Source organism: Pongo abelii, chromosome 19 (assembly GCF_028885655.2).
Source record: "Pongo abelii isolate AG06213 chromosome 19, NHGRI_mPonAbe1-v2.0_pri, whole genome shotgun sequence".
Taxonomy (NCBI): Eukaryota; Metazoa; Chordata; class Mammalia; order Primates; family Hominidae; genus Pongo; species Pongo abelii.
Genome location: NC_072004.2, coordinates 57914840 through 58057515, shown reverse-complemented (window position 1 = coordinate 58057515; position 142676 = coordinate 57914840). Strand labels below are relative to the sequence as shown.

The 142676-nt window shown below is 49.6% G+C and overlaps 2 protein-coding genes across 6 annotated transcripts; both read right to left on the bottom strand.

The window, feature by feature from the left end:
• Positions 1-22689: 22689 nt before the first annotated feature.
• On the bottom strand, positions 22690-33578 carry MRPS23 (mitochondrial ribosomal protein S23). Its single transcript, XM_002827334.6, has 5 exons — positions 33391-33578; positions 32665-32835; positions 24399-24476; positions 24142-24268; positions 22690-23144 (listed from the first exon to the last, which is right to left on the bottom strand). Exons 1-5 carry the CDS (start codon positions 33432-33434, stop codon positions 22992-22994), a joined length of 573 nt encoding a protein of 190 aa, XP_002827380.3. The 5' UTR covers positions 33435-33578; the 3' UTR covers positions 22690-22991.
• An 11315-nt stretch (positions 33579-44893) lies between these two features.
• CUEDC1 (CUE domain containing 1) lies at positions 44894-139957 on the bottom strand. 5 transcript variants are annotated; one of them, XR_002912065.3, is made up of 11 exons: positions 139371-139957; positions 68559-69212; positions 62998-63125; positions 56835-56961; positions 55908-56100; positions 54532-54615; positions 52368-52439; positions 51450-51543; positions 50637-50714; positions 49773-49843; positions 44894-46584 (listed from the first exon to the last, which is right to left on the bottom strand). XR_002912065.3 is itself a non-coding variant. In XM_009251575.4 (11 exons), the coding sequence occupies exons 2-10, from the start codon at positions 68895-68897 to the stop codon at positions 49776-49778; spliced, it is 1164 nt and encodes a 387-aa protein (XP_009249850.3). In that variant the 5' UTR covers positions 68898-69212; positions 139371-139953; the 3' UTR covers positions 44894-46657; positions 49773-49775. The 5 variants fall into 5 exon arrangements, 4 of the variants coding, with proteins under 4 accessions (XP_009249850.3, XP_002827379.4, XP_054391638.2 ...); XM_009251575.4 differs by having other exon boundaries at positions 44894-46657; positions 50656-50714; positions 139371-139953; XM_002827333.5 differs by having other exon boundaries at positions 50656-50714; positions 139371-139951.
• Between the last annotated feature and the right edge of the window lie 2719 nt (positions 139958-142676).

The following is a 142676-nucleotide window of genomic DNA, read 5'->3' as shown; positions in this document are numbered from 1 at the left end:
ATATGAAGTTTCTCCTAGCCAAACCGAACTTCCTACCATTTCCTGCTATTAGGGTCCTATGGGTGTTTGACAGGACCAGGACTAGGGTGAGGCAAGAGCTGAATCTGCACTCACATGACCCGAGTGTGAGGGACTCGCTACACTTGTTCCTAGGTGTCTCACTTGCCTCACCCTAGTCCTAGCCCTGGAGTTGGGTTGTGTGTCGCAAATGCTGTGGTCCCCTCCCCAGATCCCCTCTTCACCTGTTCCAGCTCTGGGGACTAAGCTCACAGCTACAACCCTCATTGAGAATTACTCTGGCCACAAGGAATTTCCCTGCCCAATATTATGCCTCTTCCAGGGGGGACAGACTATGATCAAGGACTGGCTGAGGCAGGGATGAAAACATCTACTTTTTTTTTTTTTGGATCACTTTAGAAGAACTCTAAAGAGCCATCCCCCTATCCAGAGCTCCAGAGCCTCAGCTCCCACAATGAATTAAGAAGTATGATGCTTGGTGGGTTTCATCGGTTCTGGAGGTTCCATAGTCCACACTACAGAGCAGTACTCTAACCCTGCAGGTAACAAAGAAGGCTGCCAGCTTTGAATGGGACCCAGAGCAGGAAAGGGCTCTGCAGCAGGTTCAGGCTGTGGTCAGAAAGCCCTGCCTCCTGTGCTGTGTGACTCAGCAGGCTCTATGGTACTAAAGGCTCTGTGTTTTTTGTGGAGGAAGAAACACCACATGGAGTTTCTGGTGAGCTCCAATAGGAAATAATATTATAGCTGCCTAGAGTTCTGAAGCAGGGCATGCCATCTGCAAGAAAAGCTACACACCCATTGAAAAGTAGCTCCCAGGCCAGGGGCGGTGGCTCACGCCTGTAATCTCAGCACTTTGGGAGGCCGAGGCGAGCGGATCACCTGAGGTCAGGAGTTCAAGACCAGCCTGGCCAACATGGTGAAACCCCGTCTGTACTAAAAATACAAAAATTAGCTGGGCGTGGTGGCGGGTGCCTGTAATCTCAGCTACTTGGGAGGCGGAGGCAGGAGAATGGTCTAAGCCCAGGAGGCAGAGCTTGCAGTGAGATCTCACCACTGCACTCAAGCCTGGGCAACAGAGTGAGGCTCCATCTCAAAAAAAAAAAAAAAAAGAAAAGAAAAAGAAAAGCAGCTCCCAGAATGCTACTGGATCCTGGTAGAGATGAGGCTTCTGACCAAGTGACACCAAGTAACCAGACAACTGTAGCTCCCCATCATGAACTGCATCTGTCAGATCCACAGAGTCACGAGGGCAGGCAAGCCCAGCAGCAATCAGTCATTCGATGGAAGTGTTATATTTAGGATCGGCACCCTGAAGCTGCATGGGCAGGTAGCCCAGGCTCCCATGTCACATGTCAATATTTCCCTGGGCCCTGGCCCTCAGCACTCACCTATAGCTACATGAGGAGTTCCTTATGGGCAGCTGACAGCAGAAGCAAAAGGCCAAGTTCAGTTCATAGAAGGATCAGCTCAGTGTGGCAGTGTGAGCTGGGGCTGCTGCCAGTCAGTGGAGGCAGGGAGGAATATGTTTGGCATTCGGATAATCCACTGGGGCATTTCTTGGTGTTCCATACCCATTTTAATGATAATGGGCAAGTACAACAACCAGGTCTTGAAAAGAAAATGGTAGCCATGTGGTCAGAACCCTCAGGAATGAGGGTCCAGGTCATCCCACCCAACAAGTATCTTAGACCAGCAGAGATGCCAGCCAAGGGCAGGAAGACTCTGGTACAGGCGGTGGAGAAGGGGCATAAGGAGTACCAGGTAGAACCTTGAGATCAAATGCAGCATCGGGGGCTGTGTCTGTCCCATTAAGCCTTCTCTTGTCAGTTTCCCCAGGAAGCAAAACTCACTACAATCATGAAGAAGCTATCAGAGATGGGGCAAACTTACTACCAGAAACAAGTGACTCTGAGCCACTTGAAGGGTCATCTGTCACAGACACTGCCCACCCAGATCCCTTTTCAGGGCCCACACACCCATCCCCTAGCTACTAAGAATAGGGGCTGCTAATGGCTCAGAGGTTCATCCCTCATTGGGAAATGCATGACCCAAGGCACATCCCCTCCTTGGGGAGAGCCTTAGTCAATGACTGGCTGACGGGGGATGCAAAGGCCCAGCTCTCTCACAGTAGGACAGCTCTGGAGGGCCATCCCAGCTCCAGAGCTCCCTGTAGAATTAACTGAGGTCTCCATGGCCAGCACATTGTGGGGCAGCTACTCCCTCTGCCCCATCCTGCCTCCCTTGCCCCCTTACAAGTACATCTGCCAAGAACACTCCTAATTAATGTTCTGCATGCAGCTCTCTATCTCAGAGTCTGTTTCCAGGGAGCCCAACCTCAGACATCTCCCAAGCTCAGGCTGAGATACTGGGAAACACAAATGATACTGACTCAGTCCCCTGACTCAAGGGACCCAAACAGTTACACAGTGATCTGCCAATCAACAGTTGAGCCTTTGACTGGTCTTCAGGTTGGTTGTTTCCAACCTGCCCCCTCTCACTGGGATTAAAGGAAATTACCCAAAAGAAAAAGAATGCAGCCTATACCACACTTCAATGGTCACGTCCATTCATGTGCCCTCCTTCCCCGCTTGAAACCAAATAACTGAAAAAACTTTCCACAGTAATAGTGAAGGCTTCAGCCAGACAGGACAAACCCAGGGACCTCTGCTAGGAAACATGACTAAGCTTGTCCTTGTGAATGAAAGAGGAAGGGCTATTAGCATTGATGAGGTCCACAGGGAATTCAGTGTTATACAGGAATATTTTTTGTATACGACAGAGAAGAATGTAGAAAACAGACTGATTGATTGACAGACAACCCAATTTTTAATCTGGACATCTTTAATAAATTCTGTAATGCAGGATTATCAATCTTATCTCACCTGGATTTCTACCCTTCGCAAGGAGAGGGCCCTGATTTTAGAGGCCAGAATAAGTGCCTTCTTTATCAAAAGGCTCACTGTCAATGTCCAAGTTGAGCGGCCCTGAGTCAGTCCTCAGGAACCAAATTTCATCAACTTTTTATGGTAAGAGAGTTTTTCTGACTAGTTACACATAGGTAATCACTCTCTTTATGTAAAACCTTCCTGGATTTGAAGTGCAAGCAAAATGCAAATGCCACTTTCATCTGGATGCAGTAATGCTGCTCCAAGAAGCTAAAGTCACTGTGGCAAGCTTCATGTTGGCAGAATGCCGAATTCTTAACATCCAGAATCTCTTTTGACTCCTTACAACCCTGAGAAGCAGGAGCAATGCTCTTATTATCCCCATATTGCAGATAACCAAACTGAAGCTCTCAGAAGTTAAATAACTTGCCCAAGATTCCAAAATGTGTCAGAGCTGGACCCCAACCTGGTGTGTCTGATGTAGAGCCTGTGTTTTTAAACTATGATGTTATACTCCAACATCCTAAGTATTTTTGGCCATGTCATCTATACATCATAACATCACAGCCACTTACGTTTCATACTTTAACACTTACATATCAAATTGAATATTTTCTACAATGGTTTAAAAATTTCAGGTTGTACTTCCTCCCCGCTTTTGGGGGAATGGGAGTATGGTATATTGTCTATTGAATTTTCTCAAGATTTTTTAGTCAATTTATTTAAAGGCATTTCTTACTTCCTCATTAATAATAAAATTCAAATTCAAATTCTTTTTTTATTTTTTTGAGATGGAGTCTAACTTTGTCACCCAGGCTGGAGTGCAGTGGCGTGATCTTGGCTCATTGCAACCTCCACCTCCCAGGTTCAAGCGATTCTCCTGCCTCAAGTTCCCAAGTAGCTGGGATTACAGGCGCCCGCCACCATGCCCAGTTAATTTTTTATATTTTTAGTAGAGACGGGTTTTCGCCATGTTGCCCAGGCTGGTCTCAAACTCCTGACCTCAAGTGCTCCACCCGCCTTGGCCTCCCAAAGTGCTGGGATTACAGGCATGAGACACTGCACCCAGCCTCAAATTATAATTTTTTAAAGAGTCACAAGTAAAAGCCAAAAGGAAGTTCCATGTTTGACCTTCTTTGTTAAAAAATAAATGTACTGAGGACAGGACAATGTCTTCTGTAGTTTGCCTGATACTGAGCCAAGTGAGATTTTCATATTAAATTTTGCTGTCCAGTCTGGGCACAGGGACTCGCACATGTAATCACAGCACTTTGGGAAGCCAAGGTGGGTGGGTCACTTGAGGTCAGGAGTTTGAGACCAGCCTGGCCAACATGGTAAATCCCCGTCTCTGTTAAAAATACAAAAATTAGCTGGGCGTGGTAGTGGGCACCTGTAATCCCAGCTACTCGGGAGGCTGAGGTAGGAGAATCGCTTGAACCATGAGGCGGAGGTTGCTGTGAGCCGAGATCATGCCACAGCCCTCCAGCCTGGACGACAGAGTGAGATTCCGTCTCAAAAATAAAAATAAAAATAAATAAATAAATAAATTTTGCCATCCAGAATTTTATTCTGCTTTGGGGAGACAGAGTGGGAGGTAAGAACAAGATTGTTAGCGACATATTTGTCCTATAATAAATTTTAAAATTGTTTTTTGTTCTCTGAAGATATCTTCAAATTTATCTTTTATTTATTTAAACTTAATAAGCAAGGAAAGTCACATATTGTCTGTAGTTCGATAATCTCAACAGCTTACATCTTTATAGATCTGCTTCTATTCTATCTGGTTTCCTTGTGTACCTGGTTATCTTTGACCATATTCCAGTATTTTTAAAATTATGTATAGGAATAATATGAGGCCTCTGGTTCTAGATATACCCGGAGATGATCTGCTTCTGTAATGTGTTGGGGTCATACCAGTCTGGGACCACCTTAAGCCAAATCCAAGGCCTGAGATTTCCTGGACCTGGACAATATGAATAATTGGAACCTGAGTTATGATTCTGCAGGAGGGCTGCTCCACTTCTAGCCACCCTCCCCCTCAGGATATACCCTGGGAAGTCCCAGTGTACTGTAGGAGGGCCGCCTCTCCTTGGCTGGCTCCTGGCTTCCATTTCTGCACTCTCTTCCAGCTAGGCTGCAGCCCATCCGGGGAAGTTCCCCACAGAGGATCAGCAAATACCCGCACGGCGAAAACAGCTTTGGTGCTCCTTCACCTCTCTGGTTCCTATTCTCTCTTCCCTGTTGACCTAGTCGTTTCTTACTATCTTGTCGGCAATTTCATACTACTGAAGATTTCCAAAAAATAGTTTACATAGCTTTGTTATTTGTCTCCAGTGGGAGAGTTGGTCCACATAGTTTAGCCTACCATTGCTAGGAAGTCTCATCCTGTAAGCTTCTCAAGAAATAACCAACTCAGGCCAAATGGTGCACCCTACTAATAGGTGTTAAGAAAGACCTAAAGTTGATTTATGTGTCTTAAAACAAAATAATCGATTTTTCAACAAACACATCTTTCTGCTTACTGAGGCCTGTAGTTCCAGAAGCACGGGTTTAGGGTCTTCAAAGGAAGGGGGGCATTGGGGGTGGGAAGGGAAGTGCCTAGGAATCACCCACAGCCTCAGGTGCACCGGCTCTGCTACCGAGCAGTTCTACAACCTTGGCCAATAAGGCCAGCTCCTGGCTGGTTTTCTCATCTGGAAAATGGGAATAATAAAAATCATAGGCCGGGCACGGTGGTTCACACCTGTAATCCCAGCACTTTGGGAGGCCAAGGTGGGTAGATCACCTGAGGTCAGGACTTCGAGACCAGCCTGGCCAACATGGTGAAACCCTGTCTCTACTAAAAATAATAAATACAAAAATTAGCCGGGCGTGGTGGCAGGCACCTGTAATCCTAGCTACTCAGGAGACTGAGGCAGGAGAATCACTTGAACCTGGGAGGCAAAGGTTGCAGTGAGCTGAAATCGTGCCACTGCCATGGTGGCAGGCACCTATAATCCCAGCTACTCAGGAGGCTGAGGCAGGAGAATCACTTGAACCTGGGAGGCAGAGGTTGCAGTGAGCCGAAATCGCACCACTGCACTCCAGCCTGGGCGACAGAGAGAGACCCTGTCTCAAAAAAAAAAAAATCATAATGCCTGTCTCACAATGTTGTCATGTGGATTGAATGAAATTAAATGATACATGCAAAGCCTTTAGCTCAATGTTTAGCACAACAACATCTGTTAAGTGTTGGGCAAACATTATTAATAACATAATAATAATAATTATTATTATCCCTAAGGCGCCGATGGCCTGAGACACATACTCACCAGACCATCCCCTCTCCCCTGCACATGCTCACAGTCTTAGTTCAGCAGTTGGAAACCACTGCCTTAGTTAATGATGATTTGAATAAATCACTGGATTCCAACGGTCCAGTTGCTAAAGACATTATTCTGAAGGCCCGAAAGGCAGGCCTCCTGAGTTTTATCTCCCTTAACTCATTATGTGACCTACAAATTGAAAGGAGGACAATAATTCAGATGGGGAAAGGGCCTGGAGATACCCCCCAATAAAAGGTTCCCCTGCAACCACGTGGCAAGTTGTATTGTTATGATAAAGCGGAAGGCTGTTTGAAAATAATCAAAAATTCTCTCAGGAAGCCCAATTATATTTTTATATCAAGAATCAAAATGCTGGTGCTGCAGACTTCAGCCTATCATTCACAAACCTTTTATCCTGTAATTAAGCCAGATCTGCTGCTGGGCTAATTCTTCCCTGAATGACACCACCCTTCGAGCCAGCCCGTATGTCGGTAGAAGACTTCACTCTGATGATCTATTACACCAATACATCACCGCGGTGAGCTGCCTCCTTAATGATTTATCCATAACACATCATCAGAGTGAGGCACACTCATAATATATTGCTCAATAAGTCTGCAGTGGCCAAGGGAGAAAGCCACAAACAGCAGCCGAGTCTGTGCCCTTACACGGCTGGTGTCAGAGCGCAGGACCCACGCTGGGCTCTCCCCTCCTAAACAAATGTTTATATAGGTGGGAGGGCTCTCATGCCAATAGGCTTTTAAAACATGAAGAACCATGACCTTAAGAAAGCACCATAAATCCAGAGCAGAAAGGCCCCTCCGTGTGTAGTGGGGCTTACTTTTCTGAGCCTGTCATTTCTAAGCATTTTAAGCTCTTACTTAGTAGAAGGCCGGGACCACTGCGACGCACACCCCATGGGATGCCATTCACATTGTAGTCTGCGCAAATGGTGCCCCCTGGAATTGTGCAACGTGCGGCCTGAGTCACACCACATGGTAGCCCTGTAGGAAGACCTATGGTTAAAAGCATAGACTCTGGCATCATTCTGCCTTGTTTGAATAAAAATTCCTGGGATAACAGTCCTATTTCATGGAGTTGCTGTGAGATTGAATAAGGTAATGCTGTAGAGCACTTATCATGTAGTAAACACTCAGCAAATGTTAGCCTCTTCTAATAGCTACCTTCATAATGCTGAGTGCCAGGAAGCCTTTAGGTCCAGGCCTAGGGTAGCAGGTTGCCCCTATAGATTGTGTTCTTCATTCTGGGGGACGCTAATTTTTATGAATTTAAATTCTGCTTCATTCAAAAGAAAAAAGGGGAGAGTGGATAAAAAGGTGCTTATGGGTCTGGGTGCAACGACTCATGCCTGTAATCCCAGCACTTTGGGAGGCTGAGGCGGGCAAATCACGAGGTCAGGAGATCGAGACATCCTGGCCAACAAGGTAAAACCCTGTCTCTTCTAAAAATACAAAAATTAGCTGGGCATGGTGGCGCATGCCTGTAACCCCAGCTACTCGGGAGGCTGAGGCAGGAGAATCGCTTGAACCTGGGAGTCAGAGGTTGCAGTGAGCTGATATTACGCCACTGTACTCCAGCCTGGCGACAGAGGGAGACTCCGTCTCAAAAAAAAAAAGGTGCTTATGGCAATACATAATAGGATGAATATAAAGAAATGGGGAAAAGAGGGAGAAAGATTAAATAAAGTTTAAGCAAAAGTAATGTACAAAAACAATGCCAAGAATCAGTAAGAGTGGGGTCACGGGCATACCCATTCCCTCCAGTGGGAGCAAGTCAGTGCAACTACTCTGGAGCGCAACTTGGCATCACCCAGAAAGCAAAAGATGAGCCCTACTGCCCAGCAATTTCACTCCTAATTGTATGCCCTGGCTCAGAGGGACTCTTCCTTGCACACATGTACAAAGAACAGGGATAATAATGTTCCCTGCAACATCCTAGGGACAGCAAAAAAAAAAAAAAAAAAAAAAAAAAACTGGAAACAACTGAAACCTCCAAGAGGAAAATAAATATATAACAATAATAGCCAACTCTCTTTTTAAAAAATCACTTTTTGTTTTTGAGACAGGGTCTCAGCTCTGTCACCCAGTCTTTAGTGCAGTGACACAATCATAGCTCACTGCAGTTTGAGGGATCTTCCCAAGTAGCTGAGACTACAGGTGTCCATCACCACACCAGGCTAATCATTTTGTTGTTGTTGTTGTTTTTATTTATTTATTTATTTTTTTTTTTATTTTGAGACGGAGTTTTGTTCTTGTTGCCCAGGCTGGAGTGCAATGGCGTGATCTCGGCTCACCACAACCTCCATCTCCTGGGTTCAAGCGATTCTCCTGCCTCAGCCTCCCACGTAGTTGGGATTACAGGCATCCGCCACCATGCCCGGCTAATTTTTGTATTTTTAGTAGAGACAGAGTTTCAACATGTTGGCCAGGCTGGTCTCAAACTCCTGACCTCAGGTGATCCACCCGCCTTGGCCTCCCAAAGTGCTGGGATTCCAGGCGTAAGACACCATGCCCAGCCAAAAATCACTTCTAATGTTTATTTTTTAATTATGAAAATAACTCTTTTTAATTTATTTGCATAGTGTTTTTATTCTACTACATACATAAAAATAGAAGCTACAGGTGAATTAAGTTTATTAATGTGGTCTTGAAACATCTTCCTGTTCAGTCTGACATGTCTGAATCCCTTTCAGACTCAGTGTCATTGATGTCTGTGCTTTTCTACATACCTTCCTGTTCTGTTCCATGAAGGACATTAGTGATATGGCATTTTTTAAAAGAATGTTCCATTAATGCTTATGAGACCAAGTCTTACACTACATACCAGGAATATTTTCAATGCTTTTCACCTATTAAATCATTTATTTTCACCTCTATTAGATAGGTGGTATCATTAGCCCCATTTTACAGATGAAGTCTTACACTACACACCAGGAATATTTTCAATGCTTTTCACCTATTAAATCATTTATTTTCACCTCTATTAGATAGGTGGTATCATTAGCCCCATTTTACAAATGAAGAAACAGAGACAAGAAGAGGAGGTTAAGTCACTTGCCCAAGGTCACAGAACTAGTAAGTGGCAGGGCTGGGGTTTGAACCAAGGCAGCCTGGCCCCAGAGCCATACTCTTAAAGCCTGCGTATTCATACATCTAGTCTTAGAATAGAATATTATACAGCAGTGAAAATGAATTAACTAGAGTTACATGTGGCAAAACAGGTGAGTTTCAAAAGAAAACTCTTGAGTAAACAGATCAAATTACAGAGGGATATACGCAGTATAAAGCCACTTTTATAATATTTTAAAATGTGTAAAACAATACTGTATGTTTATTATAGATGCATATGTTTGCAGAAAAAATTATTATTTTTTAAATGGGGAAGATAAACACCAAGTCCAGGAAAATATCCACCACGAGAGTAGGGACAAAGAAGAAAGGGATCAGGAATGGATACAAGAGGCTCATGTCTTAACCTGGGTGATGGGTATGTAGATATTTGTTATATAGTCTCTGTAATTTTTGAATGCCTGAAATATTTCATAATAATCAAAAACAATGCCATCTCCTACTCCAGAGCTGCATGCAACTGTAAATTAAGCTCTGAATTTCCCCACAGCCAAAGCTAAGAGGGAAACTAAGACACCAAATCTGCCAAGACCACAGAAGCAAATCACCCCAGTTGTTCAAAAGCAGCACAGTTTTTTTTTTCCTTAAGCTAAAACGTGAAAGATATTTATCCCACGGGTCTTCGTAGAGGAAAAAATGGTCAATAACATTCCTACAGAAAAAAACAAAAGTATGCCTCATACAAACATTTCCTAGCATCCCTCGATGCATTGTAATGGCTTAATGTCAAAGCAGGCTTCAGAAGAAGCGGCTCAGCTGGGCGAGGTGGCTCACACCTGTAATCTCAGCACTTTGGGAGGTCAGGCAGGAGGATTGCTTGAGCCCAGGAGTTCAAGACCAGGCTGGGCAACAAAGAAAGACCCCATTTGTACAAAAAAAATTGAAAAATGAGACAGGGTCTCGTACACCTGTAGTAGTCCCAGCTATTCAGGAGGCTGAGGCAGGAGGATTGCTTGAGCCTGGGAAGTTGAGGCTACAGTGAGCTTTGATCATGCCACTGCACTCCAGCCTGGGTGACAGAGCAAGACCCTGTCTCCAAAAGAAAAAATAAAAGTAATTAAATTTTAAAAAAGAAGAAGCTGCTCTATAAGGGGAACTGTCTTTATTGCCAGCTTCTGGGACATTTCCAGAGAGGACAGACCTTCATGAGCAAGAGGGAAGCAGGCTGACTTGGCCACGGTAGCCTGGGGACTGATACAGCCTTAACTCTGGGAAGGACCCTCCTTCAGACTCCTGCTCAGGGGCCTGGGACCCGTAGCTGCAGACAAGCCATCAAGATATCCTACAGTCCTGGGATCTGAAAGCATTCACCCTTTGTTTAGTTCTTCTCATGATCACTCAGACTTCTTGGACCCTGAGACCATCCAGCTGTCTGTTCAAACCATTGGCTCTTACCTTCATCTTACAATGGAGGGAGCCAGCTAGGCGCGGTGGCTCACACCTGTAATCCCAGCACTTTGGGAGGCCGAGGCGGCGGATCACCTGAGGTCGGGAGTTTGAGACCAGCCTAACCAACATGGAGAAACCCCATCTCTACTAAATATACAAATGAGCCGGGCCTGGTGGCATATGCCTGTAATCCCAGCTGCTCGGGAGGCTGAGGCAGGAGAATTGCTTGAACCCAGGAGGCAGAGGTTTCAGTGAGCCGGGATCGAGCCATTGCACTCCAGCCTGGGCAACGAGAGTGAAACTCCATCTCAAAAACAAAAAAAGCTGATTATTTAGAGATGTAAAGGTACCCACCAGACGCACTAAAAACAGAAATGGTTAAAACTAGTTGGCCCCAAGAACAGGCCTGAGGTTGGAGGGGTAGAGAGCCTGTTCAGAAAATTGTGGGGAAATTTGAAAATGGACTGAGTATGAGGAAATCTTCAAAAACTGGCTGTTAAATACCATGTTGCTGGGTTTGATAATGGTATTGTATTGATATAAGAAAGGGTCTTATTTTCCAGAGAAGCAGGCTGAAGCCTTGGGTGAGAGAGGTTTTGTGGGAACTTGCTTTAAAATACCTCAGAAAAGCTGGAAGCTGTTGCTCATGCCTGTAATCCCAGCACTTTGGGAGGCCAAAGTGGAGGGATTGCTTGAGCCCGGGAGTTCGAGACCGGCCTGAACAACATGGTGAGATCCTGTCTCTACAAAAACTCAAAAAATGAGGCGGGCGGATCCCTTGAGCCCAGGAGGTTGAGGCTGCAATGAGCCATGATTGCACCACTTGCCCTCCCACCTGAGTGACAAAGCAAAACCCTGCCTCAAAAAAACAACAACAAAAACTCTTCAGAAAAAATATAGATAAGCAAAAATAGCAAAATATTAATAATGGTTTAATCTACATGATAAACATATGGAGGATCTTTATATGATTCTCTCTTTTTTTTTTTTTTTTTTTTTTTTTGAGATGGAGTCTCGCTCTGTCGCCCAGGCTAGAGTACAGAGGCGCAATCTCGGCTCACTGCAACCTCCACCTCCCAGGTTCAAGCAATTCTCCTGTCTCAGCCTCCCGAGTAGCTGGGATTACAGGTGCACGCTGCCATGTCTGGCTAACTTTTTGTATTTTAGTAGAAACAGGGTTTCACCATATTGCCCTGGCTGGTTTTGAACTCCTGAGCTCAGGCAGTCCACCCGCCTCGGCCTCCCAAAGTGCTGGGATTACAGGCATGAGCCACCACACCCAGCCAATTCTCTCTACTTTTATGAATGCTTCCATAATCAAATTTAAAAAGTGGGTTTGTTTTGTTTTGTTTGAGACAGGGTCTTGCTCTGTCAGTCAGCTTGGGGTGCAGTGGCATGATCATAGATCGAGGTTTCAGTGAAACCTCGAACTCCTGGCCTCAGGGGATCCTCCCACTTTAGCCTCTGGAGTAGCTGGGACTACAGGCACACACTACCACGCATAGCTGGCTAATTTTTTAAAAATTTTTTGTAGAGATGGGGGTCTCACTATGATGCCCAGGCTAGTCCTGAACGCCTGGCCTTAAGTGATCTGCCTACCTTGGTATCCCTAAGTGTTGGGATTACAGGCATGAGCCAACATGCCCAGCCTGAAAAGATTTTAAAGAAGTATTTAATAAATCTTGGAAGGTGCTGATTCTGCTCATCTTGGAGCTCCGCTTGGACCCATGGACCTAAAGAACAGGATTTCAGGGATCTTGTAGCTCAACCCCCTCATCTTACAAATGGCTAATAAGGTTTGAAGACTTACCAAAGTCATACAGCCAACGAATGGATGAGCTGGGGCCAGGCTGGGGTCTCCAGGAGCCTTACCCAGTGTCCATCTACTGTCTCATGTCTGCCTTATTTTTGGACAAAAGGAGCTATTTTTAAATGTCAATAAGCAACTGGGGTACACTCAGTTCTTTTTTTCTTAAGGCAGACATTGCCTGTGGGTCATTGGGTTCTCATACGTAAAAAACCCCTGACTATACCCGGAAAGTTTTATTCTCTTCAACATAAGAGTAAAGTATATTCAAGTCCTTTAGATCTTAGAGCCACTCCTTTGGGGGTTGGCAAAGCATGTGTCAGTCGAGCAATAAACATCTGTCATCTAGAGCTCATTAATATTAATTACAAGTGGCCAGTGGCTCAGGGGACCTCAGTACTACAGATGAGATTTTCCTAAATTTGACCTTCTTAGACTTTACAGGTGTTTAAACTGGTTCTTTTAAGAAGCCAGTCTATGGCCAGGCACAGTGGCGTATGCCTGTAATCCCAGCACTTTTGGAGGCCGAGGAGGGTGGATCACTTGAGGTCAGGAGTTCGAGACCAGCCTGGCCAACATGGTGAAACCCCGTCTCTACTAAAAATACAAAAATTAGCTGGGTGTGGTGGCACATGCCTGTAGTCCCAGCTACTCAGGAGGCTGAGGCAGGAGAATCACTTGAACCCAGGAGGTGGAGGTTGCAGTGAGCCAAGATCATGTCACTGCACTCCAGCCTGGGCTACAGAGCAAGACTCCATCTCAAAAAAAAAAAAAAAAAAAAAAGAAGGCCGAGGGCAGTGGCTCATGCCTGTAATCCCAGAACTTTGGGAGACCGAGGCTGGCGGATCACCTGAGTTCGGGAGTTCAAGACCAGCCTGACCAACATGGTGAAACCCCGTCTCTACTAAAAATACAAAAATTAGCCAGGCGTGGTGGCAGCCACCTGTAATCCCAACTACTGGGGAGGCTGAGACTGGAGAATCACTTGAACCCGGGAGGCAGAGTTTGCAGTGACTGGAGATCACACCAGTGTACTCCAGGCTGGGTGACAACATTGAAACTCGGTCTCAAAAATAAATAAATAAAAATTTAAATTAAAAAAAAAGCCAGTCTAGGCCCATTTCAGTAATCAAAAGGGAAGAAATAAACAGTCCCAAGTATCAGAGGTTAGGTTGCCCAATAAGCCAGGAGGGGCCTGGCCAGAATGCTACAGGACTGTGGGACATTCTGGTGCCTTCTGTCTGCCTGGAGCTTGGGTTGCCAGATCCTCCTCCTTAGCTGGCCCATCTCCCACAGCCCTTTTCTCTTCTCTCACATACAAAAGTAGGAAAGTTGGGGATGGGGCAAAGTTGCCAAAGACAAGCTTTACCTTCTCGTATTTAAATTGGAATTTTTCTGGGATTAAGCCCACTACCTCTTGTTCTAACCTTGGGGGCCCTCGGAGGGTGGGTAGGCAGAGAAACCAGATGTGGCTCAGGCACACTCACTGAGGTGACCTGGATCCCGGGCACTGAGCCTTCCCTTTTCCCATCTGAAAATGGAGCCCCTGCCCATGCTATGGGAGTCAGCCTGTGGCTGCTGGCAGTAGTGGCAAAGCCATCCCCTTGTCCCTGACGTCACACTCCAGGGGGCTGGAAGCCTTGAGGAGCCAGCCAAGTGACATCTATACCAGCCTGGCTCTCAGCGGGAAGCCAGACCCGAGAAGGCAATGGGCTCCGGGAGGGCAGAGGAGGTCACCTGAGCTGCAGAGAAGGGGCAGGGCCATTTCGCCCCACTGGGCGGGAGCCAGCAGGGGCTGATGATAAAGCTCAGGACCTCCTCATATGCACTGAATATTCCAGAGATAACCCTGAGCACGCCTAGGGTTTCCACTGAGCACCCGGGAAAGGAGAAGCTTTGAAGAACAATCCTGCATTTCCTGCAGAATTTTCTAGAAGGCAGAGACTAGAAAGCTGAACTTTTCTACTAGTTGTCCCTCATCCTGCCACACTCCCTCTCTGGAGGCCCTCATCTTGGAATCTACACTGCTTCTGGGTTGAAGGCCAGTAGCATCACCACCAGCCCCACAGCCATGTTCTTCTTTCCTGCATCTTTATTTTGTGTTAACAGTAGAAGGCTTGAGAGTTTACAGAGTTCTGCACACCAGCATCTTGTTTGGGTTTTGCACCCCAAAACATACTTGGTGCTAATATTATTTTCCCCGTGTCAAAAATAGGGAAATCATTCATTTGTTCACTTGACAAATATACTTCCAAAAATCTATTAGGTTCCAGATTCTCTCCTGGGGCTGGATGCGGCTCAAAATGGTCAAGTGATTTCTCCAAAGCCATGGCCACAAAGGAGTGCCAGCAACAGGATTTGAATCCAGTCCTTTTGACTGAGACTTACAGAGGAAAGAGGTCAGAGCCCTTCCCCTGTAACCCACCTGGGTGGCACCCTTAGCTCTGTGCTCCTCTGGCCTCACATCCCAGGTAATTCAAGGCAGAGGGGCCCACTATACACTGGCAGACCACCAGGGTGAAATAGAATGGGAGGGTAGGAAAGTCAAGGATAGATATTTCTGGTCCTCTAGGCCTCACCCTCACCCTGCTCACCATTTCTGCCCTGGCACCCACTGCCTCCCCATGCCCTTCATAGGGAGAAGCTCCAGAAGGGGTTTCAGAAACTCCTCCCTAATTGCTGACTAGCCCCAGGTCCCCAAAACAACGGCTCTGATGTTGGACCTATTTTCCCTGGCTGGACCTCTAGGTAGTGACCCTCTGGCTTTCCTCCATAATCTGGGGTAAAGAGGGTGGAGAAAGAAAGCAGAAAAGTGTGCTGAAAGGAAGGCGGTGGGGGGGAGTGCAGGCGGGCAGCAAGGAGGCAGAAAAGGGCGGGGCATGGTGGCTCATGCCTATAATCCCAGCACTTTGGGAGGCCAAGGCGGGAGAGTCGCTTGAGGCCAGGAATTTGAGACCAGCCTGAGCAACATAGGATAGAGACCCTATCTCTACAAAAAAATTAAAAATAAAAAATTAGCTTGGCATAGTGGCATGCACCTGTAGCCCTAGCTACCTGGGAGGCTGAGGCAGGAGAACCGCTTGAGCCCAGGAGGTTGAGGCTGAAGTGAGCTATGATTGCACCACTGCACCCCAGCCTGAGTGACAGAGCAAGACTTTGTCCCTATTTTTAAAAAAAGGAAGCAGGAAAAAAGAAACAGAACGAGTGTCATTGAGTGTCATTTAAAATGTTGGTTTCTACACACACGCTTGCCCACATGCATACACAATCCAAGAAGTTACTAAATAAATGCACATTTTCCAGTGAAACCTACCAGCATGGGATAAGTTCCAAAAGTGGATAGTTCCCAAGATGTTCTCTAGTTTCCTCCTTTGTTGTTATTGTAGTTGTTTTTTAATTTGATTCATTTACTTGGTGCTAGAAGTTTGGAAGGAGATAAAGGACAGAGTAACTACTGGGGGTAGGGGATAGAGAAAGCTGTGTTTAGACGAATGGCTGAGTGAAAGAGGACACAATACCGCTTCTCGTTTCTTCTCGGTGTTAATCTAGCGCATGTTAATTCCTCCCCACCCAGTGGGAATCGACAGTGGCTGAAAGCCTTCTAGGCTTTGACAGCAAAGACGTAGTACTCGCCAAGAACTTTGTTCACGTTGTCATTCAGTCCTCACAGCAACTCAGTGAGATAGACGTTATTACCCTTGTTTTACAGATAAGGAAACTGAGGCTCAGACGGTTCACTAACTCCCCTAATGTCACCAGACAAAGCAACAGATCAGGGTTTCAAACCCAGGTCTGTTCTCCAAGGCCTGGGTTTTTCCGCTGCTCCGCCTCCCTGCCTGCACTGTTCTCTCTCCCGCTGTCCTCCACAGCAAATTCGCAGATGTGTCATTGACTGCAGAAGGTTAGGAAACACTGCTCTGGACAGAGTCTCCAGGGGCTCAGCTCAGTAAGCTCCTTCCTCTCCAGCTCCTATTATGGTGCAAACAGTGCCGCTTCCCCGGCAGGCCTTTGTCATTTGTCCCGCGGCCTGTCCCCTCCCATCTCTACCCCATCCCAGTAGCACCCCAGGACCTCAGCTTCCTAAATTTCAGCCAGAACATTATTTTACAAGGACACTCTTCAACCTTGAAAGGCAAGGTACCCCGAGGCAAGGAAATGAAATGACTGTAGTTGAGCAGCATGAGAGTGCAGCGCCATCTAGTGGTGCTGAAACTGACAAGTCCCTGGCGGTGACATTTTCAAATAATCAATATCTCATTATTAACCATAATCACAACCTGATGTTTACTTTTGAAGAAATGTTCAGCAGCAAGGGATGCACATGCACTTTTCTGCATGTTTCAGAGGCCTGCGATCCTAAATGCCACAATGACTATTAAACAGTGTCCTGCCCATGAGCAAACAGGAGAGATTGATTGTGTATCTTTTTCATCTAAGCTGCTCACCAAAAACAAAGCTCAGTTGAAGCCAGTGACCTTTCACTAACTGCTGGAAGGAAAATGCTTGATAAATAATAAATAGACCACTACTGGATCTTGCTTAGAACTATCTTTTAATTAAAAGAACTGAGCAGCTAGAAGGTCCGGTGACTGACATTTATTTCAGTTGCAGTCCAGGAAAAGCATTCATTGAGGGTAAAATGATACTTGAAATGTATTTTCGTTGTCAGCTAGTATTCCCCAAAAACCCTGTCTGTAGACTGTATGGATGGAGGGTGGTGGTGGTGGCTGGCAGTAGCAACATTTTGTAGGGAACATAACACTTAACTTCCTGCCTTCTCTGCCTTCCCCTAGCAACCTTTTCTTTTTCGTGCTGCAGCGATAACCACTTGTCTGGTTCAGCATCACCACAGAAACTGCTTCAGTGCTGGGCTCATCCAATCAGAGACCCGCCTGCCACATTGAGCGCTACCCTAGGAGTGACAGGAAAGCCATTTCCCGTCTTTTCCACAGGAGGGCAGGTGCCCTTCCTCTGCCAGCCAAGGTGACCTCGACCAAGTTGCTCACTGAACCTGCTCAGCCATCCCTCATCTCGCCCAGCATGGTCAAAGGCTCAGAACGCATGACTAACTTAGCCCGAGTCAGGCTCCCACCTTTCGGCTATTCTGGAATTGAGCTCAGGAACATAGAGACCAGGAAGAAAACAGCCTCAGCCTTCCCCATCCCCTCCTCCACTCGCCTTTGCTTGCTCCTAGCTCCAGTCTTCTGGCTGAGGCCGTGCCAGCTTGCGTTGACTACCAGCACCACATCGTGTTCTCTGCCCTAACTCCCATGTACTCAGGAAAACTGCCAGCCCATTCTGAGTCAGGCTTGGTCGCAGATGAAAGCTGAGGATGGATGAGGCCCAACTCCAGGTGCCACGTCTGGATTCCCCGGAGCAGAGGCAGGCACCAGTGCCAGCCTCAGAGAAAATCTTACTGTCCCACTTGAGTGACTTTGTTTAAAAAAAGAAATCTGCTGAAGGTTTTTAAGTGGCACGCCATCATTTATTTACGGAGAAAGGTATCACTTTAACAAAATCAGGAATCCTTCGGGGGCAGATTATTCTGTAATACCACTTTCATTATCAGAGAACTCTCGATACAAAGTGTTCTACAAAACTACAAGAAGAATCAGGCTAGCCTTTTAAGGACATCATCAAAAATCAGGCCTACCCAATAAAGGCAGAGGCACAGCTCTATAAAATTTGGTGAATCCAGGACCACTTAAACAAGTCTGGACATATAGATGATGGAAGACGTGGGACGTGAATTTCTTTTGCTGGCTTTCTCATTCCTCCTATTCTATCACTTAAAGCATTTACCTGCCAGCCCCCAACATCCCAGGTCTCTCTCCACTACCCTTGGAGAGCTCATTTCTTCTCCTGGCTCCAAATCTTGCCCCTGTAGACACCTATCCCTTATCTCTGTCTGCCACTTAGACATAGCACCATCACCTTCAACTTAGTAGGTTGAGAACTGAAGCTCTCTCCCGGGAGAGCACCAGTTCCACGTCACCAACTGGGTGTTAGTGATGCTGCTAAGTTTTCTAGTCACTCAGGTTTGTGACCTTGGGCTTGCTGCCTCCTTTTTGATCCCTCTGACGTGTCTCCTCTTTCCTCCTTCCCTACCCACTCCTCCATCCATTCTTTTTATCACTCCTAGGCAAACCCTTCTTTGACCTCAAACCGCTTTCACTACATTCTTTCTTTCCCTGCTCAAACCTTCCCATACCCAACTGGCTCCTCCATGTAGTTGTCAAGGCCACCATGATCTTATCTCATCCTATCAGTTCAAATGGTCTTTTCCACTACTGCTCAAAATAGTAATAAAACCACCTGCCACACATTACAAATGAGCTTTGCACTCATTATCTCAATTAATCCTCACAAAGCTAACTGGAAGCCAAAAAGGCAAACATTGTCCATATTTTACAGGCTGAAATACTGTGACAGGCACAGGGTCACACAGTAAAAACTGCCTGGAGTATCCAGATCTAGAACCCAAATCTTCATTACTTGTCTGGTGCAAACTTCACTGTAACCTGGATATATGCCTTCCTCGCCTTGGATGCAGCAAACCCATAGGAAGGTCTGCTCCTGACAGGCTGTTTAATGTTTCAATGGGTTAAAAGAATAAGAATTTCTACCCTCCTTTATACTACCTATTTTTTTTTTTTTTTTTTTTTTTTTTTTTTCTGAGACGGCATCTCCTCTGTCGCCCAGGTTGGGGTGCTGTAGCATGATCTCAGCTCACTGTAACCTCCACCTCCTGGGTTCAAGCGATTCTCCTGCCTCAGCCTGCCGAGTAGTTGGGATTACAGGAGGCTGCCACCACACCCGGCTAACTTTTGTATTTTTAGTAGAGACGGGGTTTCATCGTGTTGCCCAGGCTGGTCTCAAACTCCTGACTTCAGGTGATCTCCCCATCTTGGCTTCCCAAAGTGCTGGGATTACATGCGCCACCACGCCCACTCTATACTCTTAATAGGTAAAGAATCTTTACTACTTGAAGGCCACAGTAAATGAGGCAGGAGTACAAACAGTAGGCCAGGCAGACCAACAGCAGTGAAGCACCTTATGAACACAATCTGCAGGGGGTTCAGTAAGGGACTTGGTATTATGTAGTTTCTGAGCACAGACAGCGTTTGGAAACGGCACGGAAGGTTCAATTCCTACAGACCATGGTAGAAGGGAGGGTGTTCCTGCCCAAAGAAACTGCATGTACATGTCCATCCCACTGCCTTTCCAGGCTCTCATGCAGTATTCCTAGACAAATCCAGAACTGATTCCTTGCCCTTGAACCTCTACTGTACTTTTATATCAAAGTTTAAAAGGATTCCTGTTCATCTTGCTGTTTCACAAGTCACTCTTGTAGCCCCAACTCGATTTTAAGCTTTTTTTTTTGAGACAGGGTCTTGCTCTGTCGCCCAAGCTGGAGTGCAATGGCACGATCTCAGCTCAACTGCAGCCTCTGCCTCCTGGGTTCCAGCAATTCTCCTGCCTCAGCCTCCTGGGTAGCTGGTGTTATAGGCACAAGCCCCCATGCCCAGCTAATTTTTTTGTATTTTTAGTAAAGACGGGGGTTTCACTATGTTGGCCAGGCTGGTCTCGAACTCCTGACCTCAGGTGATCCGCCCACCTTGGCCTCCCAAAGTGCTGGGATTACAGGCGTGAGCCATGGAGCCCGGCCTGATTTTAAGCTCTTTAAAGCCAAGAATGCGGTCATGCTTCCATTCTCTCCAAAACATGATGGGGATCTGATGACAGCTTTTGCCCAAACTGTGGAAACAGCTCTGAGTTTCCAAAGTAAGCTTCATATCTTTCACTATGTTTTGATCACTAAGACTTAACCTAAAGAAGTCAATGAGTGACAGCAGCTTTTTCCCCATCCAGATATTTGCTATACAAGGGATGGTCTTTCCCTTCTGGTCCAGAGTCCCAGTCTGGTTTAACAAGATCAGAATGTGTAGGGGACTGCATTCTCATACATTGCTATGAGAGTATAGTTAAGCACAATTTCTATGGACAAAAATATCAAAACTCAAAATGATCTGCTCCTTGATCCAGCACCCCATAACTCTAGCAGCCCATTTGCAACACAGTAAAACAACATTTTCTTCAATCGGACACTGATTAAATCACAGTGGATCTCTGAGACATATTAACTAGAAAAGCAAGGTACAGAACAGTATGCATAGTGTCCTGTCCATGCCCAAAATATTTCTGGAAGAGCACACAAGGAAATGGTGATAGTGGTGGCCTCAGGGAAGGGAAAAAGGGTGGCTGGGGAACAGGGATGGGAGACTAGCTTTTTACTGTTAAGTTTTGAACCATGTGCATGTATAATTTTTTTAAAGAATTATGCAACAAATAACTTCTTTAAAAGTCTTCAGCCCCAGTACGGTGGCTCAGGCCTGTAATCCCAGCACTTTGGGTGGCTGAGGCAGGAGGATCGCTTGAGGCCAGGAGTTTGAGACCACGCCAGCCTGGGCAACATAGCAAGACTCCATCTCTACCAAAAAAAAAAAAAATGTTAAAGAGCCAGGCATGGTGGCACATGCCTGTAGCCCTAGCTATTCGGGAGGTGAGCCAGGATGGCTTCAGCCCAGGAGTTAAGACTGCAGCAGGGTATGCACCACTGCACCCAGCCTGGGTGACACAGTGAGACCCCCATCTCCTAAAACAAAATTAAAAAAAAAAATTAAGGCCAGGCATGGTGGCTCACACCCGGAATCCCAGCATTTTGGGAGGTTGAGGCGGGTGGATCACTTGAGGCCAGCAGTTTGAGATCAGCCTGGGCAACATGGTAAAACCCCGTCTCTACTAAAAATACAAAAATTAGCCGGGCGTCATGGTATACACCTGTAATCCCAGCTACTTGGGAGGCTGAGGCAGAAGAACTGCTTGAACCTGGGAGGCGGAGGTTGCAGTGGGCCAAGATGGCTCCACTGTACTCCAGCCTGGGAGACAGAGTGATACTCCATCGCAAAAAAAAAAAAAAATTAAAGATCTACAGAGGAGGAAAACAAACAAAAATGGGACATCAATCCAGACATGAAGGAAAAAAACATTTTTTAAGTCTTCATCATTGTGGCAAAAAAAACCTGCCCTTAAAAACCCAGAAACCTAAGGTTTAAAGAGATGAGTGACCCCTCAATTGTTCCTCTGAGAAAAGACTGTGTCTTTCACCTGCTTTTTAAGTCCTCTTCCCAAGGTCTGGCCCGATGTTTGGTCTCAATGGTTATGTAATGTCTTTGAATGGATGAAATTTACTTCCCTACCGAAAAGTAAAGCATTCTCTAAATGCAAGCAATTGTGAAACAGTGATAAAGGTCGAGGGGGAAGCAGCACGGCTGAGAGCTGCTTTTGCCTCACGTATTCATTCACCTGCATGAACCAAGCACCCACGTGCATGGATGTGTACCATATACAGACTGTGAGATGTGGACCTGCCTCACAGTGTACCAGGAGGGATGAGACCATACACAAAGAACCACTGGGTAGAAAATCTACACGAGTTTTAAAATAGGGAATCTCTGAAGCAGCTTACTACTAACAGCTGAAAACCACTGGCTTGACCACATATACAAAGGCTGCAATCTCAAGAGGGATATTTCATGTATTTAGTAAAACCTGGGGAAACGAGGAAGGCAGGGCAGTTGATAAGGACTTGTAGGCACACTTTGGCCCCAGGGAGGCAGGTGGATGCTGGTGGAGAGCATCACCTAAATTAGCTGCCTCCTTTCTTGGCAATCCTGTTATCTACACCATATGAATCCAGTCTTTAGCTGGATATAACCATTCATTCACTCATTCATTCAACAAGTATTTACTGAACAGCCTAGTGTGTGCAGGCCTATGTTAACTGTCTCCAGCACACTCAATCCATGACATTAAAGTTACAGTTTTGGCCTTTGTGCATCAGCAATGACAGGTCCTCACTCTTACCACAAAGCGCAAGTCAGCTTGGACTCTCAAGTGGAGAGATAATCGTTCTATAGCAAGAAGTACAAAGATTCTCTGCAGACAAAACCAGCTAGCCAAGGTTCCACACCATGTGTACATGTAGAAGTCTGATGGATCAGAAGAAATATGTACCCGGGAATCAGATGTAGCCAGCCCACACACTAACAAACATCAAAGCAAGCCTAGTCAGATTGAGTCCCATTTGAACAATCTTTATAAAGGTTTCTTCATGTTATTTACAATTCAAAGTAAATTTGCTTTATAAGCAGCTAGGGAATTCTTTATTTAGTAATGTCCTAACATAAAAGTTCACATAACTGCTTCTGTCAAACCATGATACTGAGCTTTATGACAACCCAGAAATAACTAAGAGAAGGCAAACATAATACCTTAGAGATCAAGAAACATTTACACAGTTCAACTGTTTAAAAATAGCTCAACATTCAGCCAGTGAGTAGAGTGTGAATGCCAGCATACATAGTATACAGGTCCTTCAGGGAGGCGAGAGACCTTTCGACTGGTCTGCAGGTGCCTCCAAATGCTGGTCCTGTGGAACTTCTTTCTGAGTCTCGTTTTCTTCCAACGCAGTCTGTGGTCTGACATTCAAGTGTTCGGATTTCCAGGAAACGTGACTACCTCCGTGTTGCTTAAAAGACCAGATGTAAGTATCACACAGATGTTATCATTTTCACTCAATTAATTGGCTAAAGATATATAACTAGGCACATTCTGTCACTGAGTGAAAAACTTAGCACTGATATCTCAGATCCAATTCTACTATAACAAATAGTAAACATAATTTTAAAAAGTTTACAGGGCCGGGCGTGGTGGCTCACGCCTGTAATCCCAGCACTTTGGGAGGCTGAGGTGGGCGGATCACGAGGTCAGGAGATCGAGACCATCCTGGCTAACACGGTGAAACCCCGTCTCTTCTAAAAATACAAAAAATTAGCTAAGCGTGGTGGCGGGCGCCTGTGGTCCCAGCTACTCGGGAGGCTGAGGCAGGAGAATGGCATGAACCCAGGAGGCAGAGCTTGCAGTGAGCCAAGATCGCACCACTGCACTCCAGCCTGGGCGACAGAGCGAGACTCCGTCTCAAAAAAAAAAAAAAAAAAAAATGTCTATAGAACCACAATTTCAAAAGCCCTAATGACAACTCACTTGTTTCAAGTAGCAGTCATTACCACAAAATTCTAGTATATTCAGTGTAATAGTATTTGACCTGGAGTTTAAGAACATAAGCCAAGGTTAGGGAAAGAAAACCAAGTCTCTCTTTAACTTCCATCAGATTGGCAACTCTGGTCAACCCTCTGCATCTACAGGTTCCACATATGCAGATTCAACAAACCACGGATCAAAAATATTTTAACAATAAATAAATAAAATAAAAAACATAAGTTTTTAAAAGTAGAGTATAACTACTTATATAGCATTTACATTGTGTTATGTATTATAAATGATTTAGAGATGATTAAAGTATATGGGAGGATATGTGTAGGTTATATGCAAAAACTACAGCACTTTATAAAAGGGATTTCAGCATCTGTGAATATTGGTATCTGCAGGGGCCCTAGCACCAATCCCCTGTGCATACTGAGGGACAACTATAAACCCAATAACAATTTTAACAATGAAATACTCACAGTCCTTGCTTCGCCTACTCGTCTTAAAATGACACCTTCGGCCAATAAAGCCTTCCCTGTTTCCACAAATAACTTCTCTTCATCTGTTTCTCCAAGTTTCTGTAGCACAGCGTACTTCTCCACAAACCTGTAATTCCAAGCAGTCACATTTTAGGTCTGTTTATAAGCATTGTTAAGACGCTGTTACACAGTATCAAATGGATAACGAAATCCTTAAAAAATAATATGAATAGCCTAGGACTTATAACATGGCTTACCGTTGACAGGTAGACTTGAAGTTTGGATTGAATAGATCAAAAGCTCTTTGACCAGACCCATACACTGAATAAAACTTCCTAGAAAATGCAAACAACATAATATAAATCTCCGATTATAGACTGTGGATGAGAATGGAATAAAAGAAATAAAGAATAAGTGCTAGGCGCTGAGGAGTTAAGTACAGTACAACCCACATAGCCTAAGCTGAACAGTTTTGTTTTTTTAGATAAGTAATGCACACATGCACATGGTAAATATACCAAATAGCACAAAAGGGTGGCCAGTGAAAAGTAACACTCCCTCCCACTTCTGCACCCCAGCCCCCTAGTTGCTTCCTTCCCAGGAAACAACACTAACAAATTTCTTGTATATCCATCCAGAAATATTCCACTAATATACTAGCATATATGCACTATCATTCCCTGTCCCCAGCCACATTTTTAACCCAAAGAATAGTAAACCTTGCTCTACATCTTGCCTTTTTAAAAACTGAGGTAAGGCTAGGTGCAGTGGCTCATACCTGTAATCCCAGCACTTTGGGAGGCTGAGGCAGGCAGATTACTTGAGACTGGGAGTTCAACATGGTGAAACCCCATCTCTACTAAAAATACAAAGAAATTAGCAGGCATAGTGGCATATGCCTGTAGTCACAGCTACTTGGGAGGGTTAGGTGGGAGAATCACTTGAACCCAGGAGGCGGAGGTTGCAGTAAGTGGAGAGCACGCCACTGCCCTCCAACCTGGGTGACAGAATGAGACTCCGTCTCAAAAAATAATAACAAAATAAAAATAAATAATAAAAACTGACGTAAAATTCACACATCATAAAATTAACTTTTTTTTTTCCAAAGAGACAGGGTCTCACTGTGTCACCCACGCAGGTAGCAGTGCTGTGATCATAGCTCACTGCAGCCTCAAACTCCTGGGCTCAAGCAATCCTCTTGCCTCAGCCTCCTGAGTAGCTGGAACTATAGGTTCACAGCACCACCATGCCTGGCTAAGTTTTAAATTTTTTGTAGAGATGCAGTCTCACTATGTTGCCCAGGCTGGTCTTGAACTGCTAGCCTCAACAGATCCTCCCACCTTGGCTTCCAAAAATGCTGGGCTTACAGGCATGAGCCATTGTCCCCAGCCCACATTTAACATTTTTCACTGTGCAATTAAGTGACATGTAGAAAACTCACAAAGCTGTGCAACTAGCACCTCTATCTAGTTCCAAAACATTTTCATCATCCCCAAAGGAGGCACTGTATCTGAGCAGTCACTCCCCATTTCTCCTCCCTACATCTTGCCTTATCAGTGCATGGAGATTGTTTCCAGTCCTTTACTACTCTAAACCACGCTGCAATCATTATCTCTATTTATAATTTTAGTGCACCACGTAAATAAGTCTGTGGCATAAATTCACAAATGTGGTACTACTGGATCAAGGTATGTGCATTTGTAATTAAGCCTTTCAAATTGCCAAAATGCTTTCCCAAGTGGCTGTACCAATTTACATTCACATAGGTAATATATGAGTGCCTATCTCCCCACACCCTGACCAAATGACATTCTCCAGCTGAGCATAGAGGCTCACACATATAATCCCACCTGCTTGGGAAGCTGAGGCATGAGGATCTTTTGAGGCCAGGAGCTCACCACCAGCTTGGGCAACACGGTGAGACCTGAGACCCTGTCTCTGAAAAAAAAAAAAAAAAAAAAAAAAACATACACACACACACACACACACGAGCCAGGTGCAGTGGCTCACACCTGTAATCCCAGCGAAAAAATATATATATATATTTAGACCAGGCGTGGTGGCTGATGCCTGTAATCCCAGCACTTTGGGAGGCCAAGGCAGGAGGATCACTTGAGGCCAGGAGTTCAAGACCAGCCTGGGCAATATAGTGGGACACCATCTCTACAAAAAAATTAAAAATTAGCCAAGAATGGTGGCATACACCTGTAGTCCCAGCTACTCAGGAGGCTGAGGTGGGAGGATCACTTGAGCCCAGGAGGTCAAGGCTGCAGTAAGCCATGATAGGCTCCACTGCATCCCAGTCTGGGTGAGATCCTGCCTCAAAAAAAAAAAATACACAAACACACACACACGTTCTCCAACTTTTTGATCTTAACCAACCTGATAGGTAAGAAACCAGAACTCTTTATAGTTTTAATTTGCTTTTCTTTTGAAAGAGACTGAACATCTTTTCAAGTTTAAAAGCAAACTGAATTTCCTTTTCTGTGAACTGTCCAAGTTCTTTGTCCGCTTTTCTATGTGGTGGTTGCTATGGACTAAATGTGTCCCACCAAAATTAGAATGTTGAAATCCTAATCCCCAATGTGATGGTATTTAGAGATGGAGCCTTTGGGAGGTAATCAGGTCATGGTAATCAGCCCTCATGATGGGATTAGTGCCCCTATAAGAGACAGAAGAGAGCTTGCTTCCACTCTCTGCTCCCCTCAATTCGAGGAATCAGGAAGACAGTCCTCCCCAGAACCTGACCCTGCTGGCACCCTGATCTCAGACTTCCCAGCCTCCGGAACTATGAGAAAGAAATTTCATTTGTTTATAAGCCACCTGGTCTATGGTAATTTGTTACACAGTAGTCTCTTTCTTAATGATTTCTAAGCAAACTTTGTAGCCATATACATAGAAAATTAGTCCTTTGTCATAACATTGCAAAGATCTTTCCCAGTTTGTTGGCTGTCTTTTGATTTTGCTTACGGTACTTTTTTATACAGAAAATTTTAATATTTTCTTTTTATGGTTTCTGAGTTTTATATCATGCTTAAAAAGACCTTTATCACTCAGATTATTTTTTTAATTCTCCCATGTTTTCTTCCAGTACTGTTATGATCTCACTTTTTACACTTAGGTTTTAATACATCTTTTTTGTTTGTTTTATTTATTTTGTTGTAAGTTCCTTTTTCTTTTTCTTTTTTTTAAGAGATGGGGTCTTGCCATGTTGCCAGGCTGTTGTGAGCACAGTGGCTATTCACAGGTACAATCACAGTGTACTACAACCTTGAACTCCTAGACTCCAATGGTCCTCCTTCCTCAGCCTCCCAAGTAGCTGGAACTACAGGCATGCACAACCACTCTATAAGCTTTTTTAAATATCAAAAACACCAAAAAAAAAAAGAGGGCCACAAAGATAAAGGTTCAATAAATTATATAAATACAAGATAATATTTTGGCATTAATAGAAATAATTTTTATATGTTCTGACAATAGTAAAAAATTAAAAAATAAAAAAAGAATGTAAAGAAATAATATTTAACAGGATGGGCATGGTGGCTCATGCCTGTAATCCCAGCACTTTGGGAGGCCGAGGTGGGTGAATCACTGGAGGTCAGGAGTTCAAGACCAGCCTGGCCAACATGGTGAAACCCCGTCTTCCTGAAAATACAAAAAAAATTAGCCGGGCGTGGTGACACAAGCCTGTAATCCCAGCTACTCGGGAGGCTGAGGAGGAGAACTGCTTGAACCCGGGAGGTGGAGGCTGCAGTGAGCTGAGATTGAACCACTGCACTCCAGCCTGGGAGACAGAGACAGAGCAAGACTCCATCTCAAAAAAAAAAAAAGTTAATATTTAACAAGAGGGACAAGTAAACTATTCTACATTCTCCAATCATTTATCATCCAGTTCCAATGCTACCTACAGCAGAAGCACAAATGATTTTTCTTAATTTTTATTTATTTATTTATTTCTGAGATGGAGTCTCGCTCTGTCACCCAGGCTGGAGTGAAGTGGTGCAATCTCGGCTCACTGCCACCTCCACCTCCTGGGTTAAAGCGATCCTCCCACCTCAGCCTCCAGACTAGCTGGGACTACAGGTGCATGCTACCACGCCTGGCTCATTTTTGCATTTTTAGTAGAGATGGGGTTTCACCATATTGCCCAGGCTGGTTTCGAACTCCTGACCTCAAGTGATCCACCCGCCTCAGCCTCCTGAAGTGCCACGATTACAAGTGAGAGCAAAGCACAAATGATTTTAATGTATCAATGAACCACAAAGTGCATGCAATGGGTCTGAGAAGAAAGGTGCTGAAAAAGCATTTAATCTCCTCAAAGATCTCATGTCGTATGCCGAAAATTTCCAAGCAGAGCAAGAACATACCTGTTCTGCTACTTTAAAAGAGTGTTGGTGTTGGGGGTCCCGGGGGAAAAGCCTGGGCCCCAATTCAGAACATAATGACCTTATAAATTCCATTTTCTAGCAGCCTGAAATAACAGTAAGAATAAGGGATGTGTATCAAAGTCAATTAGGCACACTCGTTGGTCTAAATATTTAAGAGAAAAAGGAACTAGACAAATTCAAGGTACTAAAAGCTAATTAACATCAGTATTCAAGGGGAGGGGCTTTGTCAGTAAACTCCCAGTGAGAGATTTACCACTTACTTAGATCTTACATAAATGTATAGAGATGCTAAATGTGGCCATAGAAGTGGTTTCTAGCCCACTGTTCCTGAAATTGTTTCAGAAAACTAATAAAACTCTGATGGCCATTCTCCAAACAGTCCCAGTCCTGGCCCTCCACCATTCCTCTCCAAGGAATTTTCTTTCGTTTCTCTCTACCAGCCTCGTAGTTCATCTGTTCATTAATCCATTAGCTTCTTCATTCAAGAGACAATTAATAAGCAACTTATATGCCACACACTGGGCTAGGCACTGAAGTTACAAGAATGAATTTGACAATGCCTGGCCCATGACAGTGCTTAATGAATGTTTGTTATTCAATAAAGACAGGGCATTTGGAATGTAGAGCTATTAAAGACAGGCTAAGGCCACAACAGGGGCAGTATGAACAAAATTCAGGGCACACAAAAGGGGAAACATGAAAACAGAAAAGGAGTCCCAAAAGAGTGTGACATCTTTTTTTTTTTTTTTGTATTAAAAAAATAGAGAACTTTAAAGATATTTTTAAGAATGTTGCTAGGAGGCCGGGCACGGTGGCTCACACCTGTAATCCCAGCACTTTGGGAGGCAAGGTGGGCGGATCATGAGGTCAGGAGTTCGAGATCAGCCTGACCAACATGGTGAAACCCCATAGCTACTAAAAATCCAAAAATTAACCAGGCATGGTGGCGTGGCCTGTAATCCCAGCTACTCAGGAGGCTGAGGCAGGAGAACTGCTTGAACCCGGGAGGTGGAGGTTGCATGGGGCTGAAATTACACCACTGCACTCCAGCCTAGGTGACATAGCAAGACTCCATCTCAAAAAAAAAGAGAATGTTGCTAGGAAACCATTAGGAGCACATTTTCTGTGACCATTTAAGTTTTGGAAAAAAGAGAGTAGAGAAGCCAAGTGCGGTGGCTCATGCCTGTAATCCCAGCACTTTAAGAGGCCAAGGTGGGTGGATCACGAGGTCAGGAGATCAAGACCATCCTGGCTAACACAGTGAAACCCCATCTCTACTAAAAATACAAAAAATTAGCCGGGCGTGGTGGCAGGCGCCTATAGTCCCAGCTACTGGGGAGGCTGAGACAGGAGAATGACGTGAACCCAGGAGTCGGGGCTTGCAGTGAACCAAGATCGCGCCACTGCCCTCCAGCCGGGGCGACAGAGCGAGACTCCATCTCAAAAAAAAGAAACAGAGAGTGAAGGAGGGAAGAAGATTAAAGAATGAATATTTCTACTAGTTTCAACCCCTCATCTGCACTTTGAAAGATAACTCAGAAAAAGAGAGTTGAGTTTACTGAAAAAGACTTTTCTAAACCCTCTAAGCCTAAAGGCAATGAAGCCAGCAAAAAGAAAAAATGGGTAGATTTGAATACGTAAAATACCTCAGTGCCTAGCACAATGTTTAGTGCAATGCTTACCATGTAGAAGGCACCAAAAAAATTAGTGGAATGAAATAACGAACTTCTATAAATTAAACAAGCATTATTAATAACAAGTAACATATAAATAAATGTCTGGAGTGTATGTCAAAGACTTAGTATCTTCAATTCTATAAAGAACTCTTACTGATCAATAATAACAATTATTAAAATAGGTAAAGAATACAGATATTTCAAAAATAAATTCAAATGGCCAATAATCATGAAAGTAGAGAAACTTGTCAAAAGAAACAGAAATTTAAATCTCTAGACACAATTACTGGTTTTTTTTCCCCCAAGATAGAGTCTTGCTCTGTCGCCCAGGCTGGAGCACAGTGGCATCATTTCAGCTCACTGCAACCTCCGCCTCCCGGGTTCAAGCTATTCTCCTGCCTCAGCCTCCCAAGTAACTGGTATTACATGCGCGGGCCACCACACCCAGCTAATTTTTTTATTTTTAGTAGAGACGGGGTTTCATTATGTTGGCCAGGCTGGTTTCAAACTCCTAACCTCGTGATCCACCCGTCTCGGCTTCCCAAAGTGCTGGGATTATTATTTTAAAACTACCTAGATCAGCCGGGCGCAGTGGCTCACGCCTGTAATCCCAGCACTTTGGGAGGCCGAGGCAGGCAGATCACGAGGTCAGGAGATTGAGACGATACTGGCTAACATGGTGAAACCCTGTCTCTACTAAAAATACAAAAAATTAGACGGGCGTGGTGGCAGGCGCCTGTAGTCCCAGCTACTCAAGAGGCTGAGGCAGAAGAATGGCGTGAACCCGGGAGGCAGAGCTTGCAGTGAGCCGAGATCGCGCCACTGCACTCCAGCCTGGGCGACAGAGTGAGATTCCGTCTCAAAAAAAAAAAAAAAAAAAAAAAAAACTTAGATCAGAAAAAAAAAAAAATTTTTTTTTTTTTTTTTTTGGAGACATAGTCTCCCTCTGTTGCCCAGGCTGGAGTGCAGTGGTGCAATCTCAGCTCACTGCAACCTCCACCTTCTAGGTTCAAGCGATTCTCCCACCTCAGCATCCAGAGTAGCTGCGACTACAGGCACCCACCACCACGCCCGGCTAATTTTTGGTATTTTAGTCTAGACAGGGTTTCACCATATTGCCCAAAGTGGTCTCGAACTCCTGAGCTCAGGCAATCTGCCCACCTCAGCCTCCCAAAGTGCTAGGATTACAGGCGTGGGCCACCGTGCCTGGCCCAGAAAAAAAAAATTCTTAAATAATCATTATCAATACTGACAAGGACAAAGTAAGAACTCTCAGAAACTGCTAATCAGAGTGTAAACTAAGACAACTACTTTTTTTTTGGTAGAGACAAGTCCTGCCATGTTGCCCAGGCTGGTCTCAAACTCCTGGGCACAAGCTATCCTCCCTTACGCCTCCCAAAGCACTAGGATTACAGGCACAAGCCACCACATCCATCCTGTGATTTGTTCTTTATGCTTTCTTCGTGTATCTAAATTTTCTACAAGTAGCATGTGTTGCTTTTATAATAAAAGAGGAAGTATTCTTGCCACTGAGCTTAAGAAAAAGAAAAAAAAGAGAAAAGGGATGCTAAAAAAAAATAAAGAACACATGATTTTCCTTCAAATTCCTAGTGACTGTCTCTCTCTATTGCCCAGGCTGGAGTGCAGTGGTGGGATCTCGGCTCACTGCAACCTCCACCTCCTAGGTTCAAGCAATTCTCCTGTCTCAGCCTTCCGAGTAGCTGGGACTACAAGCACCCACCACCACGCCCGGCTAATTTTTGTATTTTTAGTAGAGACGGGGTTTCACCATATTGGTCTGACTGGTCTCGAACTCCTGACTTCAGGTGATCCGCCCGCCTTGGCCTCCCAAAGTGTTGGGATTACAGGCGTGAGCCACCGCGCCCGGCCTCTCTTAGACTTTTAAGCATCCTTTCATCTGAGTGGCTTCAAAGATCCGGACTACTAGATCCATAGACCATGTTCCTCCTATCTCCCTCCACTCCTGGAGAAGGCAGGCATAATGATCACCGTAAGCTTGGAGTCAGAGACGTGATTCCCAGATCTGCCACCCTCCTATGTATTTAGTAATTACAAGAAGTTAGCTAATTTCCTTGAGCTTCGCAGTCTCCTTGAATAAAATGGAAACAAGAATACCTTCCTTACAAGTTAGAGTAAGGCCTTTAGAGAATGAGATAATGCTTGCAAAGAGCTTAGTACAGTGCCTGGCCCAAAGCAGATGCCCAGAAACATGCAGCTATAATTGCAATGATCTTTCGGTTGCTGGGCTCCAGATTCCACTTTTCAGAACTTCAGTTTCACTATGGGGAAAGGGTGCTGACTCCCTAATTTGGCTAGATAAGCCTTCTCCACAGGGCAAACCCCTGACTCAATTTCATATTTGAATTCCCAGACTGCTACCGAAACCTTCCCTTCTGAAGTTCTGTTGCCTCCTGTCCACTACAGGGCTGAGCACTCACGCTCTAATCCGATCCTCGTGGTACCAGATGTCCTGGATGGGAGCTTTGGCTTTGCCATATCGCAGTCGGGGCCTTTGGAAGACGGGCTCCCTCAGCGGGGGAAAGGCGTTATATACGTCAAACCACAGGGGCTTCTCCTTTAGCACCTCAGCCCGAATCAGGTCCCGAGTCCTTAGGGAGGGAACAGAACGAAACTGGGTCACTTGCAGTAGCCTGCCAAAGCCCCTGAATCAGTCTAGCACAGCTTGGGACATTAAAGGTATTATGCGGTCTGCAACACAGAACGGGGGAGGACTCCTCCCCACCTACAGGGAAGGTCTGTCCACATCCCAAACCAAACTAACAACGCTCAGGGGTTAAAATCCCTCTATCTTCTTTTGTGCGTCCCACCCACGTTCGGTCACGGAAAAATGCAAAAGCGGTCTTGCATGACCTGATAAGGAAGGCCCATCAGGCTCTTCCTCCCTTCCTCTTCCTAGAGACCTCCACTCGGGGAGAGGCAGCTGCAATAATCCTTAACATGACACATAAATTCAAGGAAAGGCATCCTCAGGCACAACTATTCGGAGCCAGGAGAAAACATGAGGGAGGGCCTCACCCAGCTCAGCCCCCGCACCCTGCAATACGCCTCGCCCTGCTCAGGTCCGCCCCAAGGAAGAGCGTGACCGGCTGAGAACCCCAGCCTGGGGGAGGCACCCTCAGCCCACCGCGGCTCGGAGCACACACCGCGAGAAGATACTCCCTACGGTTTCCAGCCGGCTGCCTGCCATGATCTGCGCCTGGGACCGAGCGTGACTAGATGCTACCGGAACCGGAAGCGGCTGATCCAGGTAAAGGGCGCATAAGTTGCTGGCCGAGCCAAGGATCGCTGTGCTTTCACCGTGGCCCCTGCGGGAGAGCGGCGCAGGCAGAAGCAAGTGATAGGCCGAACGGGCGCGCTCCGAGGTTGCTAGCCAGGTTCAGGCAGGAGCACTCGATAGCCGAGCCAAAAGGGCGGGAGCGAGCCAAAGCCGGACAGAAGTAATAAATGACCGAGCTGTGGGAGGGATTCATCATGGTGGTTGCTTTACTCTCTCTCGCCTTGTTGAGCCAACTCCTCTGAAAAGGTGGGGACGCGCGGAGGAGAAGTAGTGGGGCAGAGCGGGGGTGAGGCGCAGCCTACGGTCCTGGGGGAGCCAACAAGGGCCGAGATTTGAGGTCACCAGCTCTAGGCCCATGCTGAGCCTAATGTTGTTTAGAGTCACAGACTACGCAGAAGAAAACCAAGGCCGGGGAGGGGCCGTCACTTGCCCAGCGTCGTGCTAGATCTCGGGCCTCCGCCTCTGGCTGTGTAGTGCTCCCCACTAAGCCCCTCGTCTCCGGAGTGCCACCTGCATCCACGCTAACTAGGATGCTGGCTGCAACTCGTGTTTCCCGCGGCCGGCGTCGCGGGCTGCCTCCTCCTTGGAACTCGAAAAGTGAAAGTGTCCGGAACAAACAGACGCCGAGAAGGAAACGAAAAAATCTGGAGAAAGTCATCTCTCAGTGTTAAACTGTAAAATAATATAAACTGTGTGTAGCATATGCTTTGACCCAGTAATCATATTTCGGGGAAAGAACCCGTTAGAAATTAAAGCATCAATTCATGAGGATGTTTGCGCAAGGATCATCGTTGCAGCATTGTTTGTAGTGGGAAAAAAAAAATCCATCAGATGAGAAATAGCTGGAAAATTATTGTTCATACTTTCTTTGGAACCCTATGCAGCTATTAAAATGAATGAGCTAGATCCACATGTATTTACCTAGGTTAACGTACATGACTTATGTTTAAATGAAAAATGAAGTGGCAAAGAAACATGTTTAGTGGAATCTCAACTTGTTAGAAAAAGAAACACCTCTATATATGTTTGTGTTTGAGGATAGAAATTCTGCAGAAGGACACCCAAGGCTGTGAACATTGGATATCTCGGAGTGAAATTGCAGGCAGGGAAGGGAGAATTTTTTCTTCCTTTACACATGCTTCAGAGTTTGACTTGTAAAGAGATTGTATTCATATTTGAACTTTTAATCCAATGAATGTTTTGAATCACACACAATGTCTCCTGGGAGCCTAGTCAAGTCATCCTAGAGTCCTCCCACTCTGAGGCTGGTGAAGGGGAGGAAGGGACTGTTTGATGAGTAGTTACTACTTGTGTGTGTTATCTTACTGAATCCACATACCTTCCCATAAGGTAGCTATTAACATCCTCATTATAGATGAGAAAGCAAGGCCTCAGGAGGTTAAATAATTTGTCTGATAAGCAACTGATAGAGCCAGCCTTGGGGGGGATGGGGCAGCCAGGGCCCTTTCCAGGACCTCAATGCCGCCTAAGCTATGCCTAAAGCTCGAGGCTGGTAGGCTCAAGAGTCCAGCAGAACGCCACTCCCCACCTGCCCCCCCAACACACACACACACACACACACACCAGGGATCCAGTGATTTGAGGCCCAGGGCTAACCTGAGGTGGATTTCACTGCTGCCTCCAGACCCTCTGGAACAGAGAAGAGAGAGCACAGCTCTGGCCCCAGGCCAAGTGTAAAGGCTCTAGTCTCCCAGCTCTCAGGAGGTCTAAAAGACCTTGCTCTGGGGAGAGTAAACATGCTCCCAGCTAAATATAGTCTTCCCAGGCCTCATAACAACTTTCTAATTCCGTCCCAGCCAGCACTATCTGCCAGCCCAGATTACAGGCACACTTCTCTTCTCCCACCAGGAACTGCTACTGTAGGTTAGTGCAGTCACTGCAGCTAAAGAGTTAAAGGGTTTATTCCAAGATCAAGGAGGGGAACCAAAGACGCAAACCCTCAGTAGGGGAAGAACTGCAAGGCAGAAATGTTCTCTCTAATCTTGAGGTGCTCCCTTCCTCTTCCAAGCCTTTGAAGTTTCCTTTTCCAGCCTGCTTCTGTGACTGAGAGCAGAATATTGGTGGGCAGACTGGGGGTACTTTGGGGATAACAGCCTTCTGAGGCTGCACAAGAAGTACACACCCAAGAAACATTCATTCATAATACAGGAGCGAGCTGTTGGGCAGCAGGGGGCAGGCAGAATGGACATTTGAGGCTGTCTTCTTGAGTAGGGACCACAGCCGCCCAAGGCTGTGAGGGGCTGGGGCACTTACACCATGCACCACTGTGCCGCGGGAGGTACCAAGGAACCTCAAGTGTCTCATTCAGCTGTTAAACCACCTGCTGACACAGGTAATGTCCTGATAATCTTACAGATAAGGAAGTGGTGCTTGTAAACTCCCAAAGGCCATGTTCCTTCCACTACAACACCACTCGGCCTCATATTAATCCGTCTCATTGTAGATGTGCCCACTAATTGCGTCACTCTGAGCAAGTTATGTAACTTTTCGAGCCTCTGTTTCTCCAAATGTTAAAATGTGGAGCTGGGCTCAGTGGCTCATGCTTGTAATCGCAACATTTTGGGAGGCCAATGTGGGAGGATTGCTTAAGCCAGGAGTTCAAAACCAGCCTGGGCAAAATTAGCCAGGTGTGGTGGCGCATGCCTGTAGTCCCAGCTACTCAGGGGACTGAGGTGGGAGGATGGCTTGAGCCCAGGAGTTCAAGGCTGCAGTGAGCCATGATCACACCACTGCACTCCAGCCTGGTCAACAGAGCTGAGACCCTGTCTCAATAATAATAATAATATGGATGGCAGTGTCAACTATCTTCGTGGCTTGTTGCAAAAGTAAAAGAGATCATTCATGTAAAGCACTAATCACAGCACCTGGGACATAGTGAGTGCCTGTGAGCAGCAACACGCCTGATGGCTGTAACAGCATCACTATTGCTGTTGTGCTGTGTCATCCACCCATTGCCACCTGGACTGCAACATTTTGATAATATTTCATAGATTGCCTTACTGTTTTACTTTCTTGTTAGATGATCCATTCATTCCAGAAGCATGTAAACACCTACCTGACTATTCTGAGTCTTAGAGAATCCAGCGGTCCAGTAGGGAAGACAGAGAGGTAATACATAAATATTAAGTTATGTGCTGAATAGCTTGTTGATTGTATGAAGTTTGCTAGGCCTGCCCTAACACCACTTGCACACAGAGTGGGTGGCTTAAACACAAATTTATTTTCTTCCTATTCTGGAGGCCAGAAGTCCAAGATCAAGGTGTCTGCAAGTTTAGTGTATTCTGCACATGGCTAGTTTCTCCTTGCCTTGGAGACAGCTTTCTTCTCCCACGTCTTCACATGGTGTTTCCTCTGTGTGGGAAGGTTTTGTCCTAATCTCTTCTTAAGAGGACATCAGTCTTTTTGGATTAGGGCCCACCCTACTGACTTCATTTTAACTCAATTACCTCTTTAAAGACTACCTCCTATTATAGTCACATTCTGAGGTACTGGGAGTTAGAACCTCAACATATGATTTTCGGGGAGACACAGCTCAGCCCCTAACATTGATCAGTAAGTGCTGAATAGTTCCCATTTGCCCAAGCAGTTCCACTCCACCATCTGCCGTCCTTCGCCCTGCTCTGTGCCTTGGGAGGCTGGCTTCTGTGGCCTGCATCCACCAGCTCCTTGCCCTCTGCTTCTGGCTGGATTCCAGTTGGTACTGCCAACGGGCTCCCTCCTGGAACATAAAGTTCTAGAACATAAAATCACAGCTCTCTCACCAGGTTCCAGCCACCGTCCCTCTCCTGCCCCTTCAAGCCTAGACATAGTTGGCAAGCTGTGCCCCTCTGTTATTAGCCATGGGGTCTAGGCCATCCCTTGTGGCTTCCCATCACTCTGCCCACATCTTTGTGACAATGCCCGTATTTAAATAATGCGTGGAGATCAGGCGTGGTGGCTCACGCCTGTAATCCCAACACTTTGGGAGGCCGAGGCGGGTGGATCACTTGAGGTCAGGAGTTCGAGACCAGCCTGGCCAACATGGCAAAACCTCATCTCTACGAAAAATAATATAAAAAATAAAAAATAAAAATAAAAATAATTAGGTAGGTGTCATGGCACACGCCTGTAATCCCAGCTACTTGGGAGGCTGAGGCAGGAGAATCACTTGAACCCAGGAAGCGGAAGTTGCAGTGAGCTGAGATTGCACCACTGCACTCCACCCTGGGTAACAGAGTAAGACTCCGTCTCAAAAATAAATAAATAAATAGTGTGTGGGAATTTGTCAGACAAAATGAGGGAGAGCATCATCCCCAATAGTGGAACAACTTTGGTAAGTGAAACTCCCAGCATATTGATGAAATCATGAATGCTGCTACTCACCTATGACAGACAGCTAAAATCAGGGAGCAATTAGCTTTAAAGGAAGGAAAGCAATACAGTATATTCAATACACAGTTTAAGAATTATATCAGGCCAGCTGTGGAGGATCATGTCTGTAATCCCAGCACTTTGGGAGGCCGAGGCGGGAGGATGACTTGAGGCCAGGAGTTTGAGACTAGCCTGGCCAACATAGCGAGACCTTGTCTCTACAAAAAAAAAAAAAAAAGAAAGAAAAGAAGAGAAAGAAAAAAGTTAGCCAGTGCAGTGGAACAAGCTGGTAGTGCCAGCTACTCATGAGCCTGAGACAGGAGGATTGCTTGCGCCCAGGAGTTCGCGGCTGCAGTGAACTATGATCGTGCCACTGCACCCCAACCTGGGTGACAAAGTGAGACCTTTTCTCTAAAAAACGACAGAGAGGATTATATCAGGATCCGTTAAAAAAAAAAAAAAAAAAAAGAATTGTAGGCTTCCTGAGTCTGAGGACCAGGAGGATGAATGGCAGGGAGGGCTATTAAATGAGGAGGCAGCCAGGCGCGGCTGCTTACGTCTGTAATCCCAGCACTTTGGAAGGCTGGGGTGGGAGGATCACTTGAGGTCAGGAGTTCGAGACCAGCCTGGCCAACATGATGAAACCCCATCTCTACTACAAATACAAAAATTAGCCAGGCATGGTGGTGGGCACCTGCAATCCTAGCTACTCAGGAGGTTGAGCCAAGAGAATTGCTTGAACCCAGGAGATGGAGGTTGCAATGAACTGAGATCATGCCACTGCATTCCAGTCGGGGTGACAGAGCAAGACTCCATCTCAAAAAAAAAAAAAAAAAAAAAAAAAAGGAGGGAGGCAGAGTGCCTTCTCTTTCCTTCCGGCTGTTGGGCTTGTGCCCCTCTCCTGAGAGCTCCCCTTCAGACCCCATTCCTAGGCTTCAAGGAACTGTCAAGAATCAGTTCGGGTGGAAAAGCTTTTCAGCCCCCAGCACACACTCAGTAAGATCGGGTGAGTGCCAGACCTGCTCCCTCCCTTCCTATGCTTATCTCTTTCAGGGCTCTGTGTCATAACTCTGTTTACGTGTCTGAGTCTGGCTACAGGGGCCTTTTTGAGGGCAGGAACTAGGACTTTTAGCTCTGCCTCCCCACACCCGGCCTGGTGCTTGGCCCACAGCTCTCAGAGTTTTCCAGTGAACAGCATGGATAAATAAAGCCAAGTTAGGACAAATGAGGATGCTATCATCTCAGCCTTCCCTTCACTGCCTGTCCATACCCAGCCCTCCCTCTCTCCCAGGCCCAGCTTTCCTTCGAGGCCTTCCCCAGATACACAGATAGGGAGAGAGCTGCGGGTGAATGGAAATAATCCCCTACCTCACCATTCACTGCACATCATGAGCATTTCCGGTCTGGCTGTCCTCTGTGCCTCACTGACAGATCTCTTTTACAGTCCTCTGGGCCTCAGCTTCATTTGTAAAGTGGGGATAATCATAGCACCTAGCAGAGAGTTTGTAGTGAGGCACCAATGGGTTCATACCTGCTAAGTGTTTAAAACAGTGCCCAGTATATGGTAACTACTCAATAAATACAAGTGATGGCAATTTCGGACTATGTTTTAGAGCAACAGTGTCCTTCAATTAAATCTCACCTGAGGCTGGCTTCCATGACTCACGCCTGTAATCCAGCACTTTGGGAGGCTGAGTTGGAAGGATCGATTGAGCCCAGGAGTTTGAGAGCAGCCTGAGCAATACAGAGAGACCTTGTATCTATTAAAAATAAAAAAATTAGCCAGGTGTGGTAGTATGTGCCTGTAGTCCCAACTACTCGGGAGGCTGAGGTGGGAGGATCGCTTGAGCCCTGGAAGTCGAGGCTGCAGTGGGCTATGATTGTGGCACTGCACTCCAGCCTGGGTGACAGAGCTGAGACTCTCTCAAAAAAAAAAAAAAAACAAACAAAAAACAAAAAAACCTCACCTAACAACATACAAGCTACTATTTTCCTTTCCTCTTGCCTTTCCTTTTTTTTAGATGGAATCTTGCTGTGTCACCCAAGCTGGAGTGCAGCGGTTAGATGGAATCTCGCTCTGTCACCCAAGATGGAGTGCAGTGGCGCAATCTCGGCTCACTGCAACCTCCACCTCCTGGGTTCAAGTGATTCTCCTGCCTCAGCCTCTTGAGTAGCTGGGATTACAGGTGCTCGCCCCCACGCCCAGCTAATTTTTGTATTTTTAGTAGAGACCGGGTTTCCCCATGTTGGCCAGGCTGGTCTCGAATTCCTGACCTCAAGTGATCCACCCACCTCGGCCTCCCAAAGTGCTAAGATTTACAGGCATGAGCCACCGCACCCAGCCTACAAACTATTTTCATTTAGCTACCCACTCTTTTCTTCACCAAACCTGGGCTTACCCCCAGGAAGAATCCAGTTCAGGAAGAGAACTAAGTACTTTATGCCCTGGGAGGCCTATGTCACTGTGACCAGGGAAAAAAGGGCCAGCTGGGCCTGGAGCAAGAAGCTGGCCTTTTATTGTTGGAATTCAAGGCCAGTTGCAATCACTCTGTGGGGTTTTGCAGCCCACCAAACCCCTTGAAGGCATACATTTCAGGGCCAGTGTGGGCCCCTCTCTTCCTGGGGAAGCCACAGCAACTCAATCTTTAATATGCACATGAATTTGCTGTGGATCTTGGAAAATGCAGTGTGACTCAGTAGGTCTGGGTCTGCATTTCTAGCAGCCTTCCAGGTTGATGCCAATGCTGCGAATCTGCAGTTGGGATAACCAACCCACCCAAATATGCCCACGACTTTCCCAGTTTTGGCACTGAAAGTTCTGCATCCAGGGAAACCAGGACAGTTGGTCGCTGTATCCAAAGACCATACTTTGAATGGCAAGGTCAAAGCAAGGAAGCATGTGCTGTTTGTACTGAGTTTCACAGTTCCTCCCACTGGAGTCCCTGGAATAATCTTCTTGTCCTGATAAAGAACTGTGACTCTTTACTCTCTAGAAAGGACACCTGACTCCAAGCCTCAGCTCTTCAGGGTAGATGCTGGTTTTGGGGGGCCTGAAGCTTATCTAATCTTAGTGGCTCTCTTAAGAAAAAATTTGGCCAGGCACAGTGGCTCACGGCCTGTAATCCCAGCACTTTGGGAGGCTGAGGTGGGCGGATCACTTGAGGTCAGGAGATCAAGACCAGCCTGGCCAACACGGCGAAACCCCGTCTCTACTAAAAATACAAAAATTTAGCTGGGCGTGGTGGTGGGTGCCTGTAATCCCAGCTACTCAGGACACTGAGGCAGGAGAATCACTTGAACCCGGAAGGCGGGGGTTGCAGTGAGCTGAGATCACACTGTTGTACTCCAGCCTGGGCAACAAGAGTGAAACTCCATCTCAAAAAAACAAAAAGAAAAGAAAAAAATTTAAAATATCTTTGTTTTGCAAATTTTAGAAAACATATAACCATGTGAACAGAGTAAATTTCCCTCTGTCTCTTTGGCCTAAGGGCAAACAGGTGCTCACATCTTGCTTCTGGGAAAATGGTGCTGGGTGTCTCAGTGGCCAGTGACTGCCACTTCTGCAAGATGACCACCAGGTGGCAGTCGATTTACACAGCCCCCTTCACATGCCCGCCCTCTCCCGCCTGGCCACCTCCAGAAATTTCCAACTCTTCCTCCAGCTGGTGCAGCCCATTAATCCAACAAATTAATCTATGCTGTGATAATGGGCATAAGGAGTTCATGTGCTTCTCTCTCAATAGCATATTTGCCATTTAATGGAAATGCTAAGAGATTGTTTTTAAAACCAGAGAAAGAATGCTAATGGAGGCGTTCCAGGCACTCTGTTGGATCACGGATCACTGTGGTGATGTTTTTGAACAAGTGGGCCCTTTCTGTGCTCCACAGATTGCATCTGTGCAGAGGTGCTGCACCTTAACCCCATCCCCCTGCATCCCAACCCGACCCCACCATGCTTAGTGTTTAGGTATCATCTCGGGAGCTCAGCTGCCTGGGTTCATATGCAGGTACTACCACCTCTTACTGAGGGTAGATGTTGAGTAAGGACTTTAACATCTCTTTATGAAATGCAAGTAGTAATACTGATTTCATATACTTGTTATGAAGGGTTCGGTAAAGTACGCTAGGAGTGTCTGGCACACAATAAACACTCGATAAAGAGCTACCATCTTCATACCACACCTTGCCTGCCTCCTTCATTCTTCAGAGCAAATTCTCCTGTTTTCCCCCCAGACCCTATCTCCAACCAGTTGCTTCAAGAAAACAAAGGCAGGATTGAGACCCCAGCATGGTAATAACCAGGCCAATTCTTGTGGACACAGCGTTTTCCAGACCCATGATTGCCTTTCAAGTTGGAGCTGATCCCTGAGGACATCAAAGCATCATCGAGATAGGGAAGGGGCCCTGGCTGGACCAGACTTCAGATAGTCCAGCTCTGCATTTTTGCAGAGGATAAATCTGCAAGTATCACCTTGTGGATACCAGGAGCTCAGCACTTGTAGATGAGCAAGCAGCGTGAGGGTAGGTGGCTAAGGCAGTCATCTGGTCCAGCCTGTCCCTGCCCTAGGACCCATAGCCATCTTTAACCAGGAATCAGGGCTCCAGGAGAGGCTTCATCTCCTGCACTCCTTGTTAGACCTGGTAAGCATTCTCCCTCTCTTTCTCTCTCTGATTATAATCATCTCCAGTATCATCTACATTAACAGGCAAAATGGTGTAAGAGTCTCAAACTTGCTGCATATTAGAAGCACCTGGGATTTTACAATCTGATTCTCAGGCTAAATCCCAAACCAACTAAATCAGAATCTCTGGGAATGAGACTCACACATCAGAAATGATTCTAATGTACAGCAAGTTTGAGAACCAGTGTTCTAGAGCAGTATTTCTCTAGCTTTAATGTGCATAGAAGTCACCTGAAGAGCTTGTTAAAATGCGAATTCTGGTCCAGTGAGGCTGGGGCAGAGCCTGAGATTCTGTTTCTAACAAGCTCCTAGGTAATAATGAATGTTGCTGGTCCACAGACCAAGCTGTGAGTAGTCAGATTGTGGAACTGTGGTTCTCAAATTTGAGCATGTATCAGAATGATCTGAAGGGCTTGCTGAAAGGCACGCCAGTTTCAGATTCAGATCTGGAATGGAGCCTGATAAGATGCATTCCTAACAAGCTCACAGGGAATGGCGATGCTGCTGGTCCACAGAGCACACTTTGAGCAGCAGGGGTGTAGAGGAGGCAACACAAGTTTTGGAGTCAGGCAGCCCTCGGCCTCCTTTTCTGGCCTCATGACATTCTAGCTCTGTGATCTTGGATAAGTTACTTAACCTCTCTGAACTGTAATTATACTAACTGTAAAGTGATCGTTATTGGGCAAGATCAAATGGGCTAAAACACCTAACACATTGCCAAGTGGGCTGGTCCTCAAGCTTGATGGCAAATTTAATTACCTTGGGAGCTTTTTTAAAACAAACAAACAAAAATCCATAGTTGATCTAGGGTACTGAACATCAGGACTTTTTTTCTGTAATAGAGATGAGGTCTTGCTCTGTCACCCAGGCTGGAGTGCGGAGGCTCAATTATAGCTCACTGTAATGTCAAATTCCTGACCTCAAACAATCCTCCCACTTTGGCCTCCCAAAGTGCTGGGATTACAGGCATGAACCACAAGGGCTGGCCAGGATCTATTTTTTTCATTGAGACAGGGTCTTGCTCTGTCACCCAGGCTGGAGTGCAGTGGCATGATCACAGCTCACTGCAGCCTCGACCTCCTGGGCTCAAACGATCCTCCCACCTCAGCTTCCCGTGTAGCTGGGATTACACATGTGTGCCACCAACCCAGCTTTTTTTTTTTTTTTTTTTGGTAGAGATGCAGGAGGTTGGGGGATGGGTCTCACTTCGTTGCCCAGGCTGGTCTTGAACTCCTGGGCTCAAGCGATCCTGCTGCCTCGACCTGTCAAAGTGCTGGCATTGTAAGTGTAAGCCACTGAGCCTGGTCTTGGCCAGGATTTTTTTTAAAGCTACTCAAGTAATTCTGTGCAGCCAGTGCTAGGTACTGGCCTGGTACCATGGTTCCCAAACTGTAGTGTGCATCAGAATCACAGGTTGCTGGGGTGCACCCCCAGAGTTTCTGACTCAGTAGGTCTCGGATGGGACTGAGAATTGGCATTTGGAACAGCTTCCCAGGCAATGAATACCATGCAGAGAACCAGGGCTGGAGGACAATCCTGGTTTGCTCAGGACAGCTCATGTGGAGCGTCACCCTGTCCCAGGTGTGCCACTTTACAAGCCCCCCGGGTCTGACTGGGAGTGGGGCCAGACCCTGATGGGTGAGGTCACTGAGCTGAAACATGGCATCAGCGGCAAGAGAAGCAGCCTTGGCAACAGTGACCCGGAGCCCAGGAGTAAGATGTGTGGTTGGAAGCCCTCGGAGGCCGTTGGCTCAACACAAGGAAAAACTTCGACCTTGAGAACTGCCCTGTCTGGAAACGGTACCAGCTTCCTCTTCTGGCAGCAAGGGCCTGTCCCTGTGGCAGAGGGCGGGGTAGTCCTGCTGAGCTGGAGGAGGAGGAGGAAAGAGAGATATATCAACTGGGGCGATCTCTGAGTTCCCTTTGAAGTCTGAAATTGCACTTCCCTGCAACCTCCAGTCTGCCTTTAATCCAGAAGCTGTTTATTTAGGGAGGTGGCCGTCTGGAGCTTTCTCAACAGACTGGCTTTCCCCATGGTGTTTCCCTTGCCTATCAGCAAGCGGTTTACTGTCCTGGGCCAAACAGGAAGGCGACAGCGCTAGACACAGCCGGCAGGTCCGCAAGGTTGCGGTGCAGCGGTGCTGCAGGTGTCACCTCGAGAGTGCAGTCGGAGAGCGCTGCGGGTGAATGGGCCAGGCAAGGCAGGGGTACCCTAGGCATGCGACGCGGGGCTCCTGGGGACAAACCCTGCCCCAGGCCGGGAGGGAGGAGGGAGCAGGAGGGTCCAGCCCACGCCGCTGGCCACATCAGAGCACCAAGAGAACACCAACTCTTTATTACAGGAATTCCTATGAAACAGCTCCAAGAAAAAACCCACACATAGGAGGAAAAAAAATAACAAAGCAACACTCACAGACGTGGGGCTGGGGCTTCCCCCACAGTGCGCCCGGTCCTGGCGCGGGGAAGGCTCAAGAGACCGTCGGGAACTCGAGCTGGGGGACGGAGGCACTCCTCGGAGACCTCCCCCTCCCTCCACGGCCCCAGGCCTGGCGCGGGGAGCAGCGGAGGGGGCGGCCGCTCCTCCGCAGGGCCCCCTGAGCCAGCGTCCCGGCCCCGCGTGCGTTTCCAAACTTGGTCACGCTTGGCGGCGGCGGCGGCGCGTCCCGGCCCTCCCCAGCGAGGGAAAGCTCGGCGTTGCGAGTCCGGGCAGGGTGGGCGGGACGAGGTGCGATCGCCGGCTCGCCTTCGCTACGCCCTTGTGATCTTGGGGCCACGGAGGCCACCAGGGCCCGGCCAAGGATCGGATGCCACTCCCAACCTCCCAAAGCCGCGCCGAAGCCTCGTGCCTGCCCAGGCTTCCCGGCTCTCCGGAAGATCTGCGCGCTCCCATGTCCAGGGCGGGGCCACGGGCTGGGCAGCCTCCCTCCCCGTGGCAGTGGTCAGTGCCGTGTAAGCGTTCCTAGAATCAGAGTTCTCCTCCTCAGATCACCCGCCCTTCTCAGTGGCACCCAGCAAGCCCTTCTGCCCTAGGCGCTCCCACCCGGGCTGGCGGCCTTTCCGCTTTGCTCTTTAGCCCTGCACCTGCTCAAAGGGGTCACTCCAGGGCCCACCGCTGCCCACCCTCGGACAGCAGGGCTTCCAGTCCAGCTGGGGAGTCAGAGCCCCTGTGAGCCCCTACTGTGGTGTGACTCCAGAACTGGCTTTTGTCTGCTGCCAAATTAAAGATCCTGCCTCCCCAGAATCCTCCAGCTCCGGGGTGGCCACCCTCCCCATCCCTGCTGGGTGATGGGGAGCTGCTGGGAGTGAGCCCATCCCTAACAGCAGCAGCCTGATGAGGCCAGACGGGGCAGTCGGCAGATGCTCTTTGCAGTAGCCCATAGCTCCTCAGAGTTCCTGGGGTACCGGCCAGGGACCTCCCACCCAGGCTGGGTGCAGAGCTTGTGTGCTGGGCCAGCAGCCCCGGGGGAAGGCTGAGATAGGAGGCCATGGAAGGGAGGGGCACAAGTGCCCGGAGGGAGCTGAGGAAGGGGGACCAGAAGGGAGCTGAGGAAGGGGGGTCAGGCAGAGTCTGTGACAGGAGAGATAGGGAACGGAGGGAGGGAGGGACTCCACTTTCAGGCCAAAGAGCCTCTGGTGGGGTCATCTTGCCCTTTTCCATATTCCAACTTTTATCTGCTTTCTGGATTTTTTTTTTTTTTAAGGGAGGTTGGTTCCTGCATTTCCACTCTTTGACCATAGGAACGCCTGGCTACAAAAGGGGCTGTAATTGGCTGCTGCCTATAGGGGCCCCAGGTCCTTCCTCCAATTGCAAGGCAGCAACTCCGAAGTTCTAAGTCCCATGGAAAGTGGCAGTGGTTGGGCTGGACTGTGGCTGGAGGATCACTGGGCCTCGGTTCTCAAGCACCATCTGTCCGGCTGCAGCTGGGCCCTTCAGCTGGGGGCCAGTGTTGCTTTCCAGCTGCCCCCACCGGGTCAGATCATCTCTGGCAAGGAAGAGCTGCTGGCATCTGGTAGGGGAAAAAAGGGGATGGGAGGAGTCTTTTTCAAAGGAGCCCAATGGTCTTTCCTGGTCACTGGTTCCTGGAGAGACAGTTTTGGGAGAAGTTACTAAAGACGTAAGCCCTCTCCTTTCTCCAGGGACTCGAGGTCAACCATAGAACTCTGCCTGGGTCATCCCCCCATTCAAATTCCTAGAACCATTCCAGCTTGCCCAGCTGCAGGGATTCTGGCAGCAGGAGATGGAGTGGAGGAATGGAATCCCCGGGTGAAGCAGCTGTAGGGGAGGGCTTCAAGGTAGGAGGGTACCTGGCCCATTCTAAGATATCATAGCTCAGGGGAGCTAGGCCACAGAGACCTGTAGGTGGAGAAAAGTAAACTGGGGGCAGAACTTGGTAGGACTCAGACACCAGGCTGAAGAGTTCCTAAGACTTTACTCAGAAGACTCATTCAGGACGGGCGCGGTGGCTCACGCCTGTAATCTCAGCACTTTGAGAGGCTGAGGAGCGCCGAGGTCAGGGGTTCAAGACCAGCCTAACCAGCATGGTGAAACCCCGTCTCTACTAAAAATACAAAAACTAGCCGGGCGGGGTGGCACATGCCTGTAATCCCAGCTACTCGGGAGGCTGAGGCAGGAGAATGGCTTGAACTTGGGAGGGGGAAGTTGCAGTGAGCGGAGATAGCACCACTGCACTCCAGCCTGGGCAACAGAGCGAGACTCCGTCTCAAAAAAAAAAAAAAAAAGAAAAGAAAAAGAAAAAAAAAGATTCATTCAAAAAGCACATGAGAAATGGAACTAAAGTGGTGTTTTGGTGGTGGGATCATCAGAGTAGGTAGGGGCAGTGAAGAGAACAGGGCTGTGACCTAGGTGATGAGCATCTATCAGGGTGGTAATGGAAGGAATAGAAAAGAGAATGAAAGGGGGCAGTCAGGAGGAGAGACTGAGTTGCCATCCAAGGCTGAAAAGAAAATCTTGGGTGCAGCTGGGGACACGAAGCAGCTCTGGAAGCCTAACTGCGATGGAGATTCAGATGTAGGAGCCAGATGCGCAGAAGTGTTGCTGGTGCTATAAAAGAGGGCGGAGGCACTGCCAGAGTGGGCAGTGAGAAGACTTCGAAGAGGGTCAAGGGCAGAGCAACAAGGAGAGCCAGTATTTAGGGAGTGGGCGGAGCAACAGGAGCCGGGAGAGAGGAAGGAGAACCAGGCTTCCTGGGGTCACAGGAGCCAAGGGAGGGCAGCTTCAGGGGAGATCAGAGGAGCGCGTGTGGAAGAGCACCAGAAGAATGCAGAAGACGCTAAGGCCCTGAGCTGCTGGGTGACCTCCGAGTCAATCCGGGTGATGGGAGGGGCTGTCAGCCTGCAGTGGATGAAGGAGGATGGCAAGAAAGACTCAAGGACCCTTGGTGTTTAAGGGGAGGAGGAGGAGGATGTCAACTTGCAGAAGGAGCTGGAAAGGGACAAGCTGGAAGTCCTAGGACAGAAATAAATGATGAGGTGCGGGTACAGTGGCTCACACCTGTAATCCTAGCACTTTGGGAGGTCCAGGCGGGCAGGTCACCTGGGGTCAGATGTTCAAAACCAGCCTGGCCAACACGGCAAAAATCCATCTCTACTAAAAATACAAAAACAAATTAGCCAGGCACGATAGTGGGTGCCTATAATCCCAGCTACTCGGGAGGCTGAGACAGGAGAATCACTTGAACCTGAGAGGTGAAGGTTGCAATAAGCCAAGATTGTGCCACTGCACTCCAGCCTGGGCAACAGAGCGAGACTCTGTCTCAAAATAAATAAATGAATGAATGAATGAATGATGAGCAAGGTTCTGATGTAGGGGTGGTTTGGACAGGACCCATTTTCCCTGGGGACCAGTAGGAAGGAGAAGCACGTGGAGACGGTAGCAGCGTGGGGTGACAGTGGAGGCGATTCCCTGGCAAGCTCTATCTGGGCATTCCAGGACAGTGGGAAGTGGGCTGCGGCTCTGTGTTTGAGGAAAGCCTGAGGGGAATGGAAGGGGCTGCAGTGCCTGGTGGGAGATGATGTAGGGAGTCAGGTGGAGCGGGTGTGGGGGCCAACTGCCCAGGCAGAGGGGAAAGGGCACTTGTATTTACTTGTTCCCGGTTTCCCTCCGTTGTGACTATCCTGAGGCAAGCGAGTATTTCTCCATGGTCTGACACAGGGCCATACCTGCCACACCATCAACTTAAGAAAGCCTTGTAGATGCTGCCCACTGGGACCACACCAGTGGCTGGGGAAAGCTGGGCAGCTTCCCCTCTCCCATGGTAAAGGGGGGCTGGAAAAGGGACAGCTGTCTTGGCCAACTCCTGGAGGAGGCCTTGGTATTTTCTCTTTCTCCCCAAGAGGGTGCACAGGAAGTGAGGAGGAGAAATGGCTTGGAGGCCTGGGGCTTCAGCCAGAAACCGCTGCCTCAGGAGGGTTTCTTCATCCTGGTGTGGCAGATCCCAGCCCACCCAACCCAAGCAGAGGGCTGGAGAGAGCTCTGTGTGTGCACAGCCGGGTTGAGACCACCTCAGTTTTTCTTTCGTCTTTTTTTTTTTTTTTTTTTTTTGAGATGAAGTTTCACTCTTGTCGCCCAGGCTGGCGTGCAATGGCGCGATCTCAGCTCACTGCCACCTCCGCCTCCCAGATTCAAGTGATTCTCCTGCCTCAGCCTCCCAAGTAGCTGGGATTACAGGCGCTTGCCACCACACCAGGCTAATTTTTGTATTTTTAGCAGAGACAGGGTTTCACCATGTTGGCCAGGCTGGTCTCGAACTCCTGACCTCAGGTGATCCACCCACCTTGGCCTCCCAAAGTGCTGGGATTACAGGCATGGGACACCGTGCCCAGCCAGTTTTTCTTAAATCGTCCTCTCAGTGTGCTATGTGTGTCCTGGACTGTCTTCTCAACTGGACTGTAAACTCTTCAAGGTCAAAGCTGATTTTGTTTCCTGTTCTCAGCATCTATCATAGGCAGGTGTGCTTATCTTTTGTCAAATGAATAAATAACCAAAAAAGACATGCAATCGACTAGTTCCCACGCCCGTGTCCCTGCCGCAACTATGAGGGAAGACACGTGGGGCCTGTGCTACCCAGTTGCCTGACCCCAGCGCCTCTGGACACCTGGGAGGACACATGGGGTGCAGAGTGTGGGGGGCCCTGGCCTTGGGCAGTCCCTGGGTAGCTATGGTTCCAGGCCTTACCTCTTACTGTCCTTCTCGCAGGCCTTCCTCCACCTTGGGCGCCTCCTGATGCCTGCCCCGGAAGTCTTCATCTGAAAAGGAGAGGGAAGCTGCCTCATCCTCTACCCTGCAGGGCCTCGCTCAGGCACGGCCCCCAGACTGGGCAAGAGAGCTGACCCGACTCTCTCTGCCCCCTTCATTTGGGACCCATGCAGATCCCCCCAAGTGGAAGATGCATGGGTCCAGGGAGAGAGGCAGCAGGACACTCAGGTGCTGGCCAGGGTCCACCACTGAGCTCTGAGACCTTGGACAAGTTCTCCCCTCGTCTTTGGGCCTCAATTTCCTCATCTATAAAATGGGATGGAAAAGCTGGACTATCTAGATGACCTCCGAGGCCCTTCCAGTCCTTGTTTCTGGATGCCTCCTGACCCTCGGATGTGGCATGAGGATCAGGGTTCAGCTGCGGGCCCAGTAGGGTCTGAGGCAGAGTCTTCTGGCCCACGTGGCCTTTGGAAGGGACTGGGTGAAAGCTGAGAAGCCTCTGGGCCCACAGACTGAAGCTGCCCAGTGCTTGGTTCTCAGGCCAAGGGTCCCCCATGGGGGCACGCCTGTCTGCCACCTCACACCCAAAAGAATATTCCCCAGAAACAGTACCTGGCACTTCATGCAACAGGCACACATCTAGGTGGAAGTAGGGCTAGGGCCCCCTTTCAGGGGTTGCAGGAAGTGGGGAGGCAATGTCGACCAAGTCAGGGGGATCCATTTCTTTGGGTCACCTGCCCACCAACCCTCAGTGTGTTCCTCCAGGGGACAGGGCGGGTGCTCCCATGAAACACCCAGGAACTCCGCTGGGAGATCACCGATCATAGAGAAGTTGGAGCTTACAACTCCCCTCCAGCCTCACCACACGCGTGGCCCTCCACATCATCCAGGAGGTTGGCTGTTGACGCGGCAGCCCCCAGCCTGCCAGGCCATTCAGGAAAACCGTCCCAGGGATGAGGGAACACTGCCCTAGTCCTCCCAGTCCCACTGACTCTCTGCCCCACCCCTCAAAGCTCTGGAGGTATCTGACACACCCACCTGACCCCCCACACCCTTAGTACTGTCCCCCAGGCTCCTTTTCCTGAGGTCAGTGGTGTGGCCAGGCCCTGACACTCTCACCCAGCTTACATCTCTGGGGATGGAGAAACAGCTTCCTCCCTGTTTCCCTCTGGCTGCTGAGCCTCTGCTATCTTAGGCCCTGTTTGAGAAGCATGAATAGGAGTTCGGATAAAAATGTGGAAAGCCGTATTTCTACTCGAGGAAGGGAGGGCCAACATGCTTGGAGTGAGGAGGACTCGTGCACCAGTTCAACTAGAGAAATGAGGGGAAGATTTGATTTTGATGGAAGAACCACTTTTTCTCCCAAGAAGTACATGACCTCAGACCATAAAAAAAAGTTAATAGGACAACTTCTGGGCCTACAGAAGGGAGATAGGAGCTGCTGCCCTGCTCCCTAGGCCTGGTCTCTAGTTGGCAACGAGAGACGGGCAGTGGGCTGGTGGCCAAGCTCATGGAGGAGAGGGGAGGAGGAAGGGAAGGCCACAGAGCCTGGTTCCACTCCCAGGGGAGGGCACAGCTGCAGGGAGTCCAGAAGGGGTCTTGCTCCGTGGCCCTTGGCTTCCACCACCCCCACCAGTGCCAGGCTGGAAAGGATACGACTGATGCTTCAACAAGTGTTTCCTCTTTGACTTCCTCATTTTGGTCTTCTCTGAGAAGGCTCGGGCAAGTTCAAACAGTTTCCTCCGGGTGGCTGGGGGCAGAGAGACCTGTGAGTCATTTTCTTAGCAGTCAGCACACCAGATGGCCTCCTCCCAGGTGTGGGAAAGGCCAGGGGAGGACCAAGGCCCCCGGAGTGGGAGCAGGGGGCAGGCAAGGGTGGGAGCTGGGGAGGGAGAGGTGACAGGAATCGCAGACCCCTGAGGACACCACCCCAGGAGCAAGAGGCTGCATCCTGGGTCAGCCTGCAGGGGCAGCACAGGACACCCTGAGCCAGGCCCAGGGACCACAACTGCAACGCATCTTGGCTCACTTTCCCGCCGCCACTGCCTTCCCGCCCCTCCCCTAGCCACCTCCAAAGTTGGTTCTGGGATTTCCATGACTAATCCGAGATTTTCCCTGAAATGGAGCCTGAAAGGATCGCAGCCTCATTCACACATGGCTGTGGGTCTGTGCGGTGGGGAGGTGAGGGGGAGGGAAGGGGGCACTCAAGGCTGGTAGGACTTTGTGGAAAAGAGGTCCCCCACCCCCACAGAGGCTTAGCAAGGGCCTCTCTGTGCAGTCAGCTCCGGCCAAACCTCAAGCCACAGAGAACGTGAACATGAGGATTGCGGTGAGGGCATGTGTGGCACGTTATTTTTCTGCAGACATCTGGCTCAAGAGGATTTAAAACTTAATTTGTATCTAGACTCAGCTGTAGAGGGAAGTGAGGCAGGAAGGCTGAAGGAGCCAGCCTGCGATGAAAATGACCAAGAGTCAGCTGCATTACACATGCTGAGGGGCTCCCTCACTCCTGGGAGGCCACAGGGCCTGTCTCAGAAAAGCTGGGGAGGGAAGCGGGGCCTGAGCGGGACTCACACTTTCCCATGTGTTTCAGCTTGTCCCTGAATAAGGCATCTTCAGACACAGCGGGGTTGGCGTCGCCAGTTCCTGGAAGGAGACACCTGCTGAAGGCCGGCCAGTGTGGCCAGCCATGGCCGCTGTCCCAGCCCTACCCACCCATCTGAGGATAAATGCAAAGAAAGAGCAGGCTTCTTCCCTGGCCAGGAGGGAGTTTAAAGCAAGGAGGATATGGAGTTCCAGGAGCTCCTCTTTCCCTTTGTGGGCTTTGTTTCCCCATCTATAAAAATGGGGAGGGTTCAGCGGTCTACTGTGTGTGCGGACAGCCAGCTTGTGTGTGCTCCCAACTGTCCACGCCTCTGACCAACTCCATGTTTCATGACATCACCTTGGTAGCTTGGGAGTATTTCCACCACGGAGGTCACCAAGCACTACATATCAGGCTCCCGCTGCACCCAGAGTTGGCTGTGAAACATTCACTAGCACACCAGGGGCCTCCTGCACCCCGACATTCATGTGACAGTCAAATGAGGTGCTGGCTCAGAGCTGGCATTCACCTATAGCAAGTCCCTTGTCCTTCCTGCCAGGTAAGCCCATCCATTGCTCCCTCCCAGCCACAGGGTTTCTGGCTATTAGACAATGAGTAGGAATAGAACGGGACTAGTCCTGGAGTCAGAACCCCACTGGCCACCCAGAGTCTCCCGGGCTCGCTCAGCATCCACTTGGGTCTTTTGCTGCCTTTCTGAAGCCCCTGCTCTCTGTCCTGCAATTTGATTAATCCCCAGTCACCTTGCCTGCTAAGTCCCCTTTGAGTCATTCTGATCCATCTCAGCAGCCCCGATATCTCTAGTTAATTCAGGATCAAGGACAAGAGGCTCCTGCTTAAAACTCCCAGCTGCACATCTGCTGAGCCCTAAGCTCCCAGCCTGCTGCTTATGAGTCAGTTCCACAGGATTTTCTCCCTTCAAGCTGGGATCAGCTCAGCTCCCCATCCCTCTGCTCCTCCACCCCCAACTCCACTGCATGATGCAAGGTCTATTCCAGGCAAGAGCCTTTCTCTGAGGTGGGCAGCTTGCGTACGTGTGGGGCGGGGGGCACTGACTGATGAGGGGCCACTGTTCGCACACAGGCACCAGGTCATCGTTCCCAGCTGTGGCTCAACACAGTAGTCTGTGCATCCCAGGAGCACTGCTGCCCCCTCACCCCCATCCAACCCTCCTTCAGCCATTAGAGCTCTGAGCAGAAGGGCCTGGCCCTCTTTACAGGCAATTCTTACTTCCCACCACCTTGTACACAAAGCTAGAAATTCCTCTTCCTCCAACACCTAGGGCAGGGCCCAACAGATGGCAGATATTCTCCAGCTATGTCATGAATGAATGAGTAAACTCCCCAGATTAATCCTGCCCTCCTTTTTTTCCATGCATTTGCTAAAATCAGTAAGTCCTCAGCTTTGCTAGTTTGTTCTACCTGTTTTCTGGGCATTTCTCTTTACAAGACCATAAGCTTCCCCAGGACACAGACCAAGACTTATTAGTCTCTGAGTCCCACCACGGGGCATTTTGGGGTCCTTTTCTTCTTCTTTTTTTTTTGGAGACAGGGTCTCACTCTGTCACCCAAGCTGGAGTGCAGTGGCATAATCACAGCTCACTGCAGCCTCAACCTCCTGGGCTCAAGTGATCCTCCCACCTCAGCCTCCTGAGTAGCTGGGACTACAAGCACATGCCAATATGCCCAGCTAATTTTTAGTACTTTTTTGGTAGAGACAGGGGGTCTCATTTTGTTGCCCAGGCTGGTCTTGAACTCTTGGGCTGAAGCAATCCACTCGCCTCGGCCTCTCAAAGTGTTGGGATTACAGGCGTGAGCCACCACACCTGGCCATGTGTCGTTGACTAGCCTACACTCGAGGCATAGGTTGAGAGTTCAGCCAGCCTATGTTACTTGATCACAACCGTGGGCTCTGAAGCCCAGCAGTGGCTGGATTGGAAAGACCCCAGAGCTGCTAAATGGAGTGGATATGGAGGTGGGGGCAGAGGTGGCCCCGCCAGCCTGCTGAGGAAGCCCAGGCCCCCTCCCACAATCTGTTTTTTCACCCTCCTCTCAAAACTCCAAATATGCAAAGCAAAGTTGGGTGTGAGCCCCCCCCCCATGCCTCTAGGTTTTCTTCCCCAGAAGGCAAAGTTACCTGGGACAGGAGAGGGAAAGCCAAAGTCGTTTCCGACAGCCACACTGCTGGATTTAGACTTCTGGGATTCGTATTTCAATCGATCTGGAAAAGGACCACATTCACAGGTCAGGGAGGTTAGCTCCTGGACTCCCAGGGTCAGGCTGGGCTGGGACACGGTAGTTTGCTAGAGGCTAAGTCCCCAGAATCACACATGAGCATACACGGGCACCCAAAATATGAGTGCACACATCTACCAGCTCTCAAAGAACCAGCAGTAAAAGAAACTACCGCCTGACAGCCATCTCAAATGTCAGAATTAAAAGAACTCAGAGAGACTGTAGAGTCCAAACCCCCTCATTTAAAAAGAAAGGCACGGCCAGGGATGGTGGCTCATGCCTGTAATTCTAGCACACTGGAAGGCTAAGGCAGGCAGATCACCTGAGGTCAGGAGTTCGAGACCAGCCTGGCCAACATGGTGAAACCCCGTCTCTACTAAAAATACAAAAATCAGCCAGGTATGGTGGCGTGTGCCTATAATCCCAACTACTTGAAAGACTGAGGCAGGAGAAACACTTGAACCTGGGAGGCGGAGGTTGCAGTGAGCCGAGATTGAGCCACTGCACTTCAACCTGGGTGACAAGAGCGAGACTATGTCTCAAAAAATAAAAAATAAATGGAAAGGCCCTGAGGCTTCCAGCACCTTTGCTGCAGAGCTGGGGCTAAACTTGGGCCTCAGCCCAGCCTTCTCCCTCCACAACTTGCTCCTCCCCCACCAACACACCATCAGTGACACACACAAGCTCTCACGCTGTGGCCGTCACAGGGACAGAGCTCCACAGCCCTCTCGTCTCCTTTACCCCAAACGCATTCCCACCCTGCAGGGGAAAGGCAGCCAGGCTGGGGAGCAGGGTCTCCAACCCAGACACAACCCAAATACCTGCAAGTTCCAGAGCCCCTGCTCTAAGGTCTTCCATTCAAGAGCCTCCCCCGCCCTGGCGTTCATGAACCCAGTCGTTCTGTTTCCGGAGCTCCAGACACATCACGCCTGCCTTGGGGCTGGGGCTCTGTGAGGAGGGGCAGTGCTCTTCTCCCTGCTGCCTTGTGCCAAGGCCAGTGCCTGGCACAGAGCAGATGTGCAAAGGGAAGAAGGCCTAAGAGTGCACACCCTTCTTCCTCTGAGTCCCGAGGGAGAAAGGGGTGGGCTGGTGACCCAGGTCCCCATAGGCAGAATTCTGAGGCTCCCACGGGATAACTTGGTGGGAGTCATGCCTCAGTAGAACAGAAAGCACCTGGCCCCCTCAGCCCCCAGCTCAGTGTTTTCCTGAGCCCCAAGGCTAAAGCCAGCATCACCTCCCTTCTTCAGCCATGGAGAAGTGGCTGCAGGCACTGCCCACCTCTCTCCAGAGCGAGGAGGAAGTCGCGGTTCCGTTGCAGCTCCTTCATGAACTCCTCGTTCTGCAGGAAAAGCGCGATCCTCTCGTCCTCCAGGTACTGCTTCCAGCGGCTCTCCTGGTCTCGGGGCCCTGGCCCAGCCATGGCAGGCGGACCTCCCTCTCCACTCCCAGGCTTGGGGCCCCCAGCGTTACCCTGAGGAGGAGAGCGAGCATGTTGAATGTGTACACACAAGGGTACATGTTGCACAAACGTCCACATCCCTCTGGTTGCACACACGCCCTGTCCAACATCCTCCAGCCCTCACCTGAGGCTCACACCTCCTAATGGAACCTGGTTGCGAGCCAAAATCCAACAGACAGGTCAGAGCCATTGCTGTAGGGGACACAGCAGTAGCCTAAAAACTATTTTTCCTCCACGCCACGGACCACCTCATACCTTCATCTACTACCTGAACAGTCCTGAAAAGAAATCTGCAAACTGTGGAACAGCCTATATGTCAATTCCCAAACTCAACCCTCTCCCTGAACCAGCAGCCTCAGGGTGGACCTGCCCTGCTGTGGGGCACCTTGGGGCATGCCAACTCTAGCAAGAAGCAGCCTCTGGCCCTTTCCCAAGGGAGGAAAGGGGGTGCTCTGGCCCTTCACCATTGGCCACCCCATGCCCGCCTCTCTCCAGCCTGAGGTGACTGCTGCAGCAGACAGCATCCTTAGGCTGTCACCTTCCCTGGATAGAACAGGAAACCTCCAGGCCCAGGGAGGAAGTGAGGCTTTCAGTTCAGCATTCCTGCCCTATGAACCCAGGGCAACAGAAATAGCTCAGCCTGGGTTTAAACATCAGGAAGTAAAACTGGCTGGCACAAATTGTGTGGGCAAAGAGAGATGCTGGACAAGCAGGTGGGAGTGGAAGGCGGGGGCGGCCCCCATTACCTGTATGCTGTCCAGCTGCTGGGGCAGGATGCGGAGAAAGTCATCCGGGAGGTTGCCCAGCAGTGGTGGGTTCCAGTTCCGATAGCGTCTCTGGCTTGTCGGGGCTCCAGAGCCCAGCACGTCGATACTAGGGGATGGGAGGTGACAGGGAAGAGGGAGTCATTAAGCCCAACCCCAGGTCTCCTGGCCCCATCACACCAGGTCCTCAGGCAGGTGGGATCCTGCTCAGTGATTCCCATGGCCTCCACTGCCTCCAGAACAAAGGCCCGTCACTCTGTCTCATCACTGGAGATGTCTCCACCAGCCTCAGCAAACTCCCCAGCCATTCATGCTCTCCACTCACTCAGTGCCCTTCCAGGTCTCTGGACCTACAGAGCTGTCTGTCCATGGTGCACATATGGAACTCTGTGGATTTAGCCACAGATGTTTACAAATGCCCCCTAAAGACAGCAGGGATCGTATCCTTTCATGCTTCTATCCTAGCACCTACACAGTGCCAGGCTCATGGTGCTGAGTGACAGGTATGGTCCAAAGGAACAGACACATAAGCCACCAACAGCACAGCCTGCTGCATGTTGGTTGGCTGAGGAAGGGGCATATGGGGACGCCAGGATCCCTACAGAGGGTAAAGCAGATCTGAGCTCCAGTTGTGGCTCAACCACCAGCCGGCAGGGTAGTCTTAGGTGGGCCCCTGTTCCCTCTAGGGCTCGGTTTCCTTATCTAGAAACTGCTGCCTCCCTGCCCAGGTGCTGGGGAGCCCCTCAGGAGGCCGTGTCCTGAGCAGTGTTCTGAAAAGGTGCGTGGAGATGTGAGTGTGGAAGGGATCTCGCTCTCAGGGTGCTCTGGGGCCGCTCTTTCCAGGCCCGTGGTGTGTGTGGCAGGAGCTCTGTGCCATGGCAGAGCCAACAGCTGGGTAAGGCAGTAGAGGAAGAGGGGGTGGCACACACCCTCCCTGACCCCCAGGCTCCCGCCCTACCGCCTTGGGCCTGAAGGCAGCTCGGAGCCCGGCCAGGAGCTCCCCACAGCTCCATGGCAGCCTGCAGCGTGGCAACCGCAGGACACGTGTTCCGCTGAATCAGGGAAACGGCACACTGAGAAGGCAGCCGAGGGCCGGGCGGTGGGGGCCGCTCTCGCTCTCGGGCCTGGCTTTGATTTTGGTCTTCAGCTCTAGGAATCCCGCCCGCCCCCTCACTGGAGGGGAGCTTTTCCGGGCTGCCGCTGACTATGGAAATAACTTCCTTTCCTTTTCTATTTTGGGCGGGTGGCCGGCGGCGGGGGCGAGGGGAAGGGGCGGGGGCGGCAGCAGACGGGATAACCAGCTGCTAAGTGCCTGGTGGGAGCTCAGCTCTTGCAGACTGAAGCCAAGGGAACCCCAGCACGCCTCGTCCACCCTCTCGCTGCACAGACACAGGGGGAGAGGGAATGGTCTGGAGAGCAGCTTGCATCACAACCCGGGACTCCCATTCCTAGGCCAAATTTTTTTCTACATCACTGCCACCTTCTGTCACTGTTGGAGGCTTCATTTTTCTCCAAAGGCCAGAGATGGGGAGAGAGGAAGCCTTATCTCTCAGGGACTCGCAGACCACCCCAGGCTACAGCAGGGAGGGACCCTCGCCAGGGTTATTACCCGTTCTTGGGGTCTCAGGGTCTTCATCTGGGACATGGGTGCCCACCCCCAACTTAACCACACCTCGGAGCCACCCAGGAAAGCAGCGGAAGGAGAACCTCAGAGGTGCATCTGGACCCCTCTAGCCATGAAGACTCCAAGTGGAGAAGGGGACAAGTTGGAGGAGGCCCCTGTTCTCAGCTGAGTTTCCTTGCTGCTGGGCCTGTGGTCCTGAAGGAAGGCCAGGCCCAGCCCCCTCCCGGCCCCTTGGCTGGCACTGGTAGAGATGAGGTCAGCCCACAGCTGAGTGAGCCAGGGGGCCCTGAGCACAGGCAGCCCAGGCAACTCCATTGTGGTCGGAAAGGAATGTCAGAAATGAGCTGAGACGCAAATAAAAAAAAAACTTCCAAGGCTGTAATTTTAACGGAAAAACAGCAGGCGGCCTGTGTGGAAGGGTCCCCGGGGTTTCAGAGACTTTCTTTCAGACAGATGGAGGGAAGGACAGACTGGGGGAGGGGAAGGAGAGAGAAGCTGGGGAGGATTTCCCAGCCCAGAGCCTCTGCCTCTGGACCCCAAAACTGCAACTTCAAGCCCCATCGGACCCCCAGGTTTACCCATGGAACATCAGACCTGATGGAAAGAGATTTCAGAGACAGGACTTTCAGGTAAAATTTTTGGTAAGAACTGGACATTGAGGTCCAGAGGGGGTTCAAGCCATGTCCCAGGACACACACATCATCCAGGCAAAACCTGGGCCCAGGGATTGTGACATTTGAAGCATGCTCCCCGGGGTGGCCCTGCCTCTCTGTGCCCTAGCAGGCCAATACTCACGCTCCCAAACTCTGCCCCATCTGCAGGTTCTCGGCACCCCAGTGACTGGAGGTAGCAGAAGGGGGCCAGGCCATTCCCCCACTCAAATCTGATCTCCCTCAGCAGCCAAAGGAAGATTCCTAAAACACGAACCTGATCGTGTCGCTCTCCAGGTTAAGGCCCTTGAATGGCTCCCCGCTGGCTGCAAGAGAAGATGGAAGCTCCCTGGAGGGCCACAGGGCCTTTGATCTGCTTGCCTCTCCAGCCTCACCCGCCGTTAGATACTTCCAGGAGGTCCCCAGATGAGCCCTCTTTCCTGCCTCCAGGCCTCTGCAAGTGCTCCTTCCTTTGCCTGAGCACCTCCCTGTCCTCTGCTTCTCCACATTACTGCTAACGTGGCCTTCAGGTCACAGCCTGGACATCAGTTTCTCCTGGCAGCCTTCCCTGCCCCCGTGTCTTCGGCTTCCCTAGACCCTGATCTCCTTGGCAGTGTGTGGGCAAACAGGCAGCACCGTATTCACCTCCACATCACACACACAGCTCAGCACACGGTTCACACACATGGTTCAGGAGTGCCATATTCACCTCCACATCACACACACAGCTCAGCACATGGTTCACACACATGGTTCAGGAGTGCCGTATTCACCTCCACATCACACACACAGCTCAGCACATGGTTCACACACATGGTTCAGGAGTGCTGTACTCACCACCTCATCATACACACGGCTCAGCACCCGCATACGGCAGGCAACTCAGTAAATGCTGGAGATGAATGTCCTGGATGGAGGGACTGGACAAGGCACTGGAGATGGCCTAGAGGCCCAGGTCTAGCAGAGCCATCCTGGGGCAAAGGGACCTGTGCCTCTACTGAACACTGGCCTCTGGGGGAAGCCTCACCCCTGGTCTCAATGTTCAATGTTAGAGCTAAACTCAGAGGCCAACCATTGTAGCTGGGGGACAGGAAGGAGCAGTAAACCACTGATTATAGGTCTGGTCTATACCTGGGTCTGTGCAAAGTGCTCCACGCACATCTCATTCAATCCTCCTAACAGTGCTAAGGTGGAAATTACTATTCCTGTTTCAGGTGAGGCAAACGAAGCTCAGAGAGGTTAAGCAATGAGCCAAAGGCCACATTGCAAAGGTGCCTGAAGAATTCTAAGCTAGGCAGCTGAAGGAAGGGGTGGGGAGAACAGACCGCTTTTGTCTGACTCCACAAGTCGAGTTCTCCTCAGTGCATCCACTCCCAGCCCAGCAAAGCCTTCATTTCCTGAGTTAGGCTCCAGAACCTTAAGCAAGAGCAGTAACTTGTCTAAAGCCCACAGGGTCTCCTGAGCCTTGGTCTAGTGCTGAGGTTACCTTGCCCCCAAGTGGGGCTCCCATCACCACCCTGGTCCCCACCCACAGCAGGCTGAACACCCAGCCAGAGTATGGAGAGAGGATGTGGCATGGATATCCATACCACATTTATACTGGGATTTTCAGCCAAGCATAATGGTATGCCCTGTAGTCCCAGCTATTTGGGAGGCTGAGGCGAGAGGACTGCTAGAGCCCAGGAGTTCAGATTCACCATGGGCAACATAGTGAGACCCTGTTTCTATTTAAAGAAAAAAAAATTCTTTCTCTTATGGCCTCAGTTTTCCCTTCTGAAAAATAGGTGGAACCACTCTGCCTAGCAGAAACTGAACTTTTTGCAAAAGTGTATTGGAATATTAAATAAAAAAAAAAAGTGGGGGTGGGGATAGGCCCGGTGGCTTACATCTGCAATCCCAGCACTTTGAGAGGCCAAGGTGGGCGAATCACCTGAGATCAGGAGTTCAAGACCAGCCTGGCAACATGGTGAAACCCTGTCTCTACTAAAAATACAAGAGTTAGCCGGGGGTGGTGGCACACATCTGTAATCCCAGCTACTCGGGAGGCTGAGGCAGGAGAATCGCCTGAACCTGGGAGGCGGAGGTTGCAGTGAACAGAGATAATGCCAATGCACTCCAGCCTGGATGACAGAGTGAGACTCCGACTCAAAAAAAAAAAAAAAAAAAAAAGTCAAAGAAAAGAAAATCATTTAGCCCGGGGCTCTGTGATCCATCCCAGGCTGCAAGTCCTGCCTAGGTCTCACCCAGACCCACCCACTCATTCCCCACCTCCCACTCCAGTACAGCCTGCCAGCTCCTGGTACCACTCGTGACAAAGATCCCAGCTCTGTTCCTGTCCCTGACTCAAAACACTTCCCTCCCTCCTCCCCTCAGTAACTTTCTAGGACTCTATGAGCTCCGTAAGCTGCAATCACAGAGATTTTTCTCATTCGGGAGGTGACAGGACACAGCAGTGAAGAGTGATTAGCTTTAAGTCAGAATGACCTGGATTCCAACTCCAGCTTAGTCTTGGGGAAGTTATGAAATCTCTCAAGGCTCAGTTTCCTCGTCCATAAATAGGGGTGATGACAACAGTGCCCGCCTCTGCATTAAATGTGATGGTGTAGGTAAAGAACCTGCTCCGTTTCTGGCATTGGAAGGGTGCTTAGTCAATGCTAGCTATACTTGTATGATAACAGAGTTCACCACTGCTCTGGGGCTGTTCTGGGGAGAAGGGAAGATCTAACCGGGGCAGGTGCCCTGTCTCATCATCTCCCCACCCCCTCACCACTCCAGGCCTGAGCCATTCTAAGAAACAGCAGCTCTAGGGCAAAGAGGCCACACCACAGCTCTAGCAGCCCCAGTACAAATGTGGAGCCCAGAAAAACAAGCACCCCAGAGACCCATGGGATCTTATTGGCAACTAGCTTGATTATTTATTTATTTATTTATTTATTTATTTATTGAGACAGAGTCTCACTCTGTCACCCAGGCTGGAGTGCAGTGGCACCATCTTGGCTCACTGCAACCTCCGCCTCCGGGGTTCAAGCGGTTCTCCTGCCTCAGCCTCCCAAGTAGATGGAATTACAGGCATGCGCCACCACCCCTGGCTAATCTTTGTATTTTTAGTAGAGACGGGGTTTCACCATGTTGGCCAGGCTGGTCTTGAACTCCTGACCTCAAGTGATCCACCCACCTTAGCCTCCCAAAGTGCTGGGATTACAGATGTGAGCCACTGTGCCCAGCCTAGCTTCATTTTAAGCTTCCAAATTACAGAGTCTCTAACCTGGAAGAAGTTTCCAGGGACCTTGCAGTCTACCTCCCTGCCTCCAGTTATCAAACTACCGTAATGAAAGAGACTTGCTCTCATTGCTTAAAAGTCCTCACAATATCCCTAGCCCAAGGACGGCAGCTAGCCATTCCATCAATTACTGATGACTGGCTGGGAATGCTGTGTTCTGTGTTAAGGAGGATCTGAGGCTCTGTCTTGACTCAGCAGGAAAGAGCACAGTGATGAATCAGCCATGTTTGCTGTGGGCTTGGGAGGGGAAGTGTCAATACACATTCCCTGTTTGTCATTCCTACTCTGGCATCTCCCTTGACTATAAGCTCCCAGAAAGCAGAGGCCAAGCTTTACTTAACTCTGTGTCCCATATGGTACGAGACACACCGCCTAGCCTAGAGTAGGAATTTAGGAAATGTTTGCTCTTGCAATCCTTACATTTTGCAAGTTCTCCTTGGTATCTAGCTAAAATGTCTCTTGCTGCAGTAGAAGCCTGTTCTTTGAGAATATACTGAGGGGTCCAGCCAAGTTTCCTGTTGTTTGTACACAGCCCCAGCCACTGATCCTCTTCCCTACCACCCTGTGCTTTGAAACATGACAGATTCTCACCGGGGAGGCGGAGTCGGGGGAGCCAGAGGGTAGGGCCGGTCGAACACGTGCATGTGGTAGGCTGGCGGGGAGTACACAGGCGGGGGCTCTTCATCCGAGCTATCGGGTTCCAAAGTCCTTTCCAAGATCTAAATCAGAGGCAACAGAGAAAGAAATATTAATCATCCCTCCTTGAATTTAAATACCATTCAGACAAAATCAAGTGTGGGAGGGCAGATATAATAAAGGAACTCTGTGTGTTGCTAGTGGGAGTGTAAATCAATACAGTCACCACTTTAGAAAACTGCCTTTTTGAAAAAGCTAAACACATGGCTACCTCTGACCCTCCAGTTCTGGCAACTCCACAGACATCAAAGTATATGTCCCCAAAAGAATGTTCACAGCAGCGTTCTCCCTCCATGTACAGTTCAAATACAGGCAGAAACAAACACACAGTGGTAAGGGTCAGGGCGGTGTGCCCTCTGTGGAGCGGGTAAGGGTGGGAACAGACACCAGGGGCACTCCAGGTTCTGGGGATGATGGTTATTGAGCTGGTGCTGATAATGTGGAATATTCGCACTGTGAAACTCCACTGAGCTGCACACGTGTGACTCATGTGCTCCTGTACCCACGCTATTCTTTGATAACATCATTCATACCTTCTCTCAAAGTACCTCCACGTCTCTGATCTCATCTTAACCTCGAACAACCTGGCGCTGTAGGATATGGCTCATTACCCCATTTGACACAGAAGGAAACTGAGGCCGAGGCTAAGTGACATGGCAAAAGCCACACGCTTTTTAGAACTGAGTCTTCAACTCGGACCACAAGGGTCCCTCCTTCAGGCACACTGGCTGCACACTCAGGTTGGACTCTCAGGGCAGAGAGTAGCAAGAGGAGTGCCCGGGATGCCTGCTCTCCTTCCCAAGCTCTTGTCTTTATCCAGGAGCCAAGAAGAGGGCCAGGGAGAGGCCAAGCAGTGGGCAAAGTCTGGGGTCCTGCTCCACTGACCCACCTAGATTCTTCCCCAGAAGCCCAGAGAGGAGTTTGGGGCAGCTAAACACATGGCTACCTCTGACCCTCCAGTTCTGGCACACTCTGCAGACATCAAAGTATATGTTCTCCTGCCTCAGCCTCCCAAGTAGATGGAATTACAGGCGTGTGCCACCACCCTGGCTAATCTTTGTATTTTTAGTAGAGATGGGGTTTCACCATGTTGGCCAGGCTGGTCTTGAACTCCTGACCTCAAGTGATCCACCATAGGAGGCGGCCCCTGACTGGGTGATCCCTCACCACACAGCCCAACCTGGCCTACACCTTTGCCTCCCACTCACTCCCCACAACTCTGTTCCCACCTCCTCCAAGATCAAAGAACATGAGAGGAGCTCAGAGGCTGTGAATCTCAGGTGCCCCAGAGCCCCCAGACCTCAAGTGAGTTTGCAGAAGTCACCATAATAATGCTGCATGTATAAGCCTGGGCTGGGCCAGGCTGCACTGGTACATCTCTGCTCTGAGACCAGCCATGCCCAGCACACACAGCCTCCCAGGGGCACCTGGTGGGTAGGGAAGTGAGCCTGTGCATGTGAGCACACATACGCACATACACACACGCACACACATGCACACATGCACTCTGCAGTGCTCTGCGTATACATAGCTAGCTCAACCCAAGGAGGCCTCCCGCCCTGGAATGCACTAACGTTCTTTCCTTTGAGGCTGAAAGTATTTAAACAGATGCTTTTGCAGGAAAGGAAGAATGTAGCGCTTGGCAGGCCACTGCTCTGCTTACCCCAAATTTCCACAAGAAAGGAAAAAAGAGAGAGAACACTGCAAGCGCTGCTCCTGTTCCCGGGCGAATCTCTGGTGCCTGGCACAGGACAGTGACCCAGCAGGTACCTGGTGCATTCTGAGAACTTGCTGCTGCTGTCCCCCAGCCCAGGCACCCTGTTTCCCAGACCCCTCTTCTCTGAGGGATAGGGCTCTGGGCTGCGGCCTTGAGGCCAGCAGTGGTGGGTCTCAGTGGCTGGCCTGGGCTGTTCCCACTGATGTGGGTCAGAGTGAGGTGGGTGAGGAGGGGAGGAGAGCTCAGTAGAAACTGTCCCCTAAAGGAAGCTGCTTGGGGTTTCCTCTGACGGTGGCCAGCGGCAGTCAGCCCCCCAGACTCAGGGCAATCAGGCCTCCCCAGCCACACCAGGAGGCCCCCTCCTGCTCCTCTGTGCAGCCTCCCAGAGCAGCAAGACCAGACAGACATTCATCAGAGCCTCCTGGAGAGGACTTGGGAAACACAGAGAAGGCAGGCGGCTGGCCAGGCAAGCTCCAGAATGCAGGGCCCGAGTCCCAAGGAGAGTAACCCCAGCAGCGCTGCTGGCCTCCCTGGCCTCTCCCTCCCACTGCCATCAGCCACAAAGAGGTTGTTCTTCTGGCTCTAAAGGTGGTGAAGTTTTTGGGCTCTGCAGCCTCCTGGCTTAACTCATTGTGGGTGATGGTTGCCTGCCAGGTGCTCCAGGGGGCAGGGTCTAGGCCATTTATCTGACAGGAGATATTTCTCCATGGCAAGGATACCCCTCGGGCCAGCCCACCACCCATCAGCCCCCAGAAAGGGGTTTTTTTTCCAGTCAGCAGTTATTGTCATTCCAGCTGTGGCTCATAAATTTTCCGAAGCACTTTCCGCTGGCTCAGGAGCTGCCTGCCTATGGGCCCAGGCAGAGTTCCAAAGATGGGGGGTTGGGGAGACTGCCAAGGGAGGGGAGTGGTACCGGGAGGGGGCTCAATTTGGAAAGCAAGATTCTTAGAAAAACAGAAGTGCACACACAGCAAGGACCTACCTAGGGGGTGGTGAAGCCTTGCAGAGGTCTATAGGACTGTGGGGGCCATGGACAAAGGAGAAAATACTACCCTACCTGCCAGACTGTCAGGGCAAATCAGACTGCAGAAAGGGTCAGAGCTTGCAGAGAGCTTTCTTTCCAGTTCACACTTAAAGCATATACAGTTGACTCTCGAATAACAAGAGTTTGAACTGCATGGGTCCACTTATAGGCAGATTTTCTTCCACCTCCACCACCCCGAGACAGCAAGACCAACCCCTCCTGTCCCTCCTCCTCAGCTGACTCAATGTGAGAAGATGAGGATGAAGCCCTTTACGATGATCTACTTCCACTTAATGAACAGAAAATATATATTGTCTTGCTTATGATTTTCTTAACATTTTCTTTTCTCTAGCTTACTTTATTGTAGGAATACAGTATATGATACATACAACACACAAAATATATGTTAATCGACTGTTTATGTTAACAGTTAAGGCTTGAGGTCAACACTAGGCTATTAGCAGTCAATTTCTGGGGAAATCAAAAGTTATATTAAAAAGTGGATTTTTGACTGCACGGGGAGGATTCACTGCCCCAACCCCTGCATTGTTCAATGGTCACCTGTATCTGCAGACACACACATACATACGCATACTCTCTCTCTTTCTCCTTCTTTCTACAAAGAGGATCCATATTTTCCAATATTCCTTCCACCACCTACTCCAAGTAGATCAAAGGAGTGGTCTCCCAAGGAGAGAGTCAATAGAAAACTGTACAAAGACAGCAGCAACATGTATTCATTCAACAAACACTCCCCGAATGCTTGCTATGTGCGTGGATTGTCCTGGGTGCTGCAGATGACACAGGGATGAGCCAGATGTCTTTGCCAACAGAGCTTCTCCACCTCCAGGGGGAGTCTCAGCAGCACCCACTAAGGAGGAAAAGCAAGGAGACTTCGCCCTGCAGGATGGCTGATGAACAAGGGTAATAATAATGCCACAGCACAAAGTTTGTGAGGATTAGAAGAGATGACACATCAGGCCAGGTGTAGTGGCTCATGCCTGTAATCCCAATACTTTGGGAGGCCGAGGGAGGCAGATCACCTGAGGTCAGGAGTTCGAGACCAGCCTGGCCAACATGGTGAAACTCCGTCTCTACTAAAACTACAAAATTAGCCGGTCATGGTGGCACATGCATGTAGTCCCAGCTACTCGAGAGGCTGAGGCAGGAGAATCGCTTGAACCTGGGAGGTGGAGGTTGCAGTAAGCCAAGATCGCGCCATTGTACTCCAGTCTGGGCAACAGAGCAAGACTCTGTCTCAAAAAAACAAAAAAACTAAAAAAAAAAAAAAAAAAAAAAAAAGAAGAGATGATGATACACCTAAAGCACTTAAGATGATGCCTGGCACTGGTCGGAACTCAATTAAGAGTGGAGTTAAATCCTGCTGGGTCCTGGTCTTGTCCATGGCTGCATGTCCCAGATGGCCCTGTGGACAACACCCCTCTGATTAACAGGCTCTGTGTGCCTCACCCTTCTGCACCAAGCACCTCAGGCTCTGCTGATACTGGGGGGCCAGATGTCCACTGAACTCGGGTGGGACTGGGAAGCACTCACAACCTCCAGCAGGTGGGTACTGATGCAGTACGTAGGTCCCCTCTCTCCAGCCACTTCCCTGAAGAGACTGCTTGGCTATGGCTCACTACTGTTTCCATCAGGCCACAGTCAGAGGGATTTAACTGGCAAGTCTGATTCCTCACTCCTTTTCCGTGGCTATGCTCCCAGGACACAGCCGCATTCTTTTTCTTTTTTTTTTTTTTTGAGACAGAGCCTTGTTCTGTCACCCAGGCTGGAGTGCAGTGGCATGATCTTGGCTCACTGCAACCTCCGCCTCCCGGGTTCAGGCGATTCTCCTGCCTCAGCCTCCCGAGTAGCTGGGACTACAGGTGCGCACCACCACGCCCGACTAATTTTTGTATTTTTAGTAGAGATGGGGTTTCACCATATTGGCCAGGCCGGTCTCGAACCCCTGACCTCGTGATCCGCCCGCCTCGGCCTCCCAAAGTGCTGGGATTACAGGCACGAGCCACCTCACCCGGCCCCAGCCACACTCTTTTTCTCAGCGTCAGGGCTTTGTCAACCTCATTGACTTCCTCTCACTCTAGGACCCTGACAGATGGTCCTGCTGCCAGTTCCCTAGCCAGTCAGGCACTATTTCACCTCCCAGCCTCTGCACAAGCTGTTCCCTTTGCCTGCACACCCTTCCCCCGGCTTCACTCTTTCTTTGGGTCTCAGCTTAGGGTTTCGGCTTAGCCATCGCTTCCTCTGGGAAGCCACTCCTTTCTGCTGCTTCCACGTCTCCATCGAGCACTTACCACTCTGGCCGTCAGTACCCGACTCGCGCTTCTAGTCCACATTGGACTGTGAGCTCCAGGAGAGCAGAAATTTGGTCTGACTTGGCCACTGGCGGACTCTACGCCTGGAAGTGGAGTTCAGTATGTTGGGGTGGCGCCCAGGCACCTGCATTTTTAACAAGCACCTTGATTCTGATGCCTCCTGACTCAGGGTCTGTTGCCACATCTCGCACACCACTGAGTGGGTGCTCAGTGTTTGTTGAATGACTGCATGATTTCTGCCCATAAAATAAGGTGACTGACGGATGGTACTTTTCCCTAGGGGAAGTAAGGCTGCTTTCTAATTAGAACCCAGACAGCGGAGTAACCCAGGTCCTCTTAGAGGTTCCAATGGTGGTTGGAATTACCCAGACCGCGCCCCTACCTCCGGGGGGATGCTGTCCTCCGAGTCGGAGCTGTCCTCATAGACGCCGCCGCCGCCGCCACCACCGCACTCCAGATTCATCTGCAGCAGCTGGTCGATGGTGGCGTCCACAGCGCCGCTGTTGGCGCGCAGCACGCATTCGATGATGTCGTAATCCATGTTGGGGAACATGGTCTTGAAGTCGTCCATGGCCTGGTTGAACTCCAGGCGGCGCACCTGGCGGGCAGGCCGGCTGTTGTTGAGCTCCTGGGGGGCGGCCGTGCCTCCCCCGCCCCCGCGCGCCCCGGCGGTGCCACCCCCGCCGCTGCCGCTGCTGCTCCGGCGGAACAGGCTGGTCATTTTGCGGAGCCGCTTGGGGAAAATGTTTCTAGCCGGCCGCAAAGCCCCTTCCCCAGGGTCTTTCCGCCGTCAGCCGCTCGCTTGCCCTGCGGTCTCGGGCAGCTCACTCCTGCGCCTCCTCCTCCCGGGGTGGCCAGGCAGCAATGGGCTGCCTAGGGCTCCGGGTTAGGAGAGTACGGGCGCGGGGCCCCAGGCGGCCCTTGGAGAGCGGTCCTCGCAGGGCGGTGGCATGCGGGACCGGGCCGTGCTGGGGCTGGGCGGCCGGTCATCCACACCCCCAGTGCATCCTGGCACCGGCTTCACGGATGGTCCCACCTGAAACCGAAAGAGATGGAGTCAGGGCCGAGGCTAACAAAACATGAGCTCAGGGTGGCGGCCAAGGGCTATTAAGAAATGAGGGCAGGGAGGCGCGACCCCTACCACGGGCAAGGGAGGCTTGCTTCTTCCTCCTGCTTTCTCCCCAGCTTCAATAATGAAACCCCCACAGTTCTTTGCTAGCACAGGACAGCTACCAGTTAGCAAGGGCTTCCTCCGACCCAGGTACCATCCTAAGTGCTCTATGTGGGCCAACTCATGACAATACTGTAAGGTATGTACTAGTATCCCCATGTTGCAGATGGGAAAAGTGAGGTATAGACGCTGAGTTAGTGGAGGAGCCAGGATATGAATCTGGGACATATGGCCCCCCAAGCCACTGGTCTCTACCATTACACTGCCAAAGACCCCTGAAGACCTCAGTGAGGCAAGAGGGGCTCTTTAAAGATGTCCTGCCTCTCTGATCTCTAGTCCCTTTTCTCCTCATCTTCCCACATCACTGCCCCAACATCGTGGTCCCACCACCAGGACAGGCATCTTGTGCAGAGCTCCATCGAACCCGGGGGACAGCAGTGTTGTGAAACAGGACCCTCCAGTGTCACCGGGAGCTTCCAGCCTGAGAGAGGAAACAGGGTTCCATCCTTGCAGACCCTCGGGCTAATAGGGGAGGCCCAGTTCCCACGCTTGGAAAACTCATGTCAGGCCCTAAAACTCAGTCCACTCCCCTGAGAAGCACCAGCCCAAAAGAGAGATGCAGAGAGATGCAAGGCCATTGTCAACTCCTGAACTTCATTTTCCTTACCCCCATGTCAGGCTGACATGTTTTATTTATATCACAGACACGTTTGTTCTTATGGAACACTCAGTGTCCTTACATATTTTAAAAAATTCTACAAGTTTTTCCTCAAAGTTGTCTTGAAAAACCATATACATCATAAATTCTGTTCTTTTTTTTTTTTTTTGAGACGGAGTCTCGCTCTGTCACCTAGGCTGGAGTGCAGTGGCGCGATCTTGGCTCACTGCAAACTCCGCCTCCAGGTTCACGCCATTCTCCTGCCTCAGCCTCCCGAGTAGCTGGGACTACAGGCACCCGCCACCACGCCTGGCTAATTTTTTTTTTTCTGTATTTTTAGCAGAGACAGGGTTTCACCATGTTAGCCAGGATGGTCTCGATCTCCTGATCTCGTGATCCGCCCGCCTCGGCCTCCCAAAGTGCTGGGATTACAGGCATTAGCCACCATGCCTGGCCATAAATTCTGTTCTTATCGCCATCAAGCCCAGTTCCCCTGCCCCAGCCAATGCGTGTCCCTCAGCCCCCAGGGTCAGCACAGTGTCCTGACAACATGTATAGCTGGAACTGAAAATCAAGCACAATGAGGGACCTTAATCTGCCACAGAAGACTGCCCGGCCCACTCAAACCCAGGCGTGTAAATCACTGCCAAGGTTGCATTTCTGTTAGCACAGACCACTGGGAATGGGAATGGAATGCGCCTAAAACACCAACTTCTGACAGTGGCAGCTTTATTTTAAGGGACAATTCCATCAAATAATATCCTTGAGTTTGATGAAACAGGTGCAAACTTGTTTTTACTTTTCTAGGACTTGGAGTCACAATCTTAACAGCTGATATAGAAATGTTCTTTTTTTTTTTTTTTTTTTTTTTTTAGTCTTGCTTTGTCGCCCAGGCTGGAGTGCAGTGCTGTGATCTTGGTTCACTGCAACCTCTGCCTCTCAGGTTCAAGCAATTCTCCTACCTCAGCCTCTCGAGTAGCTGGGACTACAGGTACATGCCACCACACCTGGCTTTTTTTTTTTTTTTTTGTATTTTTAATACAGATGGGGTTTTGCCATGTTGGTCAGGCTGTTCTCAAACTCCTGACGTCAGGTGAGCTGCCCACCTTGGTCTCCCAAAGTGCTGGGATTACAGGCATGAGTTTCAACACCTGGCCAAGATGTTTTTGTGAGCACATCAACCCCTGAGAAAATCTGTTCACACTCTAGTGTGTCTACATCTCGATTTTTTCCTTCTTTTTTTTTTTTTTTTTGAGAGAGTCTGGCTCTAGCCCAGGCTGGAGTACAGTGGCGTGATCTTGGCTCACCGCAACCTCCACCTTCCAGGTTCAAGCAATTCTTCCATCTCAGCCTCCTGAGTAGCTGGGACTACAGGCACGCGCCACCACGCCTGGGGCTAATTTTTGTATTTTTAATGGAAACGGGGTTTTACCATGTTGGCCAAGCTGTTCTCAACCTCTTGGCCTCAAGTGATCCACCTGCCTCGGCCTCCCAAAGCGCTGGGATTACAGGCGTGAGCCACTGCGCCTGGCATTATTTTTTCTTTGCATATACCACCATAAATGAATTTACTTTACTAAAACGTAATCAAACCATAAATTCTATGCAACTAGTTTTTTCCACATAATAAGATATTGTGGCCATCTTCCCATGTCAGAATACGTAGGGCTACGCCATCATTTTTAGTGCCTGAGTAGCATTCTGTTGACTGAGCGAAGCATGATTTATAATCCAACTCCCTCTACCCCATCTTCTCCCAGATGAGCAAGTCAGAGCCCAGAGACGCCCAAGCCATTTCACAAGGAGACACAGAGGGGTAACTTCAAATGATCAGTCCAAGAGTTTTGCTGTGAGAAGGAACATAGGAAGGTAGCCAAGTATGACGTGGCTTCCCATAGCTGGCTTTAGAGACCCCAACACCCCTACACCCACATCTCCCACCAACCCACACACATCAGAAGAGTATGCAGCTTCGCCTCGGCCAAAATGCCCTCCGAGGCAGGGCTCCACCCTGACAGCTGCCTTTGTCCTGGGCTCTGGGGACCTGCCCTCAAGCCTCTAACACAGATCTCAGGGCCAGGAGGCCCCAGAAGCTGATGCCTTGGGCTACTGTTTGCTGCCCTAGTGTCATCACACACAGAGGTCAGTGACTTGTGTTAAGGCCTTCTGGAATAAAGCCATCAGCTCTCTGCCCCTCCGGTAATTTACTAAGAGAGACGGAGGGACCCGGGTCTCACTCTGCCAAAGGCAATCCCTCGGAGAAAGATGACCTGGGCCACCCCCAGGGGAGGAAGAAGGAAGATGGCAAGACCGACATTTTCCCCATTAGCAGCCCTCTGGACAGCTCCCTCGGGTTCTGGGCCCGAGTGTTGAGAAGCTCCAGAAGCCTTCTTGCACTCTTGCCACTTATAGGAAGCACGCACTGGTTCAGTCAGGGCCTCCGCACTCCCCAACTGTGGGGCCTCAGACAAGTCTCCCATCCTCTCTGCGGCCCTATGCCCTCATCTGGAGGTACCCCTTAGGATGTTTCAATGGGAATGAAATAAGGTAATCCTCAGCACACTGCCTAGAACGTGGCTATGCTGCATTCGAGTTATCACTGCCCCAGGAGGCTGGTAAAGAGCCAGGAGCGGTGGGTAAACTGGTCAAGCTGCCCCCGCAGGGGGATGGGGTAGGGAGATTCTACGGGGGTCTTCCCCAGCACCTGGATGTCAATCCCTGGAATTCTTTCAGCCCTCTGTAAGGAAATATTGATCCTCATGGCCCCAGGGGAGGCTGGGCTGGCCTGGGCAACTGGAGACACAGCAGCTCAAGCAGCCGCTTCCATTTGGCCCAAGTGCAAAGCTTTGAATGCATCCTTGTGGGGACCACAAAATGTAAAGGACTGACAACTCCAGCCCAGCCCCACACCCTGCCTCACATTACAGGTGAAGAGCCTGAGACCCAAGTCTAGGAGGGAGTTGCCCGAGGACACACAGCGAGTAAAGGCAAAGTCTAGATTTTTCTATCAAAGGGTGGTTCTGTGGATGAGGAGAGTGGCTCAGAAACAGTAATGGGAAACACAAGGAAGCAGTAATGGGAAGCATTTTGGTTAACAGAAGTACCATTTCCACAGGACTCTATAAGGTCTCAGAGACTCCCAGGCTGCCTATAGTTAGAACCAGGTGGACTATAGAGATCCCCAATTCTCAGAGCACTGTCCCTCTCTCCCCCTGGCTAAGCTCAGGGCAGAGTCTGAGGCCATGGCTGTGGTGTGCCTGGGAGCAGGGTCAGAGTTGTCCATGCCAGGCTGCCTTTTGCAACTAGCACTGCTCAAATGAAAAGCAGTTTAAAATACGCGAAAGGATTAAAGCAAGTAGGCGACAGGTTTACAAGCCTGTGCGAGGTGCTTTCACATTTAATCTTTATTAAAACTCCATGAGACAGGTGTTGCTGTCTCCATTTCATAGCTGTGGGAACCAGTTCAGAGAGGTTAGGTAAATTGCCCAAAGGCACACAGCCAGTATGTGGAGAGGCCAGAATTAGGAACCCACTTCCTAAGAGGCAAAAAATGCCAAGTAAGGCTCACAGGGCTATGAGCCAAGGAGCATAAGAAATTCAGCCATGTGTGCCCCAGGCTCAGGAGACTGGGCACAGCCCAGAGGACATTTCAGCAGAGGAAACATGACCCAGACAGCATGGTAGCAAGGTCTCTTGGCTCTGCTCCAGAGCTGACTCTGTGACCTTGGAGAAACCATACCACCTCTCAGAACCCCAGCTGCTGAGCACTGGCAGGGAAACAGAGGGACATAACCCCTGACTGGCTTCTGAAAAAGGAAGAAAACAACCCACTGGGCTCATCAGACCTCTCGGAGGCTGACTCAAAGGCTCCCCTGAACTCATGGTTGTGGATGACCTGGGGACTGGGAAGCAGAAACCCCACACCTGTCCTCCTCCAGGTCCCAGGGAGCCAGGATCAGAGTGGCCCTCCACCTCCCCTGTGAAGGAATCCAGGCCTGGCAGGGGCGGCAAACAGCCAACCTCCTCTCCTAGCATGAGCACGCAGCCAAGGCCTGAGTCACTTGCCCACCACGGAGGTGGGCAAGCTGCCCCAGTGCAGTTCATCTGGCCTTGCCCAAGGTCGTCCCAGCCAGCCTGCCGCCTGGTACATCAGGGCCAGCGAGGGTCTGCCTGGGGGCTGTGAGAGCTGGGGAGCCAGAGTCCTGGGTGCACTTTCTGACCTTAGTAAGGCTGTGTGACTTGGGGAAATTGTTTCATTTCTTTGAATCTCAGCTCCCTCATTTGTATACATAGGGAAGGAGTATTAATAGAACGTACACAGGTACCTGGCACATAATAAGCACCAGTGACACAGGCTGCTGTGGCTTGGGGCACAGGCCTGGGACTTTTTCCCAGGCTAGACTCACTCCTTGAGCAATCTCATCCAGCCCCATGATTTGGAATACCATCTGCATACTGAACACTGGCTCTCATGTGCTCCGACCTCTCCCATGGGCACTTCCCTCAACTCCACATCATACAGCCTTCTTGCTGCCTCCACTTGGACATCCAACAGCAGCTCCAACAACATGGATCCATCCGACCTGTGATTCCCTCCAACTCCAACCTGCTCCTCCCCTGCCTCCTCCATCTCTGTTAATGGCAACTCTCCCTGGCTCCAGCCAAAACCTTTGCAGTCATCTTGGAGTGCTCTCATTCTCTTATACTCTATGTCCAATCTATGGCGAAGCCTGTCTTCCCCGTCTTCCAAATGATTTCTGAATCTGGCCACTCCTTACCACCTCCACAGCTACCACACCCTCCCTAGCTCCCTGCCTCCCACGTGTCGGCCTAGAGACCCCTCATCACAGGGGTCATGCCCTTCCTCTGCTCCACGCCTCCCAATGGCTCCCACGTCCCCAGAATACCCAGAGCTTTACTGTGGCCAACCCACATGGTCCTGCCCATGACACCATGCCGTCAAATGTGCACGCACACATACAGACAGAGCCTCACTCTCTGCGGCCACCTCGATCCTTGCTAGTCCACCAACGAGCCAAGCACACTCCCACCCAGGGGCCTCTGAACTTACTTTTTCCACCAACTGCTATGTTCTGCTCCCACATATCTGCATGGCTCCCTTCCTTTTGGTCCCTACTCAACCATCACCTTGAGGGGGACCAGAGTGGCAAGTCCACCCCCCAACATCCCAGTGTTCCTAACCCTTTAGGCTTCCCTGTCTTCTTCATGAAACAGACCACCTTGAATATTATACATTTGTCACTGATATCTTCTCCACTAGAACGTAAGCTCCGTGAAGGCAGGGGCTTTGCTATACTCACTGTGGTATCCCCAGTGCCCGAATCAGTGCCTGGCATGGTCAATAGACATTTATTAGGCGAATAAGTAAAGAAGGGAAGGAAAGATGGAGGAATGCAGTAACTGTGGATTTCCCTCCCTTTCCTTCCTCCTCTGGCTCACAGCAATGGTGGGAGGGGGCCTTTTCAGTTTCCAAAGCCCTCTCTCCCCTACACACTCATTTACTCCTCACAACAAACCAAGAAGATATATAAGGGAATGTGTTATTATCTCACTTCACAGACAAGGGGTCTGAGGCCAAGGCAGCCCAGTGATGTGGACACAAGGCTGATGGCAGGCTGCCTCTTTCCAAGCCAGTGCCAGCACCAGGGGGCAGGAGGCTGACCCCCTCCTAGATCTGACTTGACCTTCCATTCTGCCCCCTAGGAGGACCAGGGCCCAACCCTGAAAGGTGGGAGTTAGAACAGGAAGCCACAGGTCCCAATTGCCAGCATCTTCCTGTGTCCCACCCAGAGGTCACTCTTCTGGAAGGACGGTAGGACTCCTCAGACCAGCTCTGTCTCTGCGCACCCCAGGCTCCCTCCTCTGAAAATCACCAAGGAGCAGACCCTACCGCCATCTGTGACTGCCGTGATGCCTACCTGCAGAGGGATTTGCTTCTTGCCTAAGATCTGGGCCCAGCCCAGTGGCACTGCCAAGCCAGGCCACTAGGTGGTGTCCCAGAGCTCAGGCCCGGGCAGCTCCCAGGGAAAGGGCCAGAGTGGCTTTTCTCTCAGAACCCAAGAATGTGCCCCACCCCCACCCTTGGACTGATTAAAAAGGAGAAGAGCCACCCAGTTGCCTCAGGGGTCTTAGTATCCAAGACCTGCAGAGTTGTCAAATCGTTTAGTCCTAGGTGGGAAATCTTTGGCACATGTGCCACCACCTTCTAGCCCTCATCCTTGGCAGACATCACTAATCCATCCAGGTATTACTGTCCTACAGAACACACACAACCTCAGAACCCTCTGCAACACGGCCTCTGTGCAAGCCACGACCAAGTGATTAGAACTGGCATGCAAGACAAGCCACTTGCCAGCACTCTCATTTCCCGTATGGGGAGACGCAGGCCAGGCTCACTCTGTCTCATTAGGAATCCAGGCTGCAAAAGCCAGTGGGGCCAGAATGAGGTCATATGACCCTGGGAGGCTTGTGTAACCATGGTTGAGTCCTGCGGAAACCTCAAGTGGGTAATGGCAGAGGCTGCTGGGCTGGGGCAGCTGCATCCTCGGCCAATTGTCACCTCAGAGCGGGTGGGGTGCAGGGAAATCTGCCTGAGCTTCTTGGCTTCAGAGCTGAAGAGGCCCCAAAAGGGGGCGAAAGGAAGGGGAGAGGAGAGCAAGAGACAGAGGCTCTCAGGGTGGGGGTGTGTGTGTGTGTGTGTGTGTGTGTGTGTTTCAGGCAGCCCTGACAGAGACGCCTTGTCCTCCTGCCCCTGCACAGGCTTGTTTTCTTCCCAAGCTATTAATGTCGCTGCAGCTTCAAAAGCCGGGTGACCTTTAAACGCTGAGCCTCCTGCTCCTGCCCAAGGCTCAGAAAAGGCTTAATGGAAACTCGACCCAAATGGCCACAGCTGCTGGGGCTGCAACAAAGCCAGCCTCATTCCCGAGGCCCCCAGAGCTGCTGGGCAGCCACACCTGTGCCCACCCCCAGGCAGCCAGGAAGGGCAAAGAGGACCCTCGGGCACAGCCATTGGAGAAAAGAGGCCACTGGACCTTAGGGGAGGAGGAGGAGGAGCAGGGGACAGACAATGCTGTCATGCGCTGCTGTGTTACCTTGGGTACTTCTCTGGACCACTCATCTCTTCTACATCTGTAAAACATGAGAATTTGGCAGGGCGCGGTGGCTCACGCCTGTAATCCCAGAACTTTGGGAGGCCAAGGCAGGTGGATCACGAGATCAGGAGTTCAAGACCAGCCTGGCCAAAATGGTGAAACACCGTCTCTACTAAAAATACAAAAATTAGCCAGGCATGGTGGGAGGCGCCTGTAATTCCAGCTACTCAGGAGGCTGAGGCAGAGAATTGCTTGAACCCAGGAGGTGGAGGTTGCAGTGAGCCAAGATCGTGCCACTGCACTCCAGCCTGGGTGACAGAGCAAGACTCTGTCTCAAAAACAAAACAAAACAAAACCATGAGGATTTGATAAAAGGACTCCTAAACCTCTTTGCCAGGAAGAAGCCCCACTGCCACTCAGAGAAGCAGGACACCTGGTTTCCATGCGCACCCAGCAGAGCTGCCGGCAGGGGTGAGGCTGGGGGCAGCCCCTGCCTTCCAAAGGCTACTCCATGAGCTGTGCAGGCTGGGCATGGCATGACGCCTTGGCCACCCCCACCCCTATCACTTAGATCTGTAAGGGTGGGGCATTCCTTTAAAAATTGTTTTTAATCTTTAAAAATCAGAAGAAAGGCCAGGCTTGGTGGCTCATGCCTATAATCCCAGCACTTTGGGAGGCCGAGGCGGGCAGATCATCTGAGGTCAGGAGTTTGAGACCAGCCTGGCCAACATGGTAAAACCCTGTCTCTACTGAAAATACAAAAATTAGCCCAGCGTGGTGGCATATGCCTGTAATCCCAGCTACTTGGGAGGCTGAGGCACGAGAATCACTTGAACCAGGAGGCAGAGGATGCAGTGAGCCAAGATCACACCACTGTACTCCAGCCTGGGCAACAGAGTGAGACTCTGTCTCAAAAAAAATCAGAAGAAAAAAATACGATTCAAAAAAGATCTTTTCTTTTCTAATTTTTCTCTCTCCTGCCTCAACGCTTGTGGCCAAGTCTGTAGCCAATGGGAGATGTGGGGCAGGGATGAGGGCAAGTGGTTTCAGAGGAGCTGAATGAGGTCCCTTATGGACAAATTGGTCCCAGAGCCTCAGTGCTAAGGACATCATCATTCAGCTCTGCTCCTGAGGCCCAAATATCAGGTGTGACTGCCACAAAAGACACCATCAAGAAGACAACTCTGCCTTCCAGTGAAAAAGATCCAAGATGAGGCTTCTCAGCAGAGAAACACGTCATTTGTTTGGTTCATCTTAGCAAGATAATGGTCATAATAGTCATAATGAGAATAGATAACACTTATTGCCTGCTTCCTTATATGCTAGCCACTACTCGAAGTGCCTTATTGCATGTTAACTCTCTTCATCCTCTCTACAGCTCTACGAGGTGCATATTACTACTGCCATTTCCACTTCATAGTAGAAAAATGAGCCATAGGAGGGTTGAGTAACTTGTTCAAGGTCACACAGCTAAGTGGCCAAGCTGAAATTTGAACCCAGAAGGTCCGATTCCAGATTTAACACTGTATCCATTGGGCTTGATCACCATTCCATATTCCCTAGAGCCAAGCACAGAGCTGGGCACACAGCAAGAACTCAATAACTGTGAGTTAAATTGAATTCTAAAGGGCAGGGTTGCTCCTGGAGAGGCTGGGGGTGCCTGGGTGCCACTGGAGGTATAAGGGATGGTGCTTATGTCCAGGAAGCAAGGGAGAAGACAAAACAGTGGCAGTTTCCTCACAAAAACTTTTTCCCACCCTACTGAAGTTGTCAAGTTGCCTGAGCAACCAACTGTTTTCCACCACAACCTGGGCTGGCTAGGGACTATTTCCACAACAGTCCCCCACTCCATAAACAAAAGCCACCAGCTCAGCCAAGATATTCGACTCAGGTGCCTGGAAGGAGATCAAACCTCAGCGGATGAAGGGGGCTACTGTCCCCCTGCCCCTCCCCTCCCAGGTGCCACAGCTCTAGGGGACCCCACTGGGCTGGCAGGAAAATGTGCGTTCATGCTACCAAGTCAAAGGGCCCACGCTGGAGGAAGGAGGCCACTGGTAACTCAGGTGCAGGGCCAAGGAAGCTGGGCTGGCTCCAGGCATGAGCTCATACTGGACCAGGCCCAGCTTCTTGGGAAAAGGGGTCAGCTGCTCCTCCCTGGGCTTCTCCTATAGGCAGTCAGGCTGAAGGACCCCCAACAGGCTGAGTTCTGAGGTCTGGACAGCAGCAGGAGACACCTCTGGGCCCCCGGGACAGGCAGCAATCCATGCCCCACAATTTAGCATCCGAACATGCCCAGGTAATCCAGTCAAGGAACCCATGATTAGAAAGGAGTGCTCGGGATGGGCAGAGGAGGGTCCTGCAAACAGAACTCCCAACCCCTGCCCCTACCCTCCACACTAAGGCACACTTTGCACCTACCTAATGATTCAGGAATTCCACTTCTATGAAATTTACCTACAGATGATATGTTTGCAACTGTGTTGAGTATGGGCATAAGGATATTCCTTGTAATAGTGTAACAGCAGAAGACCGGAAACACTCTACAAGTCTACCTGTAGCAGGCTGATGAAAATATGATACATTGTCAGCATCCTCCTCTCTATATATAATGCTATTCAATAACAAACAAAAATGAGGGATTTCAATATGTCTTTTTAGCCCAAGACCTAAGGGAACAATGCAAGGTACAAAACAGAGTATAGTCACTCTACTATAGTGCATTATGGTGTGTGTGTGCGTGTGTGTGTGTGTATGAAATCCGAAAGGATTCACAAGAAACTGATAATATATGTTTCCCCTGGGGAGAACTGGGTCATAAGAGATAGATCAAGGATATTTTTCCACTATAGATTCTTGTATACCTCCAAAATTTTGATTGATACTCATTTATTAATTTAAAAATAAAATATGCAAATAATCCATTATTATTAGATTACTAAGAACATTAAAGTAATAGCATTGCCAGTGATTTTTATATCTTTTGCTTTTTTTTTTTTGAGATGGAGTCTCTCTCTGTCATCCAGGCTGGAGTGCAGTAGCGTGGTCTCACCTTACGCAACCTCTGCCTCCTGGGTTCAAGTGATTCTCCTGCCTCAGCCTCCAGAGTAGCTGACACTACAGGTGCGTGCCACCATGCCAAACTAATTTTTTGTATTTTCAGTAAAGATGGGGTTTCACCATGTTGGCCAGGCTGGTCTCGAACTCCTGACCTCTGATAATCTGCCTGTCTAGGCCTCCCAAAGTGCTGGGATTATAGGCATGAGCCACCACGCCTGGCCATGTCTTTTGCATATTATATTATCTACAGCAGACATAAGTTACTATTTAATAATAATTATAGCAAACATCTATGAGCACTTGGTAGGTACATGCATTTTCTATATACTTGGCATGCATTATCTCATCAAATCCCCACAGTACAGCAATGAATATATCCATTTCACAGAAAAGAAAACTAAGGCTCAGAGAGATTAAATAACTTACACAGGGTCACATAGTCAGTGGCAGAGCCAGATTTGGAATCCAAACAGTCTGGCCCCGGAGTCCATGATCTTCTTAACTTCCAACCTATAGTGTCTCTAATTAAAAGTTTTTCTAGCCGGGCGCCGTGGCTCATGCCTGTAATCCCAGCACTTTCAGAGGCCGAGGCAGGTGGATCACGAGGTCAGGAGATCGAGACCTTTCTGGCTAACACGGTGAAACCCCATCTCTACTAAAAATACAAAAAATTAGCCGGGTGTGGTGGCAGGCACCTGTAGTCCCAGCTAATCAGGAGGCTGAGGCAGGAGAATGGCGTGAACCCAGGAGGCGGAGCTTGCAGTGAGCCAAGACCACGCCACTGCACTCTAGCCTGGTCTCAATGAAAAAAAAAAAAAAGAAAGTTTTTCTAGAATGTCTTTTCTCTCTAATTAAAATAAAATTTTTAAAAACCTGAATTATGGCCGGGCGCGGTAGCTCACGCCTGTAATCCCAGCACTTTGGGAGGCTGAGGCAGGCGAATCACAAGGTCAGGAGTTCGAGACCAGCCTGGCCAACACGGTGAAACCCCGTCTCTACTAAAAATACAAAACTTAGCTGGGCATGGTGGCAGCTGCCTGTAATCCCAGCTACTTGGGAGGCTGGAGCAGGAGAATCGCTTGAAACCAGGAGGCAGAGGTTGCAATGAGCTGAGACTGCACCACTGCACTCCAGCCTGGGCGACAGTGCGAGACGAGGTCTAAAAAAATAAAAACTGAATTATGGTAGAAAAAATCTTAAGAAAGCAAACCCCAGAGCCTCCAGGGCTTTAAAACCTTTTCAATCCTAAGAATCCCAACCCAATCCTTCGCGCTCTGATCATTTAGGCAGGCTTTCTTCAGTCACTGCACCCCCATGGTGCACCCTCCAACCTTAGTCAGGGACTCACCTGCCTCCTGCTGGGGATGCAGGGGAGGAATGAGGGCCGAGTGGGCAAAGTGCTGGCTCATAGCATAGCTGTTTCAGAGGTAGAACCACGGTGTGGAGGGCCTGTTGGGGCACAGCAGGGCTGGGGGTCTGGCCAGGAAGCTGCCAGTGGAGCGGAGACCACAAGTTGTTTACTGGTGCTATAGGAAGCCATGGAGCAGAGTGGTCAGGAGTGGGGCTTTAGCCTGAGTGGTCAGGAGTTGGGCAGTCCTCTGCTTACCTCCTGATCCTGCAGCTTATGGGGCAAGCAGGATTGCTCTGAGCAATCTGTAATATGGGAATACCTATACCTTCTCAGATGGGGCTCCTACAGGGGATTCACTGTGGTGGGCATGCACAGCACCCCACAAGGGAAGCTGTCAGTCAGGGGCAGCTGTTAGTAAGACTCTATGCGCACGGGCCATTCACACCCCAAGGCCACATAGTTCCAAGGGGCTGATTCTAGAGTCTGGCCCAGGCATCTGGCCTGGGAATATGACCTTGAATCCAGCCCTGAAGGGAGTGAATGTGGAGTGCAAAGGCCTCCCCACTCAGGGACCTCCAGGACCTCAGTCTGAGAGAGCTCAGGGACCCTAAGGGAGGAGCAGGGAGCTGGGCCAGCAGCCCTGTGCCCATTCCTGCCCATACCCTGCCCTCCAGCTAAGCTTCCAAGGGTAGGAGAAGTGATTGGAATAATGCAGGGTGCCCACTCCTACCCAGGGGAAGGAGGTGGCTTGAAGGGGCCTGTCTCCCAAGGGAGTGGCTCCATGGGCCCTGGGCAGCAGGAGCACAGGCAGAGTGGCCCTCTCAGAAATGCCTTCTCTGGCAGCTGAGGAATGTAGGCCCAGGGCAGAGGAACAGAGGCTGGGAGGGAGGGGTGGCTGGCCCAGGGCTGAGCTTCAAAAGAGCAGGCAGCAGCTGCGGCTGGGAGGCCGCCCGCCTCAGGCAGCTGGGACACCATCAGAAATTCCACCCAGAGTGAGAAGAGCCCAGCCCAGACAGCAGATGGGATAGTTTAGAGCCACTTACTGCTGGGCCAGCTGCACCCCCCCAACCACAGACTGCTCCCTCCACCCGGCCTCAGCCCCTGCTCCGCCTGTGTAGCAGCAGAGATCCCCTTGCACAGTCAGGGGCACCCAGAGCCCAGCTGCCTAGGTCCCCTCTCCTGCCCATCCACATACCCACGTGCCCACACGTATACTCTGGAGCTGCCACGGTTAGGGAGGCAGGAGAAACCTCATGTTTTCACTTCCAGATGGTGCATGTTGCCAAAGGTCACAGAGCCGAGTGGCTGCACCACTGGGATTCGAACCCAGATCGTAAGACTCCTGGCCAGTGCTCTCTCCTTGTATAGGCACATACAGCAGCACATGCCAGCACGCAGCTCACATGCCTGCATGTGCTAACAGGCTCCCACTCACTGCCACACACACCAGCTCACTCAACCCCATTCACTTGCACAGTGCCACATGCTCCTCCCAGGCCCTCGCAGCCATAGGACACAGACAACACTTTAGGATTTTTGTTTGAACCGTCCCACACAGCCCAGGCACTCAATGTACTACTCCCCTCTTGGCCCAACTCTGAAGCTATGTTTTTAAAATTACACTCTTCTATACACACTCACTAGTGCACACTGACAGCACCCTCAGCCCTCCCACAGCCCACCCTCCAAGCCACCCCCTTCATTAGGCTGATAGCAGGGCCAGATGAGGCCCTAGGATCCCTCTCTTCCCCCATCTGCACCCAGAATGGGTTTTACAGCATCGGTAAGGTCAGGCTGACCTGACTTGCAGCAAAACTGGCCAGAACCAGGAAGTGGCACACCCTGGCCAAGACACCAGCTTCCTGGTTCCCTGCAGGCCCAGCTCCTAGAAGGCAGTGCAGGGAAGGACCTCAGGCCAGCTGGGGCTGGTAGCCTCAGCCCCAAATCTAACAATCAGGGGAAGGGGACAAGAGCTTTTAGGGGTCCCATAACCAGCTTCCTTTGCCTCCCGAGGGCCTCAATCTCTACTTCTAGAAAATGGAGAGAAACAGCCCCTGTTTGGTCTGATCATTGAAATCTTCCAGGGATATAGGTGGGGGCTGGGGGATGGGTCAGGACCAGAGAAAGGCAACACTGTTCTAGGTACAAACCAGGATGAGTCCTCTGCAGAAACAGCCTGCTGCATCCTAGTCCCCCAGGGATGGAGGGGTCTGTAAACTTTCTTTAGCTACAGAACCAGAACCACTTTCTTCAAATGAAACCCTCAGCAGAAGTCCGTTTATGTAAAGGCATTAAACAGAAACCTGCCCTCATCCACCCCCAGCAATTACGCATAATTAGAGAAGCTGCCATTTACCAAGTGCTAGGCAAAGTGCTTCTCATGCATCACATCATTTAATCCTCGTGACAATGTAGTACTGTAGGTTATTACCTTCCACCATCATCATGACCATTTTATAGATAGATACACTGAGTCGTGTGTGACCTAGAGGTTTTCCAGGACTGCGCCACATTGAAATTGCATGTACGTGTCAAGTCTCCTGACATGCCAGTTACTTGCAATGCATTTTAAAGCCTGGGTTTAATCCCTCATGCTCTCATCTCTCAAGCTGTTTGCATCTCTGCCTGTTCCGCTCACTGCTACTGATGAGGCTTCAGGAAATGCAATGAGCTTTTCCATCAGTCTAAGAAGTCAAATGTTCTTTGCACTATAGCAGTGTATCTCAGAGGGTGGTGGCGACCACCTTCCTCAGACTCCCCTGAGGTGTTTGCTAAGAACCCATATTCTCTAACCCACTATTAAATCAGAATCTCTGAGAACATGCTCTGGGGATGTGCTTTCTAACAAGCTCCCTGGGTCATTCTGATACACAGTAAAGTGTGAGGACCACTCTCTTGCAAGGTGATGCAGTTCAGAGACCTGGATGCTGGTTTTGGTCCCATCACTAACTAGCCAAGTAACCTCAGACACATCATTTTACCTCCTGGGCCTCCAGGTTTCCATCTGGAAAATGGGAGGGTAGGACTAAATAATCTCCAAGACTCTTTTCACCTCCAACATCCTCTGTGTCCACTCTAGGTCCCAGCTGGTCCACAGGTATACAAACTGAGTTTCACGGACTGCTTGGTCCCTGTAGCAGCCAGCACACACTGTAGACACTCATGACAAAAAATTCCTGTCTGGTTGATTTAAGGAAACCTGTAAAAATACCTTACCTCTGGCTCTAGACCCTAAACAGATGGCTTTTGGATCATCCATGCCACCTACCCCTCCCCTGAATATTTATTTTCTTCATTCCAGCCCCAGCCGTGAGCCAACCAGGACTCTGTAAACACTGAGTCTGCACACCTGGGCTTAGTCAACAGTCATCAAACAAAGGCACTGCCAAATCACCTCACAAGCCCAAACTTGCACCTACTCTGTCTGTCACAGGGAAGCAGCTACCTGGGAGGTGTGAATGGTGTGCTCCCCCTCTCCCAACACAGAATGGGCATGAGGGACTGGGCTGTATAGAGGATGTAGCTGGAACGGCCCCAGTCTACAAATGGGTTGCAAGTTTAATCAGACTTAAGGGATATGAGAAAACAGCATGAGAAGCAGCCAGCAGTTGCTAGAATCTTCCAGAAGCAGCTAGACATTTCTCAGTCCCTTGGCTTCTTTGATAATCATCATTAAAACATGATGCATTGGCTGGGCATGGTGGCTCACACCTGTAATCCCAGCACTTTGGGAGGCCGAGTCAGGCTAATCACCTGAGGTCAGGAGTTCAAGATCAGCCTGGCCAACATCGTGAAACCGCATCTCTACTAAAAATACAAAAATTAGCCAGGCGTGGTGGCAGCCGCCTGTAATCCCAGCTATTCGGGAGGCTGAGGCAGCAGAATTGCTTGAGCCCAGGAGGCAGAGGTTGCAGGGAGGCAGAGGTTGCAGCGAGCCGAGATCACGCCATTGCACTCCAGCCTGGGAGACAAGAGTGAGACTCCCCCTCAAAATAAAAAAAAATAAAACAAATAAAATAAAATAAAAACAAAAAAAACCATGATGCATTCAGTGCTTGAACCCAGGAGGCGGAGGTTGCCTTGAGCTGAGATCACACCACTGCACTCCAGCCTGGGCAACAGAGCGAGACTCCGTCTCAAAAAGAGAAACCATGATGCATTCAGGTAGTGCTTGAATACTGCTTGCTGGTGGCAAACATATGACTGACTCGTCCTTCAAGGTCTGTGGATCCCTAACAGCAGAGTTGTGGGGATTAGCAGACCCACAGCCCGGACACGGGTTGAATTGAGATTCATGCTACCTTTGTGTATGGTGAACCTGTGTGCATGTGCAAAATTACTGAAGAGGAAGGATGAACAGGAAAGGCAAGGATGAAAACCCAGCTTCCACAGGGGAAACATCTGTGAATTGTAGCCAGGATCTGCTGATACTAGTCATTTGAGAATCCCAAGATAGATCATCCTCTCACTCTGACCACACTGACTGTCCACAATGATTGTGCTTTACATGTGCACAGCACTCAAGAGCTTAAGACGTTGCGGGAAAGTCCCTGAACCCTTTGCATTCAGCCAGGCTCCAGGTTGGGCACAAACCCCATAGCAGAGAGCTGGCCCAGGTGCCATGCCATCCTCACAACAATCTTATGAAGTAGGGACTGTTATTTTGCAGAGGAGGGGATTGAAGTACAGAGGAGTTAAATACCTTGCCCCAAGTCTCGCAGCCAGGAGTAACCAGGTCAGGATTCTGCCCCAGAACCTACACTCCAACCCCTCACCACGCTGTCACCCCACTTACAATAATGAATCTCTGCACCTCTGCATGGGACAAAGAGGGAAACTGAGTCTTCCAGGAGGGCTGGGCACTTGAGGCCATCCTGGCAATGGTCCCACCTCCAGCCATCCTGGAGCAGGAGTGAAGCCACTGCGTTGAGTGCTTAGGTGCAGTGGGCCAGCCAGGGAGCAGAGAGGTAAAAAACCAAGGGGGCACCTCAGCTCTGAGCTGGGCAGGCCAGGCCCCACCACATGCTTCCTCTGCCACAGCAGTCCCAGGCCAGGAGGGCACCTTGCCAGGCTCCACTGCCACCCACAGCATGGCCTCCCTGTCCTGGTCTGGGCTCTCCTCAAGTTGAATTTCCATGGCAGCCACAACAGGCAGCAGCTAGGGTGAGTCAGGCCAGGCAAGAGGAAGTGGCCACACTTGAAAATTATTAACATGAAGGGCTGAGCTTGAGGCCTTTGTTCTTGAGCAAAGACTGTAGCATTTCACTTTCAGGAAGGAGCTAGGAGGGTGGGGCAGGCTCAGAATTGCACAACCAAAGCACAGGCTCAAACACACACAGGTCCCAGGTGGAAGTCAGCTTAGACAGGCCACCTGCAGAAAAGTGCAGGCCAACCCACGGCCCCATACAGCAGGTCCACAAAGTACAGGCCAACTCATCTCCACTGTTTTTTAAATCAGAGGTTGAGCACAGTGTATGAAAACCTATATAATCCCAGTGCTTTGGGAGGCTGAGGTGAGAGGACCACTTGAGGCCAGGAGCTTGAGACCAGCTTGAGCAACATAGAGATGCTTTCTCTACACGAAAGGAAAAATTAGCCAGGCATGGTGGTGCACACGTGTAGTCCCGGCTATTCAGGAGGGTGAGATGGGAGGATTACTTGAGCCCAAGCATTCAAGGCTGCAGTGAGCTATGATGGCTCCATTGCACTCCAGCCTGGGTGACAGAGAGAGAGACCCTGTTTCAAAAAAAAAAATCAGAGAAGGTTTCCAACAGGGATAAAATCAGGGTTTTGTGGTCAAAAGTGTTCCAAGTCAGGGAGACCAAGCAAAGGAGGCACAAGGCCGGCCACAGAGGGAAGGATGGGACTCTGGGCAGCCAGACCCCAGTGGGAGCCCTGCGTCTGGGAGAGATGAAAGATACCCCCTCGCCCCCGCTGGCAGGGGGCAGCCCCAGCTCTAGGAAGACTGCCTTCCTGTACCCCCTTGCCAAAAGATGGCATCTCTCCTCCAACCATGCAGCTGTCCTGGCCCCCCCACCCCACCGCGTCTCCTAGGCGAGAAAAACACCCATAATCGTCCTCACGGGCACCCAGCAACCCTGAAACACTGTGTCTCGGGCAACTTTTCGAGCTGCAGCTGTTCCCTGAAAAAGTCACACGTCAGCCACCAGGAGTGGTGGGAAAGGCTGAATTCTGGAGAAGAGGGATGAAGGTTGGGGAGGTGGGAGGCAGGGAAGGGAATATGGTCACCAGAGGAAAAAAGTCAGTCAACGAGGAAAAATCTGTTTCTAAAAATGTAATGCAAACAACAAAAAAACAGGCTTTGAGCAAGCCTCATAAGCCCTGGGGCCCAGGCCTGTCCTTAGTTCCCTGGGAATGGCCCCCGTTCCCTGTCCCATTTCACAGGGGTCATCAAGAGGCTAAGATTTCACTCTGCTCCCCTCCTGCACACGAGAGCCTAACCTTGAGGACTTCAAGGAAATTGGGAGAAATGGGACTCCTGTCCTTTGGCAATTACAAAGTAAACGGCCCTAGGGGCTGGGCGTGGGGGGATCTCCCTACCGTAGGGGAGTGGGGGGGCCTCATTCCCACCCTTCCTCGGCTCTGCAGGGGTGGCTGCAGCAGAGGTGGCTTGTTCAGGGAAGCTGCCTGCTCCATCCGTGCTGGGACCACAGGGGCAGGCCACCCACCGGGTCCAACTCATCCCCCTACCAAAGCAGCTCTTTTTGTAAAGGGCTTTCGGGGACAGGAAGCAATAAACAGAGTCAAGCGGCCAAGATGCAGGGGCTGATTATACAGTTTATGGATTTTCCAGGCCTTTTTGTACTCTCCCACCAGCTGCCCGGGGCTCTGCAGAAAAAGGTGCTGGAGAAAGACCGGCTGGTCCCTGGCTTTACAAGTGGCCTTTTGCCAGGCCTAACTGGGCCTTCCTGAGCGAGTGAGGGGGCTGTACGCCTCAAGGGCCCTGCAAGTCACCACGAAGAACACTGCCACCTGGTACCACTAGAGACCAGCAGGCTAATGGCTACAGCTTCTCTCTCTCTCTCTGACACACACACACACACACACTCCAGCCTGCTGCTCAACTCTCCACCCAGCTCTAAGTCACTCTGGTATTCCAGAGGGTAGGGGATGCCTGCCTGCGCACTGCCTGCGTGCTGAGGCCAGGTGGGTGGCCCTCCTTCACAAGGAAGCTCACAGCTCAGCTCAGCTCAGTTCAGCTGCACTGGGGGTGGCAAGCAACTTGGGAAAGACTGAGGCTGGCGGGGAAGATGGCTCTGGGCTGGAGGGCCTCCCCAGCGCGTGCTCAGCTCACATTCCCCAAACAGGCTGTGATCTGGTGAAACATAGGCCCACGAGTGCAAAGCCGTAAATGCAGAGCTAAAATGGGGAACCACCCACTTGTCTCTCAATACCCCATATGCAACAAAAAACACAGGGCCCCATATGCAACAAAAAACACAGGGCACATCCACATGCAGCCGACACCTTCCAGTGCCAAATAGAATCGCATGAAAAAAACCAAGTGGCCAGGCCATGTGTACACTATACCATTTTTGTTCAAATGTCTGGATGTCCATGTGTATACTTGGGTACACACAGGAAGACATCTGGGTGGATATGCACCAAATCCAAGGCAGCAGTTACCTAAGAGGAAGGGTTGCGTGGGGGCAGCTCCTGCTCTTTGCTTCATGTACCTCTGTAACCTTTGGTGTTCTTACAAGAAATATGCATTGTTTCTGCAGTTTAAAATAAGATATTAAACAAAATAAAGTTCATTGTTGGTGGCAATGTAAAATGGTACAGCCACTACGAAAAAGATAGTGAAACACAGTGAAAAACCACAGTTTGGTGGTTCCTCAAAGTTAAACACAGAATTACCATATGCTCCAGTGATTCCATTCATGGGTATATACCCCAACGAATTGGAAACAGGACTCAAATAGGTAATTGTACATCAATGTTCATAGTGGCGTTATTCACAATAGTCCATAGCTGGAAACAATCCAAGTGTCCATCAGTAGATAAATGGATAAACAAAATGTACTCTACATATTTAGAACAATGGAATATTACTCAGCCACAAAAAGGAATGAAATGCTGACATATGCTACAATGTGGATGAACCTTGAAAACATTACACTAAGTGACAGAAGCCAGACATAGAAGTACAAATATTGTATAATTCCACTTATATGAGGAACCTAGAACGGGTAAATTCACGGAGACAGAAAGTAGAATAGAGGTTTCCAAGGACTCAGGGAAGGCGGAGAATTGGGGAGTTATTACTTAATGGGCATAGAGTTTCTGTTTGGGATGATAAACAAGTTCTGGAAATGGATAGTCGTGATGGTGGCACAACAATGTGGATCTACTAAATGCCACTGAATTATATGCTTAGAAATGGTTAAAATGGTAAGTTTTATATTTAGTATGTTTTACCACAAGAAAGAGAGAGACAAATAAGGCACCAGATTGTAGAAGACACCATGAGTCAGGCCAGATGTGGTGGCTCATGCCTGTAATCCCAGAACCTTGGGAGGCCAAGGCAGGTGGATCACCTGAGGTAGGGAGTTCCGAGACCAGCCTGGCCAACATAGTGAAACCTCGTCTCTACTAAAAATATAAAAATTAGTCGGGCATGATGGCAGGCGCCTGTAATCCCAGCTACTCAGGAGGCTGAGGCAGGAGAATCGCTTGAACCCAGGAGGTGGAGGTTGCGATGAGCCGAGATCGTGCCATTGCACTCCAGCCTGGGCAACAAGAGTGAAACTCTGCCTCACAAAAAAAAAGAAGACACCATGAATCACCATCACCAGGCAGAACGGGGCACTACTTGGGCTATTTAGAGAGAGGGCAGCCAGCACACAGGAAATCCTGGCCTGCACAGAGGGGCTCTGTCCCCATCTGCATGGAGTGGGCTGGGAGACAATGACACCCCTGTTGATGAGGGCTGTTCAGATGGCCTGCAGAGTCACGCCTGCCACAAGGCAGGGGGAGATGGCACTGCAGGGATACTTTCTGGACATTTGAAATCCTTGGGTTATGATACGCTAGGAAACAGTATTTTAAAAGGTTAGTGTGCTGGAAAATGAAGCATGCATCAGGGAACCTTGGACAGGAGGGGACTGGGGAAGAGAGATAATGGAGGAAGTAGGCAGGAGAGGCTAGGAGAAGAGGATCAGCAGACAGTCTGTCCTAGAGGGCCCTCAGCCAGGCTGGATCATTCACTCCACAGACAAGAGCATGCTCCCAGGTTCAGGGTAGTGAGAAAGTGGGGGTAAGGGATAAGAGGACCCTATTTACATCTAGTAAATACCTCTGTACATCTTCAGTACCCCCACAAATCTTGTTCAAAAATACATACTGGGCCGGGCGTGGTGGCTCATGCCTACAATCCCAGAACTTTGGGAGGCCAAGGCAGGCAGATCGCTTGAGGTCAGGAGTTCAATATCAGCTTGGCCAACATGGTGAAACCCTGTCTCTACTAAAAATACAAAAATTAGCTGGGCGTGGAGACAAGCGCCTGTAATCCCAGCTATTCAGGGACTGAGACAGGAAAATCACTTGAACCCGGCAGGTGAAGCTTGCAGTGAGCCGAGATCACGCCACTGCACTCCAGCCTGGGCAAAAGAGTGAGACTCTGTCTCAAAAAAAAAAAAAAAAAAAACAAAAACTCTACCTATCTAAAATGAGAAAGAAAAAGCTGCCAGTGCACCCCCACCCCCCCCATTCTTGCAGAAGGCCCAAATTCCTGTGACTTGAGGCCAAGCCATAGGATCCAGAATAGGGAATAAGATGAAAACTGCCAGGGTGAGCTGAACACCGTTGTGACTGGACCTTGTTCACACACGCATGCCCACGGGCCAGCCACCAGGCATCAGGTTCTTTTTGAGACAAAATCTCGCTCTGTTTCCCAGGCTAGAGTGCAGCAGCATGATCTCGGCTCACTGCAATCTCCACCTCCCAGGTTCAAGTGATTCTTCTGCCTCAGCCTCCTGAGCAGCTGGGACTACAGGTGCTTGCCACCACACCTGGCAAATTTTTGTATTTTTGGTAGAGACGAGGTTTTGTCATGTTGGCCAGGCTGGTCTCGAACTTCTGACCTCAAGTAATCTGCCTGCCTAGGCCTCGCAAAGTACTGAGATTACAGATGTGAGCCACCGTGCCTGGTCATCAGGTTCTTCTTGAAGGAGAGAAGCACAGAGGAGCTTGGGCACACCCAAGTAGGGCCCCGCATGCTGAGAACTGTGACGCCAAGACAGGCTTCCCAGGGGCACAGTTTCCTGAGGTTTAGCCACTTATCTCCAATCATGCAAGGACTAAGAGAAGCCTTGTGTGGGGCACATTTGTGGTCAGCGGCAGCTCTGCCTCACTTGAGATAAGGATATTTAAAGAGTAGATTTTTTAATAAAAGGATGTTATATCCAGGGGCTTCCTGAAACATGCCAGGTATTATTTGTGGCTGTGTGTGTGCATTTGTGTGTGTGCATGCATTAGAAAGAAGAAGACAGGCAGCTTTGAAAGATCATAATGTGACCAGGTGCAGTGGCTTATGCCTGTAATCCCAGGACTTTGGGAGGCTGAGGCAGGTGGATCACAAGGTCAGGAGATCGAGATCATCCTGGCTAACACAGTGAAACCCCGTCTCTACTAAAAATAGAAAAAATCAACTGGGCGTGGTGGCATGCACCTCTATTCCCAGCTACTCGAGAGGCTGAGGCAGGAGAATCGCTTGAACCCAGGAGGCAGAGGTTGCAGTGAGCCAAGATCGCACTACTGCACTCTAGCCTGGGTGACAGAGCGAGACTGTCTCAAAAAAAAAAAAGGAAGATCATAATGCAGCCACCATGGCTGTCTCAGAGACCTACTTCTTCTAGAACCTACTGTCCAATAAGGTAGCCGCTGGTCATGTATGACAATAAAATTTTTAATTTTAATTAAAATTAAATAAAATGTATTTATTTGTTAATTTTGTTTTGAGAAGAAATCTCGTTCTGTCATGGCGAGACGGGGTTTCACCATGTTGGCCAGGCTGGTCTCGAACTCCTGACCTCAATCTGCCCGCCTCAGCCTCCCAAAGTGCTGGGATTACAGGCGTGAGCCACCGCACCTGGCCTAAAATTAAATAAAATTTAAAATGCAGTTCCTTGGTCATACCATCACATTTCAAGTGTTCATCAGCCATTATGGTTAATGGCCATCATGTTGAACAGGATGTATTTTAGAACATAAGCCCTGATTCACTATAACTGGAAGGGCTTTATTATGACTTTCTGGGGGAGACCAAGGACTAAGGATGGTCAATCCCCAGCAGAGGAGGCCTTCCACAGCTCCTGGGCAGACACAGCTGGGGTGAGCTCTGTGTCCTCTCATCACTGAGTCCTCAGCCTCATCCAAGATCAAAGCGCTGGCTGTTTCCTGTGAAACTTCACACCCAGGCAGAGAGAAGCCGGGGTCCAGTTGGGAGCCTAAATTCTGATGTCCACACTAGCAGGGCCCAGGCCTCAGAGGACCAGGCTCAGAAAGGCTCTCCAAGTTTGCCTCACCAGGAGGAAGGATGTCTTAGCATCCCCAGGCTCCTCCCCTGTTCCCTGTCCTGCGTGTGCAAATGCAAAACTGCCTCCTTGGGCTTCTCCAGAGCAATGGGGAGGAGTCAGAGAAAAAGGGCAGCTGAGGCGGGGGTATGCATGTGTGTGCGGGTAGAGAGCAGGTAAGTGCATATTAAAGAGAACCCAACGGTCAGGCTGAGGAAATAACCGAAAGAGGTTCTAGCAACACAATGACTGGGTGTTTGGTTCTGGTTTTGTTTTGTTTGGTTTGTTTTGTTTTAGAGATGGGGTCTCTCTCTTCTGTTGCCCAGGCTGGAGTGCAGTTGCAGGACCATAGCTCACTGCAGCCTCAAACTCCCGGGCTCAAGCAATCCTCCTGCCTCAGCCTCTTGAGTAGCTGGGATCACAGGCACACGCCACCATGGCTGGCTCCCTCCATCCCTTTCTTTTCCTTACAATTTCTGTGTTGAAGAACACAGGCCATTCAACGGTAGCCTTCTCCACAGACTGGAGTTCATGGATTAAGTTTTTTTTTTCTTGCTAAACCTCAGTGACCTCCCCTGCTCAACCCATGGGGCTCCTGTGACAATAAAAAGTATACCTGAAAGCACATAGGGAAATGCTTACGATAGTTTAAGCAAAGAATACAAGACGCAAATGAGCACAGAATACAAATTAACGTATATATGTTATGTTTTCAACTACAGAAAAAAAAAATGCATAGAAAAAAGGATCAAAAGTATATATGCCTAGGGTGGGGCACAATGGTTCACACCTGTAATCCCAGCACTTTGGGAGGCCAGGGCAGGAGGATCGCTTGAGCCCAGGTGTCTGAGACCACCCTGGGCAACATGGTGAGATCCCGTCTCTTAAAAAAAAAAAAGAAAGGAAAGAAAAAGAAAAGGGAAAGGGAAAGAAAGGAAAGAAAAAGAAAAGGGAAAGGGAAAGAAAGGAAAGAAAAAAAGAGAAGAAAAGAAAAAAGAAAAGAAATATGCCAAATATATCAATAACTGTCCTGGATGGTACAACTCTGTGAGCACCCCCTTTTTCTTCCTTTCTTATATTTTTCCACAATTAGCATATCATAATGTGATCGTGAGGTGACAAGTCTTCTTTAAAACATTTCAAAGAAGAGTACCCTTAAAGTATGGCATGAGACCCAGTGTGTCACCAGGCCTTCACAGTACCCCCGGCTTTGCTCTGTTACCATGGCCACCACCAATCCAGCTTAGACCCTCAGCCTCCCAAGCCCGCTTCCCTGATGCCTTCAAGCTCCTCTTGCCATCTCCCTCCCATTTTCTCTCTTGCCACCAACAGAAGAGCAGGCCAGGTCCCTTCCGAACTCCTCAGTCTCTTATGTAAAGATCACATCCCTCCCTCTGCATCAGAGGTCCTCATGCTCAGCGAACATCACTGTCACCTGGAGGGCTGGTTACACACACATTGCTGGCCTCCACCCCCAGAGTTCCTGATTCCCTGGGTCTGGGGTGAGGTCCAAGAATCTGCTATCTAACAAGTTGTTAGGTGATGCTGACACCACTGGTACAGGGACCACACCTGTCTCCCTAAACAAGCCCTGTCCATCCTTCAAGACCTCACTCAAGTTCCCCTGTCCCATGAGGCAATCTCTGAGAACTTCAGCCAATATCGATCTCTCTCTGCCTTTCCAGAGCACCTGTTCCTCTTAAGGGTGGTTTGGTAGATGGGAGAGCACTTAGCGGCCATAATCAGGGGCAGTGTAGCACTTCATCACCTGCTGTCTTGTGTGGCTGGCTCTCCTTCATCTCTTTTTTCTTTTTCTTTTTTTTTTTTTTGAAATGGGGTCTCGCTCTGTCACCCAGGCTGGAGTGCAGTGGTGCGATCTCAGCTCACCGCAATCTCCGCCTCCCAGGTTCAAGCAATTCTCCTGCCTCAACCTCCCGAGTAGCTGGGATTACAGGTGCGCGCCACCACGCCTGGCTAATTTTTGTATTTTCAGTAGAGATGGGGTTTCATCATGTTGGCCAGACCTGACTCAAGTGATCTCCTAATCTCAAGTGATCCGCCCTCCTCGGCCTCCCAAAGTGCTGGGATTACAGGCATGAGTCACCGTGCCCATCCCTATCAGCTCTTAAGGGCAGACTGGGACAGACATTTCTTTAGTGACTCCTCATTACCCAGGAGGCATTCCTTATGTCCCAGGTGAACTGAATCTGTCTCATTCTCAGGCACCCCAGTGACATTCACAAACAGACTTCTAATTATTCACTCGCTCATTCACTGGCAGTCAAAAAAACACTTACTGAGCACCTACTGTATGTCAGGATGCACAAGATAAAAACCTCTTTTCTTCACAGAGGCCAAGAATTACAACAGCATGAATGGCAGAAGCCTACAGAAGGTGCTCTGTGAGGATCCCTCCCAACTGCAGCCCAACGCCCCCACCCCTGGCCCTGGAGACCGCTACACACACACAACCTTGGCCCCAGTTGCAGGTGCTGGTGCCTGCCAACAAGCACACACAGTTGCAGTCACACCCTCGTGTAACCATGGTGAGGATTTGGCTGCCAGTCATAGGCTCCATTGTTCCCCAGCTAAGCCACCCTGGACTCAGGGACAGGATTTATGGGCAGACATTGTTAGGAGAACAGATGTTCGGGCAGGCAGGCCTGGGACCCGCTGGAGGGAGTCAAGAAGACACTACCTCCTAATTAATAGGCGGTAAATGTCTGAGGAACAGACTCCTGTCCCATTTCTTCAAACATCTGGGGTTCCGGACACTTAGGCCCTCTGCCAGGTGAGACATTTGGAGCAGGCTGAAGAGATCATAGATTCTGGAAGGTAGATGTTGGTTTCTCTGTGATCTTGGACAATTGTTTACTTGTTTGTGCCTCAGTTTCACTATCTACTAATATTTACTACTCAAAAAAACGTAGTAAAGCCAAAAAAAAAAAAAAAAAGATGATAAAGACACCGTTTGGAAGAATAAAGGAAGAGTAAAAAACAAACTAATAATGCCACTGTGTAAAAATAAACTGCAAAAAGACCACTCAGGGAAGCTCCATCAATGCCTTGGCAGGAAAATTCTAAATGTATACAGGCCTCCCTGGCGCACTTATTCTCAACTGGAGGGGTGCATCAGAATCTCTGGGGAGCCTTTTTCTTTCTTTCTTTTTTCAGAGACAGGGTCTCACTCTGTCACCTAGGCTGTATGTAGTGCAGTGCTGCGGTCATAGCTCATCGTAGCCTCAACCTCCTGGGCTCAAAAGCGATCCTCCCACCTCAGCCTCCAGAGTAGCTAGGACTACAGGCTCACACCACCAGGCCCAGCTGCTAACATTAAACAAATTTTTGTAGAAACTGGGTGTCTCCGGGCACGGTGGCTCACACCTGTAATCCCAGCACTTTGGGAGGCCAAGGCAGGCGGATTACCTGAGGTCAGGGGTTCAAGACGAGCCTGGCCAACATGGTAAAACCCCGCCTCTACTAAAAATACAAAAAAATTAGCTGGGCGTGGTGGCAGGTGCCTGTAATCCCAGCTACTTGAGAGGCTGAGGCAGGAGAATCGCTTGAATCCCGGAGGCAGAGGTTGCAGTGAGCCAAGATCACGCCATTGCACTCCAGCCTGAGCAACAAGAACAAGACTCCATCTCAAAAAAAAAAAAGAAAAGAAAAGAAACTGGTCTCACTATGTTGCCCAGACTGATCTCCATCTCCTGGGTTCAAGCACTCCTGCCTCAGCCGCCCAAAGTGCTAGGATTACAGGCATGAACCACTGTGCCAGCCTCTGGGGTGCTTTTTAAAGAAAAAGGCCCAGGTGTCTTTGTCAATTCTACTGAATCAGAATTTCCTGAGGTGCACCCAAACCCCATCCCCAAGATCCCAAGTAAGTCAAAGAAGAGTGCAGGGAGGAGCAGAGGCTGCAGGGGCTGTAAAGCAGGGACAGGGCCCAGGGACTCTGGGGAGGAGAGGTCAACATTGAGGAACCCCTCATTTCTGACCCCATCCCAGGGATTTCTAGCAAGGAAATATCATCCTTCTCGTCTGAACTGACCAGTCCTCCAGGGACCTGCTGATTCACACGATGCATGGCTGTGTCCTGGGCCACTCCTCCTTCTGGCCACCACTGGCCAGCACCCCACCCCAGCATACTTTCCTGACCCTGGGTTCTAACTCTTTGGCCCCAGAAGCCTCACCCTGGCCAACTGCAACTCTTTATCTCAAGGATTCAGGTTGTAGATCTCCTCCTCCAGAAAGTCTTCTCACAGGCACTTCTTGGCTCACTCCCACGTGGCTTTGGCCTGTTGAACCCTGTCTCTCCTCCACCATCAATGTGGCAGCACTAGTCACATGTTCTCACGATTGCCACTGTGCCCGTTGGTGGCCCCAACAGATGGTGCCCACCTGGAAGGCGGGATTTTTTGGATCTCATTCAGTTCTCAGTCCCTAACACCCTGCTCAGTGCCCAGCATAGAGCAGGCAAGGAATATGTCTATTTATGTTGATCAGAAGAAAGAGAGAGGAGGAGATTTTAAATCAAACAGTCATCCTAGGCACATTTTTCAAAACTGTAGGAAAACTATAGCAAATACTTGTATTAGCACGTCCTGTGTGCCAGAGAGAGAAGCCTGAGACACAGGGGGTAAATAAGTGCACAGGGTATCTCTGCTTCAAAGAGAAAAAGAGTTAAACCTTGGGGGGTCGGGAGGAGCTACCTCTGAAGTCCTTGCTCCCTGTGCCTTAGAGGTCACAGTGACTCCATAACTTCACCCTTTGGATAAAGCACAGGTTCAGGTTGCTGTGCACAGGGAGGAGCAATTTATCTCTGCAGGAGGTCTCTCTCAATGAGGTACCAGGGATCCTGTTGCATCCATTTGGGAGGGTCTGGGAGTCAGCAGTCCCAACTGGGAGCTCCTGGAGCTCGATTTAGAAAAGGGACAGGGATAATGCTATCTGGGGCCTTGGCATGAAAGGGCTTTTCTTTCCCATGTCCAGACTCCCAGGGGAGAGAGAAGGGTTCCAAGTCTCCTAGCCTGATGGTTTGAGAGAAACAGAGGGGTGTGGCCTGCACCTGCCCCACCTGGCCTCTCTGGGTCCAGGATCAGGCCAGGGAGGAGGAGGCCCACTAATCCTGGGTGCATTACTCAAGAGAGACTGTGAAGAAAAGCAGGAACTCTGAGTGGCATTAAAGTAGGCAGGAAATAAAATTTATTCAGAATCAGCTAGTGTAATTGAAAATGAACCATATGCCAGGCACTTGGCAAGGTGCGTCCCCACAGTCTTGATTTAATTTTCACACCAACCCAACGAGGCAGCTACTATCCTCCTTGTTTTACCAACAGGAAACTCAGGCATTGTTCTACTGGAAGGAGAGAAGGCCAGGAGGCAACCCTCAAAACCTGGGTGTGTTTGGCCAAGGCCAAGTAGAGATTTAAGGGTCTTCAAGTAAAGCATTAAGGATTCTTACTCTTCATTTGCTATCTTTCTTAAAGACAGAACAAAATAAAATGGGATTTAGGTTGGATTCCAAAAAAAACTTCCTGACTATAAGGAGGTATTAGAAAGCTCGTTTCCTAGGACAGATCCCTGAAAGATGCAACCACATCAAATGCCCATTCTGCAGGCAGGAGACTGGACAATTTGACATTTACCACCACAGGCACGCTCAGAGGTCCCCTCAGGCAACTGGGCTCTAGCTCCCATCTCAAGTGAGGCTTGTGGACAATGCAAAATCTAAAGTCAAACACATCCTTTGCTAAATTTAACAAGCAGATAGGCATGCGTTCAGATATTAAAATGAAGTCTTTTTTTAATTAATGGGCAGGGTTTGGAGTTTGCCAATGTCATCAATGAGGTTAATGTGGCTACGTTAAAGTTAGCACATGAGTGTTGGATGATCAGTTTATCAAACCAGCAGGGACTGAGCAACAGCTCAGGCAGAAAGCTGGTGCCTGGCCTTAGGGAGCCCTGTCCTGCCTGGGCACCCTTGCCCACGTGCCACAGCTAAAATGCTGGTAGGACCTCGGGGACTCAAGGCAGGGTTGCTGCTACCCCCGGCTCTTTGGGCCAACATTTGAGCTCTGGCCTGGATCAGAAGGCTCCCTAATAGGTTGTTATGAGCCTGGGAAGGCAGAACAAGCTGGGCGGGGAGGAGGGGGCCTCAGGGGGCTGTTATGATAAGCAAGAGCTCAGTCTAAAGACATGCTCCCAAGCTGAAGGTTTCATTTCCTGCCAGGCAACTTACCGGTTTGAATCAAACACAGAATTTAGTATTCACCATAGAACAATCATATGACAAAAACTTTGCAGAGTTTACCCAGATGTAGGTTTTCCTTAAGGTAAAAGAGGAGTCATATTACCGAAGCCTCATCTCATGAGTTCAAAACCTCTCCAACCTCTCAGGAGAAACCAAGGCCCGGAAAGGTTAAAGGCCTCACCCCCAAGGTCCCACCAAAGAATCGAAGCTGGTCCCAGCTCTCGGACTCCTACCCAGCAACCCGCCCCAGGTGGCCAGCAGCTGCCTCTGAGAATGCAGGAGGCCGAGGGAGGCTGAGAGTGTTTATAAATCACACCACACTTGCTCCATCCTGATGGCTTTGTGATGCCCGAGGCATGAGGGCAGGCCAGGACAGGAGCCATGCAGCGGGGTCTCCCACCCCAGGCTCTCCAGGCCCCCAAAAGGCTTCCTGTCAGGCCCTGCACTGCCCCCTCCTCCCACTTTGATCCCAGAGAAGGGAGGGGGTGGAGAGTCCAGAGAAGTCCCCACTTGGCATCGATTTGCCCAAAGCAAAGGCAACACAAAGGCTGCACCTGTTTCCATGGAGATGCGACGGGGAAGCAAGGGAACAAAACAGGGAGAAACACAAACCCGTCACCACCTTCCAGGCCAGTGTGATCGATGCTGGCGGACCACAGCCCTGACAGGAAGGCAGCAGAGGGATGAAAGGTAATCAGTGGATCTAGAAGCCACACTGGGAGCCCCTTCAGGCCACAGAGAGGAGGCCAGCAGCCTCCCCCACCCCCAGGCTCACAAACTTGCCTGGGCCCCGCTCTCGAGAAGCAGTCCAAGCAAAAAGTCCCAGACGGAAATCCACAGTGAGCACTTACTTTACAAAAGGATTCCTTGCTTGACTAAGGGATTCCTTCAAGCAGCAAAATCCCACCTGGAGTGCACTGTCTGTTTTGTTTCATTATTCACTTCTCTGAGCAGGAGGAGGAGGGGGTCAAAGGAGTAACTTCCAGGGGAAAGTTTGTGAGAAGAGATGAGGGGATGGAGGGGTGGGGACTGGACTCTGTTCATAAAACATCTCCTAGGAGAGGCCCACAAGAAAATGGAGACGTGGCAGCTTTAGAAGAGAAAGGTGAGCAGGCTGAGTGCCTGAGGCCCGTCCAATAGGGAGGATATGGGAACCTGAACAGCGGAGAAGGATGGGCGGCAACAGGTGTCCCACTAGGGTCCCTGAGGTTGCCACAGGTCCCACCAGGGCACACAGGTGCTCTCAAAACCATTGGGCTATGGGGAAATGTGGGGGCAGCTTCATCCCCCCCAGGGCAACAAGAAGGCCAGTGGTTTGATGCCTCTCCGGGTGAATGCTGGAGGAAGATGCCAACAGGAGGCCCAGCAGATGGCAGGGGCTCAGAGGCTGTCATAAGGGCCTCTTGACTGGCACTCATCGTTCATCAGGTGACACATACTAAGTGCCACTTAGCATATGTGGTCATCCTGGGACAAAGGGGCAAGGCCATGCACCAACACAATCCTGCTCTTGGAGAGTCTCAACCAGGCCTTCACTCCACTGAGTCTCTTCCTGACTATAATTCTTACAGGGAACAAAAACCAAGGATAACAATAATACTTACTGAGCATGCCATGGGGCCTGACACTAACACTTGTCTCATTGATCCTCTCAACCACCCCATGAGAGAGAGGCCTTTCTTCTCCCCACTGACTGATGTGGAGACAGGCACAGAGAGGTAAATAACTCGCCCAAGGTCACACAGCGAGTAAGTGGCAAAGCTAGGATTCAAAAATAGGTCTGCCCAACTTCAGAACCTGTGAACAGCAGGCTCAACACCTGCCACATCAGCCTCATCTAACAGGTGGAGACACTGAGGCTGAGATGTGCACTGAGGCAGAGGCAGAGGCTGAACTCTGAAGACCACTCCTCCTGACCCACCCCAAGGCTTTTTTGCCTTGTGACGCCTCCTCTAGGAAGGCCAGTTGGCTTTCTTGGTGGGGTACATGGACTGCTCTGTATAGTCACTCTCCTGTTCTGGACCTCAGTTTACCCCCTGCAACAAGGTGGCATCGTTAGAGTGTGAGCCCCTGCTGTCTCACTGAGAGGAGCTGAGAAGAAACATGGGGCGTGCATTCAAGGTGTTACCAGGGAGCTGGTGGGAGATGCAGGCTCAGTCTCAAAGATCCGCTAGCTCTGTAATGTCCACAGAGCAAAACCCTAGGTAGGATATCCAGGCTGCTACTCAACAGTCTTCCCACCAGAGTACATGTGCAAAACCCTCAGGGAACCTGGGGACTTCCCAGAGGTATTCAGACATGGATGGCTTCCAGGGAATCAACTTCTGAAAGCTCCACTTCCTGTGCTTCTTCCTAAAACTGATCAGCTGGGAACCCTCTGGGTCTGCCAGTTCTCCCCTCACCAAGGCCCTCCTAAACACTTCCCAAAAGAAAGGCCTACCCCCAGGCATCCCAACCTCACCCTGGTATCCCACCCTGGGTTATAAAAGCCACCAAACAAAGAGACAACGGAAGAATGCAGCCCTCATGGGAGGAGTTCCAGCAGGACAAAGAACTTCCTTAAGACGTTGAGAAGGGGGCCTTATCTATCTTATCTACCCATGTGTTTATTTTAGGATTAGAATTAGGAAGCTGACACAGGGACACCTGTTTAACCTGTTTAATAAATATTTGAATTAAAAAGAGGAGTCAGAGTTTTTCCGACACAAAGTATGATTTGGCTGGCTGGCTGGTCTAACCACAAGATCCAGCCTGGCCAATTAGGAATTATGGTGGACGTTTTCCACAACTGCCTGGGCTGGGTTTGCTGTTCTAAGGCTTTGACAAAAATTAATTTGAAGCAAGTAGATGGCATACAATAGGCCTGGAAATACATTCCACTTAAAGTTATGATAAAACATTTTATATGTCAATTTTTATTTTTATTTTTATTTTTCTGAGATGGAGTCTCACTCTGTCACCCAGGCTGGAGTGCAGTGGCATGAACTTGGCTCACTGTAGCCTCCACCTCCCGGGATGAAGCGATTCTTCTGCCTCAGCCTCCCCAGTAGCTGGGATTACAGGCGCCCGCCACCACGCCCAGCTAATTTTTGTATTTTAGTAGAGACAGGGTTTCTCCATGTTGGCCAGGCTGGTCTCGAACTCCTGACCCCAAGTGATCCTCCTGCCCTGGCCTCCCAAACTGCTGAGATTACAGGTGTGAGCCCCTGCACCCGGGAATATATGTCAATTTTTATTTTTTCTTAATTAATTTTTCTTTTGTGAGACAGAGTTCTGCTCTTGTCATCCAGGCTGGAGTGCAATGGCGTGATCTTGGCTCACTGCAACCTCCGCCTCCCGGGTTCAAGCAATTCTCCTGCCTCAGCCTCCCAAGTAGCTGGGATTACAGGCATGCACCACCATGCCCGGCTAATTTTTGTATTTTTAGTAGAGACAGGGTTTCACCACGTTGGCCAAGCTGGTCTTGAACTCCTGACTTCAAGTGATCTTCCCTCCCTGGCCTCCCAAAGTGCTGGGATTACAGGTGTGTGCCCGGCAATATATGTCAATTTTTTAATATATGAGGGGATACACAGTTGTTCAAAATTCTTTTGAGGTGTACAAGTGAAAGAAGTTTGAAGCCTGTTGCTTTCCTTCCCTGGAGCCATGGTCAAAGGCTTAAGCTCCCACACCGACAAACCCACTAAGCCATGCACATAGTAAGTTTTCAAGAGAAGGCAGCTGCAATGTATACAACAAGCACTAGACCTGAAACCTGGGTGTAACTTTATTTCTGCTACTTCTTAGCTGTGTGGCTCAGAAGGTTAAGCCACCCAGCCTCCTTAAGCCTCAGTTTCTCCCTAAGTACATGGAGATAATACCATACAAGATATATTCAAAATCCTGATGACAAGGAGGACATTAAATGAACAAGGGAAAAGTGCGTCAGCACAAACAGCCCCCAGTAATAGCCAACCAGCAAGCATTTTCTGTTTGGCTTGGACAAATTGATGGTATTTGTCTCTAGACAATATTAATAACTAACATTTATCGAGCACTCACTATGTGCCAGGCACTGGACTAAGTGCTTCACAGGCCCCGGCTCATTTTGTTTTCACAACAACCCTGCAGGAAAGATGCCATTCTTATTCCTGATCCACAGGCATGCAAAGCTTAAAGACTTGCTCAACTCACTCAGCTAGCAATTAAGGGCCCAGTAGGTCTTTTTGATTCCAGTGACTGTGCTCTAAAAACCCTCCCTACTCAAAGTGCGGCCTGAGACCAGCAGCATCAACAGAGACTGGTACCTTATTAGCAACGCAGGATCCCAGGAGCTACTCCAAACAAACTGAATCAGTATCTGCATTTTAGCAAAATCTATGAGGTATTCATATGCACATCCAAGTTTGAAAATCACTGCTTTAAACCTCTAGTCTGGCTGATTTTACCATCCTGGTTTTATCTTGCTGAAGGTAATATTACTATGTTTGCTTTCTCCATGCACACACACACACACACACAGCTGGCAATTAAAGCAAGCAAGATGGTTAGGGATTATAATAATTCATCAGCAACACATGCAAAATGCATTTTTAGAAAAGGGCTAGGAGGATCCACATCAAACTGTCATCAGTGCTTACCTCTGAGAAATGGGATGGGATTGGGGGGGTGTTAGGAGGAGCCAAAGAAGGCTTTTTATTATCTAAATTTTGTTTTTCTTTTTCTTTTCTTTTCTTTTTTTTTTTGAGATGGAGTCTTGCTCTGTTGCCCAGGCTGAAGTGTAGTGGCGCAATCTCGGCTCATTGCAAACTCCACCTCCTGGGTTTGAGTGATTCTCCTGCCTTAGCCTCCCTTAGTAGCTGGGATTCTAGGCTCCCACCACCACCATGCTGAGTTAATTTTTGTATTTTTAGTAGAGAACAGGGTTTCGCCATGTTGGCCAGGCCAGTCTTGAAGTCCTGACCTCAGGTGATCTGCCCGCCTCAGCCTCCCAAAGTGTTGGGATTACAGGCATGAGACACCATGCTCAGCTGAAATGTTTAATAAACAGAGTATAGTTGTATATAGGTTATACAATTTAAAAGGAAAGTATGTTTTAAAACACATGTGCAGATCACTGGGAATTAGTTGTACTTTGTGAGCTCCGTCTATCCAAGGTTATTGTCAGCTATCCAGCCTCTGACTGTGGAAAGCCGAGGTAGAGAGTTAATAGGGAGGTATTGGTGGAACAAAAGGAGTGCTGTGCTTGGAGCTGGAAGACAACAGTCCAGGCTCTGCCCCTGATTTGCTGTGCGATCTTGAGGCTCTCCTCCACGGGCTTGTGTTTCCTCTGCTATAAAATGGGGGGAACCCCCTTCCCCTCTCAGGGACCAACAATGCAGTGAAAGGCATAAAAGTTCCTTGTGAACTGCAAGGTGCTTGGCAATGCAACGGCCGAGTGTTTTCTTGAAAAGAAAAGAGATGAAAAAAAAAAAAAGCAGTGAAACATTCACCCTCACTCATTCCATTCCCCAAACACAGATATCCCATGACTTTATAAGGAAGATATACGGAGTAACCTGGATTTAGATTCCGTGAGAGCCTCAGGCTGATTTTCAAATCCTTATTCGAACTTAGAAGTTAGGCTTGGACGTGGTTCAAAACATGAAAAGAAAGGGCTATTTCTCAATGTCTGGCCCATTTGCTTTGTGTTTCTCTCCCAGTTTCTCTGCAGGCTCACGCGTGCTGGGGAGCTTCTGTCCCAGGGTTCTGTGTGCTTCCTGTCTGGGCGCAGTGGCTGCCCTCTCCTTTGCTTTCATAGCTTTCTACCAGCACCTGTCTCCAGTGCCATCTCTCAGCTGCTCTTAGAGCAAAAGACCTGGGGTCTGTGGTTCGGCTCAATTCTCACCACTGCCTCTGTTTTCCACTTTGTATCTTAGAAGTCAGATTTGACCAGGCGCAGTGGCTCACACCTGTAATCCCGGCACTTTAGGAGGCCAAGATGGGTGTATCACTTGAGGTCAGGAGTTCAAAACCAGCCTGGCCAACATGGTAAAACCCTGTCTCTACTCAAGATACAAAAATTAGCCAGGCATGGTGGCACATGCCTGTAGTTCCAGCTATTCGGGAGGCTGAGACAGGAGAATCACTTGAACCCAGGAGGTGGAGGTTGCAGTGAGCCAAGATCACGCCACTGCACTCCAGCCTGGGCAATAGAGAGAGACTCCGTCTCAAAAAACAAAAAGAAATCAGATCTGCAGAAAAAGCAGCAAATGTTACCCCTGGCTCATCTGGAGGGTGTGGAGTTTGGATATGGAGGGATAAAGTGACTTGCTCAAACTCATACAGCCGGCTTAAAACAAACACATTTGGGTGGGGTTCTCTGGCCCAAAAGTCCAGGCTTCTTTATCCCTGTTTCCTCTATGACCTTTGGAAATAACCTCCTTTCCTTAAGACTTGTCTATCATTCATTTGCAACTTGTCTGTCACTGACCTCACCCCTCTGTTCATTCTAGGAGACATGAATCTGGGGATTAAAAGTTTCTGTGCTTTTCTTCAAACAGAACAATCCTAAAACCACATACTCTGAAAGTATCATTGAAACTGACCCAGAAGAGAATCCCCAGCCAGATTTTCCATGGAGAACCAGACCTGTCTAAACCAGTATGAGCTTTCATTACAGTAAAGTAATGGCAAAAGAAGCCTCAGGGCGGACAATTCCAGATTCACTATTTAAGTGGCCTTAGGTGACTGGATTCACCTCTCTGAGCCTCCATTTTTCTCATATGCAAGACAGGAAGAGTGCTACCACCTTTCGGTTTAAAAGGAAGATTACAAATAAGGATAAAGCTCTTCATACATAGTAGGAGCTCAATAAACAGCAACTATTACCATCATGATCACTGTCATTCCAGACCATCCATCCCAAAGACAGGGGTCTAAATCAGTTCTCCAATCCAGCTGCACATTAGAATCACCTAGGGAATTTCTCCCTCTCTCTCTTTCTTTCTTTTTTTTTTTTTAAATAGGATCTTGCTCTGTTGCCCAGGCTGGAGTGTAGTGGCATGAACATGGCTAACTGCAGCCTTGACCTCCAGGGCTCAAGCGGTTTTCCCACCTCATTTTTTGATTTTTTGAAGAGATGGGGCCTTGCCACATTGCCCAGGCTGGTCTCAAGCTCCTGAGCTCCAGCAATCCATCCACCTCGGCCTCCCAAAGTGCTAGGACTACAGGCATGAGCCTCTGCATCTGGCTGTGAATTTTATTTTTTGTTTACAATTTCCAACTAGCTCCCAGGTGATGCTAATGCCACTGGTCCATGGCACCCAAAACTCAAAGTGTTGGGCAGATGGCTGGAAAGGTTACATGAATCTCTGTCCAGCAATGCTAGAGTGCACTGCCTCCTGGAAGCAGACAGTCAACTACATGACCTCAGATTAGGGCATGAAGACTCAGAACCAAAGCTTGTTCTCAGGTGACTCTCTCTCTCTTTGGCTTCCTGTTGGCTTTTTGGGTTCTACCAAGAGCTACAGACAAGTGTGGCCACAAAGATGCACTAGCAAATTAACCATGGTGCCACACCCTGCATTCACTTAGAGTTGCCATCTCAAGATCATCCAAGGGAGAGTCAGAAGGCAAGGGCCCTGGTCGCTTTCACTCAGATAAGCAGGGTATAGGAGAGCATGGCCTGCCTTGGCTGGATGTCCCAGCCAGAAGGAGCTGAAACAATGGCAACTCTGGTCAACCAGACTCCTCTGATCAGCCAACCAGGAAAGCTTCCACCGGGAGCTGGCAAAGTAAAGGCACAGTTGATGGGCTCCAGTGAAACGAGAGCTGGTGGGGAGCTGGGTGGCAGGCCCTTCTGGCTTTGAGGTTGGTGCATTTTGTGACCCTGAACATCAACAAAACAATACTGACTGGACACCTACTATGTGCCAGGCAATGTTACATAAATATTTTCATTTGATCATCACATCAACTTTGCAAGGCAAGCATCATCATCTTTATTGTACACATGAGGAAACAGGCTCGATGGATAAGTAACAATGGAACTTACACAGGACAGAGCCAGAAATGTAACTCAAACCTGTCCAATACTTCCTACTTCTACTTTTTTTTTGAGATGAGGTCTTGCTATATTGCCCAGTCTGGGCTCCCGGGCTCAATCAATTCTCCTGCCTCAGGCTCCCAAGTATCTGCTACTACAGGCACACACCACCGTGCTCCAATTCTTCCTGCATATTTTTTTTTTTTTTTTGAGATAGCGTCTCACTCTGTTGCCAGGCTGGAGTGCAGTGGCATGATCTCAGCCCACTGCAACCTCCACCTCTCAGGTTCAAGCGATTTTCATGCCTCAGCCTCCCAAGTAGCTGGGACTACGGGCGGACGCCACCATGCCCAGCTAATTTTTGTATTTTTAGTAGAGACAGGGTTTCACCATGTTGGCCAGGATGGTCTTGATCTCTTGACCTTGTGATCTGCCTGCCTCGGCCTCTCAAAGTGCTGGGATTATAGGCGTGAGCCACCACGCCAGGCCTCTTCCTGCTTCTTTACATTGCTGCTCAAAACTCTTAAAAATCTCTGCGACTCATTTTACCCTTTCATTTGGGGCAGAGAAGAAAGGGAAAAGTGTGTAAATCAATAGAACTGGAAGTGGTGTCTATCCCATGTGTTGCCTGGCTAAGTAAGGCACCCAGCCCCAGGCCCAGGGAATGAGACTCTATCAATGCACTGATGGGCACCGAGAGCCAATCTGAGCCTGGGTCCCATCACCCCACCCCTGTATAAGCCACAGGAAGCCATGCTAGAAGCCGCTGTCCCATCAAGGCCCCAGACCTGTACCACAGCCAGGTCCCTCCTGCTAGCAGTTTGGCAAGAAGGGTCCTTGGCAGAGGCCCCAACTCTGGATTAATATTACACCAAGAGAACCCAAACAAATGGCTCCTGACTTTCACGCTCCATAAAGTTCTGAGGCTTAAAATAAAGATGAGTTTGGAGGGGAGGGGGTGTCAATAATAGTCAGCAACAGCAGAGCCACAGGATGAAACACTGTATAGCCACTTAAAAGAGTGTTTTAAAACCACACCGTTCCATTAAAAATTCTCATTATGTAGTGTTACACCAAAAAGCTAGATTCAAAGGTATGTAAATCAGTAAGATCACAACTAGTTTTTAAAACTTTTGCACATTAAAAAAAAAAAAAAGAACAGAGGGAAATACAACCAAATGTTTTCAGCCGTAGTACTGAAATTATCAGAATGATCAATTTTACTAGAAATTAAACATTTTCCAGTTTTCCTTTAACGAGCATATAAACTACCCAGAGGGCAAGGGGAGCACATTCTGACTAAAATCCGTGTGTCTGAGAAGTCAGGATGAAGAGCTGCTGGGATGGAATAAACCCCTCCAGGCAGCCCCCAGCAATGAGATGGGACAGGCACAGCTGTAATCTAGAGGCCCTCAGGCTCTGCTGTGGTCACACCTAGACAAGCAAGCCAGTGGGATACCCTTCCCAAGGGGCAGAAATTCTCCAGGGAACACAACCAAAAGCCCGTTAGCCCTTAGAGTGCTCTAAAGGAGTTTGGCAAAGGCACTGCAGTGAAACACAGCCTGCTCAGGTGCTCTGCCCCAGGCAAAGAGACAGAAGACAGCTGCCGCTGCAGGGTCCAGTGTCCCTGAGAGACCCCCAGCAGATGAAGATCCCTGCCAGTGCCGCCACCCCCAAGCATGAGGATATAAATACATAAGCTTCACCATCTGGGGCACAGGAGCCTCCTGGGAATGCCTGCCTGAATGAGGGAGAATGGCAGGTCCCTAAGCCATGTGCAAATGTGGAGGAAGAGGGTCAAAAGAGAAGGAGCCGCAGCAGCTGTCTCTAAAAGAACACTAATTACAGGGCCATCCTCCCTTACCCAGGCCTGGTACTGCCAGCAAAGATGCTCTCGAGCTCAGCGTTCACCTGACCGCCTGTCCTCTGCCAGCTGTGGTTGGCCCAGAGGTGGCAAGGGTGGTCTGGCTGGGGCTGCAGGCCTGACGGCTCCCCAAGCTGGGTGGGGAGGCCCCAAGCCCAGCTTACTGGGAAGTCCTCATCGTAGGGTCAGGGGCCCTGTGCCAGGAGACCCTGGAACATGGGGATAACTAGAGAACATCCTTCTCTGGAAATGTTACAGACCCACCGATACTGGAATGGAAAAAGTGACGTATTCATCCCTCAAAGTTGCGGGAGGGGCAGAGTCAAGTGCAGAGGTGAGAAATGCCAGTTCTCCAGGGGTCCCTCACCTGCCACTCATAGCAAGGAGCTCAAGTTCAGCATCACCAAAGGTGCCTCTGCATGGCCTCCTGTTGCTGGCATTTTGCTGAGACACTGGAGAGGACCAAAAAAGGTCCACACCAAGCCAAAAAGGTGGGCAGGAGGAAAGAGCATTGGCCTAGCAGTCAGACTAGCCGGATCTTGTCCCCATTCAAGCCCCTTCACCCCCTGAAATAGGTGTGATTCCCATCCTAGATACTACATCAAAACATTTACAGATCGGTGAGAAATGTATGGGATGGGACTTCAAAAACAATCAAATTATGGCCAGGTGCAGTGGCTCACACCTGTGTAATGCCAGCAATTTGGGAGGCTGAGGTGAGTGGATCACTTGAGGCCAAGAGTTCAAGACCAGCCTGGACAACATAGCAAGACCCTGTCTCTATTTACAAATTTTAAAATAAAAAATAAATTTAAAGCTGTCAAATTCTAAACAAATGGAAAGTGTGGTTAAGATGCATGGGAAGTCATAATAAAGCGAAGGCATTTTGCTTCTCTTTCAGGACAATATGCAAATTAGAGGCAAAAATATAACCACATTGTTTTTATTTTCAAACCACTCATGTATCCACCATAAAACAGAGTTATGGTGCTGCTTCTGGAACATAGGAAATGGGGCTCAGCGGCTGGTGCCACACCGGGCCTCTTGGACCAAAGCGGGAAAGGAATGACTCAGACAGGGAAAGGAAGAGACAAAACCAATGAAACAGGAGGAAAAGTAGGGAGGTTGGAACCCGGCATCTCTGGGAAAGAGGCCCAGATGAAAGGGAGGTGCAGCTGGGGGAAACAGGCCGGCAATTGTTCATAGGGATGGCCGGCCCTGCTGCTTTGTGTGTTAATGTAATTAAGGGCTCAGTGGGGGCCAATGTTTAGAATCCTTTAACTCCCTGCTATTCTCACAGAACGGCTGGGACAGAGAGTGGGGCTGTTATGGAGGGTGCCAATGGGTTTCTGGGCAGCTCACTTAAAAGGGCATCCAGGGGCAGGTGGGCCTGGGCAGCAGGAGGTGAAGCCCTCATTCCAGGGTGCCTGAGAGGCACTTCCTCCTCCTCCCCACTGCCCCCGGGAGTCTCCAGAAGCCCTGCCACTGCCCTGACCCCAGTTAACACTCCTGGTAATTGCTGGGGCTGCTGCAGAAAGCCCAGGGAGAAAGAAAAAAAAAAAAAAAAGCCAGAGTTAGAGAGAGAAAAAAAAGTCTGTTTCTCCAGTGTTCATTGAGGCTTCCCTCCTGCCCACACCCTCTGGGTTGGGGCATCCAGTTTCAAGGAAGCTCCCAAGGCAGGGCTCTCCATGCCTGAAGCCAAAATCAACAATAGCACATGGAAATTACTGAACAGGAGCAGCTGGGTTTAGCAGGCTTCTAGGAGCCCTGCTCCAAAGCTCCCAACCCCTCAAATTTCCAAGAGGTATGTCAGGGGATCTGCCCCCCAACCCCACTCATCCAAAGAAAGCCTCACATTAACCTACAGCCCAATAACCTGTTGCTCTGCAACAAAGACAGTGCAAGTTCTTGCTACCAACATGAGATTCCTCTGGATAGCAATGGACATTCTGTAGGCAAAACAATTCATGCAATGTAAGCATTCAAAAATATTATCCCATCTAACTTCACAACTACCCTGTGAGGTCGGTACTGTTCTTTCCTCCACTTTATAGATGGGGAAACTGAGGCTTAGAGAGGCTAAATAGCTGTACCCAAGGTCAACAAGCCCACAAGTAGCAGAGGAAGGATTCAAACCCTGGCACCCTGACTCCAAAGCCTGTGTATTTAACCCCTAGTCTATGCCACAGGGCACTCAGGCAGTCACTGGGCAGTGGAAACACGCCTTGTGAAGCTTACAGCCTGGCACAAGGTTCTCAGCGAAGGCTCTGTGAGGTTTCTGTGAGGTCTATGGACCCCCTCGTCCCCAAAATTGAATGCACAATTTAATGTGTTTGTGTGTGCCTATGCTTTTTGGGAGGGGTGTCAAAGTTCTCTTTAGATTATCCACGGGATCTGAGACCAGAAAAAAGCTTAAGAATCTAGGGCCGACGGGTGTGGTGGCTCACGCCTATAATCCCAGCACTTGGGGAGGCCGAGGCGGGCAGTTCACGAGGTCAGGAGACCAACCTGGCTAATACAGTGAAACCCCGTCTCTACTAAAAATACAAAACATTAGCCGGGCGTGGTGGCGGGCGCCTGTAGTCCCAGCTACTCGGGAGGCTGAGGCAGGAGAATGGCGTGAACCCGGAAGGTGGAGCTTGCAGTGAGCCGAGATCACGCCACTGCTCTCCAGCCTGGGCGACAGTGAGACTCTGTCTCAAAAAAAAAAAAAAAAAAGAACCTAGAGCTAATAAGGTAACAACCCTCCGATGCCTTGTGAAGTACATTCTAGAACACAGATCTTCCGATTTGAGTCCTCTACATTTTCACGCAACCTCTTTGCTATCAAGAAATAGCGAAGAGGGCAACTTGAGTTTCTCCAGAAAGGGAGAATATACTGGCATTCGAGAATTAGAGGTATCTGGCACTGAAAGTCCACCCAGCCTGCCTGGGAGAGAGTATCCAGGATATAAACTCAGGGTGGGGGGCGGGAGGGAAAGGGTTAACAGTCAGGTCCTGTGGGATTAAAGGATTTCCTACTCTGTGTTTATTACTTCTTTCCATCACTTAAAAACAAGTTCCAACATTGTCCCAATTCTGATCCTGGGTTTTACTTGGATCCACACTGAGAAAAATAATTCATTACGGCAGCCCCAAACGATCAGAAATTAGCAGGCGGGGAAAAAAGTTTCCATTCCATACTAATTTGCTACAGTTTTAAAGGCCACTGTCTGTCTAAAAACAAGGGTGTCCCTTAACAGAGGCCATTGTCCTCATTTCCAGATGCTCCAAGACAGCAAACAATGACAATGATGCTGCTGCCAACATTTGACACCCAATATTATCAAGCCCAAATTCTGTGTGCTGGGCTCTTAACGATAAGCTTTACCCAAACTTATCTCATTTAATCCTCACCCCAGCCCTATGAGGCAGGGGCATTATCATCTCCAATTTAGAGATGACAAAATTAAGCCCCAGAGAGGTTAAACAGCTGCCCAAGAACACACCGCAAGTCAGTGACAGTGCCAGGATTCAAACCTGGATCTATCTGACCCCAAAGACAGGGCTCTAGACCAGGGCCACTAAAAGTATGTCCACAGACCACCTACAAACTGTTAGTTGTGGGTCCTTACCAAATGAGTACAGAAAAAGAAAGGAAGGAAGGATTTTAAAATGTTTCTAGCAATCTGACCTTAGCACAATATCCAAGCATGTAATCTGTGGACTTCCCTCTTAGAACAGGGTATAGACCAGTCTGGATGTTCTCAGACTGGCTCAGACTGGTCATGTTCATCGGTCCCTGAACTAAGGAATAGAGCATGTTGTCCTTCACCTCAGATACTTTGAGAAGCACTGTTTTAAAGCACTGCAAAGACAGGGCATACAAGACACTCAAACAAGGTTCAGCAAGTCCCCAGCTGTCCCTGCAGCATCCACAGTCTTCTAGCACAGCACTTCTCAGTCTGTCTCTCTCTCTCTCTTTTTCTTTTTTGAGATGGAGTTTCGCTCTTGTTGCCCAGGCTGGAGTGCAGTGGCGCGATCTTGGCTCACTGCAACCTCTGCCTCCCAGGTTCAAGCAATTCTCCTGCCTCAGCCTCCTGAGTAGCTGGGATTACAGGCAGGCGCCACCACGCCCAGCAGATTTTTTTTGTATTTAGTAGAGACAGGGTTTCACCATGTTTGTCGGGCTGGTATCGAACTCCTGGCCTCAGGTGATCCACCCGCCTCGGCCTCCCAAAGTGCTGGGATTTGGAGCCCAAATCCCAAAGGCGTGAGCCACTGCGCCCGGCCACTTCTCAGACTTTAATATGCACACGAACCACTGGGGACCTTGTTAAAATGTAGATAGATTCAGGAAGTTCAAGGTGGGGCCCGTGATTCTCCATTTCTAACCAGGTGATGTCAGCGCTGCTGGTCTGGGGACCTGACTTTGGGTAGCAAGTCTCCAACTGCACAAGCAGACCAGAGCCAAAGAGGCTGATGAACTCCACCTGGCAAACAAGTCGGACTCCAGCAAAGGCTTACCAGTTAGCACTGGCTATGAAGAGGACAGAAGGTAGCCCTTACAAACACCTTTCCCCAACTCCAGGCTGAGTCTGGGATGCCCAGGAGCCCTTTTATCCTGAGTCAGAAACCAAAGCCCTCTCTGTCCCAGGGATTTAACAGAAGGCAGAGAAAAGCAGCTCAGAAGCATTTGCAAACATTGCGAGGAACGCTACCCACAACCACAGCAAGAGGAGGGAGCATTTTGAGAAAACTGTGCCAACTTCTTTGGTTCTGCTCAAGCCAGACTGAAGCTGGGGTCTCAGACAGTGATGGCCTGGGAGAATCACTACACACATGTGTTTGGACAGCACTTTCTACTTCTTAAAAAGAAGATATCCACATCTATCGTGAGAGCTGAGAAATCTAAGAGCTGGAAGCCTCGGAGGGAGGGATGTGCTGTGGCCAACACAGGAGGGCAGAAATGACCCCTCTGTGACTACTCCTGTAGCCAGAAAGAGCCACAAACAGTCAAACTCCAAAGGGGGAATGGTCCCCATTTCCTGCAGGTAATCTTCTCATGACCTGCTCTACTCCCTGGAAATTCTTGACACTAAAGACCTTCTTCCTTAGTGCCAACCTCAGTCTCTCCTAGTTCCATTTCTGGCACAAGGACTAAATGACTTATTAAAGGGGCTGGCCGGGTGTGGTGGCTCCTGTCTGTAATCCCAGCACTTAAGGAAGCTGAGACGGGCAGATTACTCGAGCTCAGGAGTTCGAGACCAGTCTGGGCAACATGGCAAAACAGTGTCTCTACAGAAAATACAAAAATTAGCTGGAGGTGGTGGCACACACCTATAATCTCAGTTACTTGGGGGCTGAAGTGTGGGATCGTCTGAGCCTGGAAAGTAGAGGCTGCAGTGAGCTGTGTTCACACTCCAGCCTGGGTGACTAAGTGACATCCTGTCTCAAAAAAAAAAAAAAAAAAAAAAAAAGAAACAAACAAAAAAAGGGGGAGAGGTGGTACAATTCGCAAGAAAAACCCCAGATCTCCCATTCATTCTAGGCAGTCACTCATTCATTCAAAAACACTGATGAAGCCACTGCCACATGCCGGGCACTGTCAGGAAGCAGGCATAGAGGCACAGGCTGGGGCCTTCTCCTTACCCTCCTCTAAAGAAGTGGGGAATAAGCAAAAAAGGGGTCATGAGGGCATTAACTAAGTCAAAGGGCACTGCTGTTCCTGCAGTGTGGAGGGAAGAGAGTTCCTGGGCAGAGGCTCTCACATATGCATGGACTCAGGGAAAGCTAGCCAGAGGGTGGGACTGGGTATTGAAGTTGACGGTGGCTGACAGATCTCCTTCTCTTTACTCACACAGGGCCAAGAAAGGCCTGAGGGTTAGTAACACACAAAGGAACACAGTCAGAGGGGCTTCATGTCCCAACCAAAGGTGTCTCAACAAGACACAATCCCGAATCCAGGGAGGATCCGGCTGAAAAGCCTCCTCTGGATTGCAGAAGATTCCCATGAAACCAAGAGCCTCTTTCTCCTTTGCAAAAATCAAATCGTATTCTCCTACCTCCAAACCCTGCCATATGCTGCTTCCCTACACAATGCCCCCACCCTGCTCCTCTCACCCACATGTGTCCTTCTCTCTCTCAGAATTCTGCTTAAAACGTATCTCCAGGCTGGGAGTGGTAGCTCACGCCTGTAATCCCAGCACTTTGGCAGGCCGAGGCAGGCACATCGCCTGAGGTTAGGAGTTCGAAACTAGCCTGGCCAACATGGTGAAATCCCGTCTCCACTAAAAACACACACACAAAAAAAATAGCTGGGTGTTGTGGTGCATGCCTGTAATCCCAGCTACTCGGGAGGCTGAGGCACGAGAATCTCTTGAACCCGGGAGGTGGAGGTTGCAGTGAGCCGAGATCGCGCTACAGCACTCCAGCCTAGGCAACAAAGTGACACTGTGTCTCAAAAAAAAAAAGGCCAGGCGTGGTGGCTCATGCCTGTAATCCCAGCACTTTGGGAGGCCGAGATGGGCGAATCAAGAGGTCAGGATATCGAGACCATCCTGGCTAACATGGTGAAACCCCGTCTCTACTAAAAATACAAAAAAATTAGCCGGGCATGGTAGCAGGTGCTGTAGTCCCAGCTACTCAGGAGGCTGAGGCAGGAGAATGGCGTGAACCCAGGAGGTGGAGCTTGCAGTGAGCAGAGATCGCGCCACTGCACTCCAGCCTGGGCAACAGAGCAAGACTCTGTCTCAGAAAAAAAAAAAAAAAAAAGTCTGTTGGAGGGCCAAGGTGGGTGGATCATTTAGGTCAGGAGTTCCAGATCAGCCTGGCCAACATGGTGAAACCTCATCTCTACTAAAAATACAAAAATTAGCTGCGCGTGGTGGCAGGCTTCTATAATCCCAGCTACTTGGGAGGCTGAGGCAGGAGAATTGCTTGAACCCAGGAGGCAGAGGTTGCAGTGAGCCAAGATTGTGCCACTGCACTCTGGCCTGGGCAACAAGAGCGAAACTCTGTCAAAAAAAGAAAAAAGTCTGGTCCAGGCGCTAGAGCAAGGGTTCTCAACCTTAGGCACTACTGACATTTGGGGCTAGAGAGTAAGGGGATGTCCTGTATATTGGAAGATGTTTAGCAGCATCCCTGACCTCTACCCACAAATGCCAGTAACAACATCACCCCCAGTTGTAACACTGCCAATGTCTCCTGGGGGGCGAAATCATCCCCACTTGTGAACCACTGCACTAGATAGATGGTTCTCAACCCTGGCTCCCCAATAGAAACACCTGGGCAACATATAAAATTTACCCCTGCCTGGGCCCCACCCAGCACTAGCAGAATCAGACAGCCTCACGTGCAGCAAGGTGGAGAACCACCGAACAGAGCTGCTCTGGACATTTTGGATCTCTTAGCCGGTCTAAGATTCTACAAGTAAACAACAATGTCTGTAACTTTATATAGCCTTGATGTTCTAATGTGTTGGTCGGTTCCTCCATTAGACCAAATCTCTCCAGAAGCAGGAACCATATCTTCTTTTCCCCTGTCTCCACAAACTGTATGCAATGCCTCTTATTTTATACTAATCAAAAAAGCTGGGCAAGTTCATGAGCCCCCCTCCACCCCAATTTCAGATGAAGAAGCCACTTTCATCTCCCCCAGTTCAACAGCATATGACAAGGGAGAATTTGCAAAGGAAGGAAGGGACAGAAGAGATGGGAATCCAGGAGGACCCAGCCACCTGATCTAGCCTTGGAACGAGACTGCTCTCTGCCAGCTGTGGGGAAAGCTTGCTGAGTTGCAGGGATGCAGGGCTAGGTATACTCATACTTCCTCAGCCCCACCTCTCCTGGCCAGACTGGAAGGCATGAAGCTGGGGTCTTCAGCAGTAAACTCTAGTCTACCAGATCAGATGCTGCATTTCCCAGGCCGACAGTGACTCGAGAACAAATGAACGCAGGCCCAGAACAGCTCTATTTGGAGCCCGACTTATGGGCTGGGATCTTTCTCCCTACATCTCCTTCAAGAATCCTCAGGAGCATCTGGAGACCTGGCTGAAAGAGGCCAGCCCAATGTTAACAGATGCAGTCGTGTCTGTCTCCTGCTCCCCTCCCCATCCTGCTCACCACCTCTTCAGACAAGGCAAGGAGGAATGCAGTGTCAAGAAAGAATATTTAAAGCCAAGGTGAGAGGACTGCTTGAGCCCAGGAGATTGAGACCAGCCTGGGCTGGGCAACATAGTGAGACTTCTTCCCTACAATATAAAAATAAAGGCCGGGTGCGGTGGCTCAAACCTATAATCCCAACACTTTGGGAGGCCAAGGCGGGCGGATCACGAGGTCAGGAGTTCAAGACGAGCCTGGCTAGTATGGTGAAAGCCCGTCTCTACTAAAAATACAAAAATTAGCCGTGCATGGTGACACGTGCCTATAGTCCCAGCTACTCGGGAGGCTGAGGCAGGAGAATTGCTTGAACCCAGGAGTCAGAGGTTGCAGTGAGCCAAGATCACACCACTGCACTCCAGCCTGGGAAACAGAGCAAGACTCCATCTCAAAAATAAAAATAAAAATAGCTGGGCATGGTGGTGCACACCTGTAGTCTCAGCTACTTGGGAGGCTGAGGCAGGGGTATAGCTTGAGCCCACGAATTCCAGGTTATAGTGAGCCATTATTGTGACACTGTACTCCAGCCTAGACAATATAGCAAGACCCTGTCTCTCTTAAAGACAATATTTGGATATGAACCCCTATCTTTTTTAAGAAGTGGAAGTGCATTTGTTATCTACTCACTCCTTAACAGATACATAGAGAATACTTAGAGGGGCAGACATGCCATCCTTCCCGATTGTTTTTTTGAGACAGAATCTCACTCTGTTGCCCAGGCTGGCATGCAGTGGTGAGATTTCAGCTCACTCCAGCCTCTGCCTCCCGGTTTCAAACAATTCTCATGCCTCAGCCTCTGGAGTAGCTGGGATTACAGGCATGCCCCACCATGCCCAGCTAATTTTTGTATTTTTAATAGAGACAGTGTTTCGCCATGTTGGTCAGGCTGGTCTCAAACTCCTGAGCTCAGGTGATCCACCTGCCTCAGCCTCCCAAAGTGCTGGGATTACAGGCATGAGCCACCACGCCCAGCCCGTTCCCCATTTTTATACTTGGGTTAAGCTTACAGACAAAATGATGGGGATAGAATCCAGGGACCAAGCTCCCCAAGACAGCAAAGGCTATTCAAGTGCCTGCGATCAGCTTTCTTACTAAAACTCACTGGCTAATACACAAGAATGCAAACTGCCAATGTGTTTACCTTACATTTAATGAATGGTTTAGTGTTTTCTCTGAGATTTTACTTATTTGATATTCCATGACAACAGGATGAGCAATCCTTAAAGATCTGCTTCAGGCAGCCCTGGCTGGCTTGCTGAAATCAGTGTAGAGCAGTGAAGCCTTCCATCCTGAGTGACCAGTGTGACAGTGATTTTTTTTAAGCTTCCCTCCCTTCCACTAGACACACACACACACACACACACACACACACACACACACACACACACACACACACACACACACACACACACACACACACACACACACACACACACACACACCCTGTTGCCTAGAGACTGGACACATTCCTGGTGCTTACTCTTCTTTTCATTCTCCAGAAGCAGGAGCTTTAGAAACTGGGGCCTCCAGGAAATATGCCTGGGGCCAGGGTGAAGGGGGTCCAGGAGTGACATTTCCTGATAGCCAGGCCCGCCCCATCCCCGCTGCCCTCTCTTTCCTCCCGAGGTTTGAAAAGCCCCAGCAGGCTGGAACTGAAAGGCTTCCACAGGGAACAAAACAAGGCCCCCTTTGAAAGCCTGTGTTTACCCCGGGTGCAGCCAGGGGTTGCCATGGCCACGGTCCACCTTGGCGGGCCAGGCCTGCCTGGAGCAGCCTCAGCGCCTGGCCGTCCCACCCCAACTCCTTCCTAGGGGACCCTACTGGTACCCCTCTCCTGGGCCCCCTTGTCTGCTGGAAGCATGGATTTTCATCAAGTCCCCCAAGCTGAAAACATAATCCTGGAGAGACTGAAAGAGGATTAAGCCTCCCTCAGGGGCTCCTGAGAGAAAGACCAGGGGACTTGACCAGCCCTGTCCACACCCACCTCCGCTGCTGCTGTCCTGTCTCCTGGGCCAGTGACCCACCCGCTGCTAATGAGAATGACTTATTTATGTCATTCATTATCGCTATGTCCTGGAGCCAAGCAGCATCAGGCGAGGCCAGACCAGGAGCGGGACAAAGAGGAAAGGGAGGGTCTCTCCTCTCAGCCTCAACCTGAATCTGTCAGGCCTTGTGGGCTGCGGGAAACCACAGGGGCCTTGAGACCCAAGGACAAAAGCAGCTGAGGACACGGCAGGACAGTGTGGACTCCCAGGGCCCCTGAGTGCACAAGCCTGGCCAGGGAAGCTCAGCCCTCCCCGGCTCCACATTCCTCCTTTGGCCCTTCCCCAGGAGAAGCCAGAGGGAGCAGAAGCTCTAAATAATTCAGCCCTCAAATTGCTCTGTGGTCAGAGCTTCTTCATTTATTTTTTAACTCTCCAGGCTCCACAGTTTCGCAATGGAAGCACTCTAATCCCAGCCCTCACAACCAGGTGCCTCTCAATCCCCCAGCCCAGGATGGCAGGGAAGGAGGCACCCAACTTCTAAGATTCTGCAGACTCATCCCTAAGGTTCAACACATCTTGAGGCCTCAGGGACAGTGGCTGGGATGCAGATGGGCAGCGGGAGGAGAGGAGGCAGTGCTGGCTCCAGGGCTGTTTCCACAGAGCATGGCACTACTGCGCTGGCAGAACTGGATTAATAGAAAGACCTGAGCCGCAACCTGGGTGAGGCTCAGATCCACCTCTGTCAGCAGCTCCACTCTCCTGCGCACTGCTCCTCCAGCCTCCTATCTATCCCTTCTCAGGGCTTCTTCCTGCACCCCCAGCCCATCCCGCCCCCACACAACCCTCCCTGTGCATTCACACTTTTTTTTTTTTTTTTTGAAACAGAGTCTCGCTGTGTCACCACGCTGGAGTGCAGCAGCGTGATCTCGGCTCACTGCAACCTCCGCCTCCTGGGTTCAAGCGATTCTCCTGCCTCAGCCTCCCAAGTAGCTGGAACTACAGGCACGCGCCACCACGTCCAGCTAATTTTTGTATTTTTAGTAGAGACAGGGTTTCACCATGTTGGCCAGGATGGTCTCCATCTTTTGACCTCGTGATCCGCCCACCTCAGCCTCCCAAAGTGCTGGGATTACAGGCGTGAGCCACCACACCCAGCCCTCATTCTTACTCTTAAAGGGCCTGGGCACCCTGCCATGGGTCCCTGGAATCAGCCTGGCCTCAGCTTCTATTAATAATATTAGTTAACATTTGATTGCACATTCATTTCATGTAATCCTCACAGTAACCACACAAAGCAGGTACTATGGATATCCTCATTTCACAAATGAGAAAACTAAAACTCAGGGAGGTTTAGAAATCTGCCCAGAGGCCTGGCGCGGTAGCTCACACCTGTCATCCCAACACTTTGGGAAGCCGAGGTGGGAGGATCGCTTGAGCCCAGGGGTTCAAGACCAGCCTGGGAAACATGGTGAAATCTCATCTCTACAAAAAATACAAAAATTAGTGAGGTGTGGCAGCATGCACCGATAGTCCCAGCTACTCAGGAGGCTGAGGCAGGAGGATGCTTGAACCTGGGAGGTCTAGGTTGCAGTAAGCTGAGATTGTGCCATTGCACTCCAGCCTGGGTGACAAAGTGAGACCCTGTCTCAAAAAAAAAAAAAAAAAAAAAAGAAAAAGAAAAAAATCTGCCTAGAGGCTGGGCACAGTGGCTCCTGCCTGTAATCTCAACACTTTAGGAGATTGGTAGGATCACCAGCCTGGGCAACATAGCAAGACCCTGTCTCTACAAATAATTTTTAAAATTAGTCAGGCATGGTGGTGAGTGCCTGTAGTCCCAGCTACTCAGGGAAGCTGAGGTGGGAAAACCCCTTGAGCCCAGGGGATCCAGGCTGCAGTGAGCTGTGATGGTGCTACTGCACTCCAGCTGGGACGACAGAGAGAGACCTTATCTTAAGAAAAACTAAAAAATAAATCTAAAAATCTGCCTAGGTAGGAAATAAGCATGAGAAGCCAAAAAATAAAATAAAATAATTGTAATAAAAAAATGTGTTATAATCTGCCTAGGTCACACAGAGAGTGAAGAACAAGACTCACAGCCAGCTGCCTAATCCCAGTCTTCAGGCCTTAACCCCCATGCTATATGGACACAGGCTGCACACACAGGATCCTCAAGCCCAGAGTCACAGGCACACAGCCAGTTGAGACAGTCTGGGGACAAGGACTTTGGTCTAGGGACCAAAGTGCCATATCCGGGCTAACATCCTTTCTCCATTACACAGTTTCAAGTGTAGAAGCATCTGTATTTACGCAGGTGACAAATACACGTTTACTCTCTGGTTTATGATGTCATGGCCTGACACCCTATAAACCTAGCTTAACCCCAGCAATGCCCTGTGCTGGCCCCGACCCTGACCACTCCCTCCCATCCTTGCTCCATGGCCTTCCAACAAACAGCTCGCCTGCCTCCACCAAGACTTTTAAATTCTCCCTCACAGCGTTATAATCCTTCCCATGCCCCTTTAGGGCAGTACAATCGCCATGATTCCTAATGAGAGAGCTGGCACCACCATACCAGAGCACACGTATGCAATACATGATAGTTCTCAGTGTTCTTACAGACATTACCCAGCCAGCTCAGCAACCCTGAACCAGCTAAACATGGACAACAGCTTTTTATTTTATTTTTTAATTTTATTTATTATTTATTTATTTATTTATTTATTTTTAAGACGGAGTTTTGCTCTTGTGCACAGGCTGGAGTGCAGTGGTGCCATCTCAGCTCAGCGCAAGCTCTGCCTCCCGGGTTCAAGTGATTCTCCTGCCTCAGCCTCCTGAGTAGCTGGAATTACAGGCATGTGCCACCACACCCGACTAATTTTATATTTTTAGTAGAGATGGGGTTTCTCCATGTTGGTCAGGCTGTCTCAAACTTCTGACCTCAGGTGATCTGCCTGCCTCAGCCTCTCAAAATGCTGGGATTACAGGTATGAGCCACCGTGCCTGGCCCTTTTTTTTTTTTTTAAGAGGGAGTCTCACTCTGTCACCCAAGCAGGAGTGCAGTGGCATGATCTTGGCTCACTGCAACCTCCACCTTCTGGGTTCAAGTGATTCTCCTGCCTCAGCCTCCGGAGTAGCTGGGACTACAGGAGTGTGACACCATGCCTGGCTAATTTTTGTATTTTAGTAGAGACAGGCTTTCACCTTGTTGGCCAGGCTGATCTTGAACTCCTGACCTCAAGTGATCTGCCCGCCTTGGCCCCCCAAAGTGCTGGGATTGCAGGCGTGAGCCACCACGCCTGGCCTAATTTTTTATTTTTTTGAGACAAGATCTCAGTCTGGGTGAAGACTGGAGTACAATGGAGCAATCCTGGCTCACCGCAGCCTTGAACTCCTGGGCTCAGGTGATCCTCCCACCTCAGCCTCCCAAGTAGCTGGGACTACAGGCACACACCACCACGCCCAGCTAATTTTTCAAATTATGTGTAGAGATGGGGGTCTCACTATGTTGCCCAGGCTGGTCTCGAACTCCTGACCTCAAGTGATCCTCCTACCTTGGCCCCCCCCAGAGTGCTGACATTACAGGCGTGAACCATTTCGCCTGACCTGAACAGCTTTTGGAGATGTCTGGCCAGCTCATATCCCTCCTGTGAGGACCGCCTCTACTCCCATTCACAGGGGAAAGCTCCTACCCCATGGTGCTGCGTGATCATGCCCTCCTGGCCCCAGCTGACTGGCCCAGTGGTAGACAGCTGATCCACACAAGTCCACCAGACTCTCTCCTCAGGTTCAGACACTATTCAGTAAGTAAGGGTCACTGGAAAGCGGATGGGTGTATTTGGGAGCTGAGGAGCCACACCACCTGGGGCACATCCATAGCAGCAGCGGCGTCCTGCAGGTGCACCATGCAGACTCACTGAGAACAGCTGCCTCAGCCACCCCCACCACCCCCCAACACACACCCGGCACTTGGGAGACCAGGCACTTCCTCCTTTGAGTCTTCAATTCCCCTATGGCTTCAAAGAGCTCGAGCTGGTTTCTGTTACTTGCTTTCAGTAGAGTCTGAACTGAGAGACAAGCTGGCATGACTATCCTCCCTGTACAGGTGAGGAAAGAGGCTCTAGAGGTGACTAAATGAACATCATATAGTCAACATGTAATAAAGGAGCCATTAAAAACCCTGCCATGTGACTCTTCTTCAGTGCCATCCCATGCCTCCTTCCCTAAAGGAAGTGGCAGGTATTCCATTTCTGTCAGTGTTTTAAAAAAAAAAAAAAAAAAAAAATGGTGGCACAGTAAGCGATTCAGCCAGAGGCACTCCAATGGACTGAAGCTGGAAACAAGAAATTCAAAATCCTCTCCTTTAGATCGGCAAAGACAGCTCTTCTCTCCTCTACATTTGCCAGCCTTCCTTGCAGTGAGGTCGGCCCCATGTGACCAGCTCTGGACAATGTGAATAGAAGTAACAGGTGTCAGTTTCCTCCATCTCTCTCCTCCCCTCCTGCAGTAACCTTGAAGGCCCTATATTCCAGATGATGTGGCTACAGATGGAGGTGGACTGCCTGACCCACAAGACTTTCCATGAGCAAAAAACAAACCTAGATGGTGTCAAGCCCCTGGGATGTCAGGATTTGATTATTCCTGCAGCATAATCCAGCCTCTCCTGACTAAAGCACAGGAATTTTTCAGCCTGGGCCCTTCAGCAGGATGCTGCATTCATTTGTTTAACATTCATCTGTTTAACAAATATTTCTGGAGCACCAGTGCCAGGTGCTGTCATGGGTATAATCAAGGGCACAGTAGTTTTTTAAAAAATACAATCGCTACCCTTAGGAAGCACCCTATCTGGTGACTCATAAGCCCCACTTGGGACTAAAAGAAACAGTTCTACAGGTGCAAAGCAGAACTCCTACGCAGCCCCTGGCTAACCTGAGCCCCAGAGAAGCTAAACTGCCAGGAGGCAAAGACAGCTTGTCCTAGTGACTCCAGGAGGGTGGCAGCCAAGAGTGAGTTCACACCAGGCTTTCACACCCAAGGCTCTACCAACTCTACTCCTGCCAGCCGTGTGGCTGTAGACAAGTGCTTCCCTTGCTCTGGGCACAGACACAGGGGAGAAGGCATCAAGGAGGAGTCATCAAGAGAGCAGGTGGCTGATGGAAAACAGAAGCAGCAAAAGACACTGCTCATCTTCCCTACCCTCCTCTGCAGCAGAAATGTCTCCTCTGGGAATCATCTCCCTGTTTCATTTTAATTGGAAAAGACCCCCATGACTGAGCTTTTCTCCCCCTATCCCACATAGCAGAGGACTGAGCAGAGAAGTCATTATTCTGTCAGGAACTGGTGTCTGGGTATAGTCTCCTTACTTTATGCCAAAAGCTAGATAAGAAGTTAGGTAGACAGGGTTGCCATATACAGTTATGCAGGCTGTTCACTACAACGCACCCATCCAAAGGGGCAAATGGAGCTGAAATCCAGCCTACACTCTGCCTACCAAGTTGTGTGCCCTAGAGGAAGGGCATCTTCTTCTAATTCACCCAAAGGTGTCTGCTGTATGCCACAGAAGAACTGGAGCCAGGGCTTCTCCATAACAGCAAAGGGAAGTTACTATACTAACCTCTCTACTTTTGTAGATGTTTGACATTTTTCACAGTAAAAGGTTAAAACCAAAACCAAATAAACACCTCACCAAGTGAGTGGGTGTGTTACTTGGCCAGGTTACTTAACCCTCAGCCTCAGTTCCCACATCCAAAAAGACAATAATCGCTGGCTCCTAGGGTCAGTATAAGGACTAAATTAAATTACATAAGTAGCATGTTTGACATGGAGCAAGTCCTCTTACAAATGGGAACTATTAACAGTAGCCACTGCTGATGGCTGGGGCCAGGAAGGAAAACGAGGTGAATGGGGACAGAGGGACATTGTCTAAAAAAGCAAGCCTTTGGGAAATGTGTGTGGAAAAGCCAGAGTCCGAAAATAAGACCACCCTATTCATGTTCCTAAATTGAGCTTGGGGGCAGGGCTGGTCTGAAGGAGTTCTCATACAACCCCTTCTTCATTGGCAGCCTTTACACTTCCCTGGGGACCCCAGGCTCGGCTCAGAATCCAAATTAAGGTCAGTGATCCACAGAAAGGCCACAAAGAGCAGCTTAGAAAAGGATGTGCTCCCAGCCTCCCGGCAAACTCAGAGAAGGGCCCGGGAGCTGAGAGGTGGAGCTGGCTGGGCTGGGAGTGCTCACATCTGAAGTCCTGAAAGAGAACAGGACTTTTCCTAAGATGTTCCAGGAGGTCAGCATTAGCACAGAGAGGACACCTGCCACCTTCATGTGGTGCAAATGCCCATTCACATCCCTGTAGGTCAAAAACTATTTTTGAATTGTCTAGTTTTTTTGTTTGCTTGTTTGGTTTGATTTGTTTTTTGAGACAGAGTCTCGCTCTGTCGCCCAGGCTGGAGTACAGTGGTGTGCTCTCAGCTCACTGCAACCTCTGCCTCCTGGGTTCAAGTGATTCTCCTGCCTCAGCCTCCCAAGTAGCTGACACTACAAGCATGCACCACCACACCCAGCTAATTTTTGTATTTTTACTAGAGATGGGCTTTCACCATGTTGGCCACGCTGGTCTTGAACTCCTGACCTCAGGTGATCCACCCACCTTGGCCTCCCAAAGTGCTGCTATTACAGGCGTGAGCCACCACACCCGGCCAAATTGTCTAGTTTTATGAGATGAATTTTTATGTTAACGTCTTCAAAATAATCACTGCTGCCAGGCGCTGTGGCTCACGCCTGTAATCCCAGCACTTTGGGAGGCCGAGGCGGGTGGATCACGAGGTCAGGAGATCAAGATCATCCTGGCTAACACGGTGAAACCCCGTCCCTACTAAAAATACAAAAAATTAGCCAGGCGTGGTGGCAGGTGCCTGTAGTCCCAGCTACTCGGGAGGCTGAGGCAGGAGAATGGCATGAACCCAGGAGGTGGAGCTTGCAGTGAGCCGAGATCACGCCACTGCACTCCAGCCTGGGTGACGGAGTGAGACTCTGTCTCAAAACAAAACAAAACAAAAACAAAAATGATCACTGCTATCTGTGAATTTTACCAGTAGTCTATTTTTAACGACATGCCTCCCTATTCATTTCCCTTCAAGGCCTTAGGTTCCAGAGCCTCACCAGGATGAGAGGGCTGATGGTGACAGTGGCAGTGACTGGAAGCTGGGAGCCCTTCCTAAAGCCCCTGGAGGGAACTCACCACTAGCATGAACCACCAAGGCCCTGGGTGCCAGCCTAGTGCCCGCCCTAGGAGACTGACATGGAAGGCTTCTGGCTTCAGTCAAATGCCATCTCACTCATTTGCCTCTCCTTTCTTTCTTTTCCAGAATTAAAGCTCATAAGATGATTCATTCTCTTATTAAATCAGCTCATGAGAAAAAGGGAAGTCACCCGAGTTCCCATCCCTCTCTCCACCAAACATAAGCCACCCCGTGGCTCATTCCCCATATGCATTTAATAGAAATGCTACCACAAGGAAGAAATTCCACTAAGAACTCCACCCTTCACCTTTCCTTTCATGTCTCAAGAATTCACCATCCATGGCAGTTTTCTAAGTTTCTAAGGCTGCCAGGGGGAGAGGTGAGTTGGAATTTAAAGATAAGTTCCCTAGAAATACCATTTGACCCAGCCATCCCATTACTCGGTATATACCCAAAGGACTATAAATCATGCTGCTATAAAGACACATGCACACGTATGTTTATTGCGGCACTATTCATAATAGCAAAGACTTGGAACCAACCCAAATGTCCAACAATGATAGACTAGATTAAGCAAATGTGGCACATATACACCATGGAATACTATGCAGCCATAAAAAATGATGAGTTCATGTCCTTTGTAGGGACATGGATGAAACTGGAAATCATCATTCTCAGTAAACTATCGCAAGGACAAAAAACCAAACACCACATGTTCTCACTCATAGGTGGGAATTGAACAATGAGAACACATGGACACAGGAAGGGGAACATCACACTCTGGGGACTGTTGTGGGGTGGGGGGAGGGGGGAGGGATAGCATTAGGAGATATACCTAATGCTAAATGACGAGTTAATGGGTGCAGCACACCAGCATGGCACATGTATGCATATGTAACTAGCCTGCACATTGTGCACATGTACCCTAAAACTTAAAGTATAATAATAATAATAATAATTAAAAAAATAAATAAATAAAATAAAGATAAGTTCCCAAATAAAATGGGATAGGAGGGGAAAGAGTCACATGGCTCTTAAATCCACATACATGCAACCCTCAAAGCAGAAAGTAAAAATCCACCCAAAAAAAATCCTTCTCTATCTCTGCCAGATCTCCTCAGCTCTGCCCCACACTTAGAAACAGCTGTTTCCCCAGAACTCCAAAAAAAACTCTCATATACTCCATCCCTCATTCTTTCCAACATTGTGATCTGTACACTTAATCTACCTCTAGGCTCAGTTTATCCCTCCCTGGGATTGTCAAACAAGAACAGTAACAGTCAAAGAATAAGAATCCTAACGCTACAATGTTATAAAGCACTTTTGTAAATACATCTATGGACTCAGCCTCCTGGCTTTGGAGCTCAGATCCTGCCTCCTCAGCTAACCAGCTGTGTGACCTTATGCAAGTTAACTTAACCTCTCTGTGCCTCGGTCTCCTCCTGCATAAAGTGATGATACTACTGTCTCATCTAGGATTGATTACATAAATTAATATTCCCAAGATGCTTAGAAAGCTTACTGGCATATGCAGTAAGCATGCAATAAATGTTAGCTATTATTATTTATTTTTATATATATATATATTTTTTTTTTTTTTTGAGACGGAGCTTCGCTCTTGTTGCACAGGCTGGAGTGCAATGGTGCGATCTCGGCTTACTGCAACCTCCGCCTCCCAGGTTCAAGTGATTCTCCTGCCTCAGCCTCCCGAGTAGCTGGGATTACAGGCATGCGCCACCACGCCCGGCTAATTTTGTATTTTTAGTAGAGACAGGGTTTTTCCATATTGGTCAGACTGGTCTCGAACTCCCGACCTCAAGTGATCTGCCCGCCTTGGCCTCCCAAAGTGCTGGGATTACAGGTGTGAGCCACCGTGCCCGGCCTATTATTTATTTATTTATTTATTTAGAGACAGACTCTCACTCTGTCGCCCAGGCTGGAATGCAGTGGCATGATCTCACTGCAACCTCCACCTCCCGGGTTCAAGTGATTCTCCTGCTTCAGCCTCCTGAGTAGCTGGGATCACAGGCGCCCACCACCATGCCAGGCTAATTTTTGTAATTTTAGTAGAGACGGGTTTTCACCATGTTGGCCAGGCTGGTCTCAAACTCCTGACCTCAGGGGATCTACCTGCCTTGGCCTCCCAAAGTTCTGGGATTACAGGCGTGAGCCATTGCACCTGGCCATTAGCTATTATTAGACTATTACAAGAATCTTGTGCCACAGAGATTATTCTTACCAGCTCTATTTAACATATGTAGTCAATAGCCATGCGTTGTTGTGGAGTATAATAATAGAATAGCCTCAAGAAAACTACAAATTAACAAGCTAAGTGACCTGCTCAGAATGACACAGCCCACACACGGCAGAGCTAAGACTGGAACTCCAGTCATCAACTCCAATTTGCACACTCACACATTTCACACTTTAACACACTGTCTCCTACAGTCATGGAGATTTGAGAAGTCCCATGGATCAGCATCAAAAACAGATTTCAATCTCTACGGAGCGACAGTATCTCCAGGAATCTTTCAGGATTCACCAAACAAAATTCATTTCCATTCATCTTCATATTCCACGAAAACACACCAAAGCTGCCTTAGGGAGAGGGTGTCGCCCAATCAAAGGTGTCAAGGACCATGCAAGGCCAGTGGTCACACTGGCCTCAACAATGTTTCAGACAAAAACGGCTCCCTTGGGAGGCTCCAAGGCTGTCATCGATTTGCTAAAGGTCAGTACAGATCATTTGGGAATGGATTTGTGTAGGCATGGCCTAAGACACATGGACTTCTGCCAAGCCCATATATTTTTTCAAAACATCTGCACTGTCTTCACCCTTGATAAATAGCAGCCAGGCTACAGAAATATTTCCATTACACACAAAAGCCTGCTTTGCCACAACAACTCATTGAAATGGATGTTTCCAACTTGAGAAGAAATCTTCAATGAAAACATCTAAAAACACCCCAATCTTCCAGCAGAGGCAACCAATCTGGCATTCAGGAAACCTTTAAACACTAGTAAATAATATTTGTGGAAACAAATTCTTTGGTAGACATATGCCCTCATGCCCAAAGTCTAACTATATCTAATAAATAGGTTAAGCCCATTTCTTCTAGCTGTATTATGAATATTCATTAGAAGACATCTGCATAAACATTTTCATAAAGGTTTTCTCATATTTCCAGACTGTGGTGAAATCTCCTTATGGCCATGCTGAAAAGAATTGGAATAAAAAGAATTTAACATTGTAGCCCTGGCTTTACCACTAAGTAGCTGTGTGATTTCACAAAATGAAAACGATAACAATAACAGCAGCAGCTAACATTTAATGAGGACTTACAATATGCAAAATAACAGCAGCAGCTAACATTTAATGAGGACTTACAATACGCAAAACATTGTGCTAGGGGCTTAATAAGTATTTGGTACTAATTAACAATCATTATGTAATATTTTGGCCGGGCGTGGTGGCTCATACCTATAATCCCAGCACTTTGGCTGAGGTGGGCGGATCAGTTGAGGTCAGGAGTTCGAGACCAGCCTGGCCAACATGGTGAAACACTGTCTCTACTAAAAATACAAAAATTAGCTGGGCATGGGGTAGTGGAGGGCGCCTGTAATCCCAGCTACTCAGGAGGCTGAGACAGGAGAATTACTTGAACCCCGGCGGGTGGAGGCTGTGGGTGACAGAGCAAGACTCCACCTCAAAAATTAAAAAAAAAAAAACACCAAAAAACCTATTATTACTATTACTTCCACTGTATGGACCAGGAAACTAAGACTCAGAGAGATTGAGTAACTTGCCTCAAGAACACGGCAGCAACTAGCAGAGGCTGGGATGAAGCACAGGCATTCTGATTCAGTATTCTTAATTACATACCATAGGTCTTTTCAAAGCACTTAACGACCCACAACCTCAGATTCCTCCAGGAGCCGACCAAGCAAGCAGTCTTCAGAATCCTTTCCAGCTGTAAAATTCAGTGATTCTCTCTTTTCAAAATAAAATGAATTTATAACTTTGAGAAATAAAATGTAATGATGCTGTGGTACTACTAAGAGGGAAGGAAACATCTGTGTATGCCTCACCCAGAACCAGTCAGGGGAGGAAAACTGCTGATTTTCTAGGGTAATGATGCCCTGTGAACCAACCAGACTGGCCTCAAGCCGTCTCAGGAAAAATGACAACTTGAAGTTCTTAGAGGATCCACCAACATGCAAAGGTCTGCAAGTTCGCAACTATCAGTTCTCAAACTTTAATTTGACTTTTTTTTTTTTTTTTAAAGGAAACTCATATGCAAGAAAATGCTGCACCGTAGAGGCTGATCTTAAGAATGCCAGTACAAGATGTATGTTGACTCTGTGGCATGCTTACACTTGCTTTCCTCTCAGGTGTACACCTGCTCAGGGAAAATCCACCCGGCCCAGGCAATCTGTCTTAAAACTTCCCTAGCCCGAGGCTCAGTGGTCCTGTAATTGGGTGGGGGTTTTGTCCTCTGCACATCTGATATCTTCATACGCTCCCTCCTGCTCATCATCACCAGCCCGGTCTCTGGACACACAAACACGCAAGTGCTGCCTTCCCCAACTCCATCTCGGACACATCTTCCTCTCTCTGCTCAACACAGGAGTTCCCTGTTCACGCACCTTGCCATCGGCTGACATAGCCAATGGTGAAACTCCCCCCAGCTGACCCCCTCTGGAGCTCACTAGCTCTCTCCCAGCTGTGGGTAGAGCCTGAAACTGAAACTAATGTCAGACCAGAGCAAAGTGAAATCATTTCAGGAGCCTGATCACCCTACATGACCACAGACAGGCTTCCCCTTAACAGAGCTCCAAATCCAGCTTGCTGGTCACCAGGAAAAAAAAAAAAAAAAAAGCTTCGCAGTGCCCTCCTAACATCAAATACTTTCTTAATGAATAGGGAATCATGGGATTAGAGGAGGAAGCAAAAGTTCTTGCCATCGTGTTTGCTGCTGCTACTTCTCTCTTATTTGCACAAGTCTATTTCAGTTCACCCCGTGAGCTAAAGTTCACCACCCGGTATTATTTTTAAACTCATTGTCCAGCATCCGTTCATATTTGGTTCACTCTTAATCAGATTATCTTCCAAGAGCAAGCTTTGTTCTCTTCTGAGATCCCTGTAACCATCTTGCTCTAACGTGGCTGAGACTGTTATACTACATGTTTTTCCTAAATTTGAAAAATGAAGCGTTTTACTTTTGTGCTCGGGCCAGGCACGGTGGCTCACATCTGTAATCCCAGTACTTTGGGAGGCTAAGGCGAGTGGATCTCTTGAGCTCAGGAGTTCGAGACCAGCCAGGCAACATGGTGAAACCCCATCTTTACTAAAAACACAAAAAAATTAGCTGTTTGTGATGGCGTATGTCTGTAATCCCAGCTACTCGGGAGGCTGAGACACAAGAATCGTTTGAAACTGGGAGGCAGAGGTTGCAGTGAGCTGAGATCACACCACACTGCACTCCAGCCTGGGTGAAAGAGCAAGACCCTGTCTCATAAATAAATAAATAATAAAAAATAAAAACACTTTTGTGCTTGGAACAATAAAAAAGAAAAAAGCAAAAGCCATTATGACTGAACATAATGTCAGGCCTTGATGATCCTTCAAAGAAGTATAAATGTTGAGAAGGATCCTAAACTGTGTTTTCTCTTCTTACCCTTGCCCCAGCATACTTATGGGCATCTTTCTTTGTGGGTAGGCAGTATTATGAAAAAAAAGCCTACTGTCAGCTTAAGTAAAACAGAATAAGAAGGGTTAAGTGCACTGGCCCAACAAGGGTATGGTCAAAGAGAGATTAAGTCTTGGATTATCTGTTATTTACTCATTCATCCAACAAAGTTTACTGAGGGCCTCATATATACGCCTAAAACTCTTCTAGGTGCATCTAGGAGATAACCCACTAGCTCCAACTGAGAGTGCCATTCTCAGAAACACTGTGTGTATGGGGGCTGATGCTTTCTGTATTCCAATACCAAGACAAATGCTCCACTACTTCCAGGTTTCCTGAGCTCTCCTCACGAGGCTTGGACTCCATCCCCGAGAGCTGTAGGTCCCTCCCAGTGAGCACCCCCGGGTGACGCTGACCGGGAACATTGCAGGCCAGGGTCCCAGCTGTTGGGCAGACTCTGTTTGTGCCTTGGCTCACTCATTAATGGATGAGCTGCTCAATGTTATCGGGCATTCTTCAATCACTCCAACAGTCAAAGGAGGGGTTAGGCCAGATTTAAGTAATCTTCTAGCTCAAAAATTCCAGCTCCTTTTATCCTCCGATCACCAAGCTGGCATGGACCTCTAGGGGCCTCTACTTCATCTTCCTGTCTCCAGACGAAACCTCTTAAACCACAAAGACAAATGAAACTTGTTCCCATTTCTGAAGACCTTCAGGAGAGGCCATTCCCCTCTGTGCCTATGAGTCACTTTTCTTACATCTCACATCCTATCTGGAATGTCTTCCTCATACCTTACTTGAATCCTCCCTCTGTAGTTTAAATTCATTTGCCTCTGGTTCTAAGTGCAGAGAGACAAGAGTGAATCACTGTATTCTGAGCAATGACTCTTAAGAGACTTTTATGTCTTCTTCACCATGTTCACTGCAGGCATTACAAGAGATGGCAGTGTTTCTCAGCTATTAAAAACCACAAAGGCATCAGGAAAGCTGACCACACTGCCCAGTTCCTGCCTCACCCTGGCAAGGGTGCTACAGAATCCAGAAAACCTGACCCTTCTCTGAAACCCACATCACTACTTAGCTCTACTCAGAGTTCACCAAGGGGGAGAACAATGTGCTCCCATGCCAGATCAAAAGGCCAGAAGGCAGCAGCCACTTTATCTTGTCCTCACTCAACTCAAGTGGCCCCTCCTCCAGGAAGCCTTCCCTGCCCCAGCTCCTCTTCTGGCTGGCAAAGTGCCCCCTTCCTCAGTGCTTTGTCTTATCGCAGCACTTGCCACAGCAACTGAAATTCCAGGCTAACATGTTTGTCTCCCTTACTAGACAGGAGGCATCTTGAAGGCAGGGGTCATGGCTTGATGACCTTTGTGCTCCAGGATGGGCCCCAGCAGAGTATCTGGCACTTGGCCAGTGGTTCTCAGCAGACTCTGTTAAGCTGAACCCTCCAGGCATGTTCCAACGATGCCTGGAAATTGCACTGGCAGCCCTTCAAGCAGGACACAAATCCCACAACCCCCCAGCTCCACCCTCCCCCACCACTACCACCCCCTGAGCTCAGTAGGGGTCTCTCTGACATACATTTTTTTTTTTTTTTTTTTTTGAGGCAGGGTCTGGCTCTGACACACAGGCTGGAGTGCAGTGGTGCAATTTCAGCTCACTGCAACCTCGGCCTCCCAGGCTCAAGCGATCCTCCCACCTCAGCCTCCTGAGTAGCTGGGACTACAGATACATGACACCACACCCAGCTAATTTTTGTAGAGATGAGGTTTCACCATGTTGCCCAGGCTGGTTTAGAACTCTTGAGCTCAAGTGATCTGCCAGCCTCAGTCTCTCAAAGTGCTAGGATTACAGGCATGAACTACCACACCCAGCCCTGACAGTTTCTCTAAGGGTGTGGGCCTGCAGCCAGACTTCCTGAATTCAAATCCTGGCTCTGCCACTTTCTAGCCATGTGATCTTGGGCAAGTTATTTAAACTCTTGATGTCTCTTATGTCTCTGTTTCTTCACCTGAAAAACTGGTATAATATCTCATAGGTCCTGTGAGGATTCAACGAGCTAATCCATGTGAAGTACTTGGAAAGGGTCCGACCCCTCTGTGAGTGCCGCAATGATTATTTCCCAAGCCTGTTCCTTCACAGAAACCCTTGGCCCCCACAGCTTCCACTTTTTTTTTTTTTTTTTTTTGAGACGGAGTCTCACTCTGTCACCCAGGCTGGAGTGTAGTGGCGCGATCTCGGCTCACTGCAACCTCCGCCTCCTGGGTTCAAGCAATTCTCCCGCCTCAGCCTCCCAAGTAGCAGGGGTTTCACCGTGTTGCCCAGGTTGGTCTTGAACTCCTGAGCTCAGGCAATCTGCCTGCCTCGGCCTCCTAAAGTGCTAGGATTACAGATATGAGCCACCGTGTCCAGCCTCTTTTTTTTTTTTTTTTTTGAGACGGAGTCTTGCTCTGTCGCCCAGGCTGGAGTGTAATGGTGTGATCTCGGCTCGCTGAAACCTCCTCCTCCTGGTTTCAAGCGATTCTCCTGCCTCAGCCTCCTGGGTAGCTGAGATTACAGGCACCCACCACCACGCCCGGCTAATTTTTGTATTTTTAGTAGAGACAGGGTTTCACCATGTTGGCCAGGCTGGTCTCGAACTCCTGACCTCAGGTGATCCGCCCGCCTCGGCCTCCCAAAGTGCTGGGATTACAGGCGTGAGCCACTGCACCCTGCAAGCTTGCACTCTTGACTGCCTATTAGGCCTGCCCCCATCTCCTCACTAGGTTCCCTTCCTCCAGGGAACTCTGCCCTGTTCCTCTGGACCAATGTTAGCATTAACTTTATGCCATTCAACCGTCCTCACTGGTTATGCCTCCTCACCCCTCCCCCAGCTTACAGGGCAAATTCTGCAAAGAAAAGGAAAAAGAGTTGGTTCCACAGCAGGGCTACAGATGCTGAGTCATTCTGCCCCCAAATATGCTTAGCTGTCACCCATGACATTTCAGTCTCCCCACCCCCGCCTCCACTGTGCGGTCCTCTCTGCTCATCATTCAAGAGCCTCACCCCAACCCCTCCCACTCTTCCAAAAACCACCCTCAGCCTCTACAGTTTTTACCAAAGATTTTCCTTAATAATGAGCCTCAGAATTTGTGTACCGCTGTGCAGAAATGGCAATAATAATAATAGCTTCAATGTAATGAACACTTCCTCTTTGTCTGGCATACACATGAGATCTCTTTTAACTCTTTCTAAATATAGGAAACTCAGGCACTTACAAAGTCTTAGAGTAAGATGGAGAGCTGGGATTCTACCTGGAGACGCCTAACTTCAGATCTTACACTCTAAACAACTAAGCTATGATGAAAATGTGCACAAAATAACTCAGTTGCTTCCTGGGGGTGGAAGTTAGGCCAGTGGAGTTGGATTTTTTTTTTTTTTTTTGAGACAGAGTCTCACTCTGTTGTCCAGGCTAGAGTCCAGTGGTGCAATCTCAGCTCACTGCAACCTCCGCCTCCCGAGTTCAAGTGATTCTCCTGCCTCAGCCTCCCAAGCAGCTGGGGTTACAGGTACGCACCACCATGCCCGGCTAATTTTTTGTATTTTTAGTAGAGACAGGTTTCACCATGTTGGCCAGGCTGGTCTCGAACTCCTGACCTCAGGTGATCCACCTGCCTCAGCCTCCCAAAGTGCTGGGATTACAGGCAGGAGCCACCACGCCCAGCCTAAACATTTTTATCCTACAAAGAATTCCTCAAAGACCCTTGGTGCTGCCACAATGGAAATGAAATGGTCACATTTATAAGAAGGGAGTTTATGTTTACAAGGACTGTTATCACATTTATCATTTATGACCTGCTTTAAAGATAAGACATTTAGCTGCATCATCAAGAGTCTGTGATAATGCGCTGACACATCAGAGGTTCTGGGAGCCTGGAAGCCAAGGGGATCAGAGAAACACTGAGTGAGCCAACACAGCTAGCATCCTGAACTCACCAACCCAGGGCCACAGCATGACTAAGAAGTCATGGCCACTGGGGAAGGTGAATCTTCAGTCACTGCAACAAGGACCTTTGCATGCCACCAAGACACTTCCAATTCCCAAGTCAAGGACCACGGGACCACAGCGCTTTAGGGTCTCCAATGCCCTTCATTTTATTTTATTTTATTTTATTTATTTATTTATTTTTATTTTTTGGAGACAAAGTTTTGCTCTTGTCATCCAGGTTGGAGTGCAATGGCACAATTTCGGCTCACTGCAACCTCCACCTCCCAGGTTCAAGCGATTCTCCTGCCTCAGTCTCCTGAGTAGCTGGGATTACAGGCACACGCCACCACACCCAGCAAATTTTTGTATTTTTAGTACAGATGGGGTTTCACCACGTTGGCCCGGCTAGTCTTAAACTCCTGACCTTAGGTGATCCACCCCCCTCCGCCTCCCAAAGTGGTGGGATTACAGGAATGAGCCACCGCGTCCGGCCTCCAATGCCCTTTATAGCGCTTACTTCCTGTAAGTGCAAGAGCCAGCAAAACAGAAGCACCACCTCCTCCAGCTCACCTTGGATAGTCAGAGGTGACCCCTGTCAGACACCCAGCTTCCTGTGCCCAAGGCTCTAGAATGTTCCTGCCTCTGCTGCTTATTACCAGAGCAAATGTAGGAAGCTCTAAAGGAAGAATACCAGTGTGAGTGGTGCCATATGCCAAACACTGTGCTCTCTAGTTAAACAAAGAAAAATCCCCTACAGCTCTCTGTGGGGGACTTGGGCCTAAGGAAGTCTTCTCAATCCCAAGGTAGAGAAGTCACAAATGGCAGATCCTCCTAAAGCTCTTCCAGATCCCTAGCAAGTGTAGACGCCACAAACACCTATGCAGCAGCCCAGGACCCAGTGAGCCAAGAAAGGAAAGGCAGGCCAGGCCTCCTCTGGGCTGCACTGGGGATAGTGACAGCAGCCCTCTGGCCCCCACTTGCCTTCAAGAGTCCGAAGGGATCTAAGGAACCGACAATACCCAGATCATAGCCTTGGACAATTCTGACCCAAGATCTCCTTAAGAGTCTTCTTTCACACTTAACACTCTCTACTAAAGCACCTCAACCCCATTTCCCCAAAAACAAGCTGGAGCTCTTAAAGGCCTGGATCTCACACCCAGCTGAAACACCAGAATATCCACCTCCACCCAAATCCCTTCATTTACCTCTAATTCAATAGACCAGTGGGCCTAGTCCAGTGCCCAGGGCCTTCCCACCACACAGACAGCAAAATGAGCCCCTGGAAAAGAGCCACCTCATCTGCCCCCATCCTCTAGCTAGCTGTAGGGAGCTGGGATCTGTCCAGACACTCCAGGTCTCCACGGCCACAAGCCCAAAGTTGCATAGGGACGTCATGAGAAAAGACCTTAGAAGCAGTCTGCTCTTTGAACCCTGGGATTATTCACTGACCAGCCAAAAAGGTGACAACTGTTCTGATGGCCCAGTTCAGCCCAGTAACTCTAGGGCAGGGGTCTCAATGGAGGTCCTAGTTCCAAGGGGGTATATTAACTGTCTGGTGTTGAATACAAGTGTCTCCCTACACACATGCATTTTGGAAGGAGAGGAGTTAGAGCTTTCACCAGATTCTCAAAGGGGCCCATGACTCCAACCTCTGGCCCTAGTTGGCCTGGCCCAGGAGCTGAGGATACAGCCCTAGTCATATCAACATCCCTGGGCCATCCTCGCTGTCCAGGGTCTCTCTTCTATTCAAGGATGTGCCCAGGTCGGTAGCAGTATCCTGTTTCCCTTGTCCTGACCCTTCCAGCTGCAGAAAGTGGACAGGGGGTTTCACACCCAGCCCTCCTGCACACGCTCCAGCTTCCTGGAGACCCGAGCCAGGTTTCTCCCAGCAGCACCTCTCCATCCCAGAGATGGCACCCTCCATTCAAATTGAGGTACCAGTGGCACTGACCCCCAACAAGAGAGGACCCAGCTTCACACTTGATCCAGCAGGGGCCCAACCGCATGGTGAGATGACTTCCTCCATGAGAGAATTCCTGGGGTCCCTCACCTCCTTCAGGCACAGCTGGCTATAAAGAAAAGGGGTGAAAAGCCCAGAACATCTCCCTGAGTCCTTTCTCCTGGGCCAGGTGGCTCAGGTGCTGCGGGATCACCCAGGGAAGGCTCATTCCTCTCGCTACAAGACGCTGACTGCAGATCAGGTGGGGAGCACGCTGGATGGTCTTCTTGTATCCTCTATCACCTCCAGGACATCTTGTTTCTAAACTCCCAGGGAGTCCCCTCACCTTCTACTCCAACAAAAAAAGGAAAATCTAAACGCTCCCTCCCGTTAAAACACATTCCTTCTCAGGAATTTAATTTCAGTTACGTTTCTTAGAACTAAAACTTTTTTTAAGGGGAAAAGAAATGGGCAGGGCACTGTTGGGTGTAAGGCGACCATGCGACCGAGAAAAGGAAGAGGGCGGAATGAATAAACGCCGACACCAGCCCCCCTTGGAGCTCAGAGCCTGGGGCACAGGAGCCGGCGGGGCGGGGGAGCAGGGGCGGGGACAGCGCATTCCCAACTTTCCCTGGCCGAGCTGACGGGAGATACAGCTCCCAGGGGACCGGGAGGGACCAAAAAAGGCTGAGCCGACCTGTGACATCGGCAGGGGGCAGGAAGCGAAGCTCCTCTCCCCCCAAAAGGCTCTCGGCTCCCAGCAGGCGCCCCCGACTGCCGTCGCCGCCCAGCCTGCGCCCCCAGGCCCGGGCACTGCGGGGAGGGGCGCCCACACAAAAGGGGGAGCGGCGGGAGAGGGGACTCGGGCGGAGCCGGCTCCGGGAGGCCTCGTCTCCCTTCCCTGCGGCGCCGGCCCGCGCCTCCCGGTCTAATCGCGCGCCCCGCTCCCGGCCCCCCAGATGCCCGCACGCCCCCCGCGCCCGGGGCCCGGGATGAGGTGGGGGCTCGGGAAGGAAGGGCGGGCGGGGACCTGCCGCACGCGGAGCTCCCGGGGAGCCGCGCCGACAGCCCCGGGAATCAAACTCGCGACAGCCCGGCCCTCCCGGCGGCGCCTGGGCAACGGGTCCCGAGAAGGTGGGGCCGCCGGGCCGGGGCCGGGGCCGGGATTGCGCGCGGGGCGCCGGCGAGGACCGCGCCCGGGGCCGGGCGGGAGCCGCGGGAGCGCGGGGGTCTTACCGGGCAGCGCCACGCGCGTCCGCTCCGCGCGGGCCGCAGGGGCCGGGCGGCGGGCCGGGCGGGGGAGGGGCTGCAATCTGCAGCGGCGGCGGCGGGGCCGGGCTCGGCGGCGGCGGCGCGGCTGGGGCGCGGGGAGGCGGAGAAAGTGAGGCGAGGCCGGCTTCCTAGCGGCGGGCGGCGAGAAATGCAGCTGTCCCTGCGCGGCTGCCGGCAGGGCCACAAGTGGGGCCCCGCGGGGAGGAGCGGGGCTGCCGGCGGGGCGGGGGCCAGGCTGCGGCGCCCCCGGGCCCTTTCTCGATGGCCGGCCCCTTTCCAGAGAGGAGGGAAGCGGACCTGGGGGTCCGGAAACCTACATGGTTGCCGAGGGTGGAGAGGGGAGCACCCGGTGAAGGCTGGAAAAATGCCCTCCGTGTACCTCCCTCCCCGGCCGCAGTGACTCCCTAGCTTGCGGGCAGGAGGGCGTGAGCGGGGCGCCTCGACCTCCCGCGCAGAGCGGGGTGCGGGGCATCTTGCCCCTCCCAGCTGCGGAGAGGGTGGGCGGAGGAGACCTGAGACCTCCGAGACTCCGCGGGGAGCTAAGAGCAGGGCTGCCCGACAGGTTCCAGGTCAGTGCCAGGAACCCAGGGTGAGGACGCACAGCTGGGGCTTGGGACACAGGTGTGGAGGAGGGGCAGCTCCCTGGAATTAGGGCCCCGGAAGGGAAACCAAATCAAATGCTGAGGCCACAGGAGATGGTGGGAAGGGGGAACAAATCAAAGCTATCACTCGTCCACACCGACAGATACCACCTGCCATCTCCCATTTTCTCCTCCCCCAACCTCCCCAGCATCCCTGATCACTTCAAGGGCTGCTGAGCCCTGGGAAGATTTTCCACGGAAGAACTTGTTTAATAAATGGGAAACTGACCTTTGCTATACTTTTCCCACGTGCTTTCGTTTCAGACTCCAATTTGGGAGTGGGTAGCCTAGGTCAGGTGGTGACCACCAAGCACCCTGCTACCTAAGGGATCTGAGGAGGGTGAAGAAGGCCAGATGCAATCTAAGCTCTGTCCCCAAACAACTTGCAAAGGGTCTGCACCCTCCTCCTGGAAAAGTCTGCCTTACAGACCCATTTGCCCATCTGGGCCCAGAACCCCAGGAATAGCCCCCTCTCCCCTCCTCTGAGCGCTTGCAATTTGCTAGCCTTGCTGAGACAGATCGACACGCTCAGCCTCAGAGACAGCTGATGGTAAAAACCACAAACCAAAGTGCCCCAGACACCAATGTGTTTCCATCATTTGCATGTCAAGGGCAAGTTTCTTCAGCAAGTTGGGAAACTGGGAGGGGGAGAAACCTCAGAACCACACCCTCCTCGGGGAGGCCCAGCATTAGGTTAGCATGTTGAACGGAACTCCAGGACTGGGTTTCCAAACCCCTCTGAGGATCTCCTCTCTCCTGCTCCCCTCTCCCCACACTTCTTCACTCCCTGGTGCATTCAATTTCCGGGGGAGGCAGGGTGCTTGAAATCCCAGAAGATGGTCTTCAGGCCCCAGGTTAAATATTCGTAATCCGGAGAGACAGACCCATGCCTCTATACTGACTCCTGGCTCCTTTCCCAGGTTGTAACTGAGAGCTCAGGATTTGTCCACCTGGCAATATAGTCTAGATTATGTTATCGAGTGTATTACCTTACACTTACCCATAGTGCAGTTCATTTGTCACTTTCCTGCTTACTTGCAAGATCCCTCTGCAGTTCATCCCTGTCACCTTGGCATTTCAGGAGCAGAAAAATGCGTCTGCAAACTTGGAGATTTCCATTTGCACTCGCCTGTGGATTGCTCGTAAATTTTTTTTTTTTTTTTTGAGACGGAGTTTCGATCTGTCGCCCAGGCTGGAGTGCAGTGGCGCGACCTCGGCTCACTGCAACCTCCGCCTCCCGTGTTCAAGCAATTATCCTGCCTACACCTCCTGAGTAGCTGGGGTTACAAGCGGGTGCCACCACGCCCAGCTAGTAAAATTTTTAAATACATTATTATTACAGTCATTAATAAAACCAGTTGCTCTAATGGACACTTCCTTGAAGCACACTTTTCTTGGGCTTTGCTGACATGCTCCTCCTTTTGGGTCTGTCCTTCTGGCAGCTTTTTCTCAGACCCCTTCCCTGCCTCTCACAACCTCCCCACCCCCAGACACCTCCACCCACTCCCACCACTGCCTCTGAGCCCCCAGGGCTCCAGCCCCTCACACCAGCCGCCTACAGAGGGCCACCTGTGGGTCTCCCAGACACCTAAAACTCAAGGAGGCTAAAGGCAACTGAGGCCTCTTTCCTGCCTAAGCCACCTCCTCCTACTCTCCTGAATCCGCCTCTGGCTCAGAGGCTGGAAGCCTGTCTCCTGTGCATCTTCCCTGGCACTCTACTGATTATCAGATCCTGTTCATTTCTCCTTCTCTCCCCGCCTCACTCCTCCACTTCTGCCTGGTTCAGGCCCTATTGTCTCTGCTCTTCCAAAGATGAGACGTCCCTTTTGCTTTCCAGCCCAACCTCCTATGTGCTTCAGGAGACTCTGTTAGTTCTTCTTTCTCCTCCCCTCTGCTTCAAAACTACAAACACTTCAAGATACCCCCTTCTAAGGGAACCTGGCCCCAACCTTGCCCTGCCCTCAAGTCATTGCCCTGTTTCTCTCTTCTGCATTCATCAGTAGGCCTCCCCTAAGAAGCAACCAGACCCACTCTCTGCTTCTTCAAGCCCCATTCAATCCTCAACTTCCTACAATCTGACTTTCTTCCCCTTCATCCTAGGGGAAGATGATTTTTACAGGGAGGCACCGGCATCATTCTAGGGGAAGATGCCTTTCCAAGGGAGGCACCCTTAGGCTCCTCATTGTTTCAACCCACGGGCCTCCTCCCTATCCCACTCCTTCACTCCATTGGAGCCCTGGATGTTGCTAATCCCTCCTTGAAACCATTCCCACCCTCATGGCTTCCTAGCCTCTGTGTCTTTCTATCCACTCCCTCATTTCTTCAGCTCTGCCTACCCCAGGGGTTTCTCCAAGGCTGAGTCCTCTAACTTTCTAACCAACCCCTCTTTCCAGACGTTCTCACAGGGGGAATAGAGTGGGGCAGGTACCAACCCCTCATAGCTCCACTTGCAGACTGCTAATATATATAGAGATATAGATATAGATATAGATATAGATATAGATTAGATATATAGATAGATAGACAAAGTGTATCTCTTGTTGTACAGCCTGGAGTGCAGTGGTGCAATCTCGGCTCACGGCAACCTCTGCCTCCCAGGTTCAAGCGATTCTTCCAACTCAGCCTCCCG

Excerpts from the sequence above, each read along its gene's own strand:
- MRPS23 (XM_002827334.6), bottom strand. The coding sequence starts at position 33,434 with ATGGCAGGCAGCCGGCTGGAAACCGTAGGGAGTATCTTCTCGCG. Across the intron at positions 32,836-33,390 it reads GTAGGGAGTATCTTCTCGCG|GACTCGGGACCTGATTCGGG; the intron begins GTGTGTGCTCCG and ends TCCCTCCCTAAG. Across the intron at positions 23,145-24,141 it reads GAGTAGGCGAAGCAAGGACT|CAACACGGAGGTAGTCACGT; the intron begins GTGAGTATTTCA and ends TGGTCTTTTAAG.
- CUEDC1 (XM_009251575.4), bottom strand. The coding sequence starts at position 68,897 with ATGACCAGCCTGTTCCGCCGGAGCAGCAGCGGCAGCGGCGGGGGTGGC. Across the intron at positions 56,962-62,997 it reads CCCCCGACTCCGCCTCCCCG|TATCGACGTGCTGGGCTCTG; the intron begins GTGAGAATCTGT and ends CCCATCCCCTAG. Across the intron at positions 51,544-52,367 it reads GCTGAAACACATGGGAAAGT|CCACCCGGAGGAAACTGTTT; the intron begins GTGAGTCCCGCT and ends CTCTGCCCCCAG.